The sequence below is a fragment of the Netta rufina genome (genome assembly GCF_964035555.1).
Source record: "Netta rufina genome assembly, chromosome: 2".
Lineage (NCBI taxonomy): Eukaryota > Metazoa > Chordata > Aves > Anseriformes > Anatidae > Netta > Netta rufina.
Window position 1 is genome coordinate 155,463,451 of NC_140124.1, and position 144,179 is coordinate 155,607,629.

Genomic DNA, 144,179 nt, shown 5'->3' on the forward strand with positions numbered 1-144,179 from the left:
GGCATCTTGTTATTGATAAGGATACCTCTCAAAGGAATAATTTCCTTAGTTATTTCAGGTGCAAGGTGACCCTAGCAAGTAAAGGTAAGGGTAAAGGTAAAGGAAAGGGGAAGCGGAAAGGGAAAGGGAAAGGGAAAGGGAAAGGGAAAGGGAAAGGGAAAGGGAAAGGGAAAGGGAAAGGGAAAGGGAAAGGGAAAGTCATCAACTCATTTCTTCAGTCTCTCTCATAACCTATGCAGCTGAGATCTGCTCCTTTCTGCACTTGCAAAGGAGATTGAAGGATTGAGATAATTAAGTGGTGGTAGGCATAGGGTAGCAAGTCAGGGCTTTGGCTACCAACTGTGAATGCCAGTGCTTAATTTCCAGTCTTATTTCTGGAGCGAGTCTGCAAACTGCTTTTTGCCTCCATATTTTGGAGGTGCAGCAGGGAGTGATTTCAGCTTGTTGCTGGAGAGTTGTGCAGACTTTACATGGAGCTGAACCACAGCCCGGGGTTATCCTTGCCTGGCTGCAGGAGGAGCAAGATCAGCAGCAGAGCAGGTTCGGGGATACAGCGGTTCCAGCTTGGAACGGGGACAAACTTTCACAAGCGAGCCCTGGCTTCGTGCCCAGCTGCGAGGCAGGGCGGACGTCAGCAGATTTGGTTCAGGGAGGAAGGTCGTGTGAAACTTCATCTCGGGTCTGCCCGCCCTTGTACTCGCTGCTGCTTGTGGCTGGACTCAAGGAGCTGGAGCTTTGCCCATGTGGTGCCTGGGATTTACCTCGTGGGCTCCCTGCTCCTGCAGCAAAACCTGTGGATTGAGGGGTTTTACCATCACTTACCCCACTGAAAACAGGGTGACCCGTTCTTAGCGTTCACCCTTTGATGGATACCTCTGGGCTGCATGTGTAAATGGGTGCCTGGTGTGTTGTTTCGTGCTACCACTCATTTTCTAAAGCCTGTTTTCTAAACTAGAGAGTTTTGCTTGTAGCCCAAAAGCCACAGGTTTCTTTGCCTTGTTAAAGTGTGGAGTTGGTTATGGTTTGGAGTGTTTATGGGATGGAGAAAGGCACAATGCTTGCACATTGGGTTCAATGAGCAGCTAAAGGGATGCTTGCTGGGGGTGCTCTGTGGTTGCCAAACTCTTTGGACGCGTACAAGAGGAGAGGCATGGGAGGAGATGTGTGCAGACATCCACCATCCCTGGGTAGATTCTGGATGCCCAGCAATATGGACTCCTGTCCTTCTCTGAGATAAAGGTGGGAAGCTGAGAAGAGACATCTCTTTCCACTGTGATAATTAATTTTGTGCTTTATTAGCTTGCTACCCCCGGTTTGTTGCACAGTAAAAGGGAGCATATTCTCCTTTTCTTCCTTTAACTAGCCAAATTAGCTTTATTTACCAGCTAAACCTTTAAATTAAAACATAAACTGTCTTTAATACAGGTTTACCTCCAGTAGTAGATCTGTGATCCAATAAAAAATATACAAAAATACAGAATAATAAAGCTACCTTTGGAGGGGCTGAAGCTGCATGATGGTATTCAAGAAAATTAAGCTCAGTTGTACTATAAAAATGCATGGGAGAACCAAATTTATGCAGGATGGCACTGCCCAGAGACCTTGTGCTGTCATGTGTCCAGTCCAGCCACATCTGGGAAGGGGTAACGAGTAAGAGGGGAGTCCCTGGTACATGGTGCTCAGGCTTGGCAGAGAGGCTGCTCCTTCAAAATGTTCTGCAAGGGGTTAAAATGGCAGCAAACAAAATAAGGCATTTCCCAGCAGTGATGGAGATGAGGGTGCTGGAAATAGTGCCCAAACCCACACGCTGGCCAGGGAAAGGTATTTAGGAAAGAATACCAGTGGTGTGTCCCTGTCTCCCCTTCCTCTCCTGTGTAGTGACTTTTTTGTGGTTGACTGATGCACGATGTGGCAGATCCCATGGCTGTGGCTCTCCAGCACTGAGTGGGGAGAGAGGAAACCTGAAGGGATAGGAAGGAGAATTGGAGTTTTTCTTCATGGACAAGTCCTGGTGGCCATGGACAACGAGCAACCATGCAACTGCAGCAGGAGAAAGCTTCCTCCAGCAAGCCCAAATCTGGGCAAAAAAACGCTTTCTTAATGTGGCATGGGGGCATAATAGCCTCAAGGAAATCAGGGTTTGATGTCCATGAAGGGATTGAAGCTAAGATACTCCAACTGGAAGAGCCTATCCAACAAATATCAACTGACCTGCTCCCGGAGGCTTTGCTGCTTCTTCCCAGCTACTGTTCAGGAATAACTCAATGGTCAATTTGTGTATTTAATCACAAGTTTTCCCTGCAAGACACACTGGGTTTCCTATAATGGAGTCTGTGGCTGTGACTTGTGTGACCCCCAGCACAGAGAGGATGACTCGGAGAGATGGGGAGGAAGGCTTTAGTATCAGACCACCCTGAATGTGGTCAGACAGAAATGTTTCTGGTCCTCAACTTCTGCTTCTCCTCACATCCCACTTTGAGCCCACAGCTCTTCGGGTATCAGGAGTCCTATGGCGTGTCTTGTGGCAGGTGGAATTTAAATAGCACTTTGCTCATGGCCAAAAGTGCATGCTGGCAAAAGTGTTCCGCCACCGAAGCAACAAATTGTCATCCGTAAAAGAGCAATCCTCAGAGGTGACCTCCACAGCCCTGGCACTGGCCCATGGTAATCTGCTTAAACGCAGCATTTTCACTTGACTTTATAGGGTCCTAGTAAATCATTAGCTGGGGGAGGTGGGGATCAGAGGTGGGAGGGAAGAGGAGTGGATTTAGATTTGCTGAAGCAGTGCTTTTTGCAAATTTGAAAATTCAGATCTCTGGGCTCTGTGCCCCTTCTGAGACGTTTTGGATGAGGCCGTAACTGCTTTTGTTCTTCTTGCTTGGAAATTTCATATACACCATTCTCTTCTGGGCCCCAAAGGCTGCACAGGCACTTAGAGAAACTGCTGGCTCTGAACTCCTACAGCTCTACCTCCTGCTCTGTCTGAGCTCTCAACAGTTTCTTTCATTGCCTCAATTTCCATCTGTGTGTGATGGAGATACTGATCCTGTTCTGACCATATTTTGCTGTTATTAAAGTGGATTTTGAAATGACCTCAGCCATGGAATTGTTCATTTTGCCTATGTTGTATGACAACGTGATTTCCAGAGGAAGGGGTTAATTCACGTGCGAGCACAGCAGCAAAGCTGTTCAAAAAACAGTTCAAAACTGTTCAAAAGACAGTTCCAGGAACGGTATTGTCCTGGTATGGAGAATTCAACAGAATGAGGTCTTTTGATTTCAAGATTTATTTATTATTTATTTTGTTTTGTTTTTCATGCCCATAAGCCTGTACTCCTTCAAAGGTCACCTTAACCTTCGACATAACACCCAGGTGGGACTGGAAAGACCTTGTGTTTGGGTCACCAATGGCCATTTGATGCTGAGTGTGCAAAACACATGCTTTTACTTTCTGAGATAGAAGAGGAACACCATTTTTATAGTCTGACTTCTCCCCTGCTGTATTATGAGGCCACACTCAGCATCCCGAGCTGTTTTGTGAAACAAAGGAATTGGGAATGATTATTTCAGCTGTGTGCTGGATACCAGCTTGCCCTTCTGCATCCCTGGGTCCTGGGATGCCACCACAGATATCCATCTCTATCCTGCTCTGCTTTTTTTTTCTGCCAGTTCAGAGTCCTCAATACTGCCAAAGGATCAGAGGAGTACAGTTTTAAGCTTTTAATTATTTATTTATTTGCTGCTGGTGAAAACGGAGTAAAGGCTTTGCTTTAATTTGTCAGTGAAGACATGCTGGTACTTCAGGTAATAATTTTTCCACAGTTTTAGAGGTAAGGGTGAAGGAAAAAATGGTATGTGGAGATGTGCAATCAACTCACAAACCATTTTTTTGCCATTTCTTTCTTCCATACTATATATGAGAGATATATAACTCATTAATATCCATGTTTTTCTCTACAAGAATCAGCTCAGCCCCATCCTCTTTGTGATCTGTTCCTCAAAACCTTCGTTAGAATCCCTTTTCATAGTTCTTGAACAGTGAGATGTTTAATTAATGTTTTTATTTTTTTTTTCAGCTTATATGACACAAAACTGCACATGAGATTGCAGTATACAGTGGTTAAGACCTCTCCTTAGCCCTGCTTAATTCCTCACACACCTATGGATTTATTTGGCTGTGGCAGGTATTTCTGAACTCAAAATCCATTGCAGAGCTGGTGCTTTTCAGGCCACAACTCCTTGGCTATAGAGTTGTCCCCAGTCCCTGTGTCTTTGTCCTTCACGGTGGAAGTAAACAGCTATTTTGGAAAAAAAAAATCAAAAATACCAAAAATAGGCCCTTGGCCCCTTCCTGAAACTAAAGGAATGGATGGAGCTGGAGGCAGGAGGTGGAAATACAACCAGTCTGGGAGAAAGCTGCTCTGCCTTCATGCTAAAGACACCTCTTCTGGCAGAAAATTCACAGAGCTGCCCCAGAGTGCCTGATGTGCAGAAACGAGCATGAGCAGCAGCTCTGCACCACTGTTTTATACTTGAAGGACCATTAATAAAACAACCACCATAGCAAGAGTCCCCAGTCATTATGCCTCAGGTGTGGAGTGTGACAGGGTTTAATCGCTGTGCTCCTGATGGGTTCTGCGTGCTGTTATTGTCACAGCGAGAAGATAATTCTAAATGTAGAAGGAAAATATTTTTAATAGGTCTTACAACATTCAGGAGTTATACAAATGTGTTTTCAGGCAGCTGTAGTAGAGACAAGGAGCCTGAGGCCAGGCACGTGCAGGTCTGATGATAGGAAATGGGAAGGAAATGCCCATGAGGAGGAGGTGGGCAAGGCTGGGCAAGGCTAACTTGAAGTGGCTTTAGAAGAGTTCATATCACAGCTACATCATTCTCAGCATCAGAAAGGGACTAGGATGTGTAGAAGTCACTTCAGAAATGTTGGCACTCAAGCTATTTTAGACAATTCTGTAGATAGTGGAGAATCCATCTTTAGTTGATCGATGGAGGTGCCACCTCCGCTTGGGGAGGAGAAAGGACAGAAGCTATCTGAGATATTTCTACTGATAAGGAAGATTTTTTATTCATTTTGTATTTTTTATTTTTATTTTAACCATAACTCAATCTGACACCATAGCTTCCTGTAACTGTACTGGTTCAAGTCTATCTCCAAATAAATTCATGCTTTTTGCTTTACCCTTATCAAGCTAATTCATGTCTCGTGCCATATCTAAGTGTGGGGGGTTCCTTTGAACGGGCTATTGGTACCTTATTGATTATCTGGTAAATAGGAGAGATACCGCGTCATTCTGCTTTTCTTCCAGAAGCACAGATCCTTCAACCACTCTACATTGTCATGCAGATATAGGAGGTGTAGTTAAAGGTCCCACTTCTGTTCTGTGGAGGGCAGTGGTGCTTGTTTCCATCATTCAATTATGCACCCGCAACTTCATTAAGAACATGCAGCCCTCTTCAAAATGCAGGGTTGGAACCCTGCTTAATCATTTCAGAAAGATTCATTTTTAGAGGGCGATACAAATTCTATTTAAATTAGAAATCACATCCACTTTTCATGCCTGAGGATTCCTAATAAGAACAATGAGAGCTCCCAGGCACAAATAAGGGTGTCAGTGAATTTCTCATCATGAAATTACCACTGAGGTTATTATTGACTTGCTTTTGTTTTTTCTGATCATTAATGTTGTTCTGCTTCTCTGGATGGCTTATTGGCAAGGAGTGCAGTTAACATCCCATGCAGCAAACGCGTCTGAGAGGCAATATAAATGTAAAATGAGTTAAGCGAGGTGCTATTATTTAAGGCGGACTTGCCAGCTTAAAATGTCAGGTAGGAGTTTTGCTCAGAGAAAAGAAACAATAACTGACCCAAAAGGATGGATTTGTTTACCCACTGCATTATACTTCATGAGGTTGCTCACGTTGACATTGGATATGATTGCTTTTTGGGATTGTTTTCTCTTAATTTTTTGATAGTGCAGGTGACAGCACAAAGGATTCATTTGCCAAACACAAATCCCCAGAGCCATTTGAAATGCCCAACAGCATCCAGAAATCTCTGTGGGGCAGGCAGAAATAGTCTTCTGAGTAACCTGCTGTTTCCTGGATCTGTAACTCAAAGGTTTCTGCTTCACGGTACCTCACCCTCTGGATGAAGCTGGCACTATTCACACACAGTAGTATGTGGTTGTCATAGGCTCCTACTGCCATTTGTCACAGCCCTGGCACCCTAAAAATTGGCATGGGGCTGGTAGACAGAGCAGAGGCCATAGAGGAGAGCTATGCCCATCTGAAGCCATAATTATGGCCAAGTAGGATTGTGCAGGGTGTCTAAAATGGCATTAAAGACCTCTGTAAAGGCAATTGCTTGCTGCCCACACTGTACCATAAAGGTAACTCGGACACTAGCACACAGTTAGGTCCAATAACTACCTAAACCCGAGTGTTGAGATGTCAGATGACTGGGAAGGCTCTCTTTTTAAATTATTACCATTATTATTAATTTTTAATTCCAACCTGATCCAAAAGAAGATGGGTTTTGGGTCTGCTCACATCAAGGCTCTGCTCACATAGCCAGCTCAGCATGTTTGTGGGCCTGACCTCAACCACAGTTTCCATCGCTTATGAGAAGATACAAACGGTCTGATGAGGGTGGAAGAACATGAGAAGTCCAAGAGCCTGTTCATGCAGCGTGAACAGATGGAGAATGAGAAGGTATCTGAGCATGGCTTTCTGTAACCATGATGGGACTGCTCTAAAATTGGGCCACCTGCAGTCTGACTACCTCCAGAGTAGGCTTGCCAACATCATGTCCATGGTCAAACCTTCTCTTCATCTTGCACTTTATATAAACTCCTCTGGACCTTAGTATCAGGGCTGTAAAAAGGCTTTAAACATCTCCCAGTTCCATCACTGGGTAAATCTGCAGCAGAACTGGAGCTTGCAAGTGGAACTGTGTGGGAGGCTGGAGTGAGAAAGCTTTTGTCATAAAACAAATAGGTGACACTTCCAGGCTTTAGCTACCCATTAGTTTAAAGTATTAGGTGATAACTGTAGCTCAAAAGGCGTCACCATTAAGGAAGGCCTCATTAATCATTTGTCCTGCCAGTGCTAAGCACCTACACCATCTATCCATACCCAGGACAGACTGGGGTGGCAGTTTGGCCACCATTCACAGCAATTTGATACAAAAGAGAAAAGCACATTTACCTCAGTTAGCAACAATGAGATGTAAATTCGAGGAATTCTCCTCTCTCTCCCCACTCACAGACACTTGAGTGTTTTTCCCCTAATTACTTGCAAATACAAGCCTATGCAATTAAGAAGCAGAGCTGAAAATAATCCCCTCCTCTCGTTAAACTCTCCCTTGGATCTTTCTGTATGGTATCAGAGATAATCGAAGACCTTTCTTCTCGCTGGGTCAGCAGTGTTAACCTCGTGTTACAGAGGCAGATCTGAAGGATGTGGAGAGATGAAGCAAATTCCTCGGAGCTGTAGAGGAAATGAGCGGTGGCACGAAGACCTGAACTTGCTCCTCAGAGGGCTGGCATTGCGTGTTAAATCCTCAGAAGGAGTTTTGTTTCCTTGACAATTTGCAAAGTGCTTCTCTGCATGGACAAATGGAAATTCCTGGAGCTGGCAGGGACACAGAGATTTCCCCTGTTTCTTCTTGAATGAAAGGAAAATCAGTGTCAGTGGTATAGGTTATGTAGTGATGTTGTGCTAAGTCCTACCCACTTGTTACATATATCAGGGCAGAGTTTCCTGCTCACTGAACATACAATAGCCAGGAATGCCATGCAAATGAGACCAGCATGCTTGCCTAGCCCTGTCTAACCCTCTCTGACTATACCTGAAAAAATCCACACAGATACCTCTCTGATCTGCCAGTTCTTTTTAAACCCTTAGCTCTCTGGTTGAAAAAAGTTCAAATCACGGTGCAGAGTGCTCTGGCCTTTGCTATTATACATGTATGGTGGATGTCTACATCCCCTGAGTACATCCCACCTTTTCCTAAGAGTCCCAGCTGGAAGGTGCCCTCCCATATGGCTGTGACCATCCCATAGGTGCCCTCCATCATTCAAGGGTACAAACCTTCCTGCTCCTCCTAGCAGCCTACCGGGCACTCCATATGGCTCTGGGTTGAAAAATGTGAGCTGGAGCAGCTCCAGAAGTCCATGGACAGGACATGGCACAGAGTGAAATCAGGGGTGCATTCCCTGGGGTACTCGACAGGTCCCAGCTGCCTCCTGTTGGTCTTGTTCATCTTTTATCCTTATCTTCCTCTTCCTCTGAAATCCTGGTGGTTGGCACTGCTGCAGGATCAGGGACATAACATAACAGCCATTTCTGGACTATGTGGGCAGCAGATGATGCCTGGGAGCTGCAGGTTGCCCGTGCCCGATCTAACAATGCCTGCAAACAGCTATTGTCTGCAAGGGCACACACCAGCAAATCCCTTTTTCTATTTGCGGCTCCCTGGGTCCTGACCATGTGTTTCAAAGTCACTTTCCCAGAGTAGGTTAACAAATGTGAGAAGCCAACTGTTCTGCTGGCAGAATGGGAGGAAAAGCATGACAACACCTCCTTCCCTCTTCCTCAGCATTCAGTGCAAGACCAGGTGTGGGTACAGTGTTAAAATTCTGTGGGAATACATCTGCAACTTAGCACGAATTATTACCCACTTGTTGTATCAGCTAACAAAGGGGAGAGAGGCTCCCTCTAGCCAGTTTTAGCATACACCTGGCCTCTCTGCTTTTGTTTTCCAAGTAGCCAGCTCCCTTGCCACTTCTGTGTGTGCAATTAAAGACGAAAAGAGCATCCTGGGTTCCCTGGCGTGGATGGATGCAGAAAAGCTATGGCAAGGCAGGGTGTTCTTGGAGACGGAGTTTTTCTTGGACGTCAGCCCAGGACTTTTTGGAACAGGAGCCAGTTTTTCTGAAAGGTTCATGAACTCTCGAGGACTGGGCCCAGATTTCCTCTGTCAAAGCTTCACGCAGCTCTACCAGGGCAGACTGAGCATAACATAGTAATCAGCCCAGGAGAAATTTTGGCCCTGCAGAGTTCAGCTTTGCTGTGTTGGTCCATCCTTGGTGCAGGTGAGATGGGACAGCAGTGCATGGAGAGGGGCTGCAGCTGGGAATGGTGCTCTACAGCGGTACTCTGTTGAGTGGGAGTAATATATTTGAAGTACAAGACTTTCCAAATCTGGGGATTTCATCATGTTCTCTCCCGTGTTTTCTTAAGCATTTGCAGCCATCCTTTCCTTGCTTTCTCCTTTTCCTTCATTAGTTATGCCTACTACTCTGTACAAGGAATTGACTGTTTTATTGCAAAATATCCTGCGAGCAAGTTGATGTTTATGCATCAGGAACTAGGACTGTGGAGGTGACTGGGAAGCTGAGATATATGATGGTAGAGAATATCCAATGAGACCTGTGTCCAAAGGTCTCTGTGTAACACTCTTGACATTCATAGGGCTGTTCCAGGAGGACTTGAAAGGATGAAGAGCAATCAAATTGTGTAGAATCACGTTTTTATTCGCTTCTCTACTTTTTGCTGAAAGCACAGCTTTATTATTGTTTCTGCTATGGTGCCCTCACCACTATTCAAGTTGCAATCCTCAGTGTACAGCTACATTGCTTGTGACCTTTCAAGTTTAACCCAAAACCAACATTAATTGCACAGAGACCCTCAAGACCCTCAAGCTATGGTAGGATCCCAAGGGCCAACCCAGGGATCCTACCATGACCTAATGTTCCATCACCAATATCCTTTGTGATCCTCATGGAGATGTCCCTCATGGCCAAAGATAGAGGGATTACCAGCCAGGATCAGCTAATTATTTTTGACAGTCACTAAGCACACATGCCTTGAGATGCTACAGGTAGTCCTACCACCAAGGGACGATCTGCCAGCGAGGAGGCATTCCTCCTGACCTCTATTAGTCGGAGGTTACCACTTGCCTCGAAGCACGAGCATTTCTCAGCACTGACAAAACTCTAGAGACTCCGCTTTAAATCATAAATAACAGAAGCCTGGATTTTCTTGTTTCTCATGTAGAATGGGTTTTCAAAATGCCTGAGGCACACTGGTATATTCGCAGATCTGTAGCATGCTCGATTGCAGGTGAATCTGTAATGGCTGTAGTTGTACAAGCTTTGTGGGGTTTGGACATCACAGCCAAAAGGCTTGTACATCAGACTTGTATTACCACTTCCCAGCGTATATTTATATTTGGATTTCTAACGTATTTTTTTTTCCATGCTCTGTTAATTGTCAGATGGGGGAAATTAAGTCACACCATGTTATTACAGGGGAGTAATAACCCTCCTGTTTTGTTTTCGTCACGAATAATATATGTTATAGTTTAGGCACACGCTGAAGTTCTTTGCCAAATTATGTCTTTTCTGAGAGGAGAAAGTGCAGTTTTCTGCACTTTTGCTGTAATATGCCTTCTTGCTGGTAATACTGTTTTGACAAATGTGCCTTTCTGCTTTCACTGATTTGATGGATATTATTCTTGAGTTCTCACTGTGTTGGTAGAAATTACTCATTCTGGTAATGATTTTGATAAGCTTATCAAGGATTTTTCTTCCAATAGAGTTACATTTTTAGGCAACTTTATATGATCTGTTGTCCTAAGTTCCCTGGACCCCTGCCTTACTAAAGGGCAGTAGAATTTAAGCAATAATTTATATTGAGGGTAGAGGTAGCTGCTGCACAGCCAACAGTAAGTATTAATACTGCCATCACAGCCTTCTTTTTCTTCTCAGGAATAAAAAGATTTTTCTTAAGTACCTTATACCTTTCTATGTTAACTCTGTGTTAATCATGAAAGTCATTATATTTTGAACACATGACTCAATGCCTTGCGAGGCTTGTGCCTTAATGAAAGAGCCTTTAAAAAAAAAAAAAAAAAGCCAAAAAAAAAAAAGGTGCCTTTGGGAGAGATAGCTTTTTCATTTAAATTAGGATTATCCTGTTGTTTGACAGATTCCATTAAGACCATCTACTCAACCCAATCGCAGACCTTCATAAGAATGTGAAATCTTATTAATAAGGCATGGTTCTGTTTTCCTGACTCAACCAAAGGGATATAATTAAGTGAACATCAAAACTTGCTTTAAGAGTGCTGTCTAATAATGTAGCCTATTTTGCTTTTACAGGCTCAGTTGATTCCATTCTCCTGTTGCTCAACAGTTCAGTGTAAATGTTAGCATCTGAATTTAAAACAAAACTGTCAGTAGTTTTCCCAGCCACTTACATATTTTCTGTCTGCTGTCTGATGCCAGCGTACATGTTTGTTCCAGGGAGATACTTAGCACTAGAAACTCCAGATATTGACAACATCGTAAGGGACTGCATTCTTGGGAAAGGTTTGGAATAATTTGGATACACAGTGAAGTCAGGCTTTTCCTGGCAGGCTCTATAACATCCTTTCCAGGGTATTATAGCCTGCTCCAGCATGTCCCTGACCATGTGGATAACCTGTCCACTATCCCTCTTGGATATATTCCTACATTTGTGCTTCAGACAGAGCTTTCAGCCAACACTTTCCATGTATGTGGAAGCATATTCCATGCAGGACAGCAAATTCTCTTTTTCTAATTGTATTTTTTGAGTCATGTATAATTTTTTGCCAGTCTGTCTTCAGGTGGGGAAAACAGTTTGGTGTCTAAAACAAGCCCTGGGGTCAGTAACATTTACAACGGCAGTGTCAGCCAAGGGCTTCCAAGAGGAGGATGAGATGAGTCAGGTGCCTGCATTGCCATGAGACATTCCAGTGATTGACTACGAGGAGGAAGTTAAAGGAAGCCGTTTCCCTTCCTTTCAAGGCCAAAGTGAACAAATTGAATAAAATCAGCCACAGTCTTCTTTTTCCTATGATGGTTTTTAATGGGAGGAAATTGCTCCATTTCTGATGGTTTGGAGGAATTTTAGCAGCCTGTGCCTTTGGTTCTGTTTTTTTATCATCCCAGAGGAAGTTTCTGGTCTGTCGCACAGCAAAGACGTTCATCGACACTCCAGTGAAAACACCATGAAACCCCTCTAGCTACATCTGAAATGAAGACTGAAACCCACTTGGATAGGTGATAAACCTGAGACAGGTACATAGGTGGCAAGGTGCTTGGCACTGGTGGCTGCAGTGCCAGCATTGTCCCCATCCTCCCACTGCTGCACCTTCAGTTCTGGAAAACTCAGGGAAAGCATGGGAAAAAAGGGAGGGAAACATTTTCACTGCAGTGAAGCTGTAGGAGAGTTTCATTATGGCTTTTGAAGAACCATCCTTCCAAGTTTATTTTATATATATATATAAATATATAAATATATATATATATATATTTTTTTTTTTTTTTCCCCCAAAAGCAAGTATTTGGGAAGTGATAACCCTGGTCTTCACTGATCCCTTGTACCCGGTGGATGCCTCTGCCTCTTTGTTCCCATCGGGGAGGCTCTGCTCTGGCAAGACTTGCCATATGCATGAGGGAAACTATCATTTCTGGGGGGGGGTCTCTCTGTAGAAGGGCTTTCTGTGATTTAAAAGCTTTGAGAGGTTTTCTTGCTGAGCAGGAGAGGGCAGCAAAACATAGAGAGAGAGAGAGAGAGAGAGAGAGAGAGAGAGAGAGAGGAAGGAGATCCCCTTACAGAGCTTGCAGGAGTGTGTTTAGCAGTTTCAGAAGGGGTCCACTGGCATGGAGTGGATTCAGCAGCTGTCCAGTGCTGCACATGGGGATGCTCCTGCAGCCTGGCCAAAGCTGCTGGGGTGGACAGTTTGCTACAAATCAAGCTCAGAACAGTTCCAGGCAAAAAGATGATTTACAGCAGGCTGAAGAGGGAGTCTCTGTCCTCCTTGAGGGGTTTTCAGAGATGGAGAAACCTCAATGCCCTGCAGACACTGATGCCTGAGAAGCAGCTGTCTCAGAAAAATAACAATATTGCCAATTAGAGATGTGAATAATGGGCCTTAGACAAAGAGGTACCTTTTTCTTGCCCCGTGACATGTAGCCAAAAGCTTACAAACAGCTGATAAAGGGGGAAAGATAAGGCTGAAAGTTTTGACAAAATAGACAGAGATCTTGGCAACAGTGGGAACAAACAGAGCCCGTATAACAATTGGGATGGAGCAAACAAGGAGTGTTGAGGAATGCAGTTACTGTGGCAACCTGGTAATAATAGATAACAGCAGCACAGAGGTGGAAATAAAAGTGAGAACAAGGAAAGCATCTAGAAATATGAATATGTTAGTCAAAATCCGGAGTAATAAAAAACTTGCCAGAGCATTAAAGCTGAAGCTATGCCATGGCATCGTTATGGTGCTGGTGTTTTATTTGGCAGGAGAATGGCCAGAGATAGCCACTCCTGATTAAAACTGCAGAGCTTTCATGTACAAGGTATATGAAGGCTATTAAGAGTTAAGTGGAGAGAAATGGTTATAAATGTGAAAGCACAAGACAGATCGAGATGTATACCAGAGCATCCTGAAATCGCATTGCTGAGTTTTGTTGCATTGAGAGAGGCGTATAAATGAAGGCAGGCATTCCCAGGGCTTCATTTGCAGGGGATATAGCACAGGACACAGGGTTATACACAGCCCTGGCTTTAGGCTTTGTATGTCAGTTGTTAGACATCCAGGTGGAGGCTTGGGCTGCTTCTCCTGACTTTCAGGAATCAGCTGTTGAAGGCAAATCTTCAACACAAGTCCTCTCCCAGTGATTAGTGATGCTACACTGTTAGTGTAGCATGTTAGTTCTGATGGTAAGTAAATTTTTCCTTCTGTGGGAAAAACTACTATTCTGAACATTGCTTCTGAGGCAAAAAGAAAATTATGTGAAATGAAAAAAAAAAACAAACACACATATAAAACACCAATGATTGTACGAACATTTTGAAGTGAATTAATCAATATCATTCACAGATAATGTGAATTATATTTTCTTTCATATTTTCAGATGGTCTGAGGAACTATTACTGTAGTAGGCAAATATATAAATACAGGATTTAAAGGATCATGATATAAAATTAAGGTGAAATAAAAGGGTAAGAAAGTCAAAACAGATTCCCTCTATTCTACTGAAACAAAACATTCCAGCATCAAAGAGAAATGAGAAAATCAAAACCACCTCTATTTCTTCAGTTTTCCTACCTGAAGTTTCACTGAAATTTAACATGTTTAAGCACAGCATCTCTGTTTGAACAAAATGTCATTTAGTGGTGGAAAATTGTCATGAGACAACTATTCCCAACTCACTCTAAAGGTGGAACACCTGAAAAGTGGCATCCTTGTGACCAACAGAGTTGGACAAGTTTGGGAACAGAGCCATGGCAGCATTCCCAGCTCCTGGGATCAAGGATCTTCATGACCAGACTTACCCTCACTTAGCAACGAAGACAATGAAACAACAGCAGTACTCTCTGATTTATCAGGCTTGGTGGAGCTGTTTTTTGTTTGACTCACATCATCTCAATCATCTGCAAGCCTGGTCTGAAGTTTCCAACAATTTATTTACGTGTTTATTAATTTTTAAATGTAGGAATCTGCAGGACCAGAATTCATCCTGGATAGCTGGGAATAGCTGGGGTGGTTAACATTGTTTTTCTGACATACTTGTTTGATATTCAGCTAACACACTCTTCTGCAACATTTGCAAGGATGGGAAGGGCTGCCATTTCAGCAACAGTAATACATAAGTGCTATCATTATTAATAACAATCTCTATTTCTATACTGCTTGGAGGCCTCAAACAAGATTAGTGGCTCATTATGCTAAGCCCTACGTAAATACACAGGCACAGGGAGTTTTGTAAAGTAACCCTTATCTAGACCAAAAAGATGAACTAAGCGAGGGCAAGGGGAAATTTTGTTACTTCCAATTTATAGAAGGGAAAAACTTTTAGATTAGGTGTGATTATGAATAAAACTGGCTGAAAGAGATGATGCACTTTAGGGTCTTCTAGGCCAAGGTGATCAGTTATCTGGTGAAAATTTGGTGTTTTATAAAGCATTACAAGACTGTTACTTTAGGATAATGTTAACTCCCCTTCTCCCCCCCCATTAAACCTCATTACCACAAGCAGCTAGAAAACAAGCTCTTCACTGGGACATGTTCACAAGAACTTGCAGATGGGCTGGTTGTCTCAGGAGGAGGTTTCTGGGGTTCAATTCCCTTGGGATATCAGGATATCTCCAGAATGGAATCAAAGCAGTCAATGCCTCTTCTTACTGTTATGAAATAGCAAAAGAAAAAATGTTAATACAGCTAACAAAGAAGAGCTAGTGTTCAGTGTCTTCTTCCCTTTTTTTTTTTTTTTTTAACCCCTGGACAAAAAAGTCCATAATGACTTGTGTGCAATCTGCTCCAAGCATAGAAAATATGAGCCCCAAACTATGTAAACTGTTTGAAATTTCTTCTGAGGATTAGTCCCATCAATTAAGTTATTGCAGCTCCAGCCTGGGGCATAGGCAGAATCTTTTTTTTTTTTTTTTTTTTTTCTGCAAAATGCAAAATACGCAAAAAATACCACCCAGAAAACCCACTCCAAACCCACTGTCACATTGCCACTTGTTCAACTCATGCAGTGATCCAGCTCCACCAAAAGGCTGAATTTACATGGTGACTCTCTGGAGCAAGATTTGTGTCCATGGGTGCTCCAAAAAGCCATTAGACAATCAGATGAAACGTTTAGGGGTGGAGAGCAGGAGAAACTCATTTAATTTAGAGCTGTGCAAAAATTTCTCTCTTTGGCTTTCCCTCTGCTGAGAGGATGAGAGAGGTGGATATATGTCTTGGAAAAACATCAGTTACTTAGGATTATGTTTTACATTAATATTTGGAACATTTATTTATTTATTTTTTTAAATCAGAAACAATAATTACATCCCCTCTAGTCTTCTGAGAGATGGACATATTTATTAGTTTTGACGGTGTCTTAGAGTCATTTCTGTGGTCTTTCTGGATCGAAAGTGACTCAATTCTTCTTAGCAGAACTACAGGGCTAGAGCTGAGCTGCTCCTCCTGGTGGGGAAAGAGGAGCAAGAAGAGCATGGCTCAATGGGTTGGAGATTTGTGGTGAAAGGCTCTGGTGAGCTGGACCTGCTGCCCCACCGAGCTGTGAGAGATTGGGATCTACATGTATTCTGGGGAACTGCCATAGTAGTCAATACCCTTTTTTTCTATAGCAAAAGAGGCAGCAGAGCTGTGGCAATGTCACAGGGCAGTAGGGACACAAACCCTTGTCTGTGGTCAAGGAAAGGAGGTAGAAGAGGAAAGCAAGGGCTTGGGAGGCAGAGGAGGACAAAGCTGCCTCAACCCCCATCACTCCTCTATCCTTTGGTTACAAGCTCTCAAAAAACATGTTTTTGGTCTGTGCCCAGATAATGCAACCCCATTGTTCCCATCTTCCAAAAACGTAATTTAAAAAACTCTAAGCTTTAAAGCTGTCAAGAAGTGATGGATGCTTACACAAAGAGGAATCAAGCTATGTCAGGTTGGGTTGTTCATCCCAGACCCATGACGAAGGCAAAACATTCCTGAAGCATTTATAAACTGATGGTTCTGCAAAGCAGCCCAAAGGCAGGGAGTAGGTAAATGAATTGGCTTCCTTTTGTTTTTGCAAAAGCAAGAAATTCTCTTGCTAAAAAGAGAAAGAGAAAAAAAAATAGTAGCAAAATCCAATTTTCAGTTCTGATGTTTTTTTTTTTTCTTCAGCAGATGAGTGTTGATATTTTGTTTTCTGCTGGGCTTGGGGGATCAGTGCAGAAAGCAAAGTTAATTTAACTAACTGGGTCAAAATAGCAAGTTTATTCCTTAAAAACAACAACAACAACAAAAAAATATTCAAGCTTATGGCTACTAGCAATGGTTCATGAAAGCTTGAATTCTGGTATAGTCTCTAGAGACAAAATTTTTCTGAAGAAACAAAAAATAGCAACAGGCAAGAATTTCCTCTCTACAGAGAAACAACACTCAATCAGTTTTAGTAGATAAAATGTTTTCTTAACTCCTATGGCATTTCACAATTGATGAACTTTTCAAAAATAGAGGTAGTTAAAATATTATCTCTTTCCCACAAGTCTTTTTGTCTTCTGGCTTTGTTACAGTTGTGACCCAAGCAGCTTAAATTTATAATCTCACCTCTCCACCATCTATGATGAGATGACTAATTAGTGTGGCTGCCACGTGTAATTGCAGTAAGGGATATCTCGTACCCTCACATTGTGTTTTGATGCATTTAGCTATCATTTTGAACCAGGGATCCAAAAGAAGACAAATATTGTTATGCTACTCGATGTTTTCATTGAGCTGAATAACAGGTGTGAGTGATCTCAGGGTATCTTAGCCCTGTCTGTTAATTAAGTCCATGGGAATGATGCAGAATGCTTTTTGATCAGGTTGCCTCTTCAAAATTATTTGTGATTAGTAAAGGCCAGATGATGGCTGTATGAGTGTCTAGATGGTATATGAAAATCAGTGCACTGGCCAGTGACATCCTCTAACTTTCCTTTAACTTGTCTTTAAGAAGGAATGAACAAATATACATAAAGATATAGATTTCTTCAAATATTTTTCTGAAGTAGTAACTTTAAAGTTATCATTCAGAGAAAAGTAATAAAACTCATCTTGGTGTTAAGACCCAGGCACTGATGCCTGGAGAATCAAGTTTTTTCACATTGCCTGTTTTCAGATAAATCAAACACAGAGCTTTTCCTGAAACCACAGCAACTGCAGTCACCCAAACCAGGACTTTTTCCCAGGAATAGATCTTGGTCAAGTACCCCCTGGAACCATGAATTCAGCTCAGAGTCAAAGCAACAGACACTACACCCTACCTACCTTATTCTATATACTACGTCAGACTATTTCAAATTCTTTTGGAAATTTTAAGTTTGTTGGGAAAAAAAAGAAAAGAGCCATAGAGATGCCAAAAAGAAAAATGAATCCTCCACATCTAAACGACAGACTTTTTTTTTCTCAACTAGAAGAGAAGGAAACTTGGCAGGGACCCCAGACATCAGTCTGAGTGTTGAGCTGCTAATGAGAAAAAAACATTTAGCCCAATGATGTGCACCTACCTGAAGATAATCTGGCAGTCTGGAGGAAATATGGATATTTATTTTAAAAAAAAAAAGGGTGAAAAAAGGGAAACATTCAGCCAACTGAATGCTATGAAAGCATTTAATCTGACAGTCTAGGAGACGGGGCATATATTTCAATAGCATAAGCTTCCGCCTCACTTTTCTACTAATTTATCTCCATGCTTTCCAGAAGAGATGCCAGATCTTTATTGACTGGAGACTGTTTTTTCTCAGTGCTGAAGGAAAGACAGCCAGGTCAAAAGGTAAAAGCATGTCTGGTTTTGTAACAAAAGCAGACATCCCAGGGAAACAAGCTTTTATGCTGTAAAGCTATTACGCAGTAGCAAGCTCCTTTCTGCTGCCCTTACTCATGGAGGAAGTCCTTAATGCGTAAGCCCTGCTATTTGACACACTTTGTAATTTATCTTACTGTCATATTGACCACCAGCAGTACTTCATCAGAAATGTCAACATCTGGTCCTCTACTGAGCCCTGTCGGCTATGCCTGTCTTTACCTCAAGTTGCTCTGCAAAGTGCCTGCCTTACTTCTTCGGTCTCATTTTTCCCAAGCTGACTACACCTCTACAAGCTGGGCTACCCATCTAAGGTCCCTTCCCTTTTCTGGCATGCCGTGTACTTTCTTAGTATCTTGAAAAAACATGTCATGCTTGCAGTTTCCCAACAGTGAAGCTGCAGGGGAGAAAGACATAAAGGCTGGAGCTGCATTCGATTCCTTTTCTATCCTCTCTTTCTTCCTGAGTGGCTCTAAGGCTTGTCTTCAAGCAGGTGGGATCAGGACCCAGCAGCTGCAACTCACAGCTATCTAATCGTGATCATAGAGGAGTGAGTCAGGCAAAGAGCCACAAAGAAGAATAAGGGAAGGGAGTTTCTGACGTACAAGGAGAGGATGAGACTGCTGGGACTGTTCAGCATGGAGAAGAGAAGGCTCAGGGGGATCGTATTTTAACTGTCTGTCTGGGACAGGATGGGATTGGGGGTGTATGTAAAGAAGATGGAGCCAACTTTTGTCATTGGTGCTCAAAGAATCAACAAGAGGCGATGGGTACAAACTGAAATATAATACATTTCATTTAAGCATAAGAAAAAGACTGCTTTTTATTTTTACTTTTATTTTTATTTTTACTTTTATTTTTACTTTTACTTTTATTTTTATTTTTATTTTTACTTTTATTTTTACTTTTATTTTTACTTTTATTTTTATTTTTATTTTTGTTTTTATTTTTATTTTTATTTTTACTTTTATTTTTATTTTGTAATTTTTATTTTATTTTATTTTAATTGTGATGGTGATCAAACACTGTAACAGGTTGTCTAGAGAGGCTTTGGAGTCTTCATCTTTGGAGATATTCAATACTCGGCTGAGCAACCTTCTTTAGCTGATCTTGCTTTGATCAAGAGCAGGCAATCTCCAGAGGTCCCTGCCTCCTCAACAACCCTGTGATTCTGTCATCTTTCCATAAAAATGTCCCCAATTATTTTAAAGCAGAGGCTCTTTATACCTGAAGCTTGAAGTGGGTAAATAAAAAGAGGGAAACTGTTAAAATGAAGGTTTCATCTAATACTGTTAAATCTTGGAAAGCTTTATTATTTCACCTTTTCTTGCTTATACAAACAGTAAACAGGTTAGAACCATAATAATACAACAATATTCCTGATATTCCTGTGTGTACAGTGCATACAAGGTCGTTCATCTTCAGAGGTAGATGATCTAAGGGTGTTTTTTTTTTTTTTTTTTTTTTTTTTCCTCAGTAAACCCGCAGAAACTTGGACCTTTCAGACCCTGCAGCACTCTTCTCCTGGAGTCACAACTAAATCAATACCCCTGTGTGCATGCACACGCATTGCCTAACAGGTCAGACTTTATTTTGGAAGAGCCCTGAAAGATATTTTGAAGTCTTTTTGTTAATGTTGGCATGTCAACAATATTTTCTGGTCAAAGTCCAGTAAGACTCTGTCTAAAAACAAACAAGCAAGTAAATAAACAAAAAAAATCCCACAGTTGGATAGAGTCCTTCCTTTCTCGTCTCCAGGTCTGTATATTCATATTCTCATATATGCTGCCAAAAAGCTAACACTTCTTTTTATTTGGAGGTGATTGTATTTTAGTGAATGATTTCTTTTAAAGATAGAGAGAAATTTAAGAAGCAGAGACAGATTTTCTGCTTCTGTATCTGTCATTAATAACCTTTTTGTTCATCATCACAGTGTCGTGGCAACATGCAGAGGATGAAGGACTTGTTCACAGTCTGCTTCCATTCCTTTGCTTTCTTTTGATATCCTGAATTAATTTAACCTTGACAACAGCGTTTTATTCCAGGATAAATTTGGAGTGTAAGTCTCTTTCCATCACTGATGGTAAATGTACTGCCATTGCTGGACATGAATTGCATCATACAACTACTTTCAGGGAATTCTACAGTCAATAATCATCCATCACCCTGGCAAAGTTTCAGCCCTTACATCTCTGTTAACTACAGCTGTTGCAGCTCTGCAGTAGAAAAATGAGCTTGCTGAGAAAGTCCAATTCATTTTTCTAAGGGCTTTAAAGATGATGATGAGAATATAAAAGCAGAATTTGTGGGACCAGGAAAGAGCAGAAAGCACTGTCTGATGGTCTCATCAGACATTTTCTGTGGGAAAGTGGGATGCTAATGGGTCCAAAAGGGCCAGACATTCTGCTAGGACCTTATAATTAGCATCATGTTCTGCTATGGGAAGCTGCTTAGTTGGGTGGTGAACATGTCACTGTGATAATATTATTTCACAGTCCTCCCTCAACAAGAAGAAGAGCTGCAGTGCGGTGGTCACTGAGAGTCCTGCTCTAACTTGCAAAAGATGAGAGTCCACAATGATGTCAGGTTGTTTCGGCAAGAAACCAGTGGTTTATGGGCTTATTGGGCTCATTTTCTGGCTATTCCTAAAGCAGATCTAGTTGTCATTGAGCTGATGAAATGAGGGACTGGTGACCTCTGCCCAGAGCAGAGAAAAATTAGGAGAAAAACACCTTTCCTGTGCCTTGTCCTTCCACTGATACCCACTGTTCCTTCTAGCATTGACGTGATTGAGGCACTCATCCAGCAAGCATGTGACTTTCCTGGGCTTTCTGTTATTAAATACGGGGCACATCAACAGCAACTTGAGCCTTATCTTCAAGTAAGGAAATTACTAAAATCACTGTAGTCAACAAAACAGATGATGGAAGGAAATCCTGGATAAGAACCATTTTCTCTACGACTTGTCCTTATAGTCCTTTTCAGCTGCCCTGTGCTCACCTTACCCTGGAGCAGGACACCAGGAACTCTAATCTTGGTCTGTACAGATGTTCTCGAGTCCTTCCAAGGCTGTGGACAAATGGCCAAGATGTACTGTGAAGCCAGTGGGCAGGGTTTGTGCTGTGTGAGACTGATATCTAAACCCTTCCTGCTTCCAAGAAGGTTTTTATCTCCTCCATCATAGCCTCTCCTCTGGTAGGAATTCCTCCAAAAATCCTCTCAAAACACAAAGCCATTTGAAAGTTCACAGTCTCTGGAGCAATAGGAATGAACATTCAGTAAATTGAAATGTTGCTCATATGATACTCATCTAGTATCTGGTGTCTGAAGTGTTTGATATATAGCATGGTGTGTTCAACATGTTATTAAATATTAACCATGCCTAACATGAATGTCAGTCATTGGCAAAAATCTTTTCTTAAGAAATTATTCCCCACTTTAATTTCCAGCAGAAATGGAAAGATTTGGAGCTAAGAGAGACATTTCCTTTTATGAAAATGCTGTTACTGGCAGTCCTTAAAGGTGGGATCAAGGGATTTAATAAATGTAATTTCGTTTTTATTACTGCTCAGAAGTGGAGCTACTTTGGAATGAAATGGGTATGTTCTGGGGGAAAGTGCTACCATAAATCTGTCCCCATCAAATGAATCTGCCCCAGAGAGGTATTTTAGAGCAGTGTTTTGAAATACATGTAGGAAGGGTAAATCTAGGCAGTGGTTTGCAGGAGCTGTATATGTCTGTGCACCTTTGCTTCTTTTAACCCAATGACAACTTCCTCTGATTCCTAATGTCCCAGAAACTGTTGTCTGGAAGAATTGTATGGGAACCATTCTCTGCAATACCTTCCTAAAGAAAATTGATTAATTAACACATTTATTAAGTGTTGCTCCTACGCTGCTCATAGTCTGTAATGGGTCTTTGTTGTGAAGAGGAAAGATAGGCCCTATTCCAAGATACTCCTTCAAAACACCATCTGTAAATTTTAATTGCGTTAACTAAAGGCTACGTTTTTCATGCACTCAGGAGTAACTTTCTCCTTGTTCTTTCTCTACCAAAAGACAATTTTTGCTACGGATAAAGCATAAAATCAACTACAAAACCACACAGGTACTAAACTGAGTAGCCAGGTAGACACGCCTCAAATGAATATACACCTGTTACTGGAATTGCTGATCTATCTGATTTGAAACATCTTGCAGAAGGGTGTTTATATTTTATTTTATTATTACTATTATTATTTTTCATTCAGCAAACTGTTCAGGAGCTTACTCTACTTGAATGACATTCCAGATAGACAGCTCCTGGTCAGTATCTAGAAGCCTCTGGAGTCCTCCATTCCTGTACCAATAGATGGGCAATGTGGCAACCAAAAAGCCAAGTTTCCACCCTCCTTTGGAGAAGAAACACTGAGGTTTCATTATGGGTGCAAAAATGGGGTAAGAGTGTTCATGGAATCAAGAATCCTAGAATCATAGAATGGTCTAAGTTGGAAGGAACCTGCAAGTTCATTTAATTCCAGCTTTGGGTCCTTCCAGTTTCAAAATATTTCCCAACACCTACCCAATTTCATATTTTAGTGCCAAAATCCCAGGGAAGAAAACAAGAGAGATCAAGGGCTTTTCCAATGTTCCAGGTCATTGCCGTGGCCCAGAGTACAAGGGCTGTACATCCCCATGTCAAACTCTTTTTACTTTTCTCCATACAATAAGAACACACCTGCCTGCCAACAGATTGTTAAAAGGCATTGGTTGAGGCACCGATACCATGTAATGATTTTTTATTTTTTTTTCTGAGCAAAAGCTTTTCAAGACCTTTGCTTATTTGTAAAGCTTATACTGGGTGCCATGGATTAGGGTTTTGAACATTATCCTTAGTGAATGAACAAGTCGATACAAAGGCTCAGGGTCTGGAGGGAGACGTCTTAGGAAGAGACTCCACATGGTTTTATAATCTCATTTAGGTTGCTGCTTAATAGCCACTCTTTTTGGAAGGATATCCAACTTTGATTATGGGGATCAAGCAATGGAGAACTTTTCTTCATCCCATCATGATAAGCTCTAATATTTAATTGTTCTCTGTTAAAATAAACATCTCATTTCCAGTTCAAACTCTGTGGACTTTCAGATTCAAACTAGTATTTAGAGCTTTATATGATTAAGAAATGTCCTCCAGAATAAAGCTTCTGGCAGGGCAAGAGGTTGCAGATCATCATAGTCTCCTTTTCCAGAAGAAAAATGAAGTCTTGTCGCCTGTCTTGCCTCAAGTCTTGTCACCTGTTTTGCCTCTTCCACTAATTGAGTAAGGAATTGCAAAGGGTTATTGTATCTGAGCTACAAACTGGAAGCTAGCTGGGCAAGCACAGAAAATGGAGCAGATGATGCTAATTTAACTGCAATGAGAATGTGGTTTTTGGATTTAGTGTCACCAACAAGCAGACAAGTGCTTTAGGGAAATGGCTTTTCCCTTTTTGCAGAAAATTGTCAGGTTTCCTGTTTTGAGAAGCTTTACTTCTACAGGTACAGAATCTCACGTGATGGGCCTCAGATTTGTCTCACTTTGTTATTGCATAGAAATAGGGTGCACATGCAAATATGCTTACCACTTGCCTTAGAAAACGGGAATCCATCCCTTTCTAAGGAGAGCTAAAGAAAGAACTTTGTACTGAACAAAGCCACTAACAAGCAGTGAAATCCCTCCTGCCCTAAAAGCTGCTGCAATTCTGCAGTGGAGTAATTGGAGACCTCATAGGTTGTTAGAAATAATATTCAGCAGTTTTACCATCTAGGCATCTCATCCCTAATGTATTCGTTACTGCCTCTCAGATAACAACGTGTTCTGATTGCCCTTGTAGGCAGCGTATCTTGTACGAGGAGGGGATGGCTGGCACCACCTCATAGCTAAGCTGCCTGGCGGTGTAGCAATCAGCTTGTGAAAGCTGAATCCAATGAATGGCTTCCTTCAGATGGCTTGGAATCAGGCAGGAATGTAATTGAACAAGAGTAATAATGTACTTATTGATCCCTTCAAGGTCTCTGATTTCCTTGAAGGCGAGGGAAGTAATGAGCCTCGAGGAACATTAATGCACCTGCATTATTGAAATAATGGGAGTCCCAGCTCTGAAATGTTTAATTCCTGCTACCTGTGGATATCCGTTCCTCCCTTTGGCATGGAATAACAGCAAGAGAGAAATGCTGGGCTGCATGGTGGGAGGCTGCGTGCCTATATAACAAAAGACTACCACTGATAGCTCCTTTGTGCAAGGGTATGTGAATTTATGGTCTAAGGGCTTGATAAAGAACAGGAGATGGACATGACGAATGGCAGGCAGGAAGATAACAAAGTCAGAGCCAGTTAGAGTCATGTGAAAAAGCTGTGTCTGCAGCATCCAGATCACAAAAGCCATGTCCAAAGTGCTGCAACTGATTTGAAGTGATTGCACTTCGAAACGAAAACTGATTTCAGACACTTTGTTTGTTTCCTGGCTGCTCCCAGTTATAGTTTGTTAACATAGCCGTCACCATATGTTGTCTCTCATTTAGCACTTTCTGTCGAAAGATGTTGGGATATGTGATGAGCAGTGAAGAAACACAGGCATCCTCCTTGCCTTGCATGTATACACAGAAGGAGCACCTTTACTTCTCAGCCTTGTCCGTACCCAGTGCAATGAGTTGTTTTTGATATGGGCAATTTCCTACACCTTGCTTCTGCTCAATACGTTACCATCTGAACATCCTCCATATGAAGTCAAAGGAGCAGCCATTCCTTTAAGGTTACATGGACTTCTGCATGAGCCTCAAACTTCAAATAGAGAAATATTCTCCTCTCTTAGAATCACATAATCATTACGGTTGGAAAAGACCTCCAAGATCATCTGGTCCAACCTCTTTTCCTGTGCGATGAGACTTCATCTGTTCCAGTGTTATAAATGGTGAGACTGATCCGTTCTTGCACTACAGGAATGAGAAATTAAGAGTGGCAGACCAGCTAGAGTTTTCTGAGCCATGACCTGCACTTTCTTCTCCTTCATGAGAATAACTAAACTACTTGAGGTTGTAGCATTCTGAAGTGGTAATGCTTCCTTAGTTAAAAATAAGGACTCTCCAAGCAACTGAAAAAAGATACGTAGTTTTCCCAACAGTGATTAGTTTTTGAGTTTTTTTCTTTTTTCCCTCTTGCCTGATATTGACATTTCAATTTATGCTAATTTATACCACTTGAAAAGCCCAAATAAATCACTCGGGCGGAACTGAAGAGAGGGTGAGTGTAAGGAAATTAAAATTATAAAGTTGATGTCTGTGCTACGATAGCACTTGAGACACAAAGCATTTGCAATCACTGTAGCATGCATCTAGTCTGTATGATACTTAATTAGTTTTTCAACAAGTGGTATGAATTCCTTTGAAAATTTGTGGACCTTTGTTTACTGCCAACCAGCCTCCTCGTGTCCACACAATAAATAATCATAGAGATGGGGCCATCTGGAAACCTGAAAGCAGGGTATTTTTCAAGACTTCATAAAGAAGGATTTAAAAGAAAAAGAAAAAAAGAAAGAGAAAAAGAAAAAGAAAGAAAAAAAGAAAGAAGGTATCAAAACTTTCTCCTTCTCTTCCTGTTAGTCTAGATAGAACTATAGGAAGTGTCTTCATATGGCTGGTTTGCTCCATTGATGTTTCTATAGTACAAATAAAAAGTTTCCACAAAGAAGCGAAAAGGCTGAAGCCATTTCCAGCTTGTTGCCTATGAGGCTACAGTAAATATTCTGAAATTGGATCTGAATGAGAAGTGACCATGGAAAACCCATCTGAAAGCAGTCACAGCCTCTGGAACCAAAACCTTCGAGAAGAACAAGTTTGAGATACTGATAACTGGATACAAAGAACAGAGATACAACACAAGTCAAGGCAAGGATGGCAGGTGCTCATCCAATTTTATTTATTTTTTTTTCCAGAATATGCTAATCCAATAACTATTGCTAAAATTTCATTTCTATCAATGCTGGTTCAAACACTTCCATGTTGCACAGAAAGGCTGTAGAGTTTCCTTGGATATACTAAAAACTTGATAGGACAAGACCCCAAGCAATCTGATCTAATGTCAAAACCTGTTTTTGAGCAGGTATTTAGACCATAGGATTCCTTGAGGTCCTTTCTGACTTTAATTTTGTTACAATTCTGGCACTTTACATACTTCTTAAAACAGGATGGACTGCAGAAAGTGCAGGAAAGAACAGCAAGGAGGAAATAAACAAGCAAGCAAACAAACAAACAAACAAAAAACAGAAAAAAAAAGGTTTTGTAGGTCATCCATGACCTATTCTTGACCAAAAACTATTCATAAAGCATTCTTCAACTCAAAACTCCACCCCACCATGAACAGCACTCTTATCCCATGTAGCTGTTTGCATCTAGTGTGCTTGTGCATATACTTGCAGCTACAAGGATATACCAAACATAAGGATCAGCAGGAAATGCACTCCACACTGAAAGGCGTATGTAGCGGTGAAGATGAAGGACTTGCCCTTTGCTGAGGCGACAAGCTATTATTTAGTCAGTCAAGTACAGGAGATAAAACCTGCAGAGAGGCATTTGCCTCTCCAAATGCTTGTTTTAATTAAGAGGAACAGCAAGACTGTCACCTCGATAGGAATAAATAAACCAGAGTTGGAGAGGAAAGCTAAATTTGTTCAAATGGGTAGGATAGCCTGGGTCTGAAGGGGGTAGTCTAAAAGGATGTATCCTCCACAGTGAGGGACACAGAAGGAAAAAGTCTTTGTCAAGATAAATGGCAGAAAACCCCACAGTAAATTAGGTGAATAAAAGGACAGAGGGAGAGATCTCACTGTTTGCACATTAAAAATGATCTTCTTTCATTATGTAGGCTTTTTATTAACATTTTGAATTTCTTGCTGTGGGACAGTGAGGTCACCAGGAGTTTAGGTGAAGTCAAACAGCAGTATGTAAATTAAATGGGGGAAAATCCTTCAAAAAATATGAAAAGTAAATAACTCATCTTTGTCAGAGGAGGCCCCTAATGCTGGAAAATCATCACTGTGTGCTGTCCCTGAGCCTGACAACTGTTCTCAAATTATACTGGGTCTTGCTCAACACTTACTTCCCCCTTAGTGTCTAAGATATAGTTTGAATGGTATGTGGATTTAGAGCTGGCCTGCTGTGAAAGACATTACTCATTTTCAGACCATATTCTGGCAGTCACACTGCAGTCAGCACAGTTCTGGATAAATTCCCCAAAAAAGCCTAGAGATGAGAGGTGACGACAGTGCTCTTGTTCCAGCACAAGCAATGGATTTGTGGCAGGGATCATCAGCCAAGGAGCACTGTCCAGGATGAGGCAGGGACTGTGATTAAATGGATGTAGTTCCCCTTAAATGTCTCTGTATAGGACATGGGGTGTCCCAGTGCCTTTGAGGAGCTGGGTGTTGCAGAATTAAGCTGTACTGAAGCTGGAGCTGGATTGAAATTCCCCCTCTGGCCAAACTGTAGCTGTATACCAAGACCCCTCTCCCATTGAGTCAGAGGAATCACTGTGCTGCCTTTCAGCAATATTTCTGCACAAAACCTAACCCCTTTACATGGCTATTAATCTCACATGCCAGATCTGAGAGTACTTGAAAGCCTTTAGCAGAGACAACACAGCCACAGAGGTTGCCCTGAGGTCAAAGCCTGCTGCTGTGCAGATGAAATATTTGCATAACCTTTTCTTCCAAGAATTTATGTGATGCTCAAATGCATTCATTCAGGCTGTTTCCCCAGTGCTTTGCTGAAGCTGCCAGACAGGGGCGAGACAATGCAGTGTGTTTTTGGGAAAGAATACGATTATCAACCCTAAATAAGCATATGGTAGGGCTATGATAGGGAATATACGACACAGTTGCCCCAGAGGGGAAAGGAACTGGATGTAACCATCCCTCTCCAGGCCTGTACTCCTGTGATATGGCAAGGGCACATCTCATGTTGGTCAGCCAGTTCAATTGCTTGGTCTTTCTGAATGCCCTGGGCAGCAATGACATGTGTCAGTAATGCACAGGGCTTTTCTCTCTCTTGGTGGCTGCAGCTGGAGGGCAATGGCTGGGGCAAAGTGACAGTGAGCACTGCCCACACCCTGTGGGTCTTGGAGGAGAGATGATCTCCTTCAAGACAGCTGTTTCTGAGGCTGGACTAACTCCCTAGGAAGCCTTCAGCTCTTCCTGAGGAGTATAAGCTGTTGAGTTGACTGTGATGCCAGGTTCCACCAGCAGGTAATGGGGTCGAGGATACATCTCAGCATTTTTGCCTTGCCCACAGCAAACGTGGTTATATGATGATATGACTAAAATAAGAATCACAATATAGTACCGCTTGGGATTCGGGGTGTCAGTATAGGATTTGTTCAAGGAGGGTGATAGGATTCTTTCGCTCTCAAACAACTTGCTTGTCTGCACTGCTAGTGTCTCTTTAGCAGAATCTTCTCACCTTCCTTGCTCTCCTCCCACACTTTGAATTCTCTGGATCGCTTCCCAATGTATGTTCCTGTCTCTCAAGATGAAATTAGGCCTCTGAAAGGCTTCCAAATCATTTTGTACCCTATGGCATGAAAATTCATCCCCAACCAGCTGTGTCCTTGGTGGGTTAGCAAGGTGTTGTCTACAGGGCTTGGGACTACAAAGGAGCTCTGCATTTTAGGGAAGTGTGAGGTGTATTTTCAAGTGTGTAGCTGAAGAGATCAGTGTTCACAGTGATGGGGAGACAGCAATGTTTCCTGGCCTTGGGTGTCTTGAAACAAGGAATTTTGTTGTGTGTTTTTCTTTTGGACAAATGGAAACCAGTTTGTTGGGTCATGAGATTTGCAGTTGGCTGCTGAGGCTTTAGTGATGGTTATTCCCATTTTCAGCTGTCTCCTGGGCATGAATGTTCACATTACTGATGTGCTGAAAGCCTGGATCATGGGATTGAAAGCTTTCACTAGAAGCTGAGATGAAGCAGGCTGGTTATTTGGTGAAAGAATCATGAGAGCTGGACCTTGAGTTTTCTTGTTTTCTGAATTGTGTGGTGTAAGGTATTCAAAGAATTTTCCTTTGAACATGCTCTTATTGCATTTTTCTTTTGTTTAGTGTTTCTAGGCTTCCCACCTGAAGGCAGGTTTTCTACTCTCTTGCAAAGATTATTTATTCTAATCCGACCAATCTAATTACTCCCTTTTGGCCTTCTGGGGTTATTAATTTTTTCTTTCTTTCCTTCCTTCCTTCCTTCCTTCCTTCCTTCCTTCCTTCCTTCCTTCCTTCCTTCCTTCCTTCCTTCCTTCCTTCCTTCCTTCCTTCCTTCCTTCCTTCCTTCCTTCCTTCCTTCCTTCCTTCCTTCCTTCCTTCTTCCTTTCTGTTTGTCTGTCTTTTTCTTTTTAAAATTTCTTAAACCAGATGAGTCCAATCTGAGAGTTAAAAAATCAGAGCTATTGCATATAGCTGACATACTACACTTTGCATGGCTCTCTTCCTATTGTTATTAAACTTTGAATGACTTTCTGCCACTCAGAATACTTTTTTTTTTTTTTTTTTTTAATGCCTGTTTTACTTCCCTTAAGTTTTCTTTAAATTTTCTGTCCTTAACTGGAGAAAGCTGTTGGTTGTATCTGCCAACAGGGAGACTATCAGTGGTTGCAAGTGTGCATTCATTATTCCCTTCTTGTTAAAAACAAAACAAAACAAAAAACAAAAACACAAAACAACAGACAAATCCCGATTCTTATTGTATTTAGTATGCTCTTATACTCTTAGAAAGAAAATATCTTCCCTTACTGATTTCATCTGACAAAACACACACGGGTTGGTTTGAATTTATTTATTTTCCTTCCTACTTGGAATTCTCAAAGCAATGAAATAATCTGTCATGTTTACTTCACTGTTTGTGCATGAGAATAAGTAGTTTTATTGTCTGAAATGTATCAGAAACATTCTTAAGTGTGAGATAATCTTAGCCCTGCCTGATACTACATGTAATGAGTACACTTCCTGAAGAGACATTTTATATTGAGAATTTGTTTTGAAATGTGTATAAAGATAGAAATGAATTCTTAGAATAAGAAATTTGAGCAGAGTGTGAGCAATCCACCTCAACCAAGAAAAATATGTACTTTCAACTCTCTGTATGTATAAAAGTCCTATGCCTAGTATTGCCTGGGAAACCTTCAGAAATAGTAATTGGTTGTTACTGGAGGGTCTCAGGAGATGGGTCCGAGGCTCTGACGGGGTGGAGGGGTTGTAGGTAATGTGACTGGAACATCGTATTCATGGTTCTCCTAGCAAGTACTGAGTCAGTCAAGTTACCAAGAGTGAAGAAGGCGGTGTTGGTTTAGTGCCTGATCCACGTGGAAAGTAGACTTTTGTGAGTAGGATGCCAAGAACATTAGATGTTGGCCATTCATTCCCCTTTCATCAGCTTTTAAGACTATTGACTAGTCTTATAAGGCTATAGACTAATCACCAAATTGGCAATTTACACTTGTGTGCTGATGGAGGCTCTGCTCATGGGTATTTTGTGGCTGTTACATGAAGAGCAAATGTCAGTCGCGGAGTATGGTAAGCTTCAGGAGAGTCCTGACCATCGGGGTGAATGCTGCTTGGCAAACCAAGTTCCTTTTTGTGCACATGCTGCTTTACAGCTTTTACTTGGAAAGGAGTTGGGGAGAGGCTATCCTGGGCTCCTTCTCATTCTGCAAGAAAAACAAGAGAAGCCAGAGGATAAAGGAGCAAAAGATAAAAACCGAAGCTCCATCACACAAAGCAGAATTTCACTCAGCTTGCAGGGTTGCCACTGTCTGATGAGCCAGCGAGACGCATCCAAATGGATCTTGCAGCTTTTTTCTTTGGAGCACGGCTTGATGATTTTCCCTTTTGAAGCTTCTGCACTGCTTCCCATCTGTTTGCTTACTCATGGAGGGAAAATGTATTCATTATTTACTTCTCTCTCAAAAATTATGTTTGTGGACTTCGAAGCTTCTCTTTATGTCCTGTAGAGCACCAGCCCTCTTTTAGTAATATACATTTTGCTTCTCTTTTGGCAACTTGATCAAAAGCTAAACACTGGTCAGAAATTATATCTAATTTATTAGATGAATGTGGCAATCTAAAAACCTGAAATTCCTACTAATGCCCATCGCAGCCTTGCAGAAACCTGTGTGAGCCATCTCACTGAACTGTAGTTAGTGCAACTCCTCTCTGAATAGTATTAGGAGGATGCATATGTCTGGATGCATGCAAGGAAAGCAGCAAAACACAAAGCTGGCTAAGGAAGGAAATGTCGATGGACTTGTTTTTCTGCAAACTGCTCCCTCTCCCTAGCTTGGCAATCACTTGACTGGAGATAAAACAAGTGCCAGGTCTTCCTCCTGACTCAGCAGGCTTCAGCGTGTTCTTGGTGAGTGAGCTATCCAAAACTTGAATGCAAGAGTGATCCTAGCACATGGTGCAGACCCAAGGGAATGATGATGGATATGCTTCTTTTATGTAGACCTATTCCATGAGCTGTAGGTAACTTCTTCATTTACTTTCTTCCCATAATGTACACAGATGCTTTGTAGAATCCTCTTAAAGCTTCCCTGTGTTATTTTCATCCCTCCTTGCTCCTTGCCTCCTCTTTTTGCTCTATTCTTTCTCTGATTAGAAGGCACGCTAAAGGATACACTACTCAACTGCTGTGGCTGTCCTGAAATGCTGCCTACTGCTCACTAAGGACTTGTGTTAATGTGGATACAACTCCTACAGGAACACAGGGTTATAGGAGATTGCTCATAAAAATTGCAGCAGTACAGCAAAGCCCATCTTCATGCATAAGAGAATGCAGAGCAGGAAGCTCTGCCTTCACACAGAAACCAGGTGTTAGGGCCAACAAAATCAGTAATTCCCATTCCCTTGGTATGCTTCTTGTAGTCCTCTCAAGTACCGTGGTCCTCCAACAAGGGCTGGAGACAAGGACTGTCCTTGTAAAAGTCATTAACCTTTTCCCAAGAAGGATTTTTTTTTTTATTCTGATGGAATTCCATGTCCTAAACCTCTAATTAATTCATATAAGCAACTCTTCTTGATGAAGAAGTGAAACTTTCCAAAACCCAGAGACTTCTACATGAAGAAATGCAGTAATTTAATTTCAGCCACTGCAGTACAACGGAGGCAGTACTAAAATCTGTGTCCCCTCCTGGGTTCAAAGCCCTGTAGAGGCTTTGAACTCAGCCTGACTGGAGTTAATTTAGAAAATTAAAATTTCAGTGGAAACATATGCAGAAAGCCAAAAAAAGTCAGATTTTGCTTTTCACTGAAAAGCAGTGATATCTTGCCTTAGCAAGTAGCCAAATCCAAAACCTATAATTTGTAAGCAGCTCTTATCCTGGATTGTTTTTATTCTGCTTGCTTATCCAGCATAAAGTGCAAGGAGTGCAAGCACTGGATATCTGTGGGAGAAGCTGTTGATCAGAGCATGGGCAGTCACATTTGGGGCTATAGCAGAAGCAAGGCTGGGGTGCTGAAGCCAAGGTGAAGACATCACCTTGGAGTGCAACAGTCTGAAGGACACAACACAAACCCCATGGTTCCTCATTAGGAGTGGAAGTTGCTGAGAACAGGAGGTGGGAGTGGGTTTTAGTGGTCCAGAAGAAGAAATAAGACTTGGGAACACCAAAGAGATGGGGTAGGTAAACAGGGAACAAGGATGAAAGAGAAGGGTGCAAGGACAATTCTTGGATCTAGAGATAGAAAGGGTAAAGTGGCTAAAAGTATAACTCTGGACTAAACTGTTTGGAGTTTTAGTCTTATACTACCTATGATTTTTTTAGGAATCCTTTCCTTGATCTCCTATTATCAACAGCACACACCCACATGCTTCACTTGGGTGGGTAAAACTGAAGTGGGCAGCAGAGGAGGCTGTTGACAGATAATTGTCCCAGGATGAGAAGTGTGCGAATAGAGAGCTGCTGGGACAGGCCAGTTCAGTCCAGGTACATGAACAAACATACACAGAGAAGAAATATTTGTCCTAGTTATAAACGTCTTGCAGCCATGGGGTCACTGCATATACAGTGGGGTTGCCACAAAGAAAGGTGGCCCTGCAATATGTGCTTAAGTCTGAGCATCATTCTCAAGTGGTAGGATGATGGGAAATATAGAAATATTCAGCTAAGCTCATAGAATCATAGAATGTCCTGAGCTGGAAGGGAGCTGAGCTGGACCCACAGGGATCATTGAATCTATCTTGTGATATAGTTTAGGGCCATACATCATCAGTGGCTGCTACTGGAAGGAAACAAGCCTGTAGTGCTTCAGGTTGCCATTCCAGCTGGTTCCTCTTTGATTTTATTGGGCAGTCTGAGCCTATGATTTCTGATCTGCGTGTCATGTACTGGCTCTCCTCTCTCTTGTCCTGTTTAATAAATATGCTGTGTGTGGATGTGCTTATAAAACCTCAGCACAGCCAGCAGATCCTCAGCAGGGTCTCACCTCCCTCTGCCGGCTGCAGGGAAAGCAGCACAGAGCCCTGAAGTGCTAGGCAGATTAAAAATCACCATTGTTTCTGCACATGAAAGTGCACTTTTCAGAGCTTTTTGTCTTGCCAGTGCCCCGGGAGGATGGTTGTTCTGCTGGGGCAGCTCTCGGATTTGAGCCACAAAAGGCAAAAATAATGGCTTGGGTCACACACACAATTCATCATCGATCCATTAACCAGTGTGGCTTCTTGCCCTCCATCACCTCCCAGCGCACACAGCCCTGACTGGGTTTCAGCACCTCAGAGTCCTTTTTAGAAAATCATTTTTTGGAAAAAAGAACCATGCCCAACAATGCTGCATGAGAGGAAATATTTGCTGCTCTGGTGATGTTTACCACCAGAATGAACAATTTGGTAGGAACCTGAAGGACCATGCTGCAATGCCAGGATGGTGATGCTTAAATTTTATGTTCTGATGGATAGCTGGGTGGGTATACACCTCCCTTCCGGCACAAGTAATGTGGTAATGCCATTTGGTCAATCCTAGCACATATAGTGTCAAACTAGATGCTCTAAACCATCGTCTTCATGTCACATTTGTTTCTTCTTTATACAGGATGCCTGAAGCCAACAGATTCTGAGACAAAGATAGTCCTTGGTATTGGAAGTCATTTTGTACCGTAGACCTATTTTGGACTTGGCACATGCTGTTTTCTAAGAAAATCTATCTTCTTTAGATAGATTTCTTTCTTTGATAAGGGTATAAGAGATTTGCTAGGTACTCAATACATCTCACAACAAAAATAACATTTAGGAAGTAACAAAAGAAGCTCTAAAAACATCTTTTTGAGAACATGTCAGCAATCAGAAAAAAGTGTATATTAGAAGAAGAAGAAAAAAAGACTTTGAAGTAGCAGAAGATAAGAAATATTGATTTTGTAGATGTATTTACCTTATTCCTCCTTTCCCAAATCACTTCACCACGTTTTGCTACCTTTCTGCCATCTCCCAGACCAGGTTTTGAGAATCCAAGGTTCTTGGTGGGGAGTTTGATGGACTTAACCATTGCTGGGACTAACCTGGATCTGGTTTGATGGACTCGGGTGCCTTTGAGTGATTGACATGATGCTGGAAGGTGGACCATAGGTCAGTAAAGGAAAGAGGGGTCAGAGGGACAGGCGTGACTGTGATGGTGGGACATACTGAAAGCCCAAAGGCAATGTGTTGGAGTGAGGGGCTGTGAGTTCGTGTGTGCACTGAGGGAAGGAGGGGGTGTTGCTTACATGAAGGATGTGGCAGGTCATGCAATAATGGAAGAACATTGTTGGCTACTTTTGCTGTGTAGCCCAGTGTCCTGTTTCTGACAGTGGCCCAGAGTTACACCAAATATAAGAACAGGGTATACATACAATACATTTTCCACCAGTATTCTCCTGGCATCCAGCTACTTTCTGTTCAGGGAATTCCTGACCTACAGGTGGTTTCTAAGTATTTTGTAAAATCAGTGGCTCTGTAGGGATCAGCATTCCCATGAATGCCCTCCACTTTCAGAACCTACAACATTGTGAGGTGCTCCCCAGCTTCAATATGAACCTCCTTGGGATTATTTTGAATTTAACCCATGGGTTGACTTGAAATCAATTTCCCATTCTAAGTCTCTTTCTCTGTATTCTCATCTCCTGTAGATAACAAAGTGCAGCAATGGGAGAAGTAGCTGACGGGCTGAAGGAAGATTTAGTCACAACAGATGGAAGGATGGAAGGATTAATGGATGGATGGATGGATGGATGCATGGATGGATGGGTAGATGGATGGATGGAGCAAGCCCCATGTCCACTCAGCCCCTACAGCCTTCACCTGCATGCTCAAGCCATCAGTGAGGCGCACAGACAACAGGTCTCTCTCCAGGAACTATGATTTTATAAAGGTTTAAATTCCCAGTGAGTCCTTCAATGGAAAGAGGGAATTGGACAGTACTGTTTTTATGAAAGGGTCTGCTTGGTTCCCTTCAGTTCCCACTGGATGTTGACCTGATGAAGACCAACCAATACTATTATCAGCATGCACAGGATTATTTCATTAAATAACAAACCCATATGCAGTTTGTTCCCCTTACCACTCTTTGTGTTTTGTTCTGTTTTGTTTTGTTTCTTTTTTCCCTGTCATTGTTTCATTCCAGCCACATCCCTCTCCAGCTGCACATTAGCATTCTTCCTCTTGACAAATCCTCCTCTCTCATTTCCTGCCCACGCTTCTCCCTTTCCTCACTCTTCCATGGAGCTGCTTATAATTGCACAATCAAACAGGAGTGACTATGTGGACACTAACGTGGAGGTGTCGGTCACTATTACAGCATAGGAGCCAGCAGGTCAAAGGCAGCAAAAAGGGCAAATTTCTCCTTGCTGCCTTCCATTCATGTGTAGCTGAGCTACCATGCCACCAGGACCATGGTTACATTGCCTCATTTTCCTTTGCCTGGTAGCAGAAGCAGTGACCAAAGTGTGTTGGCTTTGGCAAATCAATAGCTCTGTAGATGGCGCATCAGAGATAATCCTTTATTGACATGTGCAATAACAGGAATTCCCACCAGCAGTATTTATCATGGTGCCATTCACTTTCCTTATGGTTCTGGACATACATTCCCCTGATATGACACTGCCTATAGGTTGATGTAAAGACCTTCAAAGAGCTCACTGGAAAAGGAACGGCATAAAGCCAACACATGCCCAGCAAGTGACAGGCTGGTCCCATGTTGTGGAGGTGCTGGCGATGGAGCAGGAGAGCTGATAAGGGCTTTCCTATTTACAGCCTTCCCCAGCAGGTGTGGCTGTAAGACCACACTAAGAGCTTCTACTTGTTGCATATCTTGGATGTGGTTTGAATCGAGAAACTGGAGGCCATCTGACATGAAAGGAAAATAATTTGTTTTGCTCCCTTCGTTTGCAGCACATTTTCCTTCTAAATTAGCTGGCAGGATAGTTCAATCACTGAGAAAGGGTAAGGAAAAGGAGGTCTGGGAACACAGTTTATTGTGTTTCATACAGCACTGAGTTTCAGCTAATAATGTTTTCATGTGAGGCAGAAAGGAATTTGCTTTGTGAACAAAACAGCACTACTCCACTAACATGAAGTGAGCTGAAGAAGCACGTTGCTCCCTGGGTCCACAAAGTGGGTGAAACCTTCACACATCAGCCCTGACCTCTTCTGGGAGGCAGCCAGACAAACCCCCACGTGGTGGAGAAAAGGGGTTGTTTGCCAGGGAGAACCCTTAAGATCAGATGCAAGCAGCCATGGCTGCTGCATCTGGCCGTGAGCAGATTCTGTCCCCATTGACGTTTTTGAAGTTATTATTTGATCTTGGGGGCAATCTGGTAATTATTCAACAGTATCTGGTATTATTATTCAGCAGTAGAGATACCAACTACTGGATGCTGAAATTCATCTCTTTCAAAAACAAAACCCAAATGTGATCTGTGCTTGAGGCTGGTGTGTCCCTTCAAAACAGAGCTCATGAATCTTTCATTGTATGTGCAACCACTGACAGCACATACTGCTCTTGAAGTCCAGGAGATCCAGAGTGGAACAAGTGTTTTGTCTGAGAATGGGTCAGAACCCTTAGTAGGCAGTTCTATTCTTGGAGATAGCAAGACCTCCATGTGGAATAAAAAATATACAGTTTTGGGGATGTTTGGTTAAATCTGCTTTAGCAATGGCTCAATAGTAGAGGCATTTACTGGAGGGTCTAGAGGCTCCTTGAGTTGTTTGATCATGCACTTTTGGACATGCTATTTACCTTCAGTTCCTCATCCATGATATGAGGCAGTTGGACTGAAACAGGAGCAATATTTTGGGTTGGCCAGTTTTATTAGACAGCTGACAGCAACTTCAGGTGAAAAACATCAGTTGACCTCTTTCACACTTTCCTCCAAAATTTGTTAACCTCCTAGTTGTTAACTTCAAGACTCAGTCAGGCTAAAATCTCAGCGTAGATTTATTAGGAAGTGGCACTAAAAACAAAAGTATGGGGATAACACACACAATAAGATTTGGGAAGGACATCACTAGGCCACATCCTGTAAGGTAGGCTGTAGGATAAATTACTTCTACATAATGGCCACAGCAGACAACTCAGGGGAATGTCAGAAGCAGCCAAGCCAAGAGAGGAACCCTAGGGTGTATAGGGCTCTTTCCAGAAGTGAAATAAACCTTGCAGGGCTTACAGATGATCCGCTGTTATTATACAGCATCTCATTCACAGGGATGCTGCCCCAGTATTGACTTCAGCATGAGGACTTGGACCAGTAAGGCCCCCTGGTAGGAAACTAGGCTGGACTGAGCTCTCCTGCAGTCTGTGAAGTCTCCCATTGAGTGTAACTCTCCAGGAGGAAATCTCCAGCTTTTTGTGCTGGTTTAGATCACTGGAAATTGTGTTGCCCTGGGGTGTATAGGGCAGAATTCAAACAACAATGTGAGAGCTTCTAAATTTTTAACATCTGCATAGAAGCATGTCACAGACCATTCTTCAGTCAGGTGGAGATAGTTACAGATAAAGTAGAAATATGATAATTTCAACCCAAAATAGTATGAGATGCATAACTGTAGGTAAACGAATCTTGCCATAAGAGAACATGTAGATGCAGACATCCATAGTGGTGACATTTTACACATATTTACAGCAGTTAATACAGCATTGAATCCCTGTGTCCCAGTTAATAACATAACCCTTAAATGCAAACCCTCAGAGAAGAATAAGACTGGCTCACTGATTCATTAACTATTTTAATATACTCATACTTTTTTAGCAAGTCAGTTAATATCAGAGCATACAGGGGGGTAAAGAAGATGCTTTCTGGCTCCATGGAAGCGTTAATTTCTGAAAGGTCTTAATAAGAAACATTTGCACCTTGTCCTGGGTGAACTCCTCCAGTTCCTGTCTGCTTGGATAAACAGCTTGCAAAAGACTCTGCTATTTCTTCCATGAGTTTTCTTCAGACAAGAAGTGCCAAGGCTCGATTTACCTGAGGCAATCAGTGGCGCAAAGCATAAGGTTGACAATTATCGCTGAAGCAACAGCAGCTGGGAGGACACTTCTGCCACCTGACCTTCCTTCCAGCGCCGAGGACAGCTGTCACCTGTGACACCAGCACCGCGTTTCTTGCCTCTTCTAAATGGATTCTATTTACGCTTCCGTTCATACCAGCGGTTGGCTGGAAAATGTCCAATTTTGGGAGCAACAGCTGTTGCTTTAAAAATGACAGGCTCTATTCATCTAAAACAATCTCTGATCGGAGCTGTACAGCTGACCAAATGGACCTAGCCCACGGAAACTCTGTTGCTACAAATATGCAGTACATAAAGGCTGAGGAAGGCAGAAAGCATTCGCAGTTTGTTAGGAAAAAAAAGTTCAAGTGAATAGGTTCTGAAACAATAGTAGTATTCAGGCAGGACTTTTTTCATTATTATTATTATTATTATTATTATTATTATTATTATTATTATTATTATTATTATTATTTTCCCGTTGGGTTCTAGTTTGGTCCCTAAGAGAAGCAAAAACGTAGACAGAGGGTTTGGGTTATGTTCCTGATACTACTATTTTTTCTTCTATGATTTCAAGAAACAGACACTGGGACCAGATTTCATTGTATCAATATTTAAATAATTTGTCCAAATGGTCATGCTGGAGGCTCCATCAGGAAGTGGAGGTACAACTACCAAGTGAGGTTGCCCTGCGTTAGCTATGCAATTCTCTCTCACAGCACAATCTTTTGGCTTATTCCAAGTGAGAGGTAAATTGTGTCAACATAAACTTGCTTCATTATTTGTCTGTGAATAACCTACAGATTGTAGAGCTGTCAAAACTTAAACCTGTGTCTCATTCTTTCATTTTCCTGATAGCGTTACATTCAGTTATGACAATAGTTGTTTTTTTTTGTTGTTGTTGTTTTTTGTATTTTCACTTTGACTTCAGTAATTAATAATTAATAATATTAAATAATAATATTAAAATAATGAAGTCCAGTTGACTTCATTAAACTTAAAAAACGGAATGATCCTCACTCTTAATTGAACAGTTCCTCCCCTTTTCAGGTTTGCAGGGGCTAAAGATTTTTTTTTTCTTTTCACCATTCATTTGCTTTCCTTTACAGCATGCCACGGACAAAAGTCACAGAGACTGTTTATTTCTTTCTGTGAGAATGGTGCAGGATAGCGTGGAAGCTGTGAGCTGAGCCCACAGATAGTTAACAGACACAAGAACACAAGAAAGCTTGCAAAACAACAGCTCCTGCTTAGTTTTGGTGGCTTCAAAGCCTGTGACGCACAAAGCACTGAGGATAGAGAGGGGGAGACCTCATTATCAGTCTGAGCCTAGCCACAGGCAGACAAGGAGACTGGAAGAAAAAGGACCAGTTGTGATAACACATAGAGAAAGATCTGTCCTGACTTCCATTCGAGATTTTTTGAAGATTGGATGGGGAGATGGCATACCCTGGCCACCAACTTATTTCTTTGAGACACAGTCTTGTGCTGATCCCTGTGTTGTGTTACCCTGACCATAAAACTGCTGTCCTTCCTGGGCTAGGAAGTCCCAGTTGTTTTGCTGGTAGAAGAAAGCAGAGGATATAAATTGTTTGACAGCTCTGCCAGGCTGGCCTCCAGAGAGGTAAGTCCCAGAGCTGAGCTCAGGTTGACCTGTGCTTGTGGTGGCTGAAATTTCGGATCTCTCCAGGCTCCTCCAGGCATTCCAGACCTCACAAATTCATCAGTCTTTACTTTTCTGGAAGTAGGTAACCTAACACTGACAGCTTATTTCGATTGACCTCCAGTCCCCTGGAAACCTAAGAGGCAGAAATTTGGCTCAGCCCTGCCCTTGGCTTTTCCTAAGATACTTCCATTAACTCAGCGTTGATGAGGCTGCACTTGCAGTACTGTGCCCAGTTCTGGGCCCTCTTTTTCAGGAGAGGTTGGGACATTCTGGAAAGAGTGTAGCAGAGAGCCAACAAGATGATGGTGGGACTGCAGCACCTCTGCTGTGAGGAGAGGCTGAGAGCTGGGACTGTGCAGCCTGGAAGAGGACCGGGGCAGGAGATCTCATCAGTGTCTATAAACACCAGAAAGGAGGGTGAAAACAAGACATAGCCAGGATATTTGCAGTGGTGCCCAGTGCCAGGACAAGAGGCAGTGGGAACAAACTGGAGCACAGGAGGCTCCCTCTGAACATGAGGCAGCACTTCTGTGCTGTGCAAATGCCTGAGGGCTAGCAGAGGTTGACCACAGGGGTTGTGGAGTCTCCTCCTTGGAGACCTTCAAAAGCCACCAGGACGTGGTCCTGGGCACTCTGCTGTAGGTGGCCCTGCTCAAGCAGGGGCTGGACCAGATGGACTTAGAGGTCACGTCCCACCCCAAGTAGTCTGGGATTCTGTGATCCGTGTGCTTTTGTTTGCATACGTGTGCGTGTGAGTCCACAGAGATCAGAAAAACCTCCTCCAAACAAATAAATCAGGGATCTTTTCATTTACATAGAGATTAAACAAAATATCAACATGGACAAAAGCACTCAGATTTTTTTTTTTTTCCATTACTTCATCCTTCACAACCCTATCTAGTCCTTGTCACCAACGTCCCATTGGCATTGCTTTCAACAGTCCTTTATTGTTATACATACCTTGTGTCATTTTACAGCTTCCCTGTGCCTTTATGGGGTTTTCTTCTGCTGGCCATAGTATAGCACTATTCCCACTATTCCCTATTCTCTGCTTCTCTAGGGATCCATTTGTGTTTCATCTCTCCTTCTAGACCTCTAGCCGCTAGTCACATATAACACCTCTTCACTACTCTGCCTATTAACACTCAAAGAAACTTCAGGTGGTGGTGGTGGTAAAAAGCCAGGACTTGTGACAGCTCTTGAAGAAAAAAAAACAAATAAAAGCAGCAGGCTTAATCAGTTGGCAGCATTTACAGCAAAACTCAGAAAATGGATAGCACACCCAAAGACAGGTGCTTTTAATCCCTAAATTTTGTTGAAAGGCTGCAAAAATGTCTGAGAATGTAAAAGTGTTTTTGGCTTGTGGATAGCCTCTCAAGTCATTGCAATTCCCTGATGCTATGATAATAAAATTCTGAAAGAATTCACAGCCCAGCTTTTCAGATCAAATTGATTGTCGTGAAGACTAATTCCATGGAAACCACAGGATCTGCCCCATTTTCTTCTTCTGAGGCCCTCGCGCATGGCTGAGTCTCATTTACCTTTGCACAATTTAGCATAATTGCATCTCTCTAGTTTAAGCAGAACATTTTTTTTTTTTTTTTTTTTGGCAAAGATGGTCAGAAAGATGAGCTTGAATGCCTTCTGGAAACTTCATGGGGTTGCAGTCTCTGCACTAGAGAAAAATAGAAGCTTCATTCTCCTGATGTCTTCAGTGTTTCAGTCTCTTTCATTTCCATGTGGGGTGGAGAAAGGACCTAGTTTCTTTCTGGATTTAAGCTCTTTTATTTCATCCTCTTAAAAGAAGTGATGTAACTCTTGATGAATTTCAGACCCTCTGACAACGGAGCAGAGAAGTGGGGTAGCAGCAGCTGGCTGCTGGGAGATCTGAACTGATTTTCATTCTCTCCATTCAACTCCCCCTCAGATACAGGCACTTAATTCAAATCAATATCAGAACTCATGGAGAAAATCAAGAATATTTCTGCCAACTGTGCTGATTAAGAAAAGGAGAAGGAAATCTGGGGTCAGGCGAGGCGAGCTGTTCATTCTTTACTAAACACATGATAAGATGTTTTCATTGACAGGAGTAATTGAAATGCACATTGCAACAGACTCAGCAGGCACAATGAGTTGTCTCTTATTTTTCCTGTCATCTCAGAAAATAGTGAAGTTCCTGTGGCTGTTTCTGTCTGTGAAGTAGGCACTGACAAAAATCTATATTTCCACTAATCTGTATGCTTTGAGTGATATATAAATAATTATGAGAAAAGTCAATAGCAGTTTCCCATCATATCCCCAAACTCTCTGTTTGCTAGCACACACTGTCAAACAGTAGGAAGGACAGGGCAGAAACAGATCTCTTGCACCTTTCTGCTGTATTCCTGCTTTCCTTGATAAACTGGGAGAGATTTGGGAGAAGCAGAGGCTTCTCTAGAGGCTTCTCCTGGAGTTCTGGTTGCCAGAAGTGTTTAAAGCCTCATGGGCACAAATCTCACAGATTTTTACATTGTGAAGGAAGTGGACAACTTCTCACTCTCGTGACTGTTTCCCAGTCATATTTTTCCCTCAAGAAAACGGCAACTGCCACAGAGGCTGGACCAGTCTTCATCCCATCAAAGGTCTGTAGAGACCAGGCTCTGAAGGCCAACTCAGGGTTTGACAAGTGAGCAGCACTCCCAGCTCAGATGCCCACTGCAAACACCACAGGCATTCAGCAAGCTGCCTCCCCCATGCACTGTTTCTGTGCCTGTTTTTCATTCCCAAACCTGTACTGCTGCACTAAATCAGCCCCCAGGGATGTGCAATATGTATCTAAAATCAGTAAGAGAGGAGAAAGTGTGAGAGTGAAGGAGGAAGACTGGCTACTAGGGAGATAAAGCCATTTGTTCTCCTTACCCTCAGCCAAATCCTTGTGCAAGTCTCCTGAAGCTTCATGAACAGGTAAATCATACACAAACACGCCCTCATAAAAAAAAGTAAAGAATTCAACAATATTAATAAGCTGCTGTTCAAGATGGTTTGGTTTCTAAATGGACTATGTTAATAGTGAGTTGGGACATACATCGACCACCACTGGGGTGAAGGAGGACCTTGAGCACAATATTGGCTTTTACATTCAGGATGGATTTACCACTTGAAATTCACTGCACTCCTGGTTTTGAGCCCCTCAGTTCAGGATCTAACCCAGTAAACCTGGCCAAAAAGAGAAAACCAAGTGATTTATACCATGGATCCCTAGACCCTTCTATACTATAATATGGCTGTAAGAGACAGTGGAAGGAATATCATTATGGGAGGCATAAATAAAAGTAATTTATAATATTTAACATTTTTATAGTTCAGCACCCTCTGGCTAGCTGTTATCTTAGTCATCCTCTGGCACAAGAATTACTCCATGTGCAGAAAATACACAGAGAGCATAATTTGTTCTGTTTAAAAGAAAACATCACAAAACGAATCTGATCCTTATGCCTAGGCTCTCACGTGGACAGTGGAACGAAATCTCCTCTTACAGCCTGCAGGCAACATCTTTCCCTATATGAATGTGACATCTCAGCCACAAGCTCGTGGTTGTGGAAGATAAAATTTAGTTGACCCAAGGGCTGAGTTATGGCCACCTGTCCAGGTTGTGGCGCTGGCAGTTGCCCTGCTCAGAATGGCTTTTTGGATCAATGCAATGCTCTCCACAGCACATGGATCTGCAGAAAATATCCTCTGTGGTCTCCTTCAGTTCCTACATGGAGAAACTCCTTCCTCTGCTGGAAACCAGACACGTAAAATTGTTGTTGAGAAGCTTCATTTTATTTATTTATATATTTATTTATTTATTTTTAAATTAGCATAAGGGAGCTGAAGAAGAGTGTCAGAATGTTTTAGAATTACTAGGCTAGAAAAGATTTTGAGGGCTTATCTGGTCAATCTGTTTCCTCTGTTTCCTCACGAGGGTATTGACTTGGGCTGATGCCATAACAGTCTAGCCTTTTCTTACACATCTCTGTTAATGGAAATGCAGCTTCCCAGTTAATGTTTTAATAATTTCTGTAAGCTTTTGCTTTCTTTTTGTAAGTGTTTTGCAAAGTTAAACTCTTTAACACTTTTGCATTCCTCTCTCAAACAATGCATTAATTTTCTTCTCTCCCTAAAATCTCTTTCCTTCTCTGTTTTTCCTATACTGTTGCTTCTTCAGATTTGTGCCTTGGCTACAAGTGGACTACATGGTTATGTGATGTGGACTTCTTTAAGACCCTTGGATGTTTATCTGAAGATAAAATCAGACTAGAAAGTGCTGCTTTTTTTCTTTTTTTTCTTTCTTTTTTTTTTTTTTTTTTCTTCCCCAAACATTTTTCAGGTCATTACATACATAAAAATTCATCTTCTAATCAGAGACTCTCATATGCCACTAGGTTAAAGGTATGAAACAGCACCTGTGGGACTTTTAAACATTAGATAATTAATTCTCTATTAGACTTCTGTTTTAAAATTTGATTTGTCTCTTTCTGCTAATGAGCAGTAGAAGACTTGTTGAACTTTTTTACTAGTGAAATCCCAGAAACCTGGCTGGAAATGCCACAGACATGCAGAGTACATGCACTGTGCTTTGATACTCAGTGGGAATGTAAATAACAGCAAGAAATACTGGTATTTCTTTTTAGTTTCAAATAATCTTCCCTTCATGCTTGATTTCTCTCCAGAGCATAACAAAAGAACTGCCAATAGCCCATGAGCACCGTTATGAAATTCTTAAGGGACGTCAGCATGAAATTCTGACTCTGGTGAATATCCCACAGCAGATATTTGGAAGGTAAACATTGCTCGGATATTTATGGCTTTATGTTTTGAATCAGCCTTATCTTGCCCTCTCTCCTAGTGTCTGCAGTGACTAATGATACCATTAAGGCCACTTAGATTGCAATTCTTGAATAGATGCATGAAACACGGTATATCAGATCTCCAATTATTTTCTCTGCAGATGAACAGTATTTTTAAACTGTCCCTTCCTCGATATATTAATGGCCATCTGTGTTAGATGCTGTCCAGCTAGACTGCTATCACAATATTTAGTGTGAACCTCAAGTTCCAACAAATCCTTGTGTATGCTGCTGGAAGTGGCCTATTAATGGTGTTTGCATCCCAGCCATGGGGTTTTCCAGCTTTCAGTTCTCTCTCTCCCATCCTGCTCCCAGCTGCAGGGTATAGCTGGTGAACGTATTCATTAGCTACTTCTGGAAGAGGGATGAGGGCAACCAGAGTATTCAACAAAATGCGACAGTCCTGGCATGAGAAAAGCTATGTCTTTGGGTCTTCTCAAGCCTCCTAGAAATCAGCATCCTGAAAATCTAGCAGCAGTGACAGACTCAATTCATTCATTAGCAAGTTAATATGCTTTGCACAGTGATGCCAGGCCTTAATGTCATTGTTGGAGAGCAACTACCAACTGGATGTGTGCTGATCCCTAGCATCTCAGAAGGATGTTGCTGTTGAGCAGGGAGGAGAAATCGGTGTGCATGGGAATGGCAAAGCAGTCAGTTGGTGTCACTTAAACAGCTTCATTATGCCGGACAGCAGTAGAAATCTGGGCTATCTCAACTCTTTTCACAAAGAATAGGTATTGTGACAATAAATAAATAAATAAATAAATATTAGCAGGGCAGAACTGCAGAAAAGACTTTTACGAAAGTATCTACAAAGTTGTTTTAAAAGAGAACTCAAAACCAATTTATTGCCCTAGCTGAGTCTGAGTTGAATTAATTCCTTGACCAGCAAGTCAGTTGTGAGGTTGAGGGCTGTACATCCAGTACCTGACTTGTGGTTGGACTTCTGCAAGCATATAGGTTCTTCAGGGATAACAAACGCCCCTTGCAATTGCTTACACTCTGAGTGCAGACTGTGTACCAGGGTTAATTGAACCAAGTTCAGCTGCTAACTTGGTCTAATGGATTTTTCCAGAAGTTTCTGTGTAAACAGCTATCTATCCTCTGTCTGGAAAATCCTAACTCAGCGATGGACCTGCCATGAGGGGTGGTCACTTTTAAATTAGTGCTGTGCCTTTCTAGAGGTGCACAGGATTTCTCCCTCCTGTTGTAATAGACTAATTAACAGTGCCACATCCTGCTGCACATTTATTTAACATCTGTAGCATAGACAGTGGTCTAGAGGATGTAGCTGCTAAAACTTTCTGGGAAATGTCTGCAAGTCATATAGTATGGCCCACATTTTCTGTTTTGAGAACGGCTCCATTCCCATAAACCATTAATATCTCAATCTCTTCCATGGGTGGATACTTGGGTTTCTTTCTAGCTAGAAGCTGGTTTCCAGAAAAATTGCCTTTGATTTTTCATTTCCTTGCCTTCCTGATGACTTGCAATGCCTTTTCCACAAAGCCCCTTCTGCCCATTGCTCCCTTGTCACACCCAATGGCACCCACATGGAGTTGGTTTGTCAGGTATCTACATGCCCTCCTACAACATGCTTGCCTTTAAACCCATGGCTGTCTGGAGCAATTTTCTATAGTAAAAACCGAATATGCTCTTCTGTGCAAAAACCAGTACTCAAGAAGAATGAAAGGTGGTTTCCTACCATTTGATCTTTCAGTGTCAAAAATAGAAGTATTGCTAAAATCCAAATGAAGGCCAGGCTAAGTTAATACCAATACCAGTTTCTGAAACATAAATGAAAGATAGCTCCTTTTGCTGTCTGTTTTGACTGAAGAATGCAATTTTATTTGGAATTGTTTTACATAAATACTTTTTAAACTGTTTTCTTTGAAGTTGTTATCTTTTAAAAAATGAAATATTCCTCTTCTCCATTTTCGGTTTTGTTCTCTCTTTTTGGTTCTTGCCCCTCTTCCCCCTCACTATCACTGTATTAAATCCTTCCTGCTTAGAACACTTTAAAGTCTTCACTTTCTGCTTGAAATGCAAGAAGGTTCAGGAAAACTTAAAAATAGAATTGTTTACATATACTAATATTTCATAAGATGTTCAGGAAAGAAGTTTTAAAATTGTTAGACAAAAGTTGGGTTTACATTTTCAACAAAAGTATAACTTTTTATGAAATCTAACTCCAATGAACTTTAATTATAACATTTCATATTTTAATCAATACTCAGGCTGACTGCAAATGTAGGCACAATGAGGTCTCTTTAACTGACATATCCCAAAATAGCTTTATCTATAAAATTTCAATGACATGGACTAAAGAACAAGTTGTTCAGTTCTTGGAAGTGGTTTTTACTTAAATGTAGCTTCTTTATTTTCTTTCACTGTAGAAAGAACACATATTTTTTAAAATTAATAAAAATAACATAAAAAGACCATGTTGTGAGCTTGACAATAAGTGCTATTCAAGTTTTAGAATTAATTCAAAGCACATATTCTCCAGTGATTATCTCAGTGGCAATACTTCTGATCTGCTTATGATGATTTGTTGTGCAAGCATGAATATGTAAGATATGAGCAACTTAACAACCCCCCCACCCAAAAAAGCAAAGAACAAAAAAAGCCAAGCGCTGTTTCTAGGGTGCATGGGGTGCTAATACAGGGATGGTGGTGTGGAGATGCCTGTTGTGCTCAGTCCTGCTGGGGCTTCACGAACAGCATGTGCAATGCTGACATCTCAGTGTCAGAACGATGCTGCTGCATTTCAATAAGGTGAAACACAAACGATGATGGAAGCTGTATTTCTCTGCTTTCAGAGAGAAGCAGGGGAGAGCTGTGGTCACTAATTGGATGTTCAACCACTGACTAGGTGTGCATGTTTTCCTTATGAATGCAAATACCTACTGGGTTTAAAGCCTTGGCAGAAGAATTAATGGAGGCACCTGGTGGTTTCTGCGTAGACTGTAGGTGATCTGAGCCCAGTGCTGTCTTTTTGCACTGTTTTTGCAGCACCAAGTACAAAGGCAATCACTACTGAAAGTGTAATTGTTAGCATTAATGAATCTGCATATACACTATTTCTCCATTTCTCTTTAAATTCTGCAGAGGTATTTAAATAGTAGACAGTGAATCTTAAATTGCATCCTTTTAATATGTATGTAGCTAAACTTCTAAAAATGTCTGGCTGTAAACCTAAAAACCAGACTGATCACAATGAGCCACACCAAAATTTCCATTTAGTAAATATGCAAATCACAAAGTGCTGTACAATTCTGTCTATTAAAACAAGATGTATTAACTGAGAATGTACTGTTGGTTATTATGAGAAGGGGATTTAATTTACGCAAACTTTTTAATGGTGACTTTGCACATTCTGGGGTGAATATTTGAAATGGGGATGGGTGGTATGCTTGTGTAATCAGCCAGCTTATCTTTAACGTCTCATCCCATTTCTATTTTGAAAATCTTTAATGGAGAAGCAAGGCATGTTTAATTGATTGCCATTAAAATCTTCAAAGGAATTGGCAAGATGAAAGTTGTTTCTAATTACTGCATTATGATGTAAGCTTAATGATACGCCACTTCTCCAAATTGATTTTATTAGAATTTAAGATGAGGAATTAATTGAGTCGCTGTATTGATCCATTTTATTTTTCCACCATTTAACATGTCCAGTGAAAAAAAAGCTATTGAGCTGCGGAATAGTAATGAGGACTTGAGAAAGAAAGTCGAAGTGAAGATGGATTGGCCAATAAAAATAACTTCTAAAAACCATAACGTGATGGCAGAATATAGTTGCAGAGACCAATTTATCTCTAGGTTAATTAGGGTAAATTAAGGTTAATTCTTTTGTTATTTAACTTTTATTTCTTTGTCTCGCTTCATTCTACCTGCTTATACTAGAATAACTGCTTGTCCTGGGAAAGGAATATTTTTCAAGTCTCCTTCCAGTTCTGTTATATTTCTCATTGAAGATCTCTTCAGAACTACTCCCCAAAATAATAATAATAAAAAGCACCATATATATGTTCATTCTTACCTTAAACTCTTCTTGTAAATATATTAGATTGCTTTCTAGGTTTTATTCTCTTAGAACATATTCCTGTTTTCCCCCTTATATATCAATACAAAACAAGTTTTTAGAGTATGTCTCACATGCTCCATTTCTCTCATGTATGTTCTCCTCAGGTAAAGGTACCAAACACACCCTGATTAGGTTCATTTTAATAAATTGCTGCTCATCAACTAAACTGTAAGAACTAGCTACATAGATGTTTTTTATTTTGTACAAAAGCTGTACAAATATACATTGACACATCAACTCCAGGAGTGTGGTTTAAGGCAACACGTTGAGTCCTTCAATGAAGGTGACTCATGCCCATCAGGTCTGTTGTGGGGAAATGAGCAGCAATTTGGTGATACAGAATCATAGAATCACAGAATCATTAAGGTTGGAAAAGCCCTCCAAGATCATCTGGTCCAGCCATCCCCCTACTACCAATGTGACCCACTAAATCATGTCCCTAAACACCACATCCAACCTTTCCTTGAACACCCTCAGGGACGGTGACAAAAGCATCAATTTATTTTAAATTCATAGTGGTTTTCTGTGTTGTACTGTGGCTATATATAATTCCACAGAATCACTGGATGGGTGAGATTGCCAGCTACCTCTGGACATCCTGATCAAGAAGGGCCATTACAGCAGATTGTCCAGCCAGGCTTTGAATATCTCCAGGGATGGAGACTCCAGAATCTCCCTGGGCAACCTGTATGATCACTAGGGCAAAGACCATCTTTGTGTCCTGTACTTGCAAAACGCAGTAAACAGGGTCTCATTCTATGTTTAGAGCTAAGGGCATGGTTTCACCCCATTCTTCTTCACAAATCCCACAAAGAGAACATTTACTCTCATTTCTCCCTTAAGTAAATCTTGCCAAATTTGAGTGAAATGTTCTGAGGATAAATTGGTTCTCAAGGTGTTCATTGCTGCAGCTGGCACTTAAGGAGTGCTGTTTTGACTGTGCTGCTTGTGAATTAACTGTTATATTTGAGATTTCAGAGATCATGCTGAAGCCATCTCTATCTTTCATACTGATAATGCAAACTGGAATATTCTGTGTATATAAAGAGATTCTAATGCAATTTAATACATGATTTATAATTGTATTTTAAGCTCTAATACAATTTAGAGGAAACCATGTCTCTTTAAGCCTTGAAATTGTAAATTCAAGGCTGAGATCTGGTAATACTTAAAGCTGTGACACTGATTAGAAAAGCAATGAGGATGGTCATACTAGACATGTTAATTATAACCACACCTGTTTTATCCTTGGCGTTTCTATCTCTTCATCAACACCGCTGTCTTTCATTTGAAGTCAGAAATCCCCAGATCAATGATGTTCTCATCCCCTCTACAGGGAGAGGGAAAATAGTAATGAAATATTTTAATGGTCACCTCAACAGAGAAATTAACAGTCCTGAAGTAATATTCCTTTCTTCATTTGGAAAAACTCTTTGGCAAAGGGAGAATGGTGCCAAATTTCTAGCCATGTGGGGCTCCAGGAGAAAATTTGTCTCTTTTGTCCCTAAATAATTTACATATTTTACAGAATGAGTCTATTCACAGTAATGCAGCAGATACTTATCAAAGCTCTAACTCATTAGCTCCTTTGTTAAAACACATAATAGCCTTTTATTCTAAATAACCAGCTCTAGTGGTCATGACACCTCACACATTTATTAATAAGTGACATCGGAATGGAGTAACTGAGAAAGTGGTTGCAGAGATCAAATGGAGGAGGAACTGTAATGAGCTCCTAGAGGATCAGAGACATATTTGGAAGGTCAGAAATTGCCCATTTCTGAAATTCAAGCATTTGAACAAAGTTAGTAGCATTTGGAATATTTTACTGTAGGAGAAAGGTGTGTGTTCAATAAAAGTCCGACAAGGGAAATAAAAGTAAACAGCAAATATCTCAAAATTTGGCTTTTTTTCCTTTAAATTCACTTTTCAGTCAAGGTGCCACTTGTAAAGCCAAATAATGACGTTTTAAATTAAATGTTAATTACAGATATCCCCAGTGACAAAACAGACCTCAGATGCAGCCAGAAAACAGTCATTAATTAAGGACTGATGGCTTGGTAGTATAACTAGGTAAACCTTAAAAAGTCTTCTCAGTGGTAAATATCAAAATCCTTCTGATTTGTATGTTCCAGAAATACAGCCTGAGCTCCCAAATGCACAGATACCTGCCTCACCAAAGAGACACCGAACAGCTGCTGAATGAACACAAGTATTACTTAATTACTTGAAATTAAAGGGAAAATTTAAAACTATGAATCTTTATAAATATAAACTCTAACTATGTCTCATTTACTTACCCTCTGGCTAAGCAAGGAAATGTGATGAAGCACACAGAGCAAAACAGCAAAGTTTTGGAGCCTTTTTTTTTTTTTTAAATTGGTAGGAAACAAAAGTGCTAAGGTACAACAAGCCAACTCCTGTTCTTACCCCTGCCATCAGAGTGGTTCCAGAGTGTTTATCAGTGTGTTGATAGACACTTTATATATATAAATATCTATATACATATATAAATGATTATGATTATCTGCTTCTAAACTGCAGTGCAAACAAGAAATGCTCCAGGATAAACATGTTGTTGCAGAAAGTTGGAAGGTTAGCAGAAACTTTCCCTAAGCTCCTTGCAGTGGAACAGCAACACCACGCAATTGTTATGTTCCTACCTTGCCATGCACACACACGCATATACTCGCAAGTCTGTATGAATTGCTTCTAAAAATACTCTTGAGGCCAGGAACAGAACAACCTTTTTTTGGATGTGTAATAGCTTTCATGGGTTACATAATCAAACAATGGAAACAAAGTAGTATTTTATGAGTTCTTGAATAATTTGCTGTAATTTATTTCGCCTCTAAGCATTGGACCAAAGGATGCTGCTAAGTGCAAGCTAATGGATTTACCAGGGAATGAGAACAAAGTAAATAAGTTTTGTGAAGGACCACTTAGGGTCTTCAGTGTTTTTGTTTGTGTGTTTGTTCATTTTTTATCTCTCTTTTCTTCCCTGTCCCACTCTTATGTGTTTTTAGTACTCTGCAGAGGAAATAAGGCTGCATCACTGCTCTTGAAATTGGTACATGCTTGCTTATGGAGCAGAGCAAGGGGATTATGCACTGGCAGCCTCTATCAGTCTTGCAAAATTGACCTCAGTCTATTAGCTCTGATCATATCTGAGAAAGTGCATGCATTAATCTTTGCCCATCTGACTGAATTCTTCCCATAATTAGCTGTCACTGTCAAAGCATGGGTGGCAAAGCCAGAATATTTAAGTGGGGTTTATGTGTTGCCACATACCTGAGATAAGACTCCTCTCACCTAACTTCAGCTTTTAGGCATCATTCCAAATCTAATTATCCAAGGTCCCTCAACAATGAATAGAAAAAAAGGATAGGGGAGTCTTCAGAGAATGACATGTGGCATCCTAAAAGAGGTGTCTAAGAATTGCCTTTTTCTGCAGCTTCCTTGTCACCAGTGACACCTCAGGAAACCTGACCAATGAATTGGAAGAAATGCCTAAGTATGAGATGGCAAACAAGTTGAAATGAATCACTCTTCAAGTGATCGTGACTTGGATAGGGTAAAGTACTATAATTAATTGGCTGTAATTTCATAGAATCATAGAATGGTTTGGATTGGGGGGAACCTTAAAAATTATCTATTTCCACCCCCCCGTCATAGGCAGGGATGCCACCCACCAGCCCAGGTCGCCCAAGGCCCCATCCAGCCTGGCCTTGAGCACCTCCAGGGATGGGGCATCTCTGGGCAGCCTGTGCCAGGGCCTCACCATCCTCACAGTGAAGAATTTCCTCCTAACCTCTAATCTAAATCTCCTCTCTTGTAGTTTAAGACCGTTCTCCCTTGTTCTATCATTATCTACCCAAGAAAAGAGTCCCTTTCCATCCTTTTTATAAGATCCCTTTAAGTACTGAAAGGCCACAGTGAGGTCTCCCTGGAATCTTCTCTTCTGTATGCCGAACTTCCCCAGTTCTCTCAGCCAGTCTCCATAGAAGAGGTGCTCCAGCCCCTGGATCATCTTTGTGGCCCTCCTCTGGCCCTGCTCTAACAGCCCCACATCCTTCTTGTGCTGGGGGCCCCAGTTTGATGCACCTCACATGTATTCCAGCAGCAGAAGAGGGCAGGATGTCTAAAATGATTTCCTACGTTATCTATCTTCCTCTCTCCTGTCATGCTCCTTGGTCCTTGCCATTGATGGCACCCCTGCCATGGGAAGAAGCGCTGAAGTAATTCCTAAAGACCTTTGATCACTTCTTTCTGCCAACACCTCTCCAGAGAAAGCTGGAAGCATTGGGAATTCAGCACAAGAACAGCACGATAGTGATTACGGCTTTTCCTCAGGATGCTTAATATTCCTATTATCTCGTCTGCATACATATTTAAATGTTACACGCTTCCTTTTAGGAATAGACTGCTAGTGGCTTGAAGTACCCATAAAACTGCTGGAAAGTGACAGTGCCAATTAATCTGTTGACAGATTTGTTGTTTAAATATTAACAGAACATTAAGCAAATGTTGGCTGCTGCACTGAGAGCCTTTCAGAGTGCCTTCGTCTAAAATGCTGAACATTTCCAGATTTTTGAAAATGTCCCAGACACTGCAGGGTGGGAAGGATATCATAAATTTTCAGTCCCTTTTTCCCCACAGCTGCTAAACACACCATAAATATCATCTACCCCTGTAAGAAGGAAAAGATTTGTAGAAGTCTCATGCAGATTTTAAACCCCTCATGGCAATAACCGATCGAGCTGTGAGTTTGGGCAGGGAATATCAGAAAAGGGCTTTGCCTCTGACTGCCTCACCTAGGAAGGAGAATAAAAAATAAAGGCAGGGTGCTCAGTTTATCAGTCTGCTCAAGTGGTTACTTGGGAAATCCTGGAAAACCCTCTGCAGAGGAAGGCAATTTTGATGCAAGATCAAGAAGGGTTGTGCCAAGGACATTGTATGACTCAGGATGTCCATGCCAGATTTGCTTCTGCAGTGCTCATGGGTGTTGTGAGGTGGAAGCAGGAGGCTGATGGAAGATGGGGCACAAGCCAGGACTAGCTGAGTCTCAACAAAGATACAGGGCACATAAAATGTATATTGACTTCTTTGCTTTTGATTTCCATAGCCAAATGCATACACATTGAGAAGGCCTGGAGTGCACAGAAACTTATAAACTGTGTGAACTTGAGCATCAAATGAAGAGGGCATCAACGTGACAGTAAGGATGCCTCCTGTTCTGCAGTTTCAGTCTGCTACTTTTCCCATTTTCTTTTTCCATCAAGCATATTTGTGGTCCTAAACAGTTTCTTGTTGCCATTTCACCCTTTTACCTCTTTTATTCCATTGTGTTTCATTTCTCAGATCCCATCCATCACACTCCAGTTCAGTCTTGTATTGTTGCTGGCAGCTTCTCAATTTCATTTCTATTATTTTAACATGTTACATAATAGTCTGAACATAGCCTGTTGACTCCTTCTAGCTGTACATATTTTTTATTTAATGAAGGTTGTGATAAAGACTTCTCTAAAGATTTTAAAGCATCCTAACTGTAAACTTACTGCCCTTCAGTTATTAAAATAACAGCTTATTGACTTTTGCATGGCTACACTTTCACTCCTAAATATCATTCATTCATTTTAGTTGCATACTGCAATTCTTTCCTTCGAGCTTTGAGTATATAAATTAGAGGGAAAATTATTACTTTTGTGCTAATTAAAGATGAAGACTCAAAAAAGCCAGGTTGATAGCAAGAATCTGCTCTGGGATTTGCATTTTTCTGACTTAATAAGGGTCCGTCTTAAGGACAGGGGCTGTGAGTTCTCCCTGCCTAGAATGTTGTTTACAGGAATCAGCATGGACAAAAGTTTAGTGTTGTTCCATAGATCATTTCTTGAGCCTGCTCCCGATATTTGAGCTGCAGCATTTTTATTTTTATTTTATTTTCAGTAAAAGGCATAGAATAAACACCGCCACAAAAGAAAAGGTGACTACAGCTGGAAGTGAAGTCACAGATGCCAGGTGCCTCATGTCAGAGTAGGGAGGCAGCACTCAGGTCTCCTGGGTCCCTGTTCCTTGCACTGCATACACATTTCCCTTTATCTCCAAATTCCATTTGTTTCACTTTCTTTAAAAATACATCATTGGATCTGGTTTTTGATTTGAAAATAAATGAAAAGGGAGTAGATAGCCAGAGAGAAAAGGCTTACTAAAACAAGAAAATATATGGGTTTCTGTGGAATAAAAGCCAATTTGCCTCCAAAAAAATTCTTAATAAGATATTGATTACAGCTTTTCTTAGGAGATTAGTATTGAGTCTTGGACAGCTTCAGTAAATAATAGTAAAAATCAAAAATTCTCAAGCTTTAGTTTCACAGTAAGTGGTGATAATTACGTTCTGAAGTAGTTTAAGCAGATTAATAACTTCTCTTAGGGAAATATAAGCCATGGGAATGACTTATGTTCCTCCCTAGGGAGACAAGATTTGGATATTAAGAAGTAAAATATTTGATGACATAAAACCTCATGTAATTTTCTCATTTTTTATTTCCTTTTTATGTTTACCCATGTTTTTATGTTATGTTCATTTGGTTTCACTGTGCTGTGATCTGTTGCTGCAAAGGGAAGAGCTGTAGCAGTGACAGCTCTGACAAGCTGTGCTCAAACACACAACGGGCCCTTCGATGTCAAGGTTGGGGTTCAAAATACCTCTGATTATTTTGACTCACATGCTTTCAGTTTTTAGGGGAAGACACTTATCTGTGGGAACAAAATGCAAAGTAAAATCAGAAGCAGTGTTTGCTTTGTTAGTGCACACATGACTGGCAGGGCCCAATTTATCGGTGTAGACTGTGCCTGGATGGCTGTAAATGACTATTACAGGTGACAAACACAGCTGTCTCATGTCATTTGAGATTCCTGTGAGTATCTTTCTTGGCCTCCAGCTAATTCTGCATCAGGGTTTGCACCGTCAGTAGGTTTTCTGCTATAGCTGTCAGCCTCGTGCATGTATCTCAGACACCAAAGTGTCTAAGCTGGCACTGAATACTTACCTGTAGGCACTTGAATTGCACCCCGTAGCAAAAGCTGCAAATAGGAACAGTGAAGTTGTGTGAGTTAATCCCAAAGGGCTTTTGCTGGACTACAGTGGTGAGAGTGAGGACGCAGGGAGTGTTTACTGGAGGTCAGACCTTGCACATCCAGGATGAGTCTGTTAACTTAGAGCAGAGGTAATTTGAGGGCTGCTACAGCTCCAGGTATGTCAGAGAAGCAGGAGATGCCACATTTAAAGGAAACTGTGTCTAGAGGTCTTTGGACTGCTGGATGTTGACACGGACCTGTCTATTACAGTCTGGGCAGCAGTACATGACACTTCTACCACCTGCCCAAGTAACGAGTACACAGCCTTTGTTACTGAGCTGAGTTTTATATTCCTGGAAAGAAGACAAAGCAAGCAATAGAAAGAGATAAGCAACAGCAGCTGCTTAGAGGAAAAAAAAAAGCAAAGAAACAAATTAGGGTCCTCACCACTGATGTTTAAGAGGGCTTAGATGCCTATCCTGTGCACATAAATGCCATCCAATTTGGATTAAGTTAGGTCTTGTCCTAAAGACCACAGCCATGTGCCTTACAAAGTACACATCTCTTATGTGGTTCACTTCATATTTCTGTTGTTCATAATAAGTGCAATCAGTGGTATTGCATGACTTCCACTGCCAGAAATATATCTGAGGCTGGTGATACACTTAGTTTTGAGGGTTGGGATATGAGATTCTTGCTGTACTTGTGCTGAGCTAACAGTGTACCCCTAATCTTTAGTCCAATCTTTAGTGTGGCATGTGCAGAACTTGCTAAATACGTTAACAAGCATTAAAGTTCTTATCATGACATTACAAAACTGTCTTTTGTGCATCTAATAAAGTTATCTTCTACTTCATTTTTCTTCTAGGTCAGCAGTACAAAATTCTCGCTATATAAAGGGAGAACTTGGCAAGCATTTTCTGAGCCTTTTGTGGAAAAAGAGTGCCATATCACATACTAATAGCCTCACCCAGAATGAATATTTAAAGAACAAAAGCAAAACCAGAAAAACAGAGATATTGTGCCAGGAAAAAAAAAAAAAAAAAAGAGAGAGAGAAGAAAAATCAAAGTGAGTATATTTGTGTGCTTTTTTTCCCTCAAGTTATTGCACTAAGACAGAGTCTTTCTCTTTCATCAAGGGCATCTTGCTTCCCCATTTTTCTGTAGAGAAGACCAGTCACATAAGTGTTACAGTGAAATACTGTTTTGAAATATTGTTTTCTCTGCATGGAAATCTACCAGATTTTTTTTATATATTTTTTTTTCCGTATGTATTTTTGCCATTTTTGTAGTGCCAAGAGTGGTTAAGAAATATGAGGCAGGAATAATGAACCATATCTTTTGCAAACAGAGTGCTGTGATCAGGGCCTTGGCATTTTCCTACACAATAGACCCCAACATGCTTTGCACAGACACTCCTGATAGTGGTACCCTGTGGCTAAACTATCATGGCTGGAAACCAGTGCCACTGGGGGAAAACAGGATCCTTAGAACAAAGTTTTGGATTAATTAGAAGCTCTATAGTAAGTCAAACAACAAAAAGAGGTGAATCTTTATCCAGCGCAAACACCTGAAAAAGCTCTGTGTGATACTACTTGTAGCTAATCATCAAACAACTGCAAATACAGATGGTGATTTCCCTTCAGGAAAACAGAACAGACGGTCCAAACAAACTTTTTGAGCCAAAGCTACAGATAAATGTCAAGCAGGAAGCTGTCAGTTTAAGAACAGAACTCAGTTAATGTTAGGTCCTGAGAGCATGAAATACAAAAACATGATTTTCATTCTCAATTTATCATGCAGCAACAGGAACATCTTAACCAGACTCATCTTACATGTGTCTGGGGAGATCATCCTTTAAGGATTTACAGTGTGAGTTCCCCATGTTGGACTGGTGAAAGGAAAGTTTGCTGTCCATCTGTGGAATTAAAGTCTGGAAGGTTCCCCCTTATTTTTCATTTTAGGATCTAGGGACTTCAGACTTTATGGTGAGATATAGCTTAATTCTTAATGCTAGGACTTGAACAAGTGAAGATATCATGTTCTGGATGAAAATTAACATCCTAGTTTTCCAGTTGGGAAGACAGTAAAACCTGTGTTAAAAGGTAATGTTTGATGAATATATTCTGGTTCTTGGTTTGTCTGGAGAATATTTCTGCAGACCCATCAGGTATTCTAGAGGTAGAATAAAGTGTAGCACACAGACTTTGAGGAGAAAAGAGTTGGACTCTTGCCCTAGCCAGAACCTTTACCTTTCTGAGAAACAGTAAAAAAGTTATCACCTTGGAGAGCCTGACATAGTCTGAATGTGAGAGAAAGCATCTAGATCCTGATCTTGACTGACATAAAACCACACCAGCGGAAGTTGCTATACTCCATTTCATCCTGCCTGAGCTTTAAGCTTCTCACTAGACAATCTCCAGAGGACCCTGCCAACATCAAAGATTCTCTCATACTATGAAGTCATTTAAATTTCAACATCCACTTCTTCTCCTTCATCTTTCTAACAAGGATGCTAATCTTCTGTCTTGTAGAGGGATGTGGTGATGGGGAAGTAGCAGAAATCTCTGAGGGCTGTATGTAGGTATAAAGCTGGACTGTCAAAGTGAGCTGATCTCTACCACTGTTAGTTAAGGCACAGTAACAATTAAGTTCTTTCTTCTTTCAGCTGGGTATTGTTTGGAGATTCTCAGCTTTATCATCAGAATTGTTGGATTCCACCTTAATAACAACTCTATTTAATGTTTGATATGGTATTCAAAGTCCCTTATAAGCAAGGAATTGCTTGCTTACACATTTTCTTAGATAGCAAATGTGTTTACTGAGCACTGAGCAGCAACATGTATAACATACAGAAGGTGATCATTTTAATTCTATACATTCGCTCACCAGGATAATAATGTTATTATGAAAAATATTGGACAAATTAATGGGCATTAGAGTGTTGTGATTAGCAATTATTATCTTATTTTGGGGCTAAGTGAAATCTCTGCACATCATAAAATGTACCTGACAATAAATCTATTAGCTCTGAATAACTCAACCACTACACAGTTGAAAGTGGTGTTGTATGGGTAGGAGATGAAGTAGATGATTCTCCTGATTTTGGGAACACAGAGCTCTCTGCTTGTGTGCATTTGTTTTCTCAGATATTGCAGTCCTAGACATAATGCTATAACATGCCATCTGTTTTTGTTAGTTTGTTTTTATTTGCCTCTCTCCGGAGGAAGCACAAACTGTCTTTGTTCAGCAATGCCCAAACATTTTGTGACACTTTTTCTCCCTCACTTCTTGCAAGCCTGATGGAAGACAGCAGAGCCAGGACTAACTGATCCTGATGAGACCATGAGTTACATCAGTGATGAATCAGAAAAAACACACAGCCAGAAGCAACACTTGAAATTATTTCATTTGACTCGCCATACAAAACCAGGGGTTTTCTTGGAGTTCATTATTGTGTAAACAATACCTTAAAGTTTAAGAAAGCTCCTACCCACTACTGCAGAATCCACTGCAACATTAGTGAGTTTTGTTACTTTGTTACCTTTGTAAGTATAAATCTTAAATTAATTTCCCTCTGAATTTTCATAAATTAATCTCCTGGATACTAGTTAAATAGTCTTCCATACTCATCCACTACAGGTATCTATTAGAAAGAGATGTAAGAACCACACAAACCTTTGTCTGCCTGGTACAACCATTTTGATAGTCTTACTTGCTGTTTTGCCAAGTTGAAAGACCGTTATGCAATTTATTTTCCTTTCATAGAGATTTATATAGTCTGAATACAGTCTCCTTATTTATTTATTTATTTATTTTTAAACTAAACTGGTCAAATTCTTTCTGTTTTCCATGCAAAGGTTCATTTTCTTTGTATCATTTGCATGGCTCCTTCTTGCACTAGGGACAGTGAAACTAAACAAGGGGAAAATAACATGTTATAACATATTCTGATTTGTACTATCAAAGTTCTTTTTAGCCTTTATAGCATGGAGTAATATATTGCACTGAGTTGCAAGGTAGACTAGACATTATTTTACTCTATAGGAAATTAATGTCCTCACTGGCACTATACATAACATAAGAATACTTGCTGTAAAACAAGGGCAGCATCTTCTGCCCCAGGGGTTATGAATTAAGGGAAAGGTCTTCAAATAGTATTAATAGAAATCAGTGGAGTACGTCAAAATTATAGCGGTTGAATGAATTTTATCTTTGTCTTAGCTTTGTGTAGGGAAAAAATCGTAAATATGTTTTTGATATTTTTTGGTTTGTACCCTGGCAGTTGTGGTAAAGAACAGTGCAGAAACTATTATGGGAAGAGATGTTTATCCCATTTAACATGAAATTTTACCAGTTTATTTCTCAGCATGTCTCTTTGTAATAGCTTTACAGTGCTTGGACAAAGCTCAGACTAGCTCTTGGAGGCCCTTCAGGGTGTTTCAATCTCATTTAGGATGTGAAGTCTGTCTGGAAAATATTAAAGCTTTTCTGTCAACACAAACTCCAATGAAATCATCGATGGGCTTGTAATGTTACTGATATTGTTGCTTTCATGTTGTAGATAGCTCAGCTTTCTGAAATGGCCAGACAACTAGCATAGATAGCAGTGATGTTTATTTCTGATTCCTTAGTCATAAAACTCCAGATTGTACCAGTGCAAAATAATCTTACATACTCCAGTCCACTACAGTTTGACAGTTACTGGAAAACCTAGAATTAGTTTCATTAGTCTAGAGCATTAATGCTTTGCACATGACACTGAGAGGCAAATGAATTTAATCTAATGCATTATGCTGTTACTGGAAAAGCATAGCCTGACCATACTTAATAATGTCTTCATTATTTCCCCAAATGCCATTTTAGTAGTACTGAACAACCTGCTAACTGGATGTAGCCAACACAAACCATTCAAAATCGGTCTCCAAGTCTATGAATTCAAGATGGGAGTGATTTCAGGTACTTATTTCTGGGAACAAAACCTCAAGGTCTTCTTGCAGCTGATCATGAGGGGATCCATTTCAGACTTCTCACATCACCTCCTGGAGATCAGGAGATGAGGACATCTCAAACATGAAGTCCTTATCAAAGTGTCCAGCTGACTGCTTGAAGAGACAGAAGAGGTCATTCAGAGGCTGGAAATACCTGCTGGAAGGTAAACCTTTGAATGCAATCTGGGCACTACACACAATAGATCTAATGGATAATGACAGGGACCCTGATGCTAACGATGCAATGAAGACTATCTGTCTAGTTCATTTCCATTGCTTGTCCCATCTTTACCACATGTTCCTTGAGCCCATCTAGTCTTGGGTCATGCTGATGTACTGCTTGTTGATTTGATAGCTACCCTACTGAAATCAACAGACTTGGTCAACTTTATAACAAGACAGAATTCTTTGCTCATGTTTATAATATGAAAGGACTGGATAAAAATGTTAACTTTGGTAGAGTGCTTACTCTGTCCAGCTTTTTGAGATGTGTGTATGGGGATATGAATATAAGTACAGAAGGAAAATTCACCTCTTCAGTCAGCAAAGCAGCAGGTCTGCCAGATACTCTACCACAGCGCTGAGGATTTCTTGATGGTGTTATATCATAGCACCAAATATTTTCATTGTCAGTTAAACTAAAATACTTTGTGGCTCAGACTTTTTGATTATAACAGCATAAAGGGCCACATGAAATACTTGTTTCACCAGGATTTTTTTTTCTTTTTTTTTTTTTTTTGAGTGAGATTGAGTATCATTTTTTCATCTTATTGAGGTTTTCCAATAGCAACTGGTAAATATTGCAGATAGGAAGAGATGGCAGGATCTGCAAAGCAAAAAGCAATGCAAACAAAAGGCTAAATAGTCTTTTAGATGGTGGGATCACATTTTGCATGGGAGTATTGGCACAGCAGTAGCAACCAACACAAAGAGCTTTGCAGCCACAGCAGAGCATCTTCCAATCCCCAGCAATAATCCGACAGCTTTCCAAGCTCATTTCTGCACATTAGACTCACTGCTCTCTGTCACAAATGCATGAATAATGCATTAGTTCAGCAATGAAGCTGGCAAGCTGGGACTTATCAGGATTGGATTTCTTTCTTCTCCCCTTCCCAGAGATCAGAAGCATCAAATGAATCTTTGTGGGAGGTATCAATAGTGGTGGGCAGAAAAGATTTCCTCTTCATGTGTTACCCGCAACATGCAGCGTAAAAAATCTCAGGGACACAATGAACCACCCAAGGAATTGGAGTATCCAAGGGAACATGCTGGCCTGGATGGGAGCCCTTCTAAGAATGACCTTTACTTTTTTTCTTAATCAAATCTAGCCAGTGTAAAATTAGCATGTTCTGAATACTTATTCACGCCTTTCCATTCTTATATTGTCCAGAGAAACACAGAAAATAGAGCTGGAGGGGACTGTGAGAAAATGTACAGGATCAACAATTCTGTATTATTACATGATGGGTGTTTGGACTGTTTTTGAGAACATGCAATGTTTTTGGACATGGATGGAGACTGTCTCATCCCTGTGCTATCTACCCCAGACTTCACATATGTTGGTGGAAAGTTTGTTACTCCCCTGAGAACAGAGACTAAATTGCATTATTTCAGTTCAGAGGCATGCTTTATACCTCAGTCAGAATGGAGAGTGATGTATTGTCTCTCCTTGGTTTCTCCATTCTTGGCAATGGAATTCAGTTCCTGTTTTCCTCCCTTGTATGTCATGTTTCCCAAAGCACTGATCACTATTGGTAGAGCAGAAATACTGTGTCTTTTTTCGCTGTATCTCCCTCTCCAGTAGTCTGTTACTGCTGAACCATCTCAACCTTAGGACCCATAATATCTGTTAAGAAAGTTTGGTAGAACTTCTACCCTACTAGTTGGTCCTGATCTGCAGAAATACTCCTGTTAGGCCTGTTCTCTCTGAAAATGGACCTAACATCTATACAGGACTAGGGGCTCTGACTGAGGGCTCAACCTCTAATCCTTCTGTTTGTGTATTTAGGAGGGCATCAGTAAAAAAGGAAAGCCCTGTTCTAGCCACCTGACAAGTGTATTGACTGTAGTTTGATAGAAATTAAGGTTTGATACAGACCTTGCTCCCCGAAGAATTCCCCGAGGTCAATTGAAAGGGAAGGGAACAAGAACAGATGGGAATGACCATCATTGGTTCTTTTTTCTCTCTCTTGAATCACTGGGAATATTGTTAAGTAAAAGGGGCATGAGAATGCTGAAGCATAGTGTACCCCATCCACTGGATCACAGCTCCTGATGAGTGTGGAAGGGTTTACATGGCTCAACCCCATGTTGTTAGCACTCTTGTGAAGACAGCAGAGGTGGGATGGCCACAGCACAAACCCAGCAAACCTTCCCAGTGGGAAGAAAGTTATCTCAGATGCACAGTATGGAGTTGAATCACACCATCAGACAAAAAGAAACAAACAAACAAACGTCTTTAAAATTTATATATAGAACGCTTTTTCTTGATGCATCTTTGTAAATTATCAACTTTTTTTTTTTTTTTTTTTTTTTTTTTTTTTTGATACAGATAGTTTTAAAAAATTCTTTATGAAAGCATGAAAAATTGGGTATCCTAGAAATAATGCAACACCTCAGATTCTCAATTCAGAAAACCTAGTGCATTACTAATTTTGGCTTTATTTGTGTTGATCCATCCTGTATGACTCCTCTTGTTAGCTGGTGATTTCAACAGAGTTAGACTGCACAGAACCATTTCCTGAGCAGCCTGAGCCCTGCATGAGACCTGAGTTCCTGACTTAAATGTGGTCTCGTGACTATATTACATGAATTGAATATCCCCATTGGCATTGCTTAGCTGTGTTGTTACTTGCTAGGAAGCCAAGAAGAAATGGTCACTGAGAGCTCAGATTGCCAGCAACAATCAGCCTAACTTCTAATTACCAGTACAGTTAGAATATCAATTACCTATTTAGAATACCAATGTATATTCATTTGGTTTTACATTTTAATTTAAGAAGCATAATCAAATCCTAATTTGAAAAGAGTGTTTTATATATATATATGAATTTCAGTAATGAAATGAACTAGAAATAGTCTAATGCATCAAAGCAAAATGGAACGTCTTGATTGAACTGAAACAATTAAGAAATGTTTCAGGCAATTAAATTTTGTGAGAAATGTCAAAAACTGGTTTTGTTTCATTTCAGTCTAACAAATCTATTCTGAAGATGTCATAATTTCCACAGAATGGAAATCTCAAGTTTCTACCAGCTTCATGTTTATTGTTATAGGTTTTTAAACTCCTGTGAAAATTACTTCATATATTTATTCCAATACAGTAACTGTAAAATGAATGCATTTCTTTTAACTTGTGATTAGTTTGGCTTGTGTTTGAACTTGTCTGATGGTTATTTCCCTTTTCCCCCTTTCTTTTTAATTATGTTTAGTATCGTTTTTTAAATTAGTCTTTAGCTCAGAGCATCTGCTCTTCTTGGGTATGTGCAGAGACATTGTAGGTCCACACTGGTGCCAAAGGGAGAATCAAGCATATATGGCATTTACATGGCCACGAGCATAGAAATGTTATATGATATAGGCAGTGAAGTAAGGATGTGAAAGCTTTGAAATGTGGGTACTCTTTTTGACTTTTCAATTTTTTTTTCCCATACAGGACAAGACATTGTCACTTTTAATTTTTCTAGGCTGTTTTTCCCAGCCTCTGTTATCTGACTTGAAATCCACAGTGAAAAGACTGTTTCTCTTGAAAAAAAAAATAAATTAAAAATTACAGCTTCTGGTACTATCTGTTTTTCAATCTGAATCTGATGCAGAAAATGAATTCCCTTTTGTCTTTATATTAAGTTTGATGAATTTCAATAATATAGTATATTATGAAAACCTCATAACTATATTACTGAGTTTGGCATTTAATAAACAAAAGCAAAGCGTGAATCTCTTGATTATTGCTAATCCGCTTCTGTGAATAACAAATTCTTTATACAAAGTCAAAGAAATTCTTATGACTGAGGGTTAACCAATGAATGCTGTAAGAAAACAATCACTGCTGGATTTTCATTAATCTGCCTTCTGGTTAGGAGAAAAATTAAGTTCAGGGTATGTTGGAAAAGACATCTACATGTCACTTAAAGTCAAAGAAAGCAGGGCAAAATTGTCTCCTACACAAAACATAATAAAGTTGTTTCTTGGATAAATACTTGCAGACAATTCTGACTTAGGGACAGGACTTCAAGGAACTTCCTTAAAAGCTGTACACAAATATTTTGCAGGTGCAATGAGCAGGAGATCTTCTGGGAAATTTGTTCCAAAGACAGGTACTTGAGGAAAATTAATTGAAAGAATTGTCCTTGAACTGAAACCAATTCTAACATCTTTTCATCCAGAAATGTTTTAAGCATATGTTTTGTTTTGGGCACTCATATATCACCACTGAACTCACAGAAAATGACCTTAAAGCCAAGCCAAACCATGCTGAAATGAGTTCCTTCTCTGTTTTACAAGCGTGGATATTAAGCAGTTAACAGTGTTATTGCTGTAGCTTCTCTTTTGGTGTGATAGACTAATAAACATGACATTTTTAATGTATAATTTGCATAATGCTTCTGTTAATTTGTTATTTTCATTATGGCAACGGAATGAAAACGACATATTACACCCATAAAAAATATACAGCAGTGCTAATCCCTGTAGTCATTATATTGTTAACTGAATTGCATCTTTGCATGGTCATTATTATTATTTATAAAGCCCCTTGATAAAAGCTGAGTGGAATGCAATGGGAAAGTTTCCTGATTTATCAAGGAACAAGTAAAATACTAAATTGAAAAAGAAAGTCAAGAGGGAAGGGAACTAGGGGCCAAAACACAAAATAAAGAATAGTCTTCAGTGCAAAACATTTATTGGAGTGAAACATTTTTGTAACAATGGTTTATTCTACAGATGTGATGTCCCATGAATTTAGCCCTGTTGTGATAGGTGCTTCACTTACATGTAGTAAGGGATAAACAATTGCTCCAAGACCCTTCTGTCCAAAAGAATTATTCAGATTAAACATTACAGGGAGAAAATATCAATTTTCATTTATTTATTTATTTACAGAGAGCTGCAGAGGGGCTGCCCTAACACTTACAGTGTTGTCCTACAGGGACTCTTGTTCAGTTTTCTGCTCTGTTGATTGCTTGCCTGGCCTTAGAAAAGTCATGCTGCATCCTGACTTGCCAGAGATAAGAGTAAGAGAATAGCTCTGTCCTGCTTCATGAGTGCTGGAAGGTATTTAGGTATCTGAGGTTGATGGAGAGCCAAGGTGATGGGGTGGGCTCATCTGGACCACACGCTCTTGGGGTGGGTTCATAGAAGCAAAGAATCATTCAGGTTGGAAAAGACCTCTAAGATCATCTAGTTCAACTTTTAAAGTAGCACAGACAAGTCCACCACTGAACCATGCTACTCTAAATCTACATGTTCTACATCTCTATGTCTCTTGAAAACCTCTAGGGATGGTGAGTCAACCACTTTCCTGGGCAGCCTATTCCATTGCAGCTCAACACTTTCAGTAAAGAAATTTCTCCTAATATCCAACCTAAACTCCCCCTGACTCAACTTGAGGCCATCTCCCCTCATCACTTAGTGATGGAGGATAGGTTATTCCGAATATCTTCCATGCATGTATATATTTACATGTGACAAAGCCCATTTTAGGGGTCTATGACAGATCCGTATATTGAATTAAGGTCTCTCCTGTCTCAGCCTCTTGGGACTCATGATAACAGCATTTTGTCTCTACAGGATGTGGTTCTTCTAGTATCTCTGCACCTTATTCTGCACAATTGCAATCAGGTGCTGGGAATGAAGTATACAGACAGTGTGACACAGCTCATATGTTTCAAATAAAGAACATGAAAATTCCTAGCAGTCAACTAAGGAATAACCTTTCCAAGTAGAAAATTTATGTTACTGACTATATTTTGCCTAGGTCTGTGTTATGAAAGTTTGTGTGCATTTTATTTTATCTGTATTTATATTCATAGACTTGGGTATCTAACACCATATGAGATGCCCTAGCTTATCCCTTATCTCTGTGTGGAGCTACTAGACATGATACAAGATTAATGAAAAATCCTAACTGGATTGCATCTAGAGGCCGGGAAAGATAACCCAAGGACACCTCGAGGCTTACATGTAGGTAATGAAGTTCCCAGTGTCAGGTCAGCTGAACCCATCTTTAGTGTCTGCTGATGGTATTGAGTACATTTTCAGCATCTAGGAGAAGTATTTGGACACCTAGTGCACACAGGAACAGTAGTATATTATTATAACACCAGTGTTATAATCTCAAATTGTGGGTGCATTTTGGTTAAATAGAGGAATGTAATGACACTTTAGAGATTTCAGAGTATCTGAGACTTTTCAGGGTCAACTAATATGGCACATGACATACAGGAGCACAATGGTATTTTGGGGCAGGAGCATGAAAGGGATAGGTTAGGATATCTCAAAAGGCAGTAGGTGCTTGTGAGTGAGCAATTAAACTGGGCTTTACAGGTCTATGCTAGTTTTGCTCTATTATGATCTTGACTTTGACTGGGTATAAGGAGAGCAAGTTGCACGGATGAAGGCTGCACCATGTAAAATATCTAAATGTTGCCTGTGTTCTGCAGAGAGAAACAGAGACACAGTCTGAAACTGTGGGAAGTCTCATAAAATTCAGCAGTTCTCCCGAATGGCAAAAATGGCAAACACTGTAGTGAATGGCACTTAGCATAGTCCTCAGGAAGGGGAGAATAATGATATTAAAAATAAAGATACTTGTAGGACAGAGTGAATTATCACAATATTAAAGAAAGGAATTAATCATCATGATTTAGGATGAAAGACTGAGAATAGGTATTGCTTAGCACAGGAAAGACATTACAACAGTACTGCAGTGCAAAATTTGAAAGAGGGGAGGCAATAATCTGTTCTTCATGTTCCTCATGAGCAGGTCATGAAATAAATAGTATTACTGCTATAAAGGAGTTTCAGATTAGACACTGGGAAGGAAATTTCTAGACATCAAGTACTGAGAAATGCTAGAATAAATTGCCTGAGTTAAATGTGGATTCTGTCCCAGAAGGCTTTATAAATGGGATGGGTAAACATCTGGGAAGAATGACCTAGGGACAGGGAATTAGGCTGTTACATGGTTTCTTGATGTCCTGCCAACCATCATTTCTGATAATTAAATGATAAATTATCACTACTATGTCTAGACAGACAGATAGAGAAGGCTGCAAGTAACCCTTCTTTTCCCACCTCCATTTCTACCTTTTTCTCATTCCTTGGTGCCAAGCTTCCACCATTTTAAGTTCTATTTGCTATTCTGTAATTCACATCACTCCTTCTCCCTCTCTTTCTTCCTTTACAATTCATCTATCACCAAGTATCTAAACGCCCCTCATCTATAAACATCACGCATGATTACATATCCCTTATAACCTTCTCTATCTGCTCCCCGCCCTGCACAGAATCACACAGTGCCTGCTGAATAGTGCCATTAGTTACTGAATTTTCACAGCAGTGTTGCTGTTTGAGGTAATACTTTTATTTTCTCCTGCACAGCATCGCTAGCTGACTTACAGCCCTTTCTCAGAAGGAAAGCAAAATCGAGCCATTCTCTCATCTCATTCTCAAATGTAAAATAGTTAAGTGATATAGGAAGCTATTTCTTTATTGCTTTTGTGATTCTGTTCCTTTAGCCACCTACACAGCTGATATAAGACTGTGACAGACAAGATGACATAAAGCTTGCTGCCACAATGTGAGATGCAACCACCTGCTGCCAGGGACTGTCGGACTTTGAAGATGCTAGGAGGCAGAGGCATGCAGATATCTGGACTTCAATCACTGAGCTCACAGACTGACTTATTTGGGTAAAATTCCCTTAAATGTGCAGTGACACAATAAACCTGGCCTGGGCTGATGTATTTGTGGCCTTATAGTGCTGCTCAGCTGAGGAGCAGTAACATCTAGCAGATAAAAGTAGAGTAGAGCTGGGTGTCATATATAGTTGTAACCTAAATAGGTCAGAGTACGGGCCATACCAGGACCACTGGCTTCACCTAAAAGTAATTACCCTTTGGAGTTATTACATGGAGTTGACCTTGAAGGTCAACTCCATAAATGTCTTCAACACAAGTATATTGAAGATCTCAGAGGCAGTGTGATCTGGGATAATTATTTGGGGAGACAGAGATACCAGGAAGGACTTTTTTTAGTATATTCTGATGGAAAATGCAAGTTTTATTTGCCTGAATCTGTTATGCTCCTTGGCAAGAGGCTGTCAGGTGGGTTATCTGGAAAAAGAGGAGACTGCTCCTTCCTTTGAACTGCAACTGAAGCCAAAACGTGGTGGAACACAGAGTGCAACAGGTTAGGAAGTCCCAGCATGGGGCTGAAGACCTGCAGATTATGAAGAGACAGTGAGAGATGACCAGGAGGGCAGGACAGGTCTCAAGGAGGACAAGAACTTTTTAAAAAGGAGAGGGGAATGGATAAGGTTTGCTGCTGCTCAGAAATTCACCAAGTTAATTCAAGTAAGGGCATGCAAGGACACACTGGGTAAACGAGTTCTGTGCAGAAACATTTTAATGGATTTTTTTGTCTGACAAAGATATACTGCATTTTAATAATGGTTGTGTCACTAGCCAGGGTAAAACTGTATTAGCATGGGGGTAGCTGGGCAATGTGTGCACATGTGCAAGCAATAGAGTTATAGCAGCTGAACAAGTTATTTCTTGTTAGCTGAACACTCCTAATGACAGAATGCACGAGCCTCACCTGCTGTGAGTGCAGAATGAAAAGTTTTGAGTCAAACAGCTAGCAAATGTTTGTACCAAATGTTTGGCTTGGCACTTGTAGTTGGACAGGAGAAGCATCATTTCAATTGATGGTGCAGTCCTAGAAGATAGCTTTTGTCAGGAAACTTTGGGATTGGCTTACCCTTAAATAGTTCTCATGGTGGAGCTACATCAACAATATTCTCTGGGTCCAACAACCCTGACCTGGACTGTGGGAGTTACAGAGCACATGATATAAACTGGAGGATGAAAAGCACACTGGATAATATGCTAAAGAGGGAGAGAGTTTATAGTTCTGTTAGCCTCTTCTCCTCTGCTTTTTCTTAGGAGGAAGTATCTGTAAAGGGGCAGGATCACCTCTAGTGACCTGATGGTGATGTTTTCTGCAGTGTTGACCAGGATGTTATTGGCTTTCTTTGCTGCAAGGACATGCTGCTGTCATGTTCATGGCCAGCTTGTCATCCACCAGGACTCCAGCATCCACCGGGACTCCTTTATTCTTCCACCAGCACTGGCATTGACCGGCTAATTTATCTGCACGACAGAACATTTGTAAATGCATCAGTTAAACACTGTGCTCCAGTCGACATTCTTGAAACAGTGAAGCCTTTATTTAAGGAGGAGGCAAGGGTATATTTATGGAAGATCATCTTCTTCCTCCTCAGTGCTTGGTTAGTATCATTATTTTGGGAATAAAAAAGTATAATTTTCAAGATAGTTAATTCAGAGGAGTTGAAGAAGAAAGGACAAGACATGTACAGCCCATAACTGGGAAAGTGTGGAGGACATTTGAAGTTGACTAGAAATCATTTCCAAAGTGATCCTGTCAAGGAAAAATACTAGCTAAACTGTGACATGTATTCTACAACCACCTCTCCTCTGAGTAACTCTGTCTATATACTCCCCCTTAATTGGTTTGAATGGCCTTTGCTCCTTTATTTTCTAAGCTGAGGTTCATGTCTTGCAAGAGCTGGTTGTGTTTCTTTCGCTCATTACATTAACTACTGAGTTGGAAGAATTAATTAGTTGATTACGATAAAGTCTAATTACTGTTTGCAGTTGGATTAATTAACCGAATTCCCTGAGATCCCTTTTACTCCCTAGCCTGTTCCAGTGTAAGCAAGAAGAGGCATCCTAAGGGGTAATGACTTGGTAAACTACTTAATAAGCAGCATCTGCAATAGACACCTTTCCAGCTCTTGAACACTGGAATTCAGCCCTTGGACATACCTTTGAAAGCTTGTCATTGGAGTAGGACAAATGGGAGAATGGAAAGAAATATTCACATAATGAAGCTGCATAACTGATGTGAAAGTCAGTGTGATCATGACAGCCTCCACATGTGAAAGTAGAGCTGCTCTAAAATCTCTGGGCAACACTGCACAAAAGAAAACCAAAACCAACAGAAACCCAAACAACCAACAACAGAAAAAAAAATCAAAAAAGTAAGACAAGAATCATTGCCATCTCATTACTGCCCATTGGCCTGGCACAAAGAAACAGTGTAAGGCTGACAAGAACAGAAATACAAGCTCTGTAGCTGCCTCAAGCAAGGTTCATTAAAGATGCATCCACGCCTTGATCAGTCTCTGCTTCTTTTCTTACTTTCTCTATTTTCAAATGTATTGCAGCATTTTTTTTGTCTGTCCAAAGAAATGAAACTAAAGTATTAATTATGGTGTTGGGTTTATCTCATAGGTTTAATCTGCTACAAGTGGAAGAGAGAACAATCATTTGGTCTCATATATATAAAGTGGCATCTCCCAGTTTAATGTTCCTGCATTACCTGACTGTCCTTTGACAACTGAAATATTTGTGATATCTGTCTGGTAGAAAAGTGGCACACGGGAAAGTGGTATTCACTTTGAGGTTAAGGAAACAGAATCTAAAAGCCTATAATTATATGTCTTGTATACTGTGAACAGGGTATCTGAAATTTCATTCTAGTCCATGGATATCTAGTGGAAGCCCAGGGAACCACTCAGCTGACCAGGTAGAAGGGTTTATTTGCAATACTCTCAGTTAGCAAACAGTGATATCTGAGTTATCACAGGATATCAAGGCATCCAAGCTTACTTCTCTTCTTCTGGAGAATCAGATGGAGGCAGAGTGGATGTCTTCTACAACACTGAAAAAATCATTACTCACCTACACATGGGCAACCAAACAGAGTTGTTGGTGTCTGGCTAATGGCAAGCTAAACTGTGTCACTAAGAGCAATGGGAGAGTAGTGCAAATGGAGCTATCTGCCTTTACATGTCTTAGTCTCAGCTGAAATCCCATCCACAATGTTGATGCCTGGAGTATGCCTTCATCGAGAATAAATAAATAAATATCATATTAAGTTGCATTTACACTGGACTAAGAGTTAGGAAGTGGTACACTTGATTGTGTTTCCAGTTTGTAATAACATCCAAGATGAAGGATGGGAGTATTGTTGTTCTAAACTTCTTACAATCCCCAATTGCCTCACCTTGGTGCTTATGGGATGCTTAGATGATGCTTATTATGGTGGTTCTTAATGTCAGTAGATGTCACGTGAAAGTCTAACCATGATGGTAGTAAACACACTCTTCACTGGGGAATATAACATGAAAGAAAGGCAGACCTTCTCCAAAAATGTAAGTAAAATGCATTGCAGGCACCCTGGTGTCCTGTGAAGTCAGATGCCAGAAGAATTTTCTGATGTTGCCAAACCTATTCCATTCACAGCACTAGCTGTACATAATAACGCAAACAAAATCTGTTGCGGCTGGGATAGCTGAATGCTTTTTTCACCGTGAAGCTATTTTTCTACCATCAATCCCAATAATTTCAGCTCAGCGGTACAAAAATTCAAGGCTTTCTCCCAGCTGTTGTTGGCATGCTACTATCTGGCAAGCTGGCTTCCTCTCTGATTGATTTTCTTTACTGCCCAACAGAAATCTGCAAGTAAACCTTCCAACAGCACACTGTGGAGAGAAATATTGTGAACCAAATAATACTACAGATTATAGGATATGCAGTAAAGCGTGTGGACAGTGGAGACAACGTGTGGAAGTAAATAGAAAGAATTTAGTTGTGGTAGGTGAGGGCTGTGAGTCACCACACAGCTGCACCCAAAATGCAGCTAAGAGGCAACAGTTTTGTGGGAAGTTGGATGTGAATATATTGGAGAAAAGAGAATATGAGTAACAACTGTAGAATGGTGCTTTGTGTTGTTAATCTAAATCCTACGTAAATCCAATATAAAACCTTAACTTGAAAGGGTTATTGCCATTTATATTTATGGGATCTGAGGCTGACAGAGGTCAGGAGTAAGTCCAGTCACACAGTGAGACAGTAGCTGAACTGAGAGTGTCTAATAATAAAAATATAGTCCCCGTGAAAAAATGACAATTTTCTAAACTTCAGTGAAGCTGAGGTTTTCCCTGATATCTCATCTGGCTTTCACTCCTACATTCTGTTTGTCAGACCTTTCTCCAAATGCATTTGGAAAATTCCCACAGGTGGTATTGACATAATTTATTGTTCAGATGAATAATGTTGCTTAAATGGAGGAGATAAATGGGTAACATTTGAAGTAACGACCAACTAAATCCAAAATGCATCAAGAATAACTCGTAGAGTGTCAGCACCACCACATGCAAATCTAAGCCATTAATCAACCTTTAAATTCAACCCATATGGCCACTCTGTTTCAGATATGTAATTTCTGCAATTTCATTTATTTGCTCTTATGTGATGATTTGTGACGTAATCATGAATTTTCCCAAAGGAAGTTTAAAGCTTTGTTAACATTTGTTATTAATAAGTACACAATAGTTCCCCAAACTGTAGTATGTTTCATTTGTATAGAAAATATGGCACTTACAGATCATTAAGATGAAAAATATCCAATTAGATGAAGCTACATCATGTGTTTCCCACCCACCAGAGCAAGACAGCCACGTTTGCCTTTTCTGTCCTGAAAATGCCTGCTGAATACTGGAGGTATAAATGTGTAGAGGCTCAAGCCTGTTTTGACTCTATGTGGGATTTCAAAGCAGCTTTACATGAGGCCTATTCAAATCAATTTGCATGACATCAGTGCAGAATGGATTATGCTCCGTATCTCAGCAATTTGCTCTGTTAATTTCTCCCCACGGTAAAAGATCACTATAGCCTTTTGGAAGCAAACATATTGCATTTCAGGCTGTTTTTAATAGCAGTTGAAAAACCTCTGCTGTCCTTGTTTTGTCTGATTGGTTATTTATGTATATTTACCACCAGGGATGCATGATGCTTCACAGATGATTATATTTCTGAATAAAAATCCTGACAAGAATAACTAATATGTAGGATGTTTTTGTTTCTTTGCTGTCCAAGAGTCTACAGAATAAGACGTTATTTATTCTTTCTTTGTAAATTGAAAAACCAAAGTTTTTTAGTCATAGATGACAAATACAAAAATAAATCTTTTTTTTTTTTTTTTTTTTTAAAATGTATCCAAGATGTAATGTTCTGCTTGAATTAAGAAAAGAAAAGCTGACACAGCATCTTCTGATGAAGAATCTGATTCTGTAGAGCTGCTGACTAGAAAGAAATAACATTTTATATATTAAAAAAAATCATTTATTATAAAAAAGAGAGAAGAAGAGAGGGATGAAGAATAGGTATTTTATTTTATTTTACTTTATTTTATTTTATTTTATTTTATTTTATTTTATTTTATTTTATTTTATTTTTAAGTTGTCAGTAAAAACAGAACGTCAGTTGCTACTTTCTCTCTCTCCAATTTGCTCTGCAGATTTCTGTTTTAATGTTGACTCTTGATGGGTTCCTTGTTTCAGTACCCACATTTCAATAAAGTGCAGGTTATCATGCATACTTGTTTTAATATTTTTCACATTCTAGCCATAAAAATGAGGATATTTTGTTTATATGTGTCTACAATGTCTAGAGAAATTGTATCTTAAACTGATAATTTTTAAATTTATGTTCACTCTGCAGTTCTAAGAATAGGTACCAGCTTTCTTATGCTCCTTAACACTGACTGCAGAAGCAAAAATTCAAGTCCGCTTCTTCCTTGTGAGGTACGAATCTGATTTGATCATCTCCAGCTCAACCTCCTGCAAAGAGAAGGTAATAAGGCAAATAAGGCCAAATTGGAAGATGATCAAGGAAGATGATGATCTTCCTTGGAGATGATCTGGGTTACTCTGACCATCTCCTGTGAGGTAGGAAAATTCAGGATTGACTACATTATTGGGATTCAGTGCACTTCTTTCTTGGAGGGAGATTTGCTGATGAGCATCAGTCAATAGTGATCAGTGGTTATCTGTGGCTAGTCTTAATTCAGTGTCTTTATTTATTTATTTATTTATTTTTAGGGTAATGTTTCTATTATGATGCCTCTGCCACTGAAATGAATGAGAATTCTTCAAAGAGCTTACTGGAGGCAGGAACCACTTCAGGAAAAACCTTTTCCACAAGACAGTAGAGACCCAACTGTCTTCTAGCTTGTAGTGTCACTGTCATCCTACAGATTTGATGGCCAATGAACCAACCTTCCTTTGGCTGACTTGCAAAGTGAAGCTAAGAAAGTAAATACAAATCATCCCTTCAGGATCTTCCCACTGTAACCTCCAGAAAAAGCAAATCTTCTACAGAAATCTTATCAGACCAGGGCTGAGTGCATGCCATCCTTCTTGCCCCTCATTGAAATCCTTTGCTTGATATTACAGTGCTTCACTAAGTGAGAGGCAGATATTGAAACGCAAGCACTCCCAGGAGGTCAGTATCTCACTGTCATTGGCACATGATATTATCCAGCCCGATGCCACTGCTGGGACTGATAAAGAATTACCATGATAAGCATGAGAGTTAATCACATACCAAGGTGCCTCTTGTTGTTTCAACATCCAGAACTCTCCACCACATGTAATATTTAGCAGAGAATTACTGTACCTGGCAGACGTACCAAATGAATGGAACAATCATTTCCTGTGGTTTAAATGAGGCAGATTGTGCTGCTTTGCTGAAACAGTATGAAAATATTCATTAACATATCCAATGTTAAGGGAGACTGTTAATAGATGCAGGCCAAAAGGTTCTTCAGTCCATCTCTCTCACACTCTCTCTCTCTTTTTTTTTTTTTTTTTTTTTGTAATAGCAATGTTTTCTGTCTGGGAATTTTTATCTTTATTTGTGTCTGGAAATCATCATATACTGAAAAGAGCTAGTGGCACAGGGGGCAGAATCTGGGAGATTTTCAGTTTGCTAGAATGAAAAATGCAGTTAGGCTGGCAGTGAAAGTTTTTAGAGCAAAGAAATTATTGTATCATAACTGTGGGGAAAAATAGACATAATTTGTGTGGACCTAAGTCTGGTGTCTTCCAAGGCAAAAATATGATGGAATCATATTCAATAATTGCAAGCCTTCGAGCCAGTTCTGGCTAGGACAGCTTTTGTGAAGAACCTGCAGGGAGTCGCAGGGTATTAATGGTAGTTTTTCTCTGTAACTCTTTTGTACATAAAACATTTGATGTAAGGGAAATTCATCTGCATTGCAGGTCTCTTCTCTTTGCTCCCTTTCTGTCCTGATTGATTGCCAATGGTTACCAGGCTCTTTTCTTTAAATCACTGTGTCACAGAACAGTTGAGGTTGGAAGAGATTCTGGAGGTCACCTGGTCCAGCTCCTGCTCAAGCAGGACCACCTACAGCAGGGTGCCCAGGACCACGTCCTGGTGGCTTTTGAAGGTCTCCAAGGAGGAGACTCCACAACCCTTGTGGGCAACCTGTGCCAGTGCTCTGTCACCTGCACAATACATATTTGATTCCTAATATTCAGAAGGAACCTCCTGTGCTCCAGTTTGTGCCCATTGCCTCTTGTCCTGGCACTGGGCACCACTGAGTAGAGCCTGGCTCCATCCTCTCTGCAGCCTCCCTTCAGGTTTGTGCACAGTGATGAGATCCCCCTGAACCTTTTCTTGTCCAGGCTGAACAGTCCCTGCTCTCAGCCTCTCCTCACAGGATCGGTACTCCAGTCCCACCATCATCTTGGTGGCACTCCATTGGTCTCTTTCCAGTATGCCCAGGCCTCTCTTGTTGGCCTTATATTCCTTATGCATTGAGTACACTTCTTGGGGACAGGGGCCCTCCCCAGTGTGTGTGCCTGTGTGTGCTTGTATGTGAAAACACAGAGAATCCAGAATAATACATCCCTAGTCTTGTCTAGGACCTCAAGATGTTATTGTAACACAGAAAAATAGGGAAAAAGACGGATGAATTTTTGACTAAACAAGCAACAATGAGTGGAAGTAAATAAAACTAGTACTGAAGAGTTTAAGTTGGAATAATGGGACTGATTCAGCTGTGAAGGAGAGGACTGAAAGAGAGGACTGTTCTCTACACTCATGTTGAGTAGGGAAAAAAGATTTCATTCAGTCTTTAGGAAAGAATTTCTACTGGGAAGGACAACAAAAAGAAAAAGAATACCTGTGGAAGAGACATCTGGACTCTCCATCACTGCCTGGGTTATCAAGCACCTTGAGAAATGGTACAGGTGTCAGTAATGGCACGAGAGGGATTAGGGCTGTGCACCAGCATCAGGAATTATCAGGCTATATTTTTGTATCTTCTGGCTGGTCATTGTAATACTACTCTCTCATATGAATCTGCTGAAGTGCTGGAGGATGACCAGTGTTCTTTAATTAGCAGAGAAGGACTTAGGTGGTACTGCAAGGATTCAGAGGACTTTAATGGGACTGAGCCACTCTTCCCTGCTCCCATCATCCATGGCACATACAAGGCAGCAGTCCCAAACGAGAACTCAGAGAAAAGATTTTGATGGACTTTTTTTTTTTTTTTTTTTTTTTTTTTAACTAAACAGAAAAACAACTTGGTGTTCATTTCCTCATACCATTAACTCTGGATGAGATTTCAGGTGAAAGACTACTCTTTTATTGGTGTTTTGCTCTGGGCTTCCCAGGTGTTATCCTTAAGACCCAGGATGAGGAATAAGCATAAATCTTCAGGGAATATAACCCAGATCACTGATGTTATGAATTAAATTTAATCTGGTTTCTCAGAAACCAAAAATTATTCTACTTTTTACAATGACCTCTAAAGTCAAATTCTTTCACCACCCATGCTAGCACAGTTCTTTGGGCTAGGTCCTGAAGGAAGTGATCATGTGAAAAACTCCAGTGTGTTAAAAGACATCTTATACTGTGCCTGTGGTGTACTTCTTCTGGCTTCACCCTGATGTTGTGAAGAGCAGAGCCTGAATCTTCCCATCTGTTCATTTTTGATAAATTATGCAAGCCATCTGACCTAGGTTTCTCCTCTCATTGAGTCTACATAGATCAGCCTGCATGCTATGTATATCACCAACACATTATAGAATTATTTGAAATGTATTTACCCTCTAATTCACTAATCTTACTTAAAACTTAATTATATATGGAGCCATTCTTGTCACTTTTCCACTCACCCAACACATGCAAGGCTGATTTATTGTCGGTCCCAATTCATTACATCGCAAATAACTCTATCTTCCTCAACCTCCATGGAGACCTTCCCAACCAATTAATATTTAACATAAATGTCTTATGAGAACTACATCAGAAGAGGATGCCAAATCATGTTTTAAGTGCCACAAACTACTTCTCAGAACTTTTTATGCAAAAGTAACAGGTGGGTATGAAGAAAATGTCTAGCTACCTATTACCGTGAGATGAGACAGATTGCTCCAGAATGACCCTTTGAAAGTCAACATGTTTGGTCTAAATTGAAAATCCTTAAATGCACTTGGGTTGCTAATTGTTCATGGCAAGGCTGCTAAATATGTAAATTTCTAATTAAAATATAAATTAATCCTCACAAACAAATACCTGCTATCTGCAGAATGATGAGCAAAAGTTTTATGCCACTAATTAATGTTATCGCCTATTAGCTTTATTTACATAAGTATATAATTCATGCTGCTTTGCTTTTCCTGATATGTAGCAGTTTAAAAAGTTTTTATTTATTTATTTATTTATTTATTTATTTTGTGGTATCACTCTAAAATAATTACTGTCCTTTCAAACCTTCCCTGTGTAATGTAGGTTTGTTGGGTTGCCTTTTAATATGTTAGTAAGTTAATGAAGGCATTTTCTCATGATTAACTTTATACTTGATATCATGGATTAGGAGGAGAAAAGGATAGGAATTGCTTTGAAATATCCCCAAATAAAAAATAGTCAATACTCATTGTGTGTACAGTCTTGATGGATTAGATAATTATTTACAACTCCCAGCTTTTATTTGTTTTTATTTTTTTTTATTAGACAGTTGAATATAACATAACTGTTGTGTTAAAAGATTATAAAGTTCTTTCTGGATTAATAAAGCATTATAAATGCACTGGAATTCATCTTGTAGATATGAATATGTATAATGACATTGTCTGTATTCAGGCTGTTTTTTCTAAGGGAAAATGTGACTTTTTGTCTCATTGTGTATAGAATATTGCCACGTAATAAATTGAATGTGATGAATTTTCAAAAACAGTGGCAACAGTAGGGAAAGACAAATGTTATTTACTAATGGGACTTCAACAATTCGAATTGAAATTCAGCAAGCGATGCTGTTTGATAGGAAATTCCCAGCCATCAAATATCATTATTTGACAGTTTTCTAGTTTATATTTGTTAAGTGCCTTTTTCAATCTGCCCTCTGAATACAGCTGATGGACTAATTTCCACTCTTCAGGTATGACTGCTCAAAGAAAGACATCAGCCATAATAAATTCATAGCAATGCTGCTCTCCTGACTTGGTTGTTTCTTGGATTCCTCCCAAGTGCCAGATCAATGCTCGCACTAGATCTCTCCACATGGAGCTGTTCCCTTCCAGCCTAACAACAGATGGGGTAAGCAGTCATTTGCCTTGAGCAAATCAAGAGAGAGAATCCACTTCAGCCTTTCCCACTGGGATCAATTCCTGCTTTCTGAATGCCACATGCAAGGCAGGTCCTGCCAACTGATTGCAAGTTGCTATGCCAGGCTGGGTTTTGCTCCCCCTCCACCATGAGTCATGGAGCTCAGCTTGTTCCAGTGTCCTATTTACTGATACTGTTAACTTTTATGGTATTACAGTGGTAAATGTTTATGACCAGTCTTTGCTGGATTAATCTTTAATGAGGTTTTCACTAAACACAACGATATGCTTTCTGACCAGAGTCTTGCAGTAACCCATGAGGAATTAAAATGCAAATTCATGCCGCTCCTGACTTGATTTAGCTTTCTGAGGACAACAAACACTGGCCAAAATGAAGAACAGTTAATTTGATATCAACTTGGTCCCCACCCCAGAAGGGATTTACCCAGGATGGGACAAATTGATAATGACCTATTCTATGCTGGAAATTGTTCTCCTTCTTTCAAAATGTGATAATTTATTTAATGGGTAAAGAAATGAAAATGGGACGATTTGAGTTTATTAACAAGTATCCCGCATGGTGTTATACCACAGTGCCTGCTGAGATCTGCAATTAAAGTCAAAAAAGGAGTTTGTTTCACAACAGGCATTTGGGTTTTCTTGGTACTATTCAGTTTGGTGTTTAAGATTGTTTACTGCCTTCACTGTATGTGAGCTTCATTTGAGAGCTGCTGATATTTTAAAATTTTCTCTTTTATTTAAACCTATCTTTGGGATGTGGAGGAGGCTGTTAGGAGAATTCTTGAACAACCAGCAAGGACAAGATTGCTTACTGGAGGAGAGATCTGGGTTCAGGTTATGTATAACCATGCTGATCAAGGCACATGTTTGTCATATCTTCCTGCAGCCTTGTTACACCACCCATTATACCTACTTATACTGCTTGTATACACACAGCTGGAATATTAATGTAATAGTGCCAGTTGCCTTTCCTGCCAGGTGCTGTGGGATCGCATCCATATTGGTTGTAAATCTAATTGCTTTGATGTTAGATAGTACATTAACTGCACTGGATTAACTAAATCCAATCTACATTTCAGCCTCTCTTGTACTAGTGATTGCAGCCTGTTATGGCCCTTCTTACCCATCTTAAACAGCTCATCTGGTTCTATTGCTACTGTACTATTAATGTACAGGTACCATACCATGACCTTTCTTGCCTCTTTTAGATGTTGCTCAGACCTTCAGATGCTAAAAATCATCATAGTTCAATTGACTGCAGTGGAACCATGCCAACTAAAAATGTCGGAAGAACTGGCAAATAGAACTCCTTTTAATCTGTTTTAATGGGCTGTATTTTAGCTTAATGATTATTTTCTCATTAGAAGATCAACAATCTTTTAGCCAAGGAACAGAGTGAATACAGTCATATGGATTTTCAAATACCATCAGAAATGCTGATAGTCACCATTTGACAATAAACATCCAAATGAATGATAAGAAATTGTTTTGTGCTGTACATGGTTTGCAAGGTGAGCAAAGGCTGCACAGGTCATTGGTCTGCCCAGAATGGCAGTTTCTGCTTGCACAGGGAATTTCCCTAAACAATTTCAAATGTTTAAGTTTCATCTTTCTCTAATGTGCAGAAATCTCTTGAGTTGAATGAAACATCTGTTTTAAAGCACTCAGAAACTATATATAGCAGTTTAGGAAACACACTGAAAAAAAAAAATCATAATTCACTAGAAATTTCTAGAGATATAAGTTATCCCAAAGTATTCATACTTGATCAGAGTCTTTCCTTCTGTTGGTTAAAAACCCACCAAGAGATTTTTTTAAAAAGTAAAGAAACTTTATTATATTATTCAACACTAGTTTTACTGCTTATATAATTGTGCTCATCTGGAGTTCTTTGAATGAAAATAACCCCAAATCCTAGTGATATGCTTGTGTGGTTTCGAATGTACTCAATAAGCTAAGCTGAACTATATTATATTTACATAAAAGCAAAGTTTCTAATAGCGTAGTGCCCAGAGCACTAGACTGGGCATTGTTGGGACAGAGGCAAGGGTTTCCTACTGAAGTTCAAATAGGTCTGGGCTCTTTCTGGTGTTTGATGATTTGATATTACTGAGCTGTTTTATGCTTCATTAGGAAGATAGCCCTCCTTATTGTTGCCTTACACATTTCCATTCTCAAAACATCTGTCCACAGCACAGAAGTCTATTAATTTTTTTAAATAATTATTAAATATCAGTATTGTTGATACATTTCTAGTTACAAGTATTTATTTAAATATTAAAGTTTTTGATTTTAAAATATTTTTGAAGCCTTTTCTATTTAAGGATAGGTTTTGCTTTTTCACTGTGTACATATTTTACCTTAAGCTGGTTGCTTAGACTGTCTTCACATGCAGTGGTGAGAAATGGGTACTTCCAGGTGCAGTTCATTGTGCATGGTTTAGAAAATAGCCTGAGGGTGTCTATCTCCAACACAACAAAATAAAGGGAAATTGCCCTGCAGTTTGCCCAGGCACACGAACTCTCTCCTCTACTTCCCTGCTTAAGTGGAGCCCCTTCAGTACCCTTGCTCTGCTGTCACAAACACAGCTCGTTTGTGCATGAATATGAATTCAGCGTGATGTGTAATGATGTAGGAAAACTGGGGAGGGAAGATGCAACAGACCTCGCTTGTTCAATCACAACTGTTTGAAGTGACATTTGGAAGGTAGCAACAGGCAGCACTTAACATTTACGAGGAATTGCCTTTTTGCACTCTTGGGGCATTAAGTGCTCATTGCTGTCTGTGTAGGAGGGGTACTGTGTGGAAAGTGTAATTTGCAGCAAGTATTTACTGTTTCTAAAGGTTTGCTGAATGCCAAAAGATTCTTTCTGTTCTGTTCCTGGAGAGAGGTTTTCACCTGCATAGAGAAAGATTAGCAAAATGTACATTGAATGAAGTGTAAATCTGGAGAATCCTTTACCCAGAATTACAATGCCACTCTAATCTGGTTTACCAGAAGGCTCATGAAATTCATTGGAATCTAAAGCTTTTCTTCTTGACTCATTCTGCCCTGAAAATTGTCCTGTTTGAAAGTTGTCTATAAAAAGACTTCATTACTTTGTCTTCTATTTGTCAGCAAGACTGAAGTCTTATGCAGTACTTTGCTGCTCTCCATATGAATAAAAATGGGAAAGCTTCAGTTCATACCATCAGTTTCTTTTAGTGATTTTTTTTTTTTTTTTTTTTTTTGTTCTGCAGATGTTGTCTCCACATTTCCAACCTGATCTTAGGAACAAAAGACAAAAGAAAATTAAATTATTGGACTGTTAGTGTATCATATACTATAACTAAGAACCAGGTTGACCCTGCAGATGTGTAGCCTGTATAGCATGACAACTTGCCTTGCAGAATAAATACCATGTTGTTGCCATAAATTCCTACATCCCAGTCTTTTTAAGGATATTGACAGATAAGGATAAGGATGATGACCTCTGCATTAGGCCTTTCTGAGATTTCTTCCTGGTTATTGTATAAGCTAAAATGGTGGCATCTCATAAATCCTGAGGAGCACTGCAAGAACATCTGGATGAGGCTGAAAATCCCCTTTTCTGGCCCCTGCAAATTTACTTACAGACAATTTCCACAAAAAAAAAAAAAAAAAAAAAAAAAAAAAAAGTGTCCTTCCAGTGTTTTGTGAAACAGAAAACAGAAGAGTCTTACCTCAGTCTTTTCAAGTTACAGGAGTTGTAGATAAGTACAAACAAATGCTTTGTCAGTGGCTTTGGTTATATCAACCCAGCTCAGGGCATTCTGAATAAAGCTGCCCTGAAAAATGATGTCAAAATATGTTTTTAATCTCTTTCTCCAAAGGGACAGCACATTCTGGCCCATTCACATACAAATGACAAAAATCATAATCAGGTGCAGAGTCAGCTAGATGAAAAGAGGGACAGCTGAGGGCTGTCTGATGAGATCTGTGCTGGCGTGCTTCTCAGCAAATATTTATAACACCCCCTGCACCAACCTAATTTCCAGAGAACTTCAAGATGTTGGGGTGGAAATGGAAAACTTGTTTGGTTGATTTGTAGTTTCAGGCAAATTCAGTTTTCCTCTTCCTTTGCTAGCAGCAATGTAGCAAGGATGGACATCTAACAGGCAGCTACTTTCTCATGGCTACTAAGCCTAAGGGTTTTTGAGCAGCAATGGGATTTAAACATTCAAACATTTAGCATTTGAAAATAAATAAATAAAATTGACTGGATATCCCCAACACCAAAAGCTATGTGTTTGTATATATGTCATGGGTCTATCAGGAGGCTTAAATCAAATAGCATTTGAAACAATTGCAGCAGAGATCATACAGAATGGTGGCAAATACTCTCCTACATGTAATAGGCTTGATCTCAGGAGATGCTTAGTTCATTTTGAGGCCAGAGGGCATGTGACATTTCTCAGAAGTTATCTGAAAGCAATTTAATAACAAATTTTTCAAAGCAAAGGATGTATTTGTGTTTTGGTATGGGTCTGTATCTGCTCTGGAATGCTGCAGGTAACTGATTTTTGACTTGTTGGTCAAACCAGTGTGTATAGCATTTGGATCAGATTGTCATGGTTTTCTCCTAAGCACATTCAAAAGGAAAATATGTTTACTACATATCTCATGAAAATTTTCATTTACCTTCCCCCCCTCCCAGTTGTTAGATACACTGACAATACAGAAATAATCTGAAATATTCTTCCAGTACTGAAAAAAAAACAGCAAACCACTAAGACTTTGAAAAGAAAACTTTGAAAGAAAATGCTGCAGGTTGCAATGGTTGTTTTTTAGATTTCCTAGGGACAATAATTTTCTATGCTTTCTTTGAGACAGACTGCATAAAATGACACAAATATATAGATATTTTTGTACAATTATATTCAAAATTTCTGGCCCAGACCAACAATTTAAAAAGTATCTGCCAGGTATTATTCCCTTTTCAGCTCTATGTAGACAGTAGTTACTTGAATGATTCTTCAGCCTTCACATCCAACCTTCCCTTTATAGATGTGAGCAAACATAAGACCTGCTTTCCAGAAAGTCTGGGTAGCCACAATTTACTTCATGTTTTCTGGGAACTAAATACCCCACTCAACTTGCCAGGGTCACTGAATGTGCACCCCCAAACAGCTCTTGAACAGATAATACCCATCTCCAGATTGAACCTATTGTTTTGTTGGGTGTATTATTTGCTGTCTGTGTAGCACTGTAAGCTCTTCAGGTGGAGAGTACTACAGTGATTCAAGGGAGTGCAGTGAAAAATGAAAACAATTATGTAGGAGGCTATCAGAGAATGTTTTCTGATTTTTTTGTTGAGGTTTCAAATTTCCTGACATCATCCAGTTTACTTTCAAAAGATCCCCATTTTTTTCTTTGAGTACATGGCAGAGGAATAGCTATATTGGTTAATAAAGCATCATTTATGTGTCACTGAAGGTTTCTAAAACATGAAATGTGGACAGTCATGACCAGGACTAAACATCTGTCTTGGTTCCAACTTGGATAGAGTTATTTTTCCTCCTAGTAGCTGGCATGGTGCTGTGTTTTGGGTTTAGGATGAGAATAATGCTGATAGCATGCTGGTGTTTTAGTTGTTGCACAGCAGTGATAGGTTGAGGACTTTTCAGCATCTCCTTCTGCCCTGCCAGTGAAGGGCTGGGGGTATACAAGGAGCTGAGGGGACAACAGCCAACCCAAATTGGCCAAAGGGATGTCCCATACCATGTGGCATCATGCTGAACAATTAATATGGGGTGGCTTACTGGGGTGGGGGAGGAATGCTGCTTGGGGCTGAGCTGGGTCAGCACGTGGTGAGCAATTGCATTGTGCATCACTTGCTGAATATATATATATATATATTATTATTGTTATTATTATTATTATTATGTTCCCTTCCTTCTTCTGTCCCATTAAACTGTCTTTATCTCAAAACATGTATTTTTACTCTTTTTTTTTTTCTTTTTCTCCACTTCTGTTCCCCATCCCACTGGGGGGCAGGGGGGAATGAGCTAATGGCTATGACAGCTGTATGGTGCTTAGCTGCCTACTTGGTTAAACCACAACATCAGAAAGTGGAAAAAGGGTTCTGGCAGTTCCCTGAGATCTACCTGGCTGTCACATAAGAATATAAACCCCCATGTCTAAAGGCAGACTAGATGTTCCTTATGGTGGAGCCCATCCATCTACCCCAACTGGCTAGCAGGTTTTTGGCTGTCTCTAGGGGTATCTGAAAGATGAACCCTTTAGTGGATTCTTTTTACCTTCTTCCAAGACTAATTTTGTCATTTGTGTACCAGGACATGATCATTGTGTTCACTCCCCATCAATCTTTCTAACATTACAGAGGGACATATTTGCCAGTCTATGGCACTGATGAAGACTCCTGCAGAAGGAAGCAGTTCCCTGTACAGGTGGATTCACGACAAAGCATGCATCCTGTACAATATCTCATGTCTCCCTCCATTACAAAACCCAAAGCTTTCAGTGCAGAAAAACTGTGGTATTTTGTTTGCATTTGGATGAATGTTCCTATCATAAGCTGGGGAATAATCAACTGTGTGAGTTGTGCTTCAAATTAAAATCCTTATGCTACAGAAGAGGCCAGTTTCTGTTTTTCTCACCCTTTTTGGTTAATCTGTGTAGAGGTTTAACATTTTTTATTCTGCCAAAACAAATTGCCTTTTTTTTTTTTTTTGTGGTGAGATTTTTTCCCCCCTTTACAGCCTGAGGATGTAAAAAATGTAAAAACAATAAATTCCAGCTGAAAGATGGATGCATCCTCGATTGAGTAAACAAAGTTACTGTGCATTGGCAAAAAGTTCTCTGCATTGGATTCTTCATTGGACTCAAGTTGCCAGCTCTAATAAATCAGTGCACTGGACTTCTAGTTAGTCAGTGTTTCCAGACGGCAACTAGAGAGTATCATGCTTTAAAGTGTAATGAATCGTATCAGTAAGTAAGTCTACTCCCAACCTGTGTTAGAATCTATCAGTATAACAAAGTGGCTGTCATATGATGTATGGATAGACAAGAAACTCTGCTGACAGATGAGTATGCCTTTCTCTTTCTCTCCCCAGTGAAAATGATAGCTGGATGAAGATGGTGGTTTTTTTTTGTTATTTTGTTTTGTTTGGCTAGGTTTTTTGTTTGTTTGTTTTTGCAATGCGGCTTATGTTTGGGGCTTAGGGCATGTAAATTAAGAATAGAGGGGTTTCTGGGGAGGAGGGAATTTGAGAGGTATTTTATCTGTGATCATGAAGTAGTTTTACCATTTAAACAGGGCTATCTTTTTTATTTTATTTATTTATTTATTTATTTATGTATTTATTTAATCCTCTTGATATTTGTGATTGTGGTTTGTGTCAGAGCAACTCTTTAACAGTCCAGCTAGATTTGACATTTAGCCCATTCTGCTTTTTTTTTTTTTTTTGGGGGGGGTGGGGTGGAATTTTTAGCTAAATGCATCTAGAATAAGCAGGATGACTTATATCTTGTGGGATCCAATGACTAGGCGGGGATAACTGTAAATCCTTTGTAAGTCCTTTCCCTTGTTGACTAATATAATTAAGCAGGATGTCCGTGATTAGGTAAGATCAGCCCTCCATGTCCTGAAGACCATCATTATTTGGATAGACAAAATATCCATCTTCACTGATCAGTGGTATAAACTGAAGTCAAATATGGAACTGTTCTCTGATGGCCCGGGTCTTTACTTGTTAGGCCGTGTTACCTTTCCATCAACATTAGGAAACAGGATGGTGACTGTGCACAAGCACTTAGTTACTTCCCCCCAATGTCTTCAAACAACTAATGTTTTAAATGAGCTAGATGAAGCTACTGAATGTCACTGAAGATTCAAGTGCTAATGGGATTATATCAACTTGTGTGGATAATTTTTGGCTACTGTGTCCTAGAAGCAGGGCACTGGATGGAAAATAGTATTTTGCTTTGGTTTCGCATTCAAAGTGGATGACTACTTAGTGTAACTGGCAAAAAAGCCAGTCTGTTATTCTAGTGCATATTCCCTTGAAACTCGTCAATTGCAGCTAAGCTCTGCAATTGTTTTGATGTAGGATCAGTTATTTCCTGTTTAATCAAATTGTGCTGTTTTCCTCAGGCTCTGTGCAGAGAGCAGATGGCACTTTTGTGTTACACCACAAACATATTTGGCCTCATCCTAAGGAGGCACTTGGAAGAGCCATGGTAAAGGACTGCTGCAGATGGCCCAGTTGAGTATTACCACAGGAGATACTCAAATACAGATTGCCAGGGACCTCTGGATCCATCTGGTCCAGCCCCTGCTCAAGTAGGGCCACCTCCAGCAGGGTGCCCAGGACCACGTTCTGGTGGCTTTTGAAGATCTCCAGAGGAGACTCCACAGCTTTCCTGGGCAACCTGTGCCAGTTCTTCTTCACCCTCACAGCAAAGAAGTGGCATACGGTGAGAAGTCTAATTGGTCTCTTCTAGAAGCAAAGCTGATTTTATTAACTGAGGATGCTTTGTGCTCAGACTTCAACTTATGCTTGGTGATGCATTTTTTTCCCATAGGATCACAGCTGCTGCTGTGAATTTTGCACAGAGTTAAACTTCTGATGTCTACAAGACGTATGTCATTAGTCATTTGAAAAACAGGACCCAGAGCTTGTGTTGGAACCAGAAGCCAGTGATTAGGTAATTGGAAGATATAAGCACAGGCTGAGACAGAGCATGGCACAGTTTCCATACAAACTAAACAGAGTCTGTGCATCATATTCACATTCAACTTCACACATGGTAAACCTGGGTGTTCCAGAATGAAACTTATAAACACATGACCCAGTTTGGAAAAATCTCTGTTTGATTGGATGGGAAGCACTATGTTTGAAAGATAATGGAAAAAGGTCTTTGGGAAGCTAATGTTGGGGAACAATTCCAGCCTTGAGAAGTCCAACAAGACTTCTCAGCTTCTCTGTAGCCTGGTGAGGGAGGGCTGAATGTCTCAGAAGGAGGCAAAGGTAACATTTTTTCAGTTCTTAAAAAAACTTCTGCTTTTTCTGTAAAGTTTCTGCTTGAAACTACTTCAGGTCTAATAACCCAACCTATAAGTCCTCGGTGACATTCAGATACATAGTTAGGGTAGTCATCAGCAGACAGTATCAGCTGTTGGCTCAGATAACTGAGTTCCCCCACAATAGCGTTGATTATCCAGTACCAATCCCTTGCTCTGTCTTCACAGAAGACTTTTTTTCTAACTAGGCTCATGGGAAACCTCTTGACACCTACCCTACAAGGTTTCGCTCTTATTCTGTCAAGCTAGTGTTTTGAAAAGCTTAGCTCTGTAGGAGAAATGAGATTTGACATATGCCGGTTTTGGGATGATTTTTTCAGAAGATTTCAATGAGGGTGTTGCTCTGTGCTGCCATTCTGAAAGATGGTTGTGCAAATTCAAAAGCAGTTTCCTGATTCTGTCATCAGACACAGAATAAACAGTTTGTTTTGTTCTGTGTATTTAATTAATTTTGTGGTTTACTTCTGATCACAGGGACATTTTGATTTTTTAATTTTTATTTTTTAAATCTACATCCAGAAAAAAATCTTATAAATGTTTTATGCTAACAGATTTCATATGCATCTGCTCCTGGACACTCATCACTACTGCATGACTGGTCTACTTAGCCAAATGGAGTATTTTAAATTTCCTGATTGGACATATAAAAGTGAATTAGAGGTTTGGAGGGATCACTGAATGAATGATTTGAACTTTTCATTTTTAATTATACTGGTATGATGAGGGAATATGTAATTTCCTTTTGAGGCTCCATCACAAATCAGTGGCAGACTTTGTAATAGGTCAAGCAAACAAAGGCATGTAACACTTTTGTTCTCCTCAAGGAAATCTGCAGAGCAGAAAAAATAAAGCAAAAATAAGGGAGAACAACTCACCATAGGATGATTTTGGTGTGAGATGGCAAGTGTCAGGGAGGAAATGATCCAAGAGAGGCAGGATGTGAAGGTGTGCATTCATGAATAATTTTTTTGCAGCTCCTCAGTCATGTGTCTAAATATAGGCCTTTAATTACTTTTAATATTTCCTTGTATTTTAATTTTCCATTTGAAAGTATTTGTAATTTTTTTTTTTTTTTTTTTTTTTCTAGCAGCTGTTTGAGCAGATCTCAGTTCTTTGCAGACTCTTTATCACATCTGACTGGCACAGAAACTACAGGTATCTCGGATAAATTAGGTAGGACATTTGAAATATCACTAAAAAGCCTCTTTTTAGGTAAATGAGTTGGGGCATAAGGGCATGATTAGGTCTGAGATTGTCATGTAAATGTAGCTATCTCAGCTCCCATCACAGTTAATGGAAATCTAGTCGATTCAGTCAGTGGAGATAGAGAATGATTTGTGTCAGCATGAAGTACCAGTAGCTCCTGGAACTGTCAGCAGAAAAGTCCAGTAGGTTGTTGAGAAGAAGAAAGAGCAAGCAAAAGTCTTGTGAGACCCAGATTCTCTGTGCTACCTTTTTTTCCAGGCTTTTACCCTGGAAATAGCTCAATCCAAAGAGGCAGGTTTTAGCCACTTAACTTTAGATGTCTTCTGTGAAGGTGTTTACATATGATCTAATTGTCTAGACTCTTTTTTTACTAGCTGGCAAGAAAAAAGTTCTCAAGGGTCAGACCTATCTCACAGATGTTTAATATTTCAGTCAATGTATAAAACAGGTCTGATGAATGAGGTCCCCAAAGTGTGTGTTTTACTAATTAATATATCTTTTTTGCCAGCTGTAAAACTCCACAAAACTTACAGGATCATTGTAACTTTGAACAATTTATATCTCTGTCAAATGTGGTTTAAGTTGGCCTTAGGGTTTGACAGTTACTGCAGAGCTGATGGGGCAAAAAAAGGGTGTGAGATAGCATAGACACTGAAAGATGGAAGGGCCTTTAAACATAATTACCTAAGAAACTGTACTAAAAATGCTGCAAGTGCAGCAACCATAAATACATTAAAGAAACAAAGCCAATACACATTAAAGTTGCATGTAGTGCTGCTCATTTCTGCCCTCCCTTTTGGCACTAGAAAGGCAGATATACACATTTAACACGAGGTAAAGTCCTTTTAAAGATGGAGAGAGACTCATAAATCCCAGGAAACTCTCCATAGCTCACAAGGACAATTTCATTTACCCCACCATTTGTTCTCACATAGAGTTAGAAGAGCAGAAGATGTATTATACTCTACAGCTAGCTTCTGCCTTATATATTTTGAAGTGGTTTTTAGTGAGCTCAGTTCCTTTTACTAAAGGGGCAAACACCTGCTTTTTGGTGTGGGTTACTTTGGCAGTTTCTAATTGTGAATATCACACCTGCAGAGCCCCAAATTGGCTGAACAGGAAAGAATCAAGAAGTCACCTGGTCTGTCCTCTTGAACCTGGGTAACAGATCCACCAGAGGATATGAAGACCTATAATGGGAAGGTAGAAGATCAAAGCCTGCACTCTAAATACTGCCAAAATGAAATAAAACACACACACAAAATGGTTTAAGAAACTGAGAACTTCAAAGTAATGAAAAGAGAAAGAGGACTGTGAGCTATCTTTAGTGATGAATGCACAATGGAGAATTATGGCCTCTTTCATCTGTACCACACTGAGACCGCATGAAGCAGAAAAGACATTTAGACACTAAATTGTCACGTGGAAGATTTCATAAAAGAGAGGTAAAATAGAAATAACAGCATATTGAAAATCTCAAAGGAGAGACATGTCCTTCCAAGACTAAAGATGGCTTTTTCCTTGTTTCAGAAAGAAGTTCACCTGCCATCAGCCCACTTTCTTTTGTCTCCTACTTTCAAATGCTGTTTCTCAAGTGTACAATCAAGCCTATCCCTTTCAACAGCAACTACTTATTAGAATGCATTGAGAGAAATCAGTTAATTAGGTAATTGCAGGAAGGGCCTGAAGCTGAGTTTCGTACTGTACATATGAACAAGTTTCAGGTGTTTTCCAGGTAACAAAAACTTCATGTTCAAGTAAAAGCTTGAATCTTGACTTGGAGTTTATATATTCAACTCTGTTGTGTGTAGATTAATAGAAATATAGAGGAGGAGACAGTCACTTAATTGAGAGTTCTTCAGGGGATGCACGATCACCCTATGCTCTTCTGAAAATCAGTAGAGAAAACGATGTACCTGCAAAAGGTGATTTAGATATTTAGCTGATTTCTCTGCTTTAGATCAGAGGGAGAATAATGGAAGTTCATTTCATTGCTTAGGCAGGTGAGATGCTACTGCTAACTAGAGTGAGTCTGAGCACCCAACATGGTGCAGGACCATTTGCTAGAATTGCTACATAACAGCCATTATATTCAGTTTAAGTTATGTCTTGTTGTTAAACAGTTTGTCCATGTAAATGAATCTTCATTTAACACATTTTGTGATTACCAACAGAAATAGAAATAACTTCCCAAACAAAATATTCATGTTCCACTTGTTAAATTTTTTTTCCTAAATTCCACTCCACATTTGGGGTGTGATGTAATGTATAGGCATACCTGATAATAAAGTTAGTCTTGGCTGTGTTTCTCAAAGTGAAGTGCAGAACCAGGCCCCCTTGGGCTGGGGAAATAGTTGCAGTAGAAAGAACAAAGCAGGTTAGACAGTAACTGAACCTGAGCGTAGGTACTTTCTTTTGGATGGGAAGGGTTCTTCAGACAAACCTTCTATAGGGGGAACTGTAGGTCTGCCTAGCCAGAAATGGCAGAATGAGGATGATAACGAAGTATAGCACAGATTTACACTTTTTTTTTTTTTTTTTTTTTTGCTTCTGAAGTGACTGGGTCTGCGTTTCTAAACCATTCTGTACTTTCCAAAACATAGTTGCAGACCTTTTAATAAGGAATCACTCTTGCCAGTAATTAAATCCATTGATTCCTATGAATAATAGTAGATAACAGCAGAGCTATCTCATTTTGCTTCAGTTTTGTCTTAGTATCTAAGTGACATTTAGGAAGCATGTTTCTTCTGACAACCAATCCTATGCTGCTGCCTATTCAAATTGTTCCTCTTTTAAGCAAACCAATTGGCATGGAAATATACTGGTGCAGTTTTTACAACACTGTGACCTCAAAAACTGACAGCAGGGGGACAAAAAAGAGAGAAGGTGCTGAGCCTTAGCACCCTGCACTCATGGACCCAATTTCTAGTATTAACAAGTTTCTATTGGGTAACCCTTAAAAGCCCAGAGCATGGATTTCTGCAGAAGCAATGAATTAAACTAGTATACTTTATGCAGGAAAAGCATGTTAGATGCCTGTAATCTAAGATATGTCTAAGAATTTCATCAATTCAGTGCTTTCAGTCAGTTTCTCAGTGACTGGTCTCTCCATCCTGTCGTCACGTTGAACATAAAGCACCATCCTTCTGAGAAGTGCTAGCATTGGTGAAATACCTTTGGATATTCCCACTTTATCATAGTTATCTATTTTAGTGCTGTCTCATTTCCTGCTGTTGCTAGAGTGCTTAGAAAAGGGTTCAGTAGGGCAAGGAGAACCCCAGGATATGGGTTTCCTAAACCCATATGAGGAAGGTGCTTCTATTTTCTTTTCAGTTCTTTTATCTTTGGCTTCAGCAGAAGCAGATGAGCTGTGATTAACACTGATGAAAGTATTAAGAAGCTGATTTCTTCTCCACCCACCAAAATTATTGACTGGAATGCACAGTCTGAGAAAATCCAATTAAAACTGTATCATATGGCTGTATTTCCTTCCATATAAAGGGATAGATAAGGGGCATCTGCTATTCCCTTTCTCACCATTATTTAGATTTTAAAGTAGGTAGTCAAAGCTGTTGTCATCTCTAGCATCAGTTCTATTATAATTTGCACATTTGTCTCATTATTTTTAACAGGTATGGGTAATAACACTTTTTTTTTTCTCTTCTTTTTAAAAACAACTATCAAGCTTTCAGTTATACTGTGTGCACTCTAGGTGACTTCACTGTTTGAAACACTACACTACCTGTCAAATTAAGACATGAAGAGAGGGATTGAGGAGAACTGAGTGGAACTTGTAAATTAAAACATATTTTCCCTATACCATCTGGTTGTGACCTTTTCTTTCTTGAAAATTCAATCTCCTATGCTGTTCTGTGGGGATATATTTTAAAAAGCAGGGCACAGATTTCCAAAAATTATTGTGGACTTTGGATATCCATTTCCAACTGGCTGCAACAATAATTATTCAATCTGCAAAAGGCCATAAACATGACGTTGTCTTGCAACAGAGAAACAACCCTACAGGATTAGAAATATTTTTGAAATTCTTTTTATTCCATTAAAATGGAATTCTGGCAGCCAGGAGGGCCAACCGTGTCTTGGGGTGCATCAAGCACGGCATCGCTAGTAGGTCAAGGGAGGTGATTGTCCCGCTCTACTCTGCGCTGGTGTGGCCTCACCTCGAGTACTTTGTGCAGTTCTGGGCACCACAGTATAAAAAGGACATGAAACTGTTGGAAAGTGTCCAGAGGAGGGCTATGAAGATGTTCAGCCTGGAGAAGAGGAGGCTGAGGGGAGACCTCATCACAGTCTACAACTTCCTCGTAAGGGGGTGTCGAGAGGCAGGAGACCTTTTCTCCATTAACACTAGTGACAGGACCCGCGGGAACGGGGTTAAGCTGAGGCAGGGGAAATTTAGGCTTGACATCAGGAGGGGGTTCTTCACAGAGAGGGTGGTTGCACACTGGAACAGGCTCCCCAGGGAAGTGGTCACTGCACCGAGCCTGTCTGAATTTAAGAAGAGATTGGACTATGCACTTAGTCACATGGTCTGAACTTTTGGTTAGATCTGTGTGGTGTCAAGAGTTGGACTTGATGATCCTTAAGGGTCCCTTCCAACTCAGGATATTCTATGATTCTATGATTCTATAAAAGAAGAAAGTTGTTTTAATTATAAAGGTAGAGCTGTGATTGATGTAGATGGGGCAATCTCAGAACTCCTCAGTATTAAGGAAAGGTTCACTCCTGTATCTTTCATGTCACAGGGAATTTTACTATTAACTTCTGTCTGAATAAGATTAGGCCCATGGGCACTTTTTATCCTCATCCATGGCTCTGCCCACATCAAGCTCATTTGTTCTGAACAGTTTTACTGCTACCAAAACAAATGCTTTAAATTGTACTTGATCAACCTGTCCTGGTTTCAGTTAGAACAGAATTAATTTTCTTCCTAGTAGCTGGTGGAATGCTGTGTTTTGGCTTAGGATGAGAAGAGTGCTGATAACACCCCGATGTTTTAATTGTTGCAGAGCAGTGCTTATACCAAGCCAAGGACACCTCAGACTTTTGCTCTGTCCTGCCAACAGGCAGGCTGGGGGTGCAGTAAGAGCTGGGAGGGGACAGACCCAGGACAGGTGACCCGAACTAGCCAAAGGGGTATTCCATACCATCTGACGTCATGCTAAACAATATATAGGGGTGGCTAGCTGGGGAGAGGGGGCCGGACTGCTCGGGGTTAAGCTGGGCATCGGTCAGCGGGTGGTGAGCAATTGCATTGTGCATCACTTGTTTGTACATATTATTATTAGTAGTACTATTATCATCATTGTATTATTATTATTATTATTATTATTATTATTTTCCTGTCTTATTAAACTGTCTTTATCTCAACTCACGGGCTTCACTTTCCATTTCTCTCCCCCGTCCCAGAGAGGGAGGGGGGAGGGTGAGCGAACGGCTGCGTGGTGTTTAGCTGCCAGCCGGGTTAAACCACGACACAACCATATTTGTTCTTTTAACTGGTTACAAGAGAGTATTTTTAAGGGTAACAGAACAATGACCCTACAGGCCAGGGACTGTCTCAGGCCAAGATTACAGTGCTTCAGTTAAGTCTTTTGGGTTCTGATTTCGACTCTTCTGTCTCCAGTTGACATTAGTTGAGTCTCCAATTTAGAGATCACCTAGAGCCCTGATGGATGAATTTGGAGGCATCTCCTTCAGTTGCTTTAAAACATTGCCATCCTATGATGCCTTTCTCACCATCAGGTTTTACTATCCTAACCTTATTTCATAAGAGGTGGAAGAACATAACGTGCATCCATGTCTTGGTGGACCCAGTACTATCTCTAGCTGCTGGCAAAGGTAAGGTTTTGTTGGGAACTGGACAGAATGGATGTGAGCCAAAAAGCTGCCTACATAGCTATATCGGTTTGATGTAGGGAGTGATTGGTAAGCAGAATAATCCCGTTCATATTAGTTCCCAGTAGGATATGCACTTACATACTCTTAACCTAATTGAATATAACATTCCTCTTTCCAGTTTACTTTATATGACTTACTAAATCATTTAAATAAAACTGAAAAAAAAATACCTGTCAGAGTTACGCAAGTAAACATAGAACAAGAAATATTTTCCTATGCCTTTCAGCCTTGTTTTGCCTTGCCTTGCCTTACCTTGCCTTGCCTTGCCTTACCTTGCCTTGCCTTGCCTTCCGTTCCCTTGGGCCATGACATGGACACGAGGGTGCCAAGACCATAAAAATGGTGACTGTGTACACTGTGCTTCATTTCAGGCACTTTTTTAATTTTTTTTTTTTTATTTTTTATTTTTTTATTCTTTCCATTTCTGCAGGCCTAATTGGCATGCCTCATAAGCAATCATCTCTAGCACCTCTTCCAATGCATATTAATCACCTGGGAATGCAGACAAAACCACTTTGGCTGTGGTTTGCTTTGTCTCTGAGGGAAAAGGATTGAATCTCAGTGTCTCTCTAATGACATTATTTGTTATTTTCAGGACAGACAGTTGCATCTTAATGGAATTCAGACATAACACAAGAGATAAAAAGAAATAAACAGTTGCCTATGTGCTCCTTATAATTACCTATGCGGTGACACAGAAGGTAGTTTGTCACCTGCTGAGCAGTTAATGAATTTATAACCCTTCACTCAAGATAAGAAAGTCCAGTGAAAAATGGGATGCTCCTCCATATACTGTAATAGCTCATATAAGATTGATTCTTGGTCCCTTTAATATATTATTCTATTATTCTGTCATTGTTACTACCTTCCTTCCTTCCTTCCTTCCTTCCTTCCTTCCTTCCTTCCTTCCTTCCTTCCTTCCTTCCTTCCTTCCTTCCTTCCTTCCTTCCTTCCTTCCTTCCTTCCTTCCTTCCTTCCTTCCTCCCTCCCTCCCTCCCTCCCTCCCTCCCTCCCTTTCTTTCTTTCTTATTTACTTATTCGAGGAACGGTTAAAACAGAAAGACTACTGTGGCATTTCTATAATCACTTGTCAGTTCCAAACTCATCTCTGGACTTATTTATACTGTAATTATCTCTCAATGACCTGAATGATGAAATGAAAATTCAATAAGTCTTCTTGATATTGAATTCTGTTGGCTCAAGCCATTCCAATGAAACATCATTGTTTTGAAAGGGGCTTGAGGGGAGAAGGATTAATTTCCTTTTGGGAGCATAAAGGACATAATTTATGTGAATTCTTTAGTGCTTTCACTGAAGATTGGGCAGGTAATTGTGGTAATCTCCCTTTTTTTTTTTTTTTTTTTTTTTTTCTGGCATTTTTAGGGGTCATGTAAATTAGATGGTTTGATGCTGATTGCATTTACTGAAATATGGGATTTAGTAGACCAAGGTCTTCTGAGGTTAAGAAGTATATATATAGCATCATTTAAAAGGCACACCATTGAAAACAGGCTTTCCTCACAGGGTCTGTGTTAAAAGAAACCTCTTTTTCCCAGGTTAAAAAACATTTGGCCATGACATAAAAGTGTCTATCTCCTTGGCATCAACATTGCTATGAGTAAACAAATATGATAGGTATTTACAAGAAACACAACAGATCCTGAGAAGACAGTTGGGACAGGTGGGTTTGTCTCTGCCGTGTTTTTCTATTTCACTCCTTACTCTGATGTTCACTCAAACTTTTTTTGGAGTTACTTAGCTGTGGTTGAGGGGGAGAAAAATATCTGACTACCCCTGAAAAGCAAAGACAGTAATAGTAAATAGTAAATATCTAGGATGTGAAAACCCAGGCCTGAATCCCATGTTAATCCAGGGACTTGTCCCTGCATATTTCACTTGACAAATGGTGATGTGGTGCTATTCTCATGTAGGTAGGTGCTAGTCTTGCTTGTTAGAAGTATTCCTCTTGATATTAAAAATGAAACATGGATAGGATCAGTGAGAAGGTTATAAAAGAATTAGGAATTAGGCTTATTTCCTTGCTTGAAATGATATTTGGGTATTCATCTGAGATGGAACACCTGTGGTACTGAAGATATTGTCCTTAAAGTTGGAAGGAAAGCATATGTATAACACTCCATGTGTTCAACTGGTGTATTTTGCTCACAGCAGTGGAAAGTTTCAAGTTTTGACAGGGTTGCTGAATTGGAAAATTCATGTAACTTGACAAATTTCTGAGGGCAGGGATGCTGTCCCTCCCTTGCTCCTAAAGCCAGCAAGTTGGGATGGAGTGCAGCAAACATGCAAGTTATTGCCTCTCTTTATTACTTTCTCAGAACCACACAGGGACCCAAGAAACAGTTGGCCATGAATGCAGCGGTGGCAAAAGAAAAGCAAAAGAGCAAATGTTGACCGAAATCAAGTTTCTAGGGAATTATACTGGGGTAAAACCTTTTTTAAAACTCCCTATCTAAATTTAATGAGTCTGGTTTTGTTCACAGTGGATTAATCTCCTGAGAACAACAACAACAACAACACACAACCAACCAACAACAAACCAAACCACAGACATATATGCACACTGTACAGACAGCAAGATGGTCTGATTGCTCTGGGAGCAAGAGGATACTTTTTGGGGTTGCTACATTCAAACTGATTTTGGCATCTCTAGTTTTGTTATGAAGAAAGGTGACTGTTAGACAGAAAGTCATTAGAGCACTATGCATGTGCGCACCATGATGAATGAGCAGTTCACTCCCTGTGTCAGCCCTGGCATGGGCTCAGTCTCAGCCTGAGCTTTTGGATGAGGATCTAATTTATTTATTGAAGATCTTATTTATTTATTTATTTATTTACTTTTATGTGTATTTGAGAGAGAGAAAAAGGCATGCTAATTAGTTATCCATGGATCGTCCTTTACCAGTAGTATTTGTGGTATATTCTGACAGTAACCAGCACTAGCTGCACCTGGCAAAAATGCCTCATTGGAATTTTATGCAATTATTGACTATTAATTACTTATTAAATATTATTAATGGTTAAGACTGCACATTTCATCCTAGCTCACTGCAACTGCATATTCTGTCACCAACAAGCTTGTCAGACTGGGAAAATAAGGGTGCAAAGCAGGGCTGTGAAAATAAAGGGTGAGTAGGGTTTCATGTTGAATAACATAAAAAAAAATACAAAAGGGGAAGGTATCATGTAGGCAGAAAAAAAACTCATTTTAGATGACATAGAAAAGGCATGAAAATCAGGACATTGCTGTAGCTATTGGGATGTGCTGAGCATTAGGACAGGGAAGCTATGACAGAGGACAGGAGTTTAGGGCATGCCAGAAGCATGATTGGAAAACCAGTGAGAAGATAAAAGTGTGATCGCGATCTGCATTACAAAGTAGATCAGGTTGAATGATTGCAATGGCCCCTTCTGGCCTTGAAATCTTGTGTCTGTGTCTGTAGAAGGGTTTCCTTTAAATAATTCATAGCAAAGAGAAAATTCTGAACAATTGCAGAAAAAAATTTCAGTACAAGGCTGCTAGGGACTCTGGGATTTGGTCTACCTCAATATCTGAGCTCTTGAACTTTCCTAATGAAAATACTAATAAGTTTTTAATCCTAAGCTTCAAGCCTCATTGCTGACAATCATAAATGATATATTCAATTGTAAAATTCACAGAGGGCTTCCTAGTTATATAAATCATTTGATTAAAGAGAACCTGCATCACACGACTGAATCAACTGATTCAGTTTTACAGTTTGCTTGGTAAGTATTGTGTGCAGAGACATTTGCCAGTTTAAAAATTGAATGAAAATTTCAGAAAATCGTTTCCTGCTCAGGAACTAAAAAAGGCACATATTAATAATTACTTATTTTTTCAATGAGAACTATTTCCTTATTTATTAAGTGTTTTGATCATCCACCAGCCAGAGTGGTATTTTTGCTGTGTGTTGCTAAACACTTAGATTTATGAGTTTCCAGCCATTTCTAAGTGAAAAATTAGTGGTACATCCTTCATTAAATGGTGTTTGGGTGACAAAAGCATCAGTATTGCTGTCTGTGAACTAACACATATATTCCATTTGCTAACTCTGAAAAGTGTGGGTAATCCATACCCTGTTACTCTTCTGCCACACAACTCCAGACATTCTTTTTGGGATATTTGTGTGGAATAGGATACTGCTGGCATCAGTGGAGTGGCAGGCTCATGTAGCAGCTTTCAGAAATTTGGTGCTACGAAGAGTCTGCTACGTGTTCATGCCAGACATATTTAGCCACAGGAACACACACATGCAAAATATTCCTGGGTGTTTGGCTGGTGTTTTCTTTCAGCCTGCACCCATCATATTTGGTAACATGACTTGTGCGCTCCACTAGGGTTATGCTGGAATGCAGATGCTACAGAGTGCATGCCTGACACCTCGAGCTACCTGCAGTGCTCAAAGGGTTAAATGCTATCCGTAAGAAGCAAAAAAATAAATATATACATATACATGACGATGTAGAGCATATGAGCAAGATAGATTGCTCAATGCGCTTATAAGACCAATGGAAAGATGGAAAGAAATATGGTCTTCATTGTAATGATTGCGCTTCTATAGCCTGAGGCATCAAAAACGTCACAGTGTTTATGCACGCTAATAAAATCTTAGCAGTAATTCTCTCCAGCCTCTCCTTGCACAAAACCTTTGCTACAGTCTGTCCTCTGAATCACCTTTAAAGGGAAAAAAAACAGTTGCCTTTCATTCCTCCTTAGAGAGGGATAAAGTTTGCCCTGCTGTAAGACTTAATGTTAGTGGTGACCGTGTAATGCATGGGTCACTGTGCTCAGGAGTTTCTGAAGTGCTCAGGAGCACTTCTATTTAGGGAAAAGTGGGAGGGAAAATGGATTGGATCAAAGGTTTCAAATCTAATGAGTACCTGCTTAAAGATGCATCCTTTAATCATTAGCTTGATATTACTGGAAACCAAAAGAAAATGCCTTCTTATAGTATTAATCAGGATATGTGAAGACTCAACTTCAATTTGGCTGATTGTAATGGCCTGGACTGGGGCTCCTTTCTTGTCTGATGGTAGGAGCTAAATCAGCTAAATCTTTAGTCCTCTCCTGCCCTAAGCAAAATAAATATGAAACAGGAGAAAGTGAATAAAGACAAACAGTTCCATTCTTACTGCTGATTTGACAGCTAGAAAAAGAAAGTTACCATCTGAATTGCACCTCTCAAAGCTCTTTGAGGTTTTTAGAGGGGGTTGAGACAGCTGGTCTCACAAAAAAAAAAAAAAAAAAAAAAAAGCACAAAGGTGTTTTTTTGAATTCAGAGAGCAAAAGTCAAGACACCATGTTTAGTGTCTGGGTGGCTAAAACTACACTTCAGCATTAGGCACTTTTGCATCCGACCATCTGAGTGGAAGGTAAATTCCTCTGGCACACCAGGTTTACATCCATCCATTACCAGCGATGTGGACTGATGGTATGAACAACTGCAAGCCTATAAACAGTGTTTGTCTGCAGAATCTGAGTTAAACACTGAATTGGTCTAACACCTCAAGTGTCTGATCTATTTTGGCTTAAGAATATTAACATACCATGTAAAAATTGGGGCAGACACACATATGGTACTGGTCAGCACTGAACAGGGCTTGCCAGTGTGGGGTTTAGGATATCAAGTGAACTCCTGAGCAGTCAATAGCCAGCTATTGCCATTGGAGATATCTGAGAATTGTTTTAAGGGTGGCTCTGAGAAATGTTCAGCATCCCTACCTGATCTCATGCGTGTCTCTGCGAAACAAACCAAGAAAAGTAAATATCAAGAATGACAGAGGCCACCATAAAGGGGAGGAGAGAAGAAGATCGAGTTAGAGTAGATGAGTGGAGTAGCCCAGGTTTGACATAAAGGATTGGGTTAGTATCTAAGTAGTCTTAGTCAGTATAAATGGTGGAGCATAGAGAGTTTCTCACCTCACTGGTCTCGGTGTATTTTAGCTGTTAGGCCTGGGCTTTGTTAAAGCAGCTGTGCAGTTTGACTAATGAGGAGTAACACCTTTGTGCCAAACATCTCCAAACCTTTCTACAACAGTGTAACCTGTATGAACATAAATTCATATATAATGTGATACTCTGTTGGCACTCATGTGGTAATGCAGATCAGATTCCATCTCTCACATCATTTCATGCTCAGACCAAGAAAATCAGTATGTACATAGGAGAGGGAAGAGAAAGCAGCTGGGATATACTCAATGCATGCATGTTCTCATAAGCATGTAACTGGTTGCTCCCTCTGCACTGGGGTGGAGCTGTAAATCACAGCACAGTTATAAAGGTGAATGCTAATGCTGAGTGACACTCATGCCCTGGAGGCTGGTAAGCAATAAATAAAGAGCTTTTCTTTCTTCTTAGATGCTGTTGATGTATAGGCTAATCCCAGGTCTGTAATTCTTCTCTCTATCCTGCCTGTGCTGCTCTCTCTGGCTCCAGATGCTGGCATTTTGTTTATGAGGGTCTTGATGGGGTTTGTTCTGCTCCTGGGAGGTCTCATCTGTAATTTAGTGCAGCCAGATTTGTGAAACTGCTTAAGCAAAGTTATTCACACTCAGAACTTCTATTAAGCCTAGGAAAAAGGATTTTAATTAGGTATAATGGGGTTTTGAATGGTCTCATTTGGGACTGGTAGTTTATTCCTTTGTAAGACCATCTAATCATGATTGAAAATCAGATTTTCCTTTATAAATCACAGGCACTTTTATGGCAATCAGTGTGCCTTCTTTTAATGAGTTCTTCCCATGATTTTTTTTTTTTTCTTTTCTTTTCTTTTCTGGGAGGGGGAGGAACAGCACCTCAAAACCAAGCAACCCTACAACTTGGTCAGCAGTTAAAAAAATGAATGGGAGCATTTTGGTGAACCCCCCAAACACTTTAGCATTAGAAAAAATCTCGGTTGCTGAAATGCGCATTCAGTGGATGTAACCTACAACCCATTCAATATGTCTGATCTTTTTAAAATGTCTTCAGATTTGTGTTGTGAAGTTTGCGGTGCAGTGAGTTAGTTTTCAGAGGAGTACTCACTCCAAATATTATAGTTGCAACAACCTGATGAAAGCAAGGGAAGGCACATGTAACAAGCCTTTTTCAGGCATCAGGAAAGACAAAACCCCAACCTTTTGGGAGTCATGCATTTCTTTTTGACTGTCACTACTTCCAAACACTCAAATGCCTATTTCCTTCAAGTGGTCTATCTCTTGGGAGGAGCGTATAACTTACCTGATGTCTTCTGTATCATTTTGCTTGCAATAACATCTGAGTTGTGAGGTCAGCACTTGCCTTGCATATACTATCCAGCAACACTGTACAAGTCATTTTGACATATATCCATTACATGATATACTATAGATTGTTGATTATATACACTCAAATTATCTGGCTCACCTTTCTTTGTGTTTCATGAACATTTTGGTATGATACGAGTCCTCCTGTCTAGGAGCAGCTCTATGGGAAGATCTAAGAGGCCCTGATAATGATCTAAAGAGAAACCAGGTCATAAACCCATTAAATGTGTGGAATGGCACTGGGTACTAGCCATATTTCATTATGTGAGGCTGGCTTTAGCGTGGTGGTAAGAACATACAGCAATACATACTTGTCCTGTGCCAATAAGGTGGCTGAAATGAAACAGGGCGAGGACTCTGGTTTTAGGCTCTAAACAATTTGAGAGATGTGAAGCATTATAAAAGACTCAAATGACTACAAATCACTGCTAAGATTCTTATGAGATGTGGAAAGCCGAGAGCCTCAGAGGATTGACTCATAACAGGCACTTAGGTCCTAAAGACTGATTGATATATCGTTTTGCCTGAATGCATCAATGCCAGTAAGAAGGGCAAATATGAAATTTATGTCATCATTCACTGGGGAAGTAGTTACAGTGTGACACGTCAACCATCTTGATTCAACCTGCCATCCAGCAAGCTGCGCATCACGGTTTTTAATTTATAAAAATGGCTGTTTTATTTTTCCCTTTAAAAGGATTTTATAAACAGCACATTTGAAAGCTGATATTGACTGTCTTTTGCTTCATTAGTTTCTTTCACCATATACTATGTCTTAGGGCAAGGGAGGGAATTATAAGGCCATTATAAGGATCATAACTATTGCTGTCAATAAAACATATAAGGATGAATTCAGAAAATAATTCCCTGTGGGTACAATAGGCAAATAAAGTTGATTTTTTGGTGACTTTCGTGTCTTTCTCTACAAGTGAGGATGTGGTTGTGAATACCCTAGACCTTTCAAAGAAGATAGCACCTTTTTCCACCAAGTAATTTTGTCCTGGCAGGAAAAGGAGAAGCCAGCCATTTCTCTAGGCTTTCTTGCCATCAGGCCTCTTGATCGGAGATGAAACTAGAAAACAATTCAGATATCTAGAAAATGCAGACCAACAATATGGATATACCAATGTGCAGTGACCATGACTAGTTCTAGATTTGGTGCCCTTTTTTTTGCACAAATCACTTTCTGTGCAAATTTTGGATTCTTCAGCTTCTAACACGAAAGTACTTTTTTGTCCAGGTAATGCAGAGAGATGGGAGTTTGCATGGGAAGTCGTCTTCCTAGGATCACAAGGGCATAAAGGCATATTTATTCTCAGTGCTTCCTTACCATTGCTAGCCATCCAAAGCACCCACAGTCTCATCTACCGTGGCACACTGCGGTATCTAGAGAGTTTGGTCCTAGGTAGAGCTCTTGGAATGGCACTAGGCAGGGAGGTATCATCCTACGGGGTGCCAGAAAGGAGTCAATACTCTGTATCCCTTCAATTGAGTTCTGCCATCTTTTTTTTTCTGTGGTTGAAGGCATACATGGTTCCTCCCAGTCTTATTTTCCCAGAATTTTAGTGGAGTAATCAGTAATCTTGACCTTTTCAGAAAGGAAATAATTGTGTTGTTGTTTTTTTTTTCCTTTTTCCCTTAGAATCATTTTTTACTTATTAGTTCAGTATTTCTAGTCTATTAAGTAATACACTACAGTAGTAAATGACATTGGTTTTGGTTTTGTCAAAAAAATCAATGTGGTATTGATTTTAACCTCTCTTCCCTCGAGATTTTTTTTTTCAGGAGATTTGTTTTCAGCCCTGTGATCAGGTCAGCAGCCCTTTTTGGAATCCTCTGTGGTGTACAAAATGCAGAGTTCATACCCACATATCACACTTCTGTGTTTTATAATTGGGGATGGGAAGGGCATGATCTTCCTTCAGCTCACGTGAAATTACTTTATATTTTCAGAAGGGCAGCTGGCTCTCGATCCCCGCCACCACTATGTAGTTCTCAGTGTCTCTGGGTGACACTACTTTACTCAAACAGAGTGGCTGATCTGCGGTGTGGAAACTGAATACCTGGACATCAAGTTATTGAAAAGAAGAATGTGAGAATGAAACAGACAACACGGATAAAACTGTAAAAACAAACAAAACCAGAAAGCTTCAAAAAAGCATTGATTTTATGTAAGACCTTTACACTTCGGTTTCACGGGATGAAGTTTGTCAATATTAGGATAATCATTGGATGGGTGACTTCATTTGGCCTGCGCTCGGTCAGCCAGACAGTGAGGCTGGATGGCAGCCAGTAAATCTAAACCTTTGGATTCAGCTTTTTTTTAAATTTTTTTTTTTTTTTTTTTTGAGTGCTACTCTTACAAAATTAGATTTTTATCGTGAAATGAAAAATTGATGATAGGGAAAAAAAGAGATAGTATACAATCGATCTTCTCCTTTCAAAAGAAAATCTTTTCTTTCAAGTGATTTATGTAAGTGTGAAAAAAAAAATAGCAAAACCCCTTATTATTTTAGTAAAAATAACGTGTGAAACAGCAAGGAGACATTCTGGAATTGTTCTCTTTCTGTTCCTTCATCATCACGTGACATTCAAAAATGTCTAATACACTGGTATAATAGAATCCACATCCTTGCTCACTTTGTTTATGGGTCTGAACATTTCAGAAACTCCTGCTCTGTGCTGGAGAGGGTTTGTGTCCTGATATACAGCGTAAGAAAAAATCCTAACTTGGTGATATGGTGGGACAGAGAAAGCACACATACCAGCAGGCAAGCATCATGCCTGGCGTTCACCTTCCCAGTGCCCTTAGATGAGGTCCCACTCTCAGGGACAAAGCACAGCTTCAGTTTTCCTAAATAGCTTTCCAAGCCTGTACCTTGGGAAAAAAAAAAAGCTGTAAAACAGATCAAAAATAAAATAAAATACAAATATGTTACTATAGCATGTGGTTGAAGTACAGGAAGCATTGTCAGCTGGCTGCTTGGAGTGGGACAAGATCATCCAGTTGCAACAAAAGATTCATTTCATTGTTACCAACCAAGATGTTAAATGTCACCAGTTCCAATATTGATCGTGGAGGAACACCACTCTTAACTGATCTCTCCCTGGACATTGAACCATTCGTGACCACAACTCTTAGAATGTGACCACCAAGCCAGCTCCTCACTCACCTAGTGGTCCATCCATCAAATCCACATCTCACCATTTTAGAGACGGAGATACCATGTTGGACAGTGCTGAATGCTTTGTACAGGTGCGCCTCCCTCCAAAAATATCTCCCCAAGCAATCACCAATCTTACAAATAGGAAAAATTCCATGTGAAAATCTCAGAGTACTGCTTCTTTCATGACTTTGGGGACTGCCTCCCAATTTAAGCATGCTTGGCAGAGGTAAAGCTGATCATAGAATCAAATTATCTTTTTGAACTGTACATGGCTAAACAATGCCAAAGGCAGAATTCATTGGGACACATTAAATAGTAAAGTTTAATACACTGAAAATGAATTTTAAATTGATTAAGGTTTTTATAAACAACACAACCTTGTTTTTTTATTATTTTTTATTTTATTTTTTTCCAATTTTGTTTTTACTTGTTCCTTATGAAAATTAATCTATTTTCTGACATGTTATTTTTGGTACCTTTTATAGGTTGGCTTGATTGCTGTCAATTAGTTTCTTTAATGTAAGCAATTAAACAGTTGATCATTTTGCTGGCTTTATCAATTATCTTCCTGCCTGACAAATGCTGCAGCTGTAACTAATTTTCCACTTTTACATTCATAATCCAAATCACATCAGCTGCCTCTTACAGACAATAGGAATATCAGGTGTTAGCTGAGGTGAAGAAGAGGGAATTGGAGAGGAGCACTGGCTTGAGATTTGGGTCCTTGGGTTATGTTTCTTACTGTTTTTACTGCTGTGAACTAAGATATGATCCTTGGGATAATGTGTGGTTGGGACTGTGAGCTGGTTTTCTGTTCATTAGGTGAGGTGACAGCTTGCTGGCAGCCACATAGGGCAGATGACTGTACCTTGCCATGTGTTTATGGAGAACTTGTCTGGGGTATCAGATGTGTTGTAGGCTATGTGACTTAGGAAAATGCAGACTCAGACTCCACTGAAGAATTCTTGGAGAACCTGAATCTATTGAAGAGCTTTAAGAGAACAGCAAAAAGTGGAGAGAAGATACTGTCTGAGGACTCAAACCTGGAATAAGGATTGAATGGATGGTTTCTCTTCACATTGACATTTGCAGTGTCACCCCAGATTCTTGCTGCTGCGTGTCCATCATTTCATCTAGATAAATTCCTTCAGGTTGCACCATTTTATAGTCTACATTACACTCAATCCCCGTCTTTTTCTAGACACTGTTGTATTGTAGGCTTTGCTTTTTCTACCTGTGCCAGGTGCTAATTATACTCTAAGTGCTTGCTGGAGGCACCTGTGCAGTAGATAACTGTCTGAAGGGCTGGAGGGATGCATGGATAAACTTGTGCCCAAGAGCAACATGCTGCCAGGGAATCCTTCTGCTAATTGCCCCATTCACAACTCCTTTTCCATTAATCTCAGAAGAAAAGTTAAACTCAAAAAATGCTTGCAATGGTTTCTTAAAGGATTTTCACAGCTGGTCTTAATACCCACACCTCTCCATCCAAATAATGGATTATCTATTCAACAAGGGGGGCAAGAAGTAAGCAACTGGGATTGGACCACAGAGGTTACCAGAGACAATCTGTAATGGCATTTCACAGCCAGAAGCATGCCATTAATACCATCTTTCACTATAGCATGGGAAAGATTTGCTAGCAGTGGGGGAGGATATTCATATATAGTTTTATTTTCTCCACAGTTTTCAGACAAATTTGTATGTAACTAATGTAAAATAAAAAGTAAAATAATGTATTAATCTTATTATGTAATGCAACTCTGTGAGAAGCACAGTGGAGACAGTTTTGCCATTTCCAATAAGGTCAGATGCTTCATGTGAAAATTCTGCATGAGATCTACATAGTCAAGACAGAAATAGAAGGAGGTAACAGAGGAAAAAAACAGAAAACACTTGTTTCAAAATAGGTATCTATCCAAGAGGGGCTATCTGAGAACTGAAGGAAGGTCTGGCTCCTATCTGTCAGCATATTCAATGAAATGTCCTGGGGCCTTGGGTCTGAGAAGTAGCAGAGGAAACTCAGCCTTTCTCTTACATCTTGGTGATAATAGGGTAACTTGCTGTGCTAGGAGAGCTGCAAGGAGGTGTATGGGGATATCTGGGTTGTTTCTGTTCTAGGGGTTTTTACATAATAGAACAATTGTTGGCTGTACCATTGAGGATGCTACTGGTTATCTCCCCATGATGTTGATATTACCTTATTTATTTGTTTATTATTATTTTTAAACTATATAACTTAGATAGTAGCCATTAGGTTGTATTTAAGTCAAGCCTGATGTAATCTTGATCCCTCAGCCACCAAAACCTGTGTGGAAGATGTGCAGAGAGCCAAATGTTAGTTTCCTGCAGAATATTCCATTAAAAAAAATGCAGTTACACCTATTTCATGCAGTTACACCTATTTTAAAGACATACTTTGGTGCCCTGGCAGATATGTGAGTGGTCTCATACTGAGGCCTTCACAAGGAGCTTTGCAGCTGATGATATATCTGTTAATAGCAGCTAATAGAAATACCAACCTCTTCTGATTTTTGAAGCATGTAATGCTGCATAACCAGCTAAACTGTCATCCAGGTAGTATTTGTCAGTTCTTTCTTCCTTTTTTTTTTTTTTTTTTTTTTTTTAATGGATGTGGCAATAAAAGTTCTGTCTTGATGCAGACAAGCACAAGTACAGTGGGAAGATTTCATGCTGAAATACAAATTCTCTGAATGGAAGGTACCTGATAGGCTGTGGGGACTGGGTCTGGTGGCGTTTTCATCCTGCTACACACAATGTTGGGGATGATCCAACAGTCTGAGCATCTGTGCAAGGTGCATGCTCAGTTTGTGGCTGCCAGCTCAAACTTTGGCTAGTTTTACTCCAGCTCCTCATGAAGGGCCAGGGCTCACAGCCTTAAGACAGTATAAGGTGTTAAATGGGGACCCATAGATATTGCAGTCACCTCCAGCACTCTCTCTCTGTGATGCCTGAAGAGAGAAAGATGAAGTTAATCAACTTAGTGTCTCTAACTATTTACCCATTGACGATACCTACAGCACCTATTCTTCTAAGTGTACTGCCTCAGTTAGAGTCCTAAAATTGAGTGTGAGGTACCTGAGCTTGAAATCAATAACTATTACAGAATCACAGAATCACAGAATTTTCTAGGTTGGAAGAGACCTCAAGATCATCGAGTCCAACCTCTGACCTAACGCTAACAGTCCCCACTAAACCATTTCCCTAAGCTCTACATCTAAACGTCTTTTGAAGACTTCCAGGGATGGTGACTCCACCACTTCCCTGGGCAGCCTGTTCCAATGCCTCACAACCCTTTCAGTGAAGAAGTTCTTCCTAACATCTAACCTAAAACTCCCCTGGCTCAACTTAAGCCCATTCCCCCTCGTCCTGTCCCCAGGCACGTGGGAGAACAGGCCAACCCCCACCTCGCTACAGCCTCCCTTGAGGTACCTATAGAGAGCGATAAGGTCACCCCTGAGCCTCCTCTTCTCCAGGCTGAACAAGCCCAGCTCCCTCAGCCGCTCCTTGTAGGACTTGTTCTCCAGGCCCCTCACCAGCTTCGTTGCCCTTCTCTGTACCCGCTCAAGCACCTCCATGTCCTTCTTGTAGCGAGGGGCCCAAAACTGAACACAGTACTCGAGGTGCGGCCTCACCAGAGCTGAGTACAGGGGGACGATCACCTCCTTAGCCCTGCTGGTCACACTGTTCCTGATACAAGCCAGGATGCCGTTGGCCTTCTTGGCCACCTGAGCGCACTGCTGGCTCATATTCAGCCGACTATCCACCATCACTCCCAGGTCCTTCTCTGCCTGGCAGCTTTCCAACCATTCCTCTCCCAGCCTGTAGCTCTGCTTGGGGTTATTGCGCCCCAGGTGCAGGACCCGGCACTTGGCCTTGTTAAACTTCATGCAGTTGACCTCAGCCCATCGGTGCAGCCTATCCAGATCCTCCTGCAGAGCTTTCCTACCCTCAAGCAGATCGACACACGCACCTAACTTGGTGTCATCTGCGAACTTACTGAGGGTGCACTCGATGCCCTCGTCCAGATCATCGATGAAGATATTAAAGAGGACCGGCCCCAGCACCGAGCCCTGGGGGATGCCACTAGTGACTGGCCTCCAACTGGACTTGGCTCCATTCACCACGACTCTTTGGGCCCGGCTATCCAGCCAGTTTCTAACCCAACGAAGCGTGCGCCAGTCCAAGCCAAGAGCAGCCAGTTTCTTGAGGAGAATGCTGTGGGAGACGGTGTCAAAAGCCTTGCTGAAGTCAAGGTAGACCACATCCACAGCCTTTCCCTCATCCACCCAGCGCGTCACTCTGTCATAGAAGGAGATCAGGTTCGTCAGGCATGACCTGCCTTTCATAAAGCCATGCTGACTGGGCCTGATCGCCTGCTTCCCCTGCAAGTGCTGCGTGATGACTCTCAGGAGGATCTGCTCCATGAGCTTTCCTGGCACTGAGGTCAAACTGACAGGCCTGTAGTTTCCCGGGTCTGTCCTCCGGCCCTTCTTGTAGATGGGCGTCACGTTTGCTAGCCGCCAGTCGATTGGAACCTCCCCTGATAGCCAGGACTGTTGATAAATGATGGAAAGTGGCTTGGCCAGCTCCTCTGCCAGTTCCCTCAGTACCCTTGGGTGGATCCCATCCGGCCCCATCGACTTGTGCACATCTAAGTGCCGTAGCAGGTCACCAACCAGTTCTTCATGGATAATGAGGGCCACATCCTGCTCCCCATCGCCTTCCACCAGCTCAGGGTACTGAGTATCCAGAGAACATCCGGTATTGCCGCTAAAGACTGAGGCAAAGAAGGCATTGAGCACCTCCGCCTTTTCCTCATCTCTTGTAACTAAGTTTCCCCCCGCATCCAGTAAAGGATGGAGATTCTCCTTAGTCCTCCTTTTTGTGTTGATGTATTTATAGAAACGTTTTTTGTTATCTTTAACGGCAGTAGCCAGATTGAGCTCCAGATGAGCTTTGGCCTTCCTAATTTTGTCCCTGCACAGCCTCGCTACTTCTTTAAAGTCCTTCTTAGTGGCCTGCCCACTTTTCCAAAGCTTATAAACCCTCTTTTTCCTCCTAAGATCAAGCCACAATTCTCTGTTGAGCCTAGGATTGCATCCTAGACAGCTTTGAAGGTCTCTCTCTGACAAGTTTTTTTACATTTAAAATGTCTTTTTTATATTTTCTTATTTCCAAGAACTGCTGGTTGTGTTATAGACTGCAGTTGGGCACTGGGAGGCATGCCATGGCTGGTAGCATGGCTGGAATACGTATAGCATAAAAAGCATCCTCCTTCTGTTTTCTCATAGACCTACTCTATGTAGGTGACATCTCAGTAAGATATGTCTCATCCACCCCCTATCTCAACTTTTTTTTTTTTTTTTTTTCAGTTATAGGGTAATTGCGGTCTTCTCTAATGATCTTACAACAACATGTATAGCCATCAATGTGCTGGTAGTGTTCCAGTCAGATTTATTGTATCTGAGAAATGTTTTCTCTAAATAAATTTCATATAGGCTTGGGAAAAGAAACAAACAACTAACTTTGCTTTTTTTTTAGGATCATTTGTTACTTCTTCAGAAATAAAGCCTGTCAGGATGCATACTTGTTTATGTCTCTAACAACATGAGCATGGCAAAGACAGTCAGAAAACACAAAATAAATCGCAGGTATGGTGATTATCCTTCCACCCCAGTTTTAGACATCTCTTTCCTTATAGTAAGACATAAGGCCTAACATTAAGCAGATGTATTTTAACGAAGCTTAAATTAGTGAGCTAAAAGACATTTAAGAAAGTTGTTGGGTTTTCATATGCAGGTTTCTTTCTCCCCCTCTCCCCTCCCCCCCCCCCCCCCATTTTGCATGGCAACTTACTTCATGCTATTCATTATAATCCTTGCTGACAACTATTTCCCCTAATTTATTCCATGTTGCAGTCCATCTGGTGCTTTAAATTCCAGCAGAAGTTTTTATAAAAAAATTATTTTCAGTGCTCATTCAGCAAATTTTGCTGGAAGTATATATTGGTTCTCATTGAACACTTTGAAAAATCTGAACAGTATGGACCAATTTCTCATTTTGGTTGTAATGATGAATACATATATATTTCAGTCCTGCTGGTGGATATATATGCAATGCATCTATTGCTCATTCATATCAGTCATATATATACACACACACACATTACTATTCCAATAATACAACATATAAGTCATTCCAGGTTATTATAAGTGGACCTAGCAATCCAATACATCATTTTGGTCCTTTTGAGACTTCCAACTATAAATCTCTGAGTTGTTTGAGAGGAACTTCTGCCACTTATTTCCCTGAGGAGAAATTCACCTGGAATATTTTGGTCCAAGCAAACCAAACATACACCTTGTCCATGTTAAAGAAATCCAGAAGAACTTTGTTGGAGAAGCTCAAATGTCCTTGCTGGAAAAGAGTTGTGTATTATCAGGTTTGGTGAAGTTCTAGTGACATTATCTGCATTTGTATAACAAGAACAAAAATATACACCATGTTGTTGAAGAAATCTGATTACTTTCTATCTTTAAATTCCCTAATGGAAATCATAGAAGAGTCCTTTACCCATCACTAATTTTCCTTCAGCAGCTGTTTGCGGAAACTGTTGGCACTGAGCAGCTAATTTTTTATATAAAGTCAACCACCATGTAATAGGAGATGTGTGTCAGCAGGGTCCCGATACACATCACTAGTTTTGTTGTAATCCAGAAATCTTAAATTGTCACTCTCTAATGGAACAAGAAATGGGTATTCTAAATTCATAAAGATTTATAAACATTCACTGCTGCCAGCTGACAGATATATGCATCACCTGCGGTTTTCTCATTCTTCAGTTCTCTCCTATGAGCCATGGGAAAATGATGTTCTTGCACCCTTCCTGCAGGGGTGAGAAATCTTAAGAAGGTCAAGTTAGAGAGTCTAAGTGAACTGGATGACTGAAAATGAACCAGTGGGGAAGAACAAACCACTTAATTTGATAAATCACGACACAAAAATATTGCACAGGAGATTCCATTGTGGATCATTACTTGCCTCGTGTTTGACAGGGTAGGCACTGGATGTTTTTATTGTAGGACCCAGGACCTGTTGTGTGGCATCAGAGTAGTGTAAAATATTCTGGTTTTGAATAGCCAGTCCAAGACAAAGGGGTTGTCAGAAAACACTTTTTCTTCCTCAGGTGAGAAGCTGATGTTTTATTACAAAAAGCAATACCTTCCACCCATACGGAAGCAACACATAAACCTCTTAAAACTGCATTTTGGGATACTGCCTGCAAAGAAGAAAGTTAGCATTCAGTCCTGAAACTGGTAAGTATTTCCACTGAATTTCATTATTATCATGAATCAAGCTCAGCATAATCCACAAATGAAAAAGACCATTTTACCACTAGAATTCACCCTGATAGCCCTATATTGACTTCACTTATCTGTGTTTTACTAAAATGGCATCAAAGTTTGATTTGACAAATGGAGAATCCATCATTTCCTGCGGGGAATTTACTGCAGTCTAATCGTCTTCAGACTTACAAAAAAAAGCGATGTCTAATTTCTAATAGGAAATGGTGTGGATTTAGCTCCCAGCCACTGGTGTTTGATCTGCATTCCTTCTCTAGATTGAAGAGCCCTATTGCCTTTACTATTTCCCCTGCATGAATTTTCTCATTTGCTGTAATCAAAACACTTTTAACTTCTACTTTTTGATAAGCTAAAAGTATTCAATACCCTTTAAACTTCTCATGGTGTTTTTTTTCCATCCCTCAGACTTGGATAGCTCTTGCTTTGTATAGAGTTTTAAAAAATGCATCTGACCAGATGTGGAAGGGAAATCATGTCCCAGAACATATATATATATATTTATATGGATTACAGGGTGTTACTGTCTTGAGAACTTATGCAAGATGGCTGATACCATGGTACAAACTCACTAGATAACGTCTTCTTAATTTTTTAGGAAAATAGCTGTGTTTGGTTGTATGGAAACAGTTACATGGATACATAATATCCAGGAAATTTTTAAACATCAGCATTTTTGGGTCTTGGAAGAAATACAGTAATTTCCAGCCTCTCTGTTAATTCTGCTCCTGTATTCTTATAATCCATCAAATTTGGTATGGCCTATAAATAATAGCAACAATGATGGGTTTTGGTGATTATTTCATGAGCACTGATTGGGGTATGAAAGTAGAGTTTCAGACTAGATTCCTTGGATTTCATAGAGATGAGACTCCAAATGTATTCGGTTACTTGTAGAAGAGAAACAGAAAGTGGATTTGAGATGCATATATGGAAGAATTCATCATCACTTATTTAATCATTTCCAAACAAAGGAAAATAGGTGTGATGAAGTTTTATTGGTGTGTGTATGTGTGCACGTATCATTCCAAAGTATTTACACTGTGTAAATCAAAGGAAAACACACACTGCAATGTGAGATGGTCAATAAGTGTTTATGTTAAGCTAACAACGGGCAGCTGTGAAATGCATTTTTGACTGATGATCTTGCATATAGCTGTAGATAGTTCCAGCAATTTGTACTCAGTTTTAGGCTCTTGTCATTAACTTGGGTAAGTTACCAGCTAGAAGTAATTTGTAATTTTAAATTAGTACAAGATTCATGACATTTCTCTTTTGGGATTGTTCCAGTGACTGGTTCCCTGCTATCATCTACACATTAAAATAGGTAAAGCTGCTGTGGTCAAACTCTATCCATCAGCTACCTGTTCCTGCTTTTCCCGTGGAAGCCAAAAATGATATGTAAAAGGAGAGCAAAGGCAAATCATTGTTGACAAATCTTCATGTTTTTTTTTTTTTTTTGAGCTTTCTTTATTTCCATTTAATTCTGTTTTTCACTTCAGGGATGCAATAACTAGTGAGTGTTAGTGTTTTAATTACCAGGTCCTCTGACCTGGAGAAATTGATTATTAGATGTCTGAACAGAGGAAGCTGGGTGGAGATTTTAGAATCATAGAATAGTTTGGCTTAGAAGGGACCCTGAAGATGATCTAGGACAGCCTTAATGCAAAATTAAGGACAAATCCAAAATTAAGGATTAAGGACAGCCTTAATGCAAAATTACCTACTGGTCATGTGATACTCCTGCACGCTTGGAAACATGGTTTGAATGCTTAAATTAAATCATAAGGGAGTTGGATCTGTACACAGCATTTTGCTTCTACCTTTTCACAGCATAATGAACAGCTCAACATTTTTACTGTGATTATTTTCACTGAAACATCTATAGGTCAGGTGATTACCAAAAGGAGCAAAAAATCAGGTTATCTGGTCTGTACTTCCAATATTTATAAGTGTCTTTTGATCGTGAATAGGAACAAAGCAGTCAACTGCCAAGAGACATTATTTAATCAGGTAGTTCATGAAACTCAGTTCTCAAATCTCCAGGGCCTCACCATGCTCCAAACAAAGGTCAGGTAAGAAAAGCTATTCAGATGAAAGTATTGTAGAGCTTTTACTATGTTTAAAATGAGTATCAGTCAAAATACAATTCTGCTCTGTAAAAGACTGAACTGGCACAAGCACTTCAGATGGTTTACATGTAGGTATATGACTAATTATACAACCTGGGCTGAGGAGGATGCCCAGGGCAAGGGAGAAGCAGCAGAGGGCCCAGGCCCCCATTAAGCTGCAGCAGGGGGACATTTCCTGAGGGAGCTGTGGCTGTGGGGAGCCCCCGCGGGAGCAGGGTGTTCCTGAGGGACTGCAGCCCGGGACAGGGCCATGGGTGAGGAGGATGGAGTGGCTGAGAGGGGCTCCTCAAAGTCAACAAATTGAGTTTCTGGAGCCTGGGCCATCCCTGTGTGGCGGTTCGCATCCTCCTCTTCTCCCACCAGCCTCTATTGTTGCTGACAAGGCTTGGTGAGAAAACCTCTAGACTTCCTCATGCTTTTCCCTTGTGTCCTGCTTATGTTTTGTACACACAGAAATGGACCAACAGCCTGCTTAGAAGCTAAGCTTCTAAGAAGTCTGTGTATAAGGAGTCTGTCAGGGTTGCTTGCAATGACGTGGAAGTCATGGAAATCAGGTTTTGGGGCTCTCAGCACACTTCCTGACTTCATAGGTTCATGCTTCTGATTTTGAATGTGCCTCATCATGGGCTTCAGGAGCTGACTGTGATTAATCTTTCTATAAACTCTCTATCCTGTCCCCACCTTTGTGAATCATCAGGATTTAGTCACTGCCTGTATCAGAGCTGGTTGTCCTGAGAAATTGCAGGAAGCTGCATGATACAATCTCGATGACCTGCTAGGTGTCAGCAACATATGACATTTTGCTGCCTTTTTCCTACTGTTGTGCATTCACATTCAGTCTGCATTTGTATCAATGTACACGTTTTTGCTACAATTTACCACAGCCCTAGAAGATTCCTGGGCTTCTATTTTCTAATACATTATAGGCACACTGGTACCTGCTGGCAAAAATATGATAGATACCTCTTATGATTTTTTTTTTCTCCCCACAAATCTCTGAGTCTGCTGGTGTTGCCCTTAGTATTTCAGCAATATGTTATAGTAAACTTTCCTCCTTCCCGATCTACCATTACAAAATAAAATTACAGTTTAGTTCCTTCAACATAATTATTTTGTCTATAAATTCCAATCTGATCCAGTCTTCATATTGTCTCTCTCCAATCCAATTTTATTGGATTTTGGTGAACTCTATGATATGTCTTCCTACTTTCTCATCCTTCTTATTTACTTTTTATTAGCACAGTTTACCCAAGACAAACTGGAAAAAGTTTGAGAAGAAAGGGAAGATATGCCTGCAGTTGGTAGGACAGACAGAAAGAAATCTATTGAGTAATGCCAAAAATATTTCTTTCACTTTTAAATACAATTCTAAAGTCTCTTTCTGTGAGCTGTTTCAATGGCTACTATTACTATTATGTTACAATGGCTACTAATGGATACTATTTCAATGGCTGTCTTGCTGCATTCTTGTCAAGGACTACTTTGCTGGCTAATCAGAAATTTACTGGTTATTTTAGAGATTTCAGTGGACATCACATCAGACACCACATCACTTGATCCAAGCTCTCCTTGCAGCACTCAGCTCAGAGTGGTAACTGACCCTACCCTGAGATTATCTGCATAGTGATCAATGCCAAATAGTATGGTGATTTGTTCCACAAATCCCAGTTATGAGAAAGTCAGGGTATTCGAAGGAAAACTGAATTGTGCAAGAGTGGGGCAGACATTTGTAATGAGCTCATATTAATAAAAAGAACCTTGTTTTCTGCGAGATTCCATCACATAGCATGTTTCACAAAGTGTTAAATGCTGAAATGTTATTTCAGAAACCACACAAGGTCTGTATTTTCAGTCCCATGTTCTGCTAGTAACAGATGGAGGAGAAATATTTAATTTCATATTTAATATATTAAAAATGTATTTATATATTTAATATATTATATTTATATGTTTAATATAATATTTTATAAACCACAGGATGATTCCAGAGGCCTTAATGATATAAAACAAACCACAAATGTTCAATTGGAGGGCACTAAAAAAGTGAAGCATTGATAGCTAGATAGAGGCAGTACTAGGGTCTATATTAATTTCTACAGAAATGTGCAATAACTGATTGCAAGTGCCCATGATCAACAGCACAGGCAGGCAATCTCAAGACTGCAGATAAGAGTGTAACAACATTAACTTATTGAACAGGCACCTTGCAACAGAATTAGATCTGCAGAGTAGGTCTCTCTGGTATCCTTTATTGCTACAAATGTTAGCAGTGCTTTGCTATTATGAAAGGAAAATACACCTAGAGGGAGCAGTGGATGAACAAGATTAAGTGCCTGTGGAATACAAGTCCAAACTGGGGGCCAGATTTTGGCCAGAGCCATGTCCTTTTGTCCTATGCACACCAGTTTTCTTTAGATGGAAACTAGTAAGTGTATATAGATGGGAAAACAGAGAATCATGAGCTCCTACAAACCATGAAGAATCCTTGTGTTCAGTTACGCCTCGGGGGCAGTTTTAGCCTGTATCACAGGTTTCTAGAATCTCATCCAGAAAATAAGGTGGAACCTATCACCTGGCTCACAATAGGTCCCACAAATCCTCCTGGCTTAATGTTAGTTCAGAAGGGTCCTACCTGTCCCAAATCCGCTGTCCATTACCTGGAAAACTTCATGAACGCTTTGTTCTAACCATGGCTTCAATACAGCTAATAAACATTGGGTATGAGTTGGAAATTTTCTATGGGATTTGGCACCTTCCTCTTTTTCTATCTGAAATCAGTTTCTAGTATGGTAAGAGACAGAAAATATGAGAATGAGGCAAAGGTAAAGAATGATAAGGGAAATTAGCAAGGAGCTGATGCATCCAGTTAAAACTTTAACTGTATATTGTGCACTTTTACAGATAACTGCAGTGTGATGATACTTTTAGTTCAATGTGTTGGGCCCATCAAGGAAGGCAGTCTAAGGCATATATTAGTCTGTTTCTTCAGTTGGCATTTCTGTATCCATCAAGCTGTTTTAAGTAGCCTGAGAGTCATTTCACGTAATGACCATTTTCCCTTAAGTTAGGCTGAGCCAAGTGTGAAGAATTAAAATTAATTATTCCATGAAAACAAAGGCTGAAATGTGATGAAGTTTGGCTGTTTGTTTGTTTGTTTTTCTCTTCTCTAGGCACTTGAATCTCCAGGCTCTGTCCTCCTTTTTTTCATATGGCATTTTGAAAGGCAATGACAGATTGTAAATTCAACCCAAGGTTGCTGAACCATTCAGCAGAGTTAAGGGAGGCCTGATGAATTTCTTTTACACGTCCTGCATAAGCTTGTATTATGCAGTCATTAACAATGTGAGTGATAGTCTGAAGTTTGTTGCAATTGCCATATGATCAATCATTGTACCTCTGTTTATATGGAAAATTTCTGCACCTCCTGTGAGTTGCTCAGATGCTGTTGTGCGTAACCTAGTATCCTTGAGGTAAGACACATCCTGGCCCTATGTTTGTGATGCTGACAATAAGCTTCAGCTTCAGCAATTCTGTGTGATTATAGGTGTCCAGGTCTGTTTGAGATGTTGAAGGTACTGTTATGGAGTGACAGATCTTTATCATCCATGGTAGCCTGGCATTTCCTTAAATCAGGTAGTTTAAAGTACCAGAAATTGGAAAATTGGAAAAGAAAACTTCAAACAAACTGTGCAGAGATGCTTTATTATTATTATTATTATTATTATTATTATTATTATTATTATTATTATTATTTAAGAATCTGAATTCTGCAGTTCTGGGGCAGAGGGTTGCTTTTCTCACTTCCCAATAGATTTTCCCTCTTCCTAATGGAATCCTAAACTGATTTTGCAAAGAAACCTCTAGGTACTAAATTTAACACTTGCTCCCCTTCAGAAGGCTTGTCGTTGCCACTTTCAGTATATTTTCCCTGAAAAAGTAACCAAAAAAAACAAAACAAAAAAGAGGTAAAAAAGGTAGTTGAATCTGTTCTTTATATCTTTGGTAAAAAGAGTTTTAGGAAGAAAATTGGCTGCTTATTTAGCTCTGATCTTGACCAAAAGTTTTATTTCAGTACTTCAGTCCCTTTCTCAGAGGACTCAACAGATGAACTGGCAACTCCAGAGTTTGGAATAGCGCATAGACATGTCCCCGAATAGAACACAGTTATGGTGGAGTTGATAACTTGACCACAAAGGGCACTAAAATCAGTCTTGAATTCCGCCTGTAAGAGCAAGTTAAACACTACCAGGACTCATTCTTCAGCCCAGAAGACAATTGTCATGATGTGGTTTGCAGTAAAAGGGGAAAATTTTCTGCTGAAACAGGGTGACCTTATTTACACTTATTCATAGCAATTTGTGGTCTTCTGAACCATGCCAGGTTATTGGCTGAGAGACTGTGAGTTAGGACAGGGCAAAGCTACACCTGCAACCAAGACTACAGTGAACCAGGCTGGATGATCAGAAGATAGTGCTCCAGCCCGGTCCTTTCATTTACAGGTGTAGATGAATCCAGTTTAGCCTAATTCTGCCTTTGCCACATTGCAAGTGAGGGAAACTGAGGCACAAAAACAACAGTCTTGGGCAGATGACAAAATTATCTTTCTATTTTATTTTATTTTATTTTATTTTATTTTATTTTATTTTATTTTATTTTATTTTATTTTATTTTATTTTATTTTATTTTATTTTATTTTATTTTATTTTATTTTTCTGCTGGTATATACAAGGACAGAGAAAGGAGAAGGTTGATTTGATATCCTGCAACACTCTGCAGTTTAAATGCCAGCTAAGGTAGAATGCAATAACACTGTGCAAATATCTGCAAAGTGTAAACAGTTAAGGCAGGGAAGGAAACAAGTCAAAGGACCCTCATGAATAAGCAATTAGGACTAACATAAAGTGATAAGGCAGAGGACAATATCAGCTCCATGTCAGGGGGTTTTCATGAGATAACAGATTCCTTCTAATGGGAAGATTTAATGACTGGATGGATTATAGAGTGAAAAACAACTTTAGACCCTGACAGACTGATATATTATATGTGTGGCTTAAGAGAACTATTAAGATTTTCTGACCTAATTTCCTTCAGTGTTTGCCCAGGGATGGTTAATGTTCAGGTAAGATGAATAGGTATAAAGGCTGCATGAAATCTTTTTCCCTTGCCTAAAACTTTTCCTTATTTACAGTAATCTTTGGTTTTAGAACGGATATTTTGTCATTGTATTCTTTTGGCCATCTCCTGGATGATGCAGAAGGCAATGCTGTTTAATACAAGACTCAGAGATCTGTACAGCTCCTCTCTTTGAAGGCTGGAGGTCTGACAGACTACATCCAAGAGACTGGACAAGTAAGAGAGCTGTTACTAAACCTAGAAACATGAAGTGTCAATTAATTTTAACATTTATAAGTGGACCTCATAACAGTTTCTATTTCTCACTTTAATTTGTGCACACCTAAAGACCACTCAGATCCCTACAAATAGCTTCAACAGCCTGGGATGTCTCTTTCTGACCAAGCTGCTGTTTTGCTGATTGCCTCAGATGACACAAAAGACTCAGAGAAGTATTAGGAGGCATGCGTCTGGGCCTGATATATTCCTCCTACTGTGGATAGGCTTAAAGAGACCCTGGTGGCAGCAGTGGGCAGCGAGCACATCCAGCTCTGGAGTGCAGAACATAGGGATGCCACCAGGAATTGAAACAGAAGAGTACTGGAAGAAACATTTCGTTATTAATCAGGCATAATATGCCAGTGGGGGGAAATTATTATTCCAGGTAGGTTTTTATGTCTTCTTTTTTACATACTTCTTTTGTATGTTCATTATTTGCTAAAAGGCAGAATGGCTTTCAAATCATTTGGGCTATCTGAAAGCATCCCACAGAGATTAAACATCTCCTGCCTGGAGTTTTCTGTGTTCACACCATCAGAATGTCAATCTTCTTTCACCTGGAACCATAGTGGAGTATTTTAGCTGGATGTCTTTATCAGATCTCAGCTGACAGCCTGTCAAAGCATTCTTGGGGAATGACTCATTTGCAAATGGCTTTCCTACCTTTCTCTTCTCCCTTCATTCTGTTTTGCTGTCTTTCTCTCTCCGTCTTCTTAAATTGCATGCTATAAATTGCTCTTGAAGAAGGGGAGTTTGAAAAGCAGTGCATTTCATATAAATCAGTGGTAGGATGTTGCCAGGGCTGGAATTTCCTGGAGATTTGCCTGCAGAAAAAGGTGCATCCAAGCTGTTTTTGCATAGTTCTGAGTATGACTATCACAGTCTATCAAACCAATGACCTGTCCTGACTGCTGTCATGTGTGCGATTGTGATCAGTTATGCTACTAACCATTTTCCATGCTATACCTAAGAAAAAAGTTTCTTTTCAATCCTGAGTATTTTTTCTTAAGCCACTTAGTTGTAGTAGATGGTGACTGATGTTAGAAATTTTTATCTTACATATACATAGCTCAGGGACCAAACAGTTATGATATATCTCCTCCTAATGTATCTCCTGAGACGGTGAAAGGTTAAAAATTAAATTCCTATTCCAAACCAAAGTCTCTTAAACTTTCTTTTCATTTCAGTGCTTCTGGATGGAAGTTTCACGCACATGAAGTATTGATGAGTTCTGTTGAAATTTCCCCTTTGTTTGTAGTGGAGGCCAAGAGCAAACCAATTTTTATTAAATCCATTTCCAAAGTATACGTGTTCTGTATCCCTGGAGAAGGATTAGTGCCTCTGAAAGGGGCATCCCCCATTTCTGTAACTTGCTCTGTGTTCCTTCCTACCCTTCTGCTTGCCTTCTGGTACCTCCTTGGAAGAGACCTTACACATAGTTAGTTCAAAACTAAAACAAATTATCTGCCAACACTCAGCTCTCTCGGATCTTTTCTGCTACTAAGTGGTATAAGATTGGACTAATCTTTTCTCTCTCACACATACACACTCTGTAAATTGAGTTCAAATGATTTGGAGGAGGATAAACCAGGCTGGCACCGCTCTCATGAATATCTAATCATCTAATCAGGCATTTTGAACCCGAGGCCTTCATGGATGTGGTTACTTGATTTCAATGTTTCTGAATTTGTTATACAGAAGCTAATCAGAAAGAACAATACAAGGAATCAAGTAATAACTGGTATCTGTTATCTCCATACAGGGACAAGTGATGCAACCACCAGTGATTTTATGCTTATTCCTATGCATATAGGCAGTGCTGTGCTATACTTAGAATAATAAATTGAAGCGGTCAGAGATGAATTAAAATATATATTAGCTTATCTGCCTGGTGACTTTCTTGCTTTATAACCAGTTTTAATTGACAAAGGTTAGCTTTAGCCTTAGGTTAGTTTTCCTCTTTAACCAGTGGAGGGGGAAAGGGCAATTCAGTACAAAAAGCTGACAGAAGTGTTGATAAGTCAGCCAGAAGCTTTTTAAAAAGAAAAAGGGGATGAAAACTGATAAGCATGGAACCAATTCATGGTTTGGCTTTGTGAGTTGCCTTATAAACCTGTCTTTGTTCATGCATCCAGTGAGAATTTAAGCCTTTAAAGGGCAGGAGGGTTCTGTCTGTTCTGCCAGGATTGTATCCCAGAAAATAATGGGGTAGCAAAAGTGCCAGTAAAAGGCTGCAGGACCACAACAAACCCTGCTCCTCCCACTGCCCAAGCCTGTTATATAGAAGTCGTGTCTGGTTGTGTTCTGTGACCAAATCCCTAACCACACCAAGTGGATGTCCTTGTGTGTGTTAGCAAGGATGATTTTATGTCCTTGATTTCTGGTGTGTAATTTTGGACACATCTAAATGTAGATGCCATTGCCTTTGGAGATGCTGTGTAGTAATCCAACTGGCCACTATCAGCTAATCTAAATCCATCAAGACATAGGTCTTCCATAGGTCCCATATTGTATCTTCCTGACCCATCTGAATGCTCTGGGTACCTAAGATCATCTCAGATGGTACCAGGGGCCAATGTTCAGGCGATGAATCTGTACCTAAGGCATCTACCACCCTGTGGACTTCGGACTGTTCAGATTCATTCACGGTCAGTGAAGCTCCAGTCTGTGTAATCAAGAGGATTGCAGAGTGACCTGACCAAATGAAGGGATCTAATTCAGGGTAAGGCAAACAGTGAGAAAACTGACTCTAAAGAGAGTCAGCAGCAAGTTTCTGAGATAGAAACCATGCACTGTATACTTACACATTTGTCCAGATGAGTTTATCCTTTAGTGTTATTGCAAGCATTCCTGAAAAATTCCTTAAATAAAATAAAAATCTATCAACTACAAAACCCTTGCTTGAAAAGGCATATTCTGCTTGTGCCTTCTGTCTGGAAATGAACTCATCAGCCAGCCAGCAGCAGCTACTGATGTTTCATTTTTCAGCTTTGCTGGAACAAGGATGGTCTGCTGGTACTCAGCGCCCAGCAGTCCACCAGCCATGCTCAGTAAGCATGGTCCCTGCAGAGCAGCCACTACTTGGGGGCAAGAGTATTTTCAGATTTATGTATCTCTTGTGGGAATCAACAAGAAAGCAGCCTGGCTATGGACAGGATTTGTCCCTTGCACAGGGGCATTTGGCAGCAGAGACAAAGCTGTTGCTGCTGCCAGTAAATGAAGACCAGCTGCCAGACAGGGTCTTCACTGGAAGAAATACCATGAATAAAATCTAGAAAGTGAATGTGAGAGCAGTATGCTTTGCTTATTAGCTAGAGAAAGCAGATAGAAAATAAATGATTAATTTTAGAAATTCCTGAGGCCAAATCTGGAGGCACAAATAGTACTAGAAACTTTGGTGAGAGCTCTTCTCAAGCAAATCTAGTCACAAATGTAAGAGGTGAGGTAGTGTTGAAAGCGTTAAAAAGAGACTTCGTTACACTGCATGCTCATTCAGCCACAAGTCAAGTTAAATGGGAATGAGATACTGGCAATAGGATCTGCCATTATTTAGCAGGTGGTGTAAGGAAGATTTTTTTGTTATCTGAGTTTTTAAGTGAAACCTCAAGCATTGAACACCTCTGTCTGAAGAGATATGAGAATGCTGTTATCTGCAAGTATTTACATTGAAGGCAGAGACTGTAAATGGTCCAATAAATGGCTTAGAGTGTTTAGGGAGAAATACTTGGTTTAATAAGCAGCTAATTTTTGGAGAGAGTTTTGCAGACAGGAGTGCAGCTCATTCATTTCTATGGGATGCCACTTTCTTTCTTCATTACAGGAAAAGGTGTGGATTAAGGACAATTTACCAGGCAAGACAACTGAACTGTTTGTGGTAAGATCCCTCTCACATGACTGTACACGTCATGGAGCCTTTTGAGTGTGTTTGACTCAGATTTCACCTGTCACACAGCAGAGTGAAGAGGGAGTGGTACATGCACGTTACGTGGACACCACAGACAGCAGAGCTTGCTTCCTTTGGCTGCAGTCTCCTTTCCCTGCAAAGAATTATCACTATATTTCTCTTAATCCTCCGATGGATATAGAGGTACAAACAACACTTCCTCTAAGGAAATGCTTTTTTATTTTTTTTTTTTGCTGACAGCATCGTGACAAGGAAAATTATTTGGAAGCAATCATTCTTTGAAGCAGGAAAAAAGAACAGGGACTTTAATCAATGTTAAAATCTTCATTTCAGATATATGGGAGAAAAATAGAAGAGTTAGACACTAGATGAAAAACCATTATGTGCGTCATCAGGCAGTACAAGCCTTTGCTTCGCAGTCCTCCTGGGATCTGGGACTGTGAGTGTATTAGCAGATAATAGATTTCTCTGCTGATGAGGATGATTTTGCACTTGTCAGTCTGGATCAGACCCAGGATCTTTCCTAGACCACTATTCTGTCTCCAGCTGGTTTAGCGAACCTGACTGCAGAGGAAGTGTACAAAATAATGTTGGAGATGCCTGTGAGATTTCTGTGGCCAGGCAAAGTTTTTTTTCTGAGTAGTTAGAGGCTGATTTAAGACTTGAAGCTGGAGGGTTTTATTCACTAAACTTCCTGTTTAGCTTTTTGCTTTTTGTCTTAAAACTTTGGCTATTTTCCTTACCCATAAAAAGGTCATATTGCTGAGGGTCGCATCGGGCAGTCTTTTATTTAGTGGTGCCTTGTGACAGTCTGTCCTACGGTGGCAGACCTCTCCGTTCAAACAATGATAAAGACCTCTCCCTTAACGACAATGATAAGATCTCCTCTGAGTCTTCTTTTTTTTTTCCAGGCTGATCAGTCCCAGCTTACAGCCTCTCCTCCTTTCACTTGATCCCAAACTGGCAGAATCAGTGAGTCCTGGAGTTGTGAGAGCTCCGTATCAAAGCCCACAAAGAAAAGATTTTGTGATATTTTCTCTGTGTAGCTTGTGTAGCTGCTCACCCAGTTAACTTCTGTGTCCATTAGATGCTCTCAGCCACAGCTGGCAGAATGACAGAGGTCTCAAAGATACTCATCTCCTTTAAGTTTTATTAAAGTAGGTGGCAGGATAGAGAGGTTATTAAGTTAAGAGTGAGAAGAGATATTCAATGACCATCCCTCCCAAAAGAGAGCCTGTAAGGGGAGCCCACATCTCGTAGAACATGACAGGACCTGCAGATATGATGCTTTGCTGGTTCCTCTGCACACACAACACACCACAAAATTTCTGTTGTACAGAATTGCTCCCAAGCAGCCCAAACACTAATGATGCAAGTGTTTCGGACATAAGGTGGCAAACAAGAACTGCCACTTATGCCCCCATATGTTTACTGTTCATTTTAAATCTCATTATGTTTATCTGAGCTCATGATCTTGTAGGGTGAAGGGGTAAAACTGATTACTGGATGTTGAATTCTATGTGTCTGGGATGCTGAACGTGTAAATACAATACTGCATTGCTGCCGTTGATGGCTAAGACAATATAAAGATACATTAAAGATAATGGATTAAGAACAGCAAGGAATATGAGATACATGGAAATTGTCTCCAGTGTGAGGATGCTTCCTTTGATCTCTGAAAGCAAGAAAAAAAGAATATAATACTCCCACAGCTACCGAGGGGCTCTTCAAATTCAACCAACATATAGAACTATGTAAGGAGAAGATGATATTGCTATACCGTGAAACATGAAGGCTTTTGCTATGTGCAATTATGCTGTCTTCTCTGCAACCTGACTGTGAAAAGAGGTAGGTATCACTGCTTTCTGCCATGCAACAGCTGTAATAGTAATCACACTGTGGCCTCAGACAGGGAATGCAAGCACAAGAGGCTTCCCCTCTTGGGGTCCTCTTAGGAAGAAGAAGGGAGGATGGACACAACTGACTGCTCTGGGGAAAACACAGGTGAAGGAAAGTAAAGTTAATTAGTGATGAAAGCATATGGGTATATGCATGACTCCATATGTTTGTATGGACACGGCTTCCCCACCAACACCCTTAGTGCAGTTGGAGTGAATGGGAATAATGAACACATGACTTTCGTTTCAAGTAAACCCAATCCACTGACTTAATTCCTGGTCCTAGCAAAAGGTTTGTGTTTTGCTCTTCTACGTGCCAGGAAGTCAATGTGCATTCAGCAGTGATTGACATAACAATGTTTACTTTGGATTTTTTGTATTTTTTTTTTCTTCCCCAGCAGCAAAATTATAAATTCATTATGTTCTTTTCACTCCTCTAATAAAGCAACCAAACAATTGGCTTGATCTTGTTAGAAAAGGGGAGTCATATAAGTAGCCAAGTTAGACAAATTCCACTTGAGGTATTTGCTTGACTTCAGGGCTCCCCCATGAGAAATGTCCATGCCAAGAGTTCATCTCCTGGTATGACAGATGCTACGCCATGCTGTCTTTTATATCCCTAGGATCTGGGTCTGTAAACTTGTATTTTCAATAGAAATAAAACATTTGGAGAGAATGCTGCAGGGATTAGGTTTTTGGCTATTCTTCCACATTTGCCCTTTGGAGCTGGGGAAATATTTGTGAGGATAACTGCAGTAAAGATTGGGAAACATTCAGATGGTGCAGGGAAGGGGACTACATAAATAAACTGTATAGAGAGATGCACAAATTGCATTTAACAGCTGAGTCAATGAATCACCATTGTTAGAATACATTTGATTTTCTGTGTGCACAGCAATTATAGGAGATAGCTTGCAGGTGAATGTAGAGATGATAGATTCAGGTCTCTGCGCAACAATGACAACTGATATAATGAAGATCTAATGAGAACAAAATTGAGATTTAGAGTTACAGATGGCATTCCTTTCCATCACTATCTGAGAAACATTATTTTCTTCAAGGATCTGCAGTATCGTTTTTCTGTGGTGCTTTAGAACAGAACCAGGCGTCAGTAGGACTAGCTATACAAAATGACTGGGGAGTGTGTTAGGGGATTATGTCATTTAATTTTAGCAGCGTAAAAGATAAGATTCTTGTCCAAATCAGCTGTCTAGTGTCACCGTAGGTTGGATGGAAACAAAGACACCCCAAGAAGACAACAATTTTCAACTACTCTTACCACCCAACTACAAGTATCAGGTCCTGAAATCCCTATAGAATTTCTGCTTAACTTTTGGGACTTGAAATTCTCAATCCCTTGAGGTTTTTGTCAGTACTGAGTCCTGTCTGTCTCATTTCTAGAGATAAGGTACATTGTAACTCTGACAAGTAGCAGACTAAGAAAAGTGCAAACTTTCCCTGGCTCCCTGTACGTTCACTACAAAGCTAACATCTTCCCTGAGCGAGCACCTCTTCTTCATGCGTCTTATTTCAGGGAACCTCTCCTGTGGCCCGGTATTGAAAAAGAACCAGTTTTCACATTTATGAGCAGCTGCTGCTGTCTGAAATCCTGTGGAGATGTTGAGCTCGACAGCTGCTTTGTGGTAACTATCTTCACCTTCGTGAGGCTGCTGCTCTCTCTCTGCTTTTCTCTGCAGGTCTGTTGGGCTCCAAGAGGCAAGCCATGGAGAGTGGGGTTATGAACATCCCTGTCTGCCTTGATTATCAGCTGGAGCTTCATTTTGGCTCCTCCTACCCAGCAGAGGATGTGGGTCTCACCCATGCGTTGTGCTGGTGACCACCATCACTGTAGTGGTGTTTCTCCCTGCACTGTCTCTCAGGTATCTGTGAGCCTGAATGCTGGATCTGGCTTTATGGATCTTTCCTTTCTTTGTTTGCAGACATCAAATTCAGATGGTTTTTAATTCCTTGCAGCAATGCTGCAGGTGATGCCGACCAGAGCATTGCCATCTCTGCAGTCTTTCCTGCCTCTCTCCTTGTCTGTTTACCTTCTCAGTGTGGTGGTTTTGGTTCCTACTACGGCTCTGCCTCCCCCTCCAGCCCCTTTTCAGCTGTGAAAATGTTTTTGTAGCTCAAGCTATGGCAGCAGATGGCTCTTTAACTTCATCATCATTGTTGCAATTTATTCCCTCTCCCAAATTCTGGAACAACCAATTTCTGGCTTCTTATCCCTTGCTGTTTGTTAGGATGAAAACCAGTTACAGGTATGAAAACTGCTTATTTCCTACACACACAAAAAAAGTGCAGAGCTCACTGCCAAGCTCACTGTAAATCTGAAAAGAGGGTTTCTGCTGAATTTCCATTAGTGATCCAGTAATAACCCCAAAACAAGTGAGGGTTCAACCTTTTAATCATCACTGGGAAAATCAAATCAATGCAATTTTTTTTTTTATTATTTTTTTTTTTTTTTTTATCATACCATGCTACAGGGATACTGCTACTTTTTTTTTTTTTTTCATATTTTTTTTCCTTTCTGCATTTATTTTCTGCTCTGCCTGTTCAGGCTGTGAACTCCTCAATGTAGAACTATCCTTCCTGATGAGTCGGTCAATGGGCAGGCATGAGGTGATCCCAGCTGCACTCTCTACTTACTGTAGGATGCTTAATGGCCGGAGAATAAGGGTGGTAGAAAGATTTAACACCTTGCTGAAGGCTGTATGGCTTGGAGGAATGACCTCAAGGGTCTCAGTGGCTATGACTTCTCTTACCTGGTGTGGTGGTTTTGTGGTGCTCTAAATTTTCAGGAATATGCACATGCATTTCAAGACAGGCAACACTAAAACTGACCAAACCCATTTCTCCCCAGGTGGGAAGGGACTGAAATACCCACCTGGGGAGGGTATTTCAGTCTGGTTGCATTCAGTGGTCCTCTACTTCCGGTTCTTGGCTCCAAACTATCATTTAGGGTGGAGAGACATCACCCATAGCTTCCCCTCTGGGAAGGTCTTCCCCTCTGCAGTTTCCTAATACCCACATAGCTGCAGCAGGACTGGTTTAGCTTTCTGCCTTGCTGTTCTGCTCCTTGCTGGGGCAATGAGTACTGCAATCTGTGACCAAAAAGTTGCTGGATGGAGAAGCATCCTTTATTTATCGTAAAGGGCTTTCAGAGAAAGAAGAAGCTTAAAAGCCTTAGTGAAGCAGACTGTGTGCAGAGCTACCTTCACTGGCAGGTTTACCAATTCCAGGTGTAAGGAAAACCACCTCCATCAGCCTCCACAATGGAGTTACTTTTTCTTTTTGTGTTTACATCTTCCCCTTGAAAACAGGTTTTCAGCTCTATATGGGACATTTCAGTTTCCCTGCTCATTTCTTGTCTCAGGGTACTCAGGAGGGGTGACTACCAGGAACCCCTCTTCTTTAGTTCCTTTTTTACTGTGCTGTATTGTTCCTAGTGCTATAGAGATGCTGGTCTTATTTCAGTATTTCCAATTTAAAAATCATTCAAGAAATTAAATTTTAGAAAAAAAAAAAGTCCAGGCCGAAAGTGTGCTCCAAATTTTCAGGAATACACACATGCATTTCAAGACGGGCAACACTAAAACTGATCAAACCTATTTCTCTAAGAAAATCCTATGATGTGACGGGGTGTTGTCAGTTAGAGAGACAAAGTGTTTCAGTAAGAATCTCCTTTTAGTGTTATCCAGACTGCAATCCTATATCCTGCTTAAAGTGAACATCTTTTACCTGTCCTATACCAACTTGTTTCTCACTGCCCTGTGTGGAGAGAGAAGTCTGTGCTCCTCTGTCTTCTGTTTGCTGCTTTCTGTAGCTGGAGATTGCAGTAATATAGTTATCCTGAAATTAGATTTACTTCTGATTTGCTGATTTTCACCAAGGTAACAGACAAGAATCAAGCTTAAAGCCTCCAGGACAAAAAAGAAAAGAATAATAATAATAAAAAAACTAGTGATCTTTGTGGCTACAAATGGGTGCTTAAGAGTTTCACCCAGAGGAAAAAGCAGGGTGGGAAAAAGGGATGCTGAGCATGGGAAGTTCCCTGCAGACCTTTTCCAACACTGGGAGACCCTCTGAAGAAGGAACGAGCTGCCATGCCATTATTTACTCTGCTATTTTTAGAACAAACCACACACATTTTCCTGCCATAGCAACTGGTGCGTCACTTGGTATTTGCAATGCACACACCATTTCTATGAATCATCATTAAAGTAATCATCTTTGTGACCAGCGGACTCTAGCAAGTGACTCATTAAGAGAACCACTGGAAAATAATTAGCACACATACTTGTTTATATGCCTCTGTTTCCACAGAGGTCTTGTTCTTGTTGTGGTTTGGTTTAACTCCAAGGGAATTCTGCTTTCAGTGTAAAACACTTGTTTCAATCAAGGTAATTACCTGAGCAGTACAGTTTTGTGTACAGTGTTTCCATTAAACCATCCTATTTATCATGAGAGTAAATGAAACAGTTATAGTCAGTTTTAGAGCAGCTCTTGGCAGTGGTCCAGACCAGTGTCTTCTTTTTTTTTTTTTTTTTCTTTTTTAGATGTCTGTGTTGATTTCAGCTAGAGCATCTCCTAAAATTGTATTTCTCTAGAAACCTCATTACAAAATGCTTCAGATGCAGAGATCGCTGCCTCAGGTGCTTAGCAAGTTCTCTGAGGTCACAGCTCCACGACTTACTGTGGATTTCGTTTGAAAATGAGTCCTTGCTTTTTTCCTCCCCTACAACCCACAGGTGTTCCTTTGTGGAGTAGCTGAGATACACAGGATTGGAGCAAAGTGTTGTTTGTGTCTACAAATGCCACTTTGGCAGATGTTCTCTTTTCAGCTGTGTTTCAAATATATTCTTTATCAAGATCCACTGCTAACTTCTGAGCCTGGTGCTTTTCAGCAGTTGCTAAAGAAATGCTCATTGTGGTTATAGCTGTGATTTACCGTGAAGAATTGAAAAATTGTTTATATTTTCTGTGCAATAAAAAATCGAAGTTAGGTGCAGGATTAAATTGCTTAAACATGGGTGCTTAGTGCTAGCTGGGCTATTGCAAGATATTCTCCAGAAAAGTATGACTTTTCTATAACCCAGTGTTATCTCTGCCAGCCCAAATGAATGTCTTGCCCTTTGTGCATGGGCAGCTGTGTCAGCTTCAGATTTCCACTGATGATAGAGTTAAGCTGAGTGTAGGACTCAGTTGCGCATGTGAACATCTAGTCCCATTTGCTATTTCCTTCCAACCTCTGGATGCTCCAGGATGGCTTGGATCTCCACTGAGTCCTGTGAGATGTCTTCCAGTGTGGGATGGATGTTTTGGATACTTCATAGCATCTCAAATGACTCTAGATTTTTGCATTTAGGCAACTAAATCAAAAACACCCAAGTACCTTCACTTAGATAACTAAAGTTAGGTGTCTCCTTCCCTCCCATGAAGTTTTTCCTGACTCTAATACTCTGTTACTTGACTGCAGGTTTGATTTGCCATTTCAAGGAAATGTGCACAGTGCATAACTGCTGATTTCTTCAAAGAAAGATATTTTCTGTCCATTGAGGAAAGGTTCATGCTTTGCTGCATGTTTTAAACACCCCGACTTTGCAGCATTACTGGAGAGCAAACTGAGATGCTGTGAGCTGAAATAAGTAAATAATAAATAAATAAATAAAATCTTTCCATTTAAGATAAAATAACATGCCTGTTTTCTGTGGTGAATTTGAGTGTGCTTGATAACATCTATTTACACTCACTCTGTTTGACATATGTCAAAGAGCTGCTATGAATGCCTGGAAAATACAAAGCCTAATTATATTAACTACACTACCAGAATAATGCGGAACTGAAGAGTGTCATTTATAAACTGTTAAATATTAGACCAAAAAGCTAGATGTTCACACTCTTTTCAAATAGCGATGACCCACCTGTGTTTGAAGGGATTACCAAGCTGGGAAATATCCACCTGTACTGTTTAAAGTTCTGTCCCATGAATGGACTACATATGTTGTGAATGACTGGAGCCAAGCGTATTGAGGAATAAATTAATCACTTAAGAAGAACTTAATGGAGACATAATGGAAAACAATAACCAAAGGAAGAGCAGATGATGTCCAAAAGATAGGTTTTTCTCATATTCAAGCTGCTGGACATTTAGATCCCAAATTGTGCTGTTTAGGCACCTCTTTACCTCTTTACGAAAGTATTGCACTTTCCAATGTAACTGCCTTGAAAAAATCTCTGTCTGATAAATGTGGACAAGCCATATAATTGGGTAAAAGAGAACTTTTTTTTTTTTTTTTTTTTTTTTTTTGGTGAAAGAGATGGGCTTATAGAAATACTCCAGGAAAAATAAATAAATAAATAAAAGCCATCAAGAAAAATATGTCCATCCAGGTGTACTGGTAGTGGGTTGAGTCCTAGCAATCCTCCCATTCCTGACATTTCTTTTAGAGGCCACAGAAACAAAGAGGAAGGCAGAAGGCAGATCAAGTGAGAATTAGCTGGACAATTATTTCTCTCTCTCTCTCTTTTTTTTTTTTTTTTTTTTTTTTTTTTAACAGAAAAATGAGGTTAACTGGAACAGCTGAGTCTGTTGATTTCTTTTTGTCCTTACCCCTTTTTAATGCTGTCTTAAGTTCTGAAAAAGTCCAATAAGTTCTGTTTCCAGACAAAAACTGATATGTTTTATTTTTGTCATTTTCTATATATTCCTGGTTTTGTAAATTACCCTTCTGCTAAACTTTTCATATGAATTGAATTTATGATTATTTTTTGGCCACCCTAAAACTTCATTTATTGACAGATAATATTTTCAACCAGAAGCATTCCCTCATTCTGATTACAGCACTAAAACTCAAGGAGAAGAGTCACCTCACGAATGGACAATAAATAGTGGTATCCATCACTCCTGGAAATCAAAGTTTGTGTTCTATGAAATATAGACATATTACAGTGATGCAGGCAGTAACCTGAGATATAATAATGGGTGTGATATAAGGACTGGAATAGAGCAGGCTGGAAGACTATCTAAAAACATAAACTTTCAAGAGCTGATGTCCTTTCCAAATAGCATCCTGAAGGAGAGACTGGATTTTATGTCTCAGAATATGTCCAAACTGAACAATTCTGTGCAGCAGAGATAAAAAACACAGTTCCCAATACAGGAAAATTATCCCCCAGGAGCTTACAGTTACATAACTGTTAGGGACCCAAGGTACCTGGTTGTTTCTAAGATGCACTGTACCAAAGAAGATGCAAACACATTTTTGTACAGGCATTTTTCTTTGGAAAAGGTGACAAAATTTACCGCAGCTGCAACCAAGCATGCTGTTAGCCAGCAGCCTGAAACTGAAAAAAAAAACATGCTCCAAATGTGGGTTTAGCTTTCACGCAGTCAGCATATAATGTAATGATGCAGAATGAATCCCTGGGACACAAACATGAGCAGTCAGTGGCAAAATAGTATCTGTTTTTTGTAGCAGCAGCTAAATCAGACTAGTAAACTCTGTATGAGAAAATTGAACTTCAGCAATGGATTACTCTACTCACGAGTGAAGTAATATGACAACTTTAAAATCAGTCCTCTAATTTGGTTAACCCAACATTAGTTCCAAGACAAGCATAGTTAATCACAAATCTTCTTCCTGCATTTTCATAAATTGACGTAAATGTAATTTATTCTGGGGTCAGGTGGTCTGGTCACTTTACAGGCAGCCAGGTTCTGTCCAAGGAAAATTATATTAAAAAAACAAAAGAACAAAAGAAAGTTAGAGTTTGAAATCAGCATTTTTTTTTCTCTTCTCTTCTCTTCTCTTCTCTTCTCTTCTCTTCTCTTCTCTTCTCTTCTCTTCTCTTCTCTTCTCTTCTCTTCTCTTCTCTTCTCTTCTCTTCTCTTCTCTTCTCTTCTCTTCTCTTCTCTTCTCTTCGCTTCGCTTCGCTTCGCTTCGCTTCGCTTCGCTTCGCTTCGCATTTCCTTTTTATTCTCTTCTTTTCCTTTCTTTTCTCTTCTTTTTTGTTCTCTGCATTTGCAGTGCATTTGCTGCACTGTTAAAAGAATAAGCTGAGTGAAAAATACCACTTTATTCAAGCAGGAAAGCAGCTATATTTTGTTTCATAGTGTTTATGCTCTGATGATTTATGCTGGTGCCATAGTATTGAACTTAGTTGTGTATCCAATTCCATTCTTATCGTTGCTTCTACAATTTACAATGTTGGCATCAAGATGTAAATGTTAGACTCTTTAGATTCTTGCTCATCCATCCTGTGGCAGCTTCTGCGCATGGTGAAGCTTCTGCTTTTTCTTCTTCTTTTTTCTTTTTTATTATTTTTTATTTTTATTTATTTTATTTTATTTTTTTATTATTGCATACAAAGATTTTAGGAGATTTTCCTTTAAGCCTGTGAATGAAATACTGTGAGATCATGAGGCAAATATTGGAGAATTAATCATCTGCAAGAAAGAAAACATTGTTTTTGGAAAAGCAGAATAATTTATTAGATCACCATTCTCATTGGTATTTTGTTCCATTATTTGAAGAAGCCAGTATCCTGAGAGGCTTAGACATTAACATCGAAAACATGAACTTCTGTGCTGTAGTTCATATTACTAAAATTTAGCCCTTGAGAAATTAGGAGCTTAGTCTAAGCTCTGTGCCTAGGATCTCATTATGCTCAATGACAAGAGAGATGCAATTCCACAGACTGATCCATCTCACCTGCAATAGGGACAACAGGGAAGGATTCATTCTGTGGATTAAATAGCTGCAATTTAGGTTTCCACATACAGGTGATTACAAGTGGACTGAATGCCTAAATTCTCATACTAAACAATGAGCATCATGGTAATGCAGTTAATGAAATAGAAAAATCTATTCTGCTGACCAGCAAATTTGATTATTTGATTCCCTAAGTATGGACGTGTAGTGCCATTTAGGTGCCCTGGAGAGACTCACTGGCTGGCAAAGACAGCACAACCAGCAGATATCTACACCCATGTGAAGACAGTGTGGGATGTCCTATAATGCTTAGAATGACAACAAGTTCCTGTAGTAGGGGAATTAAATGTGCCACAGATCATTCTTGAGTGAATTCAGAGTTTTTTAACCCAATGCACATGGAGACATCTCCATTTGGGAAATTTTCTCTGGAGCCAATTTTCACCCTGGATAATGATTGTGTGAATTAAACTCTGAAGGTGTTTCATTCCTTGCATTAGCTAAGACATAGATGACTATCTTAGATTAGATGCCTAATTTTCAGATGGTTTAAATTAGGTGACATAAATTTCGCCTTCACTTTACGGCTTAAGGGAAAAACTTTGCTTTCCATGCTGGAAATACTGTAAAGCCATTACAGTTTATGAGCTAGGCACTGACTGAAGAAATGTGATGCACTCTTAACTGCAGTTTACATTTGCATGTTTAAAAGCCTGAACAACCTCGTTATACTTTCACAACTTTTTGTGTGGATGATGCAAAACCAGGCAGATGAATTGAGTAATAGTATGTAATTTTCAGGGATGGGAAAGAACAAAGGCAGCAGGTAAGTATGTCTTGAAACAAAGTGCTTTCATGAAACAGTATTTAAGAGGGACTTGGGTAGGTTTCTTGTAATACACAAAATAACAGAAAACTTTGAGCTGATCCTCTTGAAATTTCCACACCAACCCCAGTTTATTGCTGAAGACCCTATCTGAATTCACGCTGGAGTCTCAGATCCTTTCTTGATCTGGTGGTTGCCTCCATGCCCTGCAGCAGTTTTACTTTGATTTGTCACTGTATCCCTAATTGAAAATCCACTGAAGTCAATAAGAATTCTTCCATTAAATAAACGTGACGATGGATTAAGTGCAAGCTACTAGTTTCCATTACACATACTCTTTTAGGGCATTTTTTTTTTTTTTAAAGTTAAAATCTTTCAACTATTGCATAAGTAGAAGATAAGTAGATGAAAAGGATCATGGCAGGGACCCTCAAGGTTCTTCAGGCACTTTCATATTGAGTTGGAATAACCATTTGCTTCTTGTAACAGCATCAGGCTCCATTTGACTTTGAAAGCAGCGGAGTTGCCTGTGATTGGGCCGTAGAGATTTGCATAACATTTCTTATGGTGCCGAGTCTGTCTCACTACCCAACTGCAGCCCCCTGTAAATGCGCTTGTTTGTTCATTTTATTGCAGCCATCTCCTGCAGACATGTAAATGGTTGTTATCAAACACCCCATTGTATTCTTCCCGGCCAGATGGCTAAAGGGGCATTACTGTTCTCTAACCATAAACTGTATGCTTTGCTGCAGGCATTAACAAGGCAATATATTTTTCAGGAACCATTAAACACTTGAGATTTAGGTAGTAGCAGGTACTGCAGTTGTGGGCTTAAAGATGCTTTTAAAGTCCTTCGCTTTGTCCTTAAAAACTCTGCTCAAATGAGGTTGCCTCAGGAGGCAAATGAAAATAAAAATAACCCTCTAAACCCGAAGTTTGGTGGTTCTCCTGAGATCTGCTTCTGCTAGGAGTGGAATCTTGCAAGTTGTGAAATGCCTTTTAACTTTCCTTGTGAGACATGGATCCAGATTTCCACGGGCACAGTAATGATCTCTTTATTTTTTCATTGATAGCCTGCTTCCTTTACAGGTGCGTCTGTTCCTGACACCTCAGCAGAACTGAGCACCCTGAGCCCAGAAAAAGCAATTAATAATAATAAAAAAATGAATAAATCAACAACACAACACATCAGCCTGTGACCCCATCACAGCTGTATTTCTTACGAGAGGCCAGACTGCCAAATCTTGAGTGAACATTTACTCTATCACATCCTGAATACTGGGTAATAACAGAATAGGACTCTGTGCTTGTAAAACTAAACTGCTCTGTAGTTAGCGAGCCCTTTACAGCTGCACTGTAACCTTCCAGCCATCCACACTCCTTCTGTCAGCTCCAGTCTCCCCTCCTTTCCTTTTCTCCAGCTTTGGCATTTCTTTTTCCAAGTACAGTTGTGTCTCTCCAGTTCACTTCTGTGGGCTCTAAAGCCACCACTTGTGAAGTGTTCAGCCTGACAGATGTAATATGCATGGGAGACCAGATCTCCAACTAAAATTCTGCAAAATGTTCTGAAAAATGTAGAGATTTCCTAAGCAGCTCCTGGGAGCGAATGAATGAGAACTCAACATTGTTTTTCCTGGCCATCCACCCGCTTCTGATCACTCAGTGTCTAGACTTCCCACTGAGCAAAATATCATTATCTCCATGGGACTAACAAGACACTGACACAATTAAAGCATTAGCTCCATGCCTTCTTTGCATGTTTGTAATTGAGCTTTGGCTTTGCATTCAAAGCCTGTGAGGGCTGTTCCTGAACCATCAGGAACTCAGTGTTATTAGGAAGTTTCTGATTTCCTTTCATCCATGAAATCTCACTGCTTGTTTTTTAGGCTCCTTGAAAACAGCTTTATATCTTTTTCCAACTGTCTTGTAGTTGGAAGGAAATGTCAGTATAACAGCCATGGGAGTACTTTGCTGTTATTCTCTGTTCCTTAGTATTTAATACCTAGATCATGACAATTAGGCTAGTGGTGCATGAATATGTCCGAGTCATAAATACTACTTCATTATCTCCATCCTTCTGCACCCAGCTGCTGTGGTAGTATGTTAAGTTTTTTGGGGAAGACTCTTCTGGTTCTGGACTTATACAGCTCATAACACAGCAGAAACAAAGACTGTAAGGAATGATGGCATTTTGACCCACAATGATAATAAAAGTGATAGTTGTCATGAATTTCTAATGCTGTGACGCCATCATTACCCCATCATTAGCTCTGTTTGCATTTTTAGACCATGAGTTCTCTTAGACTTTGAGGCTTGGCTGGAGATGATACCCATATTTTCCAAACGGAGGAGAATAAAGAGATTCTATGGACTCTAGAGATTCTAATCATTGTTTTGTGCCTTGATAGACCTGGATTCAGTTCACTAACACACTTCCTGGGCATGCCTCAGGCTCTTCATACCTCATCTCCCTGCATGCTCTGTTACGATACCACTGTTGCCTTGTTTTGGGGCAATAAGTGGCAAAATATTAAAGCTTTAGCAATACATTAATTGGACAGCCAAAGAAAAACTTGCTCTTATTTCCAATGCTTATCATGTCTTTTATGTTGCTGAGAAGTCAGGTCCATAACCTGCTATCCTCAGATAACAGCTTTTCTATGCTTAGCTCAATTTTCAACAGTTTTTGTCCTATGTCTTTGCTCATGAAAAAGTGCTAGAAGCAAGAAAACAAACAAACAAACAAACAAACAAAAACTCTTCCTTTTTCACCTGGGTCTAGACATGATATCCAGAAGTAAGACACCTTATTAAGATAACTTTTCATCATGCTTGTGAATACATTTTCATTCTTTCTGTGCTTGGAGTGGGCACTAAGTTTTTTGTTTGTTTTTCAGCATCATGTGAAGCATACCAAGTGGAGTGAAGTCTTCACATGTACCTTTTGACATCAATAAATCAATCAAAACAATTAAGATTACACAGAGATATTGGTACCTGCAGGTGAATTTCACATTTTAAGAACGTCACTTTAGGTAGAAAATATGTGCAAAGCAAACCTGAAAGCTTCACAGTATCATAAGCATTGTCACATAATGTATGCTGACCAAGCATACAATGAAATGAGTAAATTTACAAACTGCAAGGCCATTACTACTTTCTGAAAGGTCTGCCAGAAACTATTAGTCCACATGTTTGCATCAAAAGAAATTCAAATCATGAAGAAATGTGAAAAAATGGAAAGCTGTTAAATGCATAATTTGCAGACATGAACAAGAAGCTAAGTAATGCTAATAAATTGTACTCGAGAAGTAGTTTGCCCAGCCTAATACCACAATCATAACATAGGAAACAGGGAAATTTGCAGGCAAATTTAATCATTTTCTCTAAGCTACAGTCATTCTATTTCAAGATTATGCAAATCCAAAATTCTTTTTCTTTTCAAAAGCAAATTACTGCTTGGATTTTGATAGCTTCTATTGTCTTTGCTTTTCACTGTGCCATTGATGTCACCTTATTTCATTTATATGAATGTTTTCTGTTCATTAGGGCAACTCAATCAAAATTCAGATTTTGGTCCTGTAGTTTCTTTGAGCCTGACAACAACAAGCAGGTCAAGTCAGGGCATCAGGGCAATAGAGAAGAGTCATAGTTGTTGTCTGTAATGCTAAGAGTTCATTTGTATCCAGAGCATCTTTTTTTCACATTGCCTAATGATTTCTCAGTTCCATTATCTATTTCATCTAGTTTGTGTTGTTACAATGGTGATAGTGCTTTTGGCTGATGATGTTTTAATATCATTTTTCTTTCAAGCTGTCACTAAATTCCACTCTTTTGTCCAAAACTTAATGAGTCAATATATTCATGCTCATATACATTTCTCTTTCTGAACTTGGAAAGGCTTCAGTCTGAAGAGCTGGCATTGACTGGTGTGGGTTTTTAATGTTATGTATAAAAAGTCATCTTTGTAGACTGACCTCATGAGCTTTCATTCCTGATGGGAATACCTTGTTCATGCACAAATCACAGGGTCTTTCTTGGAGTCAGTTACTGTGAGTGGTTTCATTGCTCTCCTTGTTGTATGAATGTATGGATGGTCACTCTGAGGCTATATCTTCACTGCTGATCTAATTTTGGATTTCATCTGTCCAGTCTATTATCATAGAGAAAAAACAGTTTTAATAGAATCATGGTCATATCATAACATGTAGTATTTTCATTTTGTTTTCCCACTCTCTTTGAAGCTATTTTTTTTTTTTATTATTATTATTATTTTTTTCTCTCTAGGAAATGAAAGAGACAACAAAGAAAAAGAGAGAAGTCCCTCTCAGGAAAAAGAGCTAGCTTGGGCACAGATCTCAACACTTACCCCTACCTTATGGTCCTCCTGAGTTAGCATAGCTGTGCTGTCCTTCATTGCATCAGGTAGATAAGACTCTTTCTCTACCTCTGATCATAGATTTACTCTGGAACTTCAAGAACTCACCATTGAGAATAGCACAACTATATTTCAGCTTCCAGCTTTTACCTGAAGATCCTCTGCTTAGCAACAGAGAGGAAGGCTGGAGAATAGTCCCTGACTCTGTGTTATATAATGAAGTAAAGACGTAGTCTTTACCACCCACATCATCTTTTGTTGAACTTCCAAGTCAACAGCATACATAAGAGGTAACTCAGAGGGCTAAAGGAGTTAGCTCATTCAACTGCTCATGCATTAAGCAGAAAACAGGTTTCTGTGTCAGATTTTGCTTAATGGAGTCACACAACCTTGCTGTTTATATTTCAGTAAAAAAAAACAACAACAATTTTTTATCAAGCTTCTGCTTCAAACTTGTGTTTGTCACACCTCTGCACCAAAAGCAACAGTGCGATTTGAGAGGAAATCAGAGAGCAATTCCAGATGAGGCTGAAGACCTGATGCTCCGTCATCACCTACTTTCCCTAGGATCCCAAATAGCTTTTGCAAAGGAGGCAGGTCTAGGAGAATGTCATAGGCTATTCCAATGCAGGAGTAGAACTTTGGGTGCTACAAACTGCCAAAAACATAGTTCATCCTTAAACACAAGTACTTCCTTTTAAAAAATAGCCTTTTTTCTTTTTTTTCTTCTTTTTTTTTTTTTTTCTTTTTTCTTTTTCCAGTTAAATAAACTGAGTTTGCCTTTTCTGTGCTGTAACCACAGAGTGCAGACCACAAGCACTAGTAGAAAGGGTGTTTGTATTTTATTTTAACCAGTCATCCCATGACAACAAAACCTACCAGAATTTATGCCTTTGTAAACTCCCAGATGTTCTGGAGATAAATGAAGTTGTTTCTCCTAGGCATTTGAAGTCATTAGGGATCACATCACTAGTTTTTGAAATTTTGAGACATGTACTAGGGATGTGATTAATATTCCCTTACTTAAAGTATTTAGGGTGATTTTTTTCTTTTTAAATTTGTTTTGTTTTGGTTTAATATCTGACTTGTGTGTCTAGGCTGATGCTATGGACAACAGAAATCTAGGCAGTAGGGGTCAAAGGCATCTATAGCTCAGTTCATCTGGCCAAACATAGCCTTAACTTAACACCTTTAGCTATGATGAGTAGTCCTCCTTGAGTTATAACAGGTCCACGTAGAGGTCTCCTGCCATTTCTCCACTTTGGATAGTCCAGAGCATGGCATTCCAGGCTAGGTGTGGTCCTGGGCACCCTGCTCTAGGTGGCTCTGCTTGAGCAGTGGTTGGACCAGATGGACCCAGAGGTCCCTTCCAACCTTAACCACTCTATGATTCTGTGATTAGATCCTTATGCTGGTGCAACTGAAGTTAGCCTTGGTAGGGATTTTAGTTTCAAACTGAGACAACCTAATTAAGTGTCTCTATGCACGAAGATTGTCTGCTCCTATAACAGTCAGTGAAGATAAGAATTGATCAAGCTACCTAAATAGAAGCATCTGGCATATGCTAAGATGCTTCAAGGTATTCCTCCTGGGCTCCAGCTGCTGGTCTGGACCAGCACTGGCCTCTTTTAGGCTCTGCATTTTACCTGTCAGCTGGGTGTAAATGTCTCAAACTGAGTTCTGAAAAGAGGAACTATGGAGTGACTCAGTTCGCAGAGAACTAGACACCAAGGGGCTGAATATGTCTTCTCAGTTTTGTACACAGAGAAGTATATTGTGAATTTAGGAGCTATGAGTTGAGCAGTTGAAATCTCAGTCATCTGAAAGCCATCTCACTGACTCTGTTGGCTAGATCTATGCTGACTATACCAGGAGTTCAGACAGCTAAGGGTCAACCCTGTTGCACATACATGGGCATCTGGCATCATCTGAATTCTCTTAGGGTATCCAAAACAACCATATGGGTCTGTTTGACTTGTCAAGAGGACCATGCCCTTCTGGAGCAACATCTGGAAGCTGGAAAGCATACTTCAGAGCATCTCAAATACACCTACAGGCAGACTGTTAAACTGGTCATCTTGTGTATGTGTAGACACCGCTATGTGCATGCATAAATTCAGATTTGTCAAGTAAAATGTGTATGTCTATAGCAAATTATTTTATAGTAAAAGGCAAATGAGAGCAAATTCTTTCATGCCTTATAGTAATCCTGAGATAAATATATTGGACAACACCCAATGCAACACTTTGTGCTGCTCCTCAGCTTGAACCAACTGAACTAGCTAGTTTAAAATCTGCCTGACTGTAGGAGCTGTGAGATCCTCATTAAAAACCCTGCAGTAAAAGAAAAGGGCAGTATTTTCTTTCTCCTCTCAGAGAAAATTTTAAATGGCTGCTGCTGCAATTGCTGCAGCTTAATATTCCATAAAGATTTTTAGTGTCATGAATTCATGAGCTACAATTCTATTAGAAGAATGTTAAAACAGAGTTAAAACAGATTCAAGACATATCAAAGAGGTGAAAGTATTTACTTTCAATTAA